The sequence below is a fragment of the Suncus etruscus genome, chromosome 14 (assembly GCF_024139225.1).
Source record: "Suncus etruscus isolate mSunEtr1 chromosome 14, mSunEtr1.pri.cur, whole genome shotgun sequence".
NCBI lineage: Eukaryota > Metazoa > Chordata > Mammalia > Eulipotyphla > Soricidae > Suncus > Suncus etruscus.
In genome coordinates, this window is record NC_064861.1 from 3278598 (window position 1) to 3422776 (window position 144179).

Below are 144179 nucleotides of genomic sequence, written 5' to 3' on the forward strand. Positions count from 1 at the left end.
TACACTGGCCCAGTGGGGCTCAGCTGTGAAAGACTGTGAGTGTGACCTGTCTATGTCTGTCTACTGTCCTCTTGCGTGAAACTCTTGCGAGTGGGGCAAAAAGAGGCTCCGCTTCGCTACGCGGCCGTGCACTCTTTCTAAGGAAAGAACTCCATTGCAACAAGAAGGAAAAAATCACACTAAGAACGGCGCTATATCACAGAAGCAAACATTTCTCTCTGGACTGTCTTCTCTGTTGCATGCTCGGGCCTAAGATTTGACCCAGTGTGAGGCTTCATCCACGGAGGACTCCCCTCCCTTAGAGGCAACTCAGCCCATCCAGAAAGGGAGGAGCCAGAGGAGTGTGCTGCCTACATCATATAGACAATGAATACCACTACAACACGTAGAAAAACCCACAATACAAGTGTGACAATGGGGAAACAACGCAGGCCAGCATCAGACATAGAGAATGAAGATGACAATTCTGAGGACCAGATAATGACTGAACAACTAATCAACCTCTCAGATAAGGACTTTAGACTAGCAATATGGAAGGTGCTCAACAGACTCCAAGAAACCATGGATCGAGTTGAACAGAACACTAATAAGACCCAAGAAAATATGAAGGCAGAAATGACAAAACTCCAAACTGAAATAACATGTCAACTAACAGGACTGAAAAAGTCAGTAAACGAAGTGAATGACAAAATGGATAAGCTCTGGGACAGGGTATCAGAAGCTGAGAATAGACTTGGTGCTGTGGAAGATGAGATACATAACAATTCCATACAGCAGAAGAGATTGGACAAAAAACTTAAAGCAAATGAGCAGACAATGGAAAAATTAGTCAAAGAATGGGAACAGACTAAAATAGAAGTCTATGATAAGATCAACAGAAACAACTTAAGAATCATTGGAGTCCCAGAGACCCAGGAAGAAAATTTCCAGGAAGAATCAATGGTCAAGAACATCATTAAAGAGAAACTTCCAGAGCTAAAGAATATATGTGATCAAATCCTGCATGCCCGAAGAGTACCAACCAAAAGAGACCCCAGAAAAACCACCCCAAGACACATCCTAGTCAAAATGACAAATCCCACAGATAGAGACAGAATTCTGAAAACAGCAAGATCAAAAGGGGAAATCATGTTCAAGCAAGCTTCCCTGAGATTTACAGCAGACCTGTCACCAGAAACGCTCAATGCCAGAAAGCAGTGGTGGGATATTGTGACAAGACTGAATGAAATGAATGCTTCACCCAGAATACTATACCCAGCAAAACTCACTTTCCGGTTTGATGGAAGAATACATGGTTTCACAGACAAAAAACAGCTCAGAAACTTCACAGACACAAAACCAGTCTTAAGAGAAAAACTGAAAGACCTAATCTAAGACAAGACTACCCAAAAGACACACCAAAATTTTGAAATAAAGATGGCGTTAAATCCCAGGACAATTCTTTCTCTCAATGTCAATGGACTAAATGCACCAGTTAAGAGACACAGAGTGGCTAAATGGATCAAAAAACTCAATCCAACCTTCTGCTGCCTACAAGAAACGCACCTGAATAGTCAGAACAAACATAGACTCAAAATAAAAGGCTGGAGAAAAGTTATCCAAGCAAACAACACCCATAAAAAAGCTGGAGTGGCCATACTAATATCAGATAATGCAAACTTTATACTCAGGAAGGTTGTAAGGGACAAAGACGGACATTTATATTAATCAAGGGGTACGTAGAGCAGGAAGAATTCACTCTCCTAAACATATATGCACCGAATGAGGGGCAAGCAAAATATTTAATACAACTGTTGACAAATCTGAAAAATAATATCAACAACAACACAATAATTGTGGGGGACCTTAACACGGCTTTGTCAACACTGGACAGGTCAACCAGACTGAAACCCAACAAGAATATACTAGACCTTATGAGAGAAATGGAAGAAAGAGGCCTAGTGGATATATATAGGACACTCCATCCCCAGAAACCTGGATACACATTCTTCTCCAATGTACATGGGACATTCTCCAGGATAGACTACATGCTGGCACATAAAACATACCTCCATAAGATCAAGAGGATAGAAATTTTGCAGACTACCTTCGCTGACCACAAGGCTCTGAAATTATTTGTGAACTCCAAAGGGACTCAGAAGAAACACTTAACACCTGGAAGTTAAACAGCCTCATGCTCAATAACCAGTGGGTCCGAGATGAAATCAAGGAGCAAATAAAAAGGTTCCTGGAAACAAATGACAATAAAGACACAAACTCTCAGAACTTATGGGACACAGCAAAAGCAGTACTGAGAGGAAAATTTATAGCTTTGCAAGCACACATCAGGAAGGAAGAAGGAGCTTACCTGAGTAGCTTAATGACACAGCTAATAGAACTAGAAAATGCTCAACAAAAGGACCCAAGAATAGGAAGACAGAAGGAAATAACAAAGCTGAGAGCAGAAATCAACGAAGTGGAAACTCAAAAAACAATCCGAAAGATCAACGAAAGCAGAAGTTGGTTCTTTGAAAAAATAAACAAGATTGATAGACCACTGGCAAACCTAACAAAGAAAGAGAGAGAGAGAAACTTGATAACTCGTATCAGGAATGAAAAAGGAGAGACCACTACTGATATGACAGAGATTCAAAGGGTAATCAGAAACTACTTTGAAAAACTCTACGCAACTAAAAATGAGAACCTGGAAGAAATGGATAAATTCTTGGACTCTTATAATCTTCCACGGTTGAAGGAAGAGGATGTAGCATATCTAAACACCCCCATCACCATTGATGAAATTAAAGCAGTAATCAAATGTCTGCCCAAAAACAAAAGCCCAGGTCCAGATGGATTCACTAATGAATTCTATCAAACTTTCCAAGAGGAACTACTGCCAATCTTGGCAAGACTCTTTCATGAAATTGAACAAACAGAAACACTTCCAAATAGCTTTTATGAAGCCAACATCACCTTGATACCTAAACCAGACAGAGACGCTACCAAAAAAGAAAATTACAGACCAATATCACTGATGATGCAGATGCAAAGATCCTCAACAAAATCCTGGCAAATAGGATTCAATGCCTCGTTAAGAAGATCATCCACTACGATCAAGTAGGTTTCATCCCAGGAATGCAAGGCTGGTTTAACATCCGTAAATCTATCAACATAAACACAACATCAATAACAAGAAAAATAAAAACCACATGATCATATCAATAGATGCAGAGAAAGCATTTGATAAGGTCCAACACCCATTCTTGATCAAAACTCTCAGCAAGATGGGAATGGAGGGGAACCTTTCTCAATATAGTGAAGGCCATCTACCACAAGCCAGTGGCAAATATTATCCTCAATGGAGAAAAACTGAAAGCCTTCCCTCTAAATTCTGGCACAAGACAAGGCTGTCCTCTCTCACCACTCCTATTCAACATAGCACTGGAAGTACTTGCTATAGCGATTAGGCAAGAAAAGGATATCAAGGGAATCCAGATAGGAAAGGAAGAAGTCAAGCTCTCACTGTTTGCAGATGACATGATACTCTACTTAGAAAACCCTAAAGACTCTATCAAAAAGCTTCTAGAAACAATAGACTCATATAGCAAGGTGGCAGGCTACAAAATTAACACACAAAAAATCAATGGCCTTTCTATATACCAATAGTAATAAGGATGAAATGGACATTAAGAAAACAACCCCATTCACAATAGTACCACACAAACTCAAATATCTTGGAATCAACTTGACTAAATATGTGAAGGACCTATACAAAGAAAACTATAAAACTCTGCTCCAAGAAATAAGAGAGGACACACGGAAATGGAAACACATACCCTGCTCATGGATTGGCAGGATTAACATCATCAAAATGTCAATACTCCCCAAGGCATTATACAGATTTAATGCCATCCCTCTAAAGATACCCATGACATTCTTCAAAGAAGTGGATCAGACAGTTTTGAAATTCATTTGGAACAATAAACACCCTCGAATAGCTAAAGCAATCATTGGGAAAAAGAATATGGGAGGAATTACTTTTCCCAACTTTAAACTGTACTACAAAGCAACAGTTATCAAAACAGCATGGTATTGGAATAAGGATAGGTCCTCAGATCAGTGGAATAGGCTTGAATACTCAGAAAATGTTCCCCAGAGATACAACCATCTAATTTTTGATAAAGGAGCAGGAAATCCTAAATGGAGCAGGGAAAGCCTCTTCAACAAGTGGTGTTGGCACAATTGGATAGCTACTTGCAAAAAATTAAACTTAGACCCCCAGCTAACATCATGTACAAAGGTAAAATCAAAATGGATTAAAGACCTCGATATCAGCCCCAAAACCATAAGATATATAGAACAGCACATAGGCAAAACACTCCAGGACATTACAGGAATCTTCAAGGAGGAAACTGCACTCTCCAAGCAAGTGAAAGCAGAGATTAACAGATGGGAATATATTAAGCTGAGAAGCTTCTGCACCTCAAAGGAAATAGTGCCCAGGATACAAGAGCCACCCACTGAGTGGGAGAAACTATTCACCCAATACCCATCAGATAAGGGGCTAATCTCCAAAATATACAAGGCACTGACAGAACTTTACAAGAAAAAAAACATCTAACCCCATCAAAAAAATGGGGAGAAGAAATGAACAGACACTTTGACAAAGAAGAAATACGCATGGCCAAAAGACACATGAAAAAATGTTCCACATCACTAATCATCAGGGAGATGCAAATCAAAACAACGATGAGATACCACCTCACACCCCAGAGAATGGCACACATCACAAAGAATGAGAATAAACAGTGTAGGCGGGGATGTGGAGAGAAAGGAACTCTTATCCACTGCTGGTGGGAATGCTGTCTAGTTCAACCTTTATGGAAAGCGATATGGAGATTCCTCCAAAAACTGGAAATCGAGCTCCCATACGATCCAGCTTATACCACTCCTAGGAATATACCCTAGGAACACAAAATACAATACAAAAACCCCTTCCTTACACCTATATTCATTGCAGCTCTATTTACCATAGCAAGACTCTGGAAACAACCAAGATGCCCTTCTACAGATGAATGGCTAAAGAAACTGTGGTACATATACACAATGGAATATTATGCAGCTGTCAGGAGAGATGAAGTCATGAAATTTTCCTATACATGGATGTACATGGAATCTATTATGCTGAGTGAAATAAGTCAGAGAGAGAGAAAAACGCAGAATGGTCTCACTCATCTGTGGGTTTTAAGAAAAATGAAAGACACCCTTGTAATAATAATTTTCAGACACAAAAGAGAAAAGAGCTGGAAGTTCCAGCTCACCTCAGGAAGCTCACCACAAAGAGTGATGAGTTTAGTTAGAGAAATAACTACATTTTGAACTGTCCTAATATTGAGAATGTATGAGGGAAATGTAGAGCCTGTTTAGGGTACAGGCGGGGGGTTGGGTGGGGAGGAGGGTGATTTGGGACTTGGGTGATGGGAATGTTGCACTGGTGATGGGTGGTGTTCCTTTTATGACTGAAACCCAAACACAATCATGTATGTAATCAAGGTGTTTAAATAAAAAAAAATTAAAAAAAAAAAAAAAAGAAATGCCACCCAGCTTCTTGTTTTTCAGTATCTGTTTGGCTATCCTGGGTCTTTTGTGGTTCCAGATGAATTTTATGAGTGATTGTTCTAAGTCTTGAAAGAATGATGCCTGGATTTGGATGGGGATTGCATTGAATCTATATAAAAGTTTGAGTAGGATAGTCATTTTGATTATGTCGATTCTACCTACCCATGAGCATGGGATGTTCTTCCATTTCCTTAGATCCTCTTCAATTTCTTTCTGAATTGTTTTGAAATTTCCCTGGTATAGGTCCTCCACTTCCCTTGTAAGGTTGATTCCTAGGTACTTAATATTTTTGATACTGTTTTAAATAAATTTTTTATTTATTTTTGTTTTTATTTTTATCTTTATTTAAACACCGTGATTACAAACATGACTGTAGTTGGGTTTTGGTCACAAAAAGAATACCCCCCCTTCACCAGTGTAACATTCCCACCACCAATTCATCCCATATCTTTCCATCCACACCCCCTGCCTGTATTCAACACAGGCATTCAACTTCACTCACTTAGTCACATTGTCATAGTAGTTGTTAGTTGAATGACTTTAAAATGACCATTTCTTCTCTATCATTATTTGTGTATAAAAAACCATTAATTTTTGAGTATTAATTTTGTAGCCTGCCACTTTTCTATATGAATCTATTATTTCTAGAAGCTTTTTAGAATCTTTAGGGTTTTCTAAATATAGTATCTTGTCATCTGCAAACAGTGAGAGCTTGACTTCTTTCTTTTCTATCTGGATTCCCTTGATGTCTTTTTTCCTAATTGTTATGGCAAGTACTTCCATTTCTATGTAGAATAGGAGTGCTGAGAGGGCGCAGCCTTTTCTTGTAGCAAATTTTAGCATCTATGTCAGGTTTTGGTATCAATATGACGTTAGTTTTGCAAATATTATTTGGTAATATTCCTGTTTCTTCAAATTTTTGGAAGAGTCTGAAAAGTATTGGGAGTAGGTCTTCAAAGGCTTGAAAGAATTTGTTAGTGAAACCATCTGGGCCTGAGCTTTTATTTTGGGGAATTACCATTTTAATTTCTTTAATATTGATGGGATATGATTAGATATTCAATATTGATTAGATATGCTAGATCATTCTGGTTCTACAGTGGAAGATTATGAGTTCAAGAATGTATCCATTTCATCCAGATTCTCTCGTTTTGTGGCATAGAGTTTCTAAAAGTAGCCTCTGATTACCCTTTGAATCTCTGTAGTATCCCCACTTTTATTTCTAATTAATTCAGTTTATTAAGTTTCTCTCTTTTTCTTTGTGAGTTTTGCTAGTGGTTTATCAATATTGTTTATTTTTTTCAAAGAACCAACTTTTACTTTCATTGATTTTTAAAATTGTTGTTTAAATTTTTACTCATTAATTTCTGCTCTAAGCTTTGATATTTTCTTCTGCCTACTTATTTTTGTTTTACTTTGTTGATCGCTTTCTCATTTTGGGTCATTAAGTTATTTATGTAGACCCCTTCCTTCGTTATGTGTTCTGTAAAGCACCACTTTTGCTGTGTCCCACAAATTCAATAATTTGTGTCTTCATTCTTATTTGTTTCCAGAATCTTTTGATTTCCTCATTAGTTTCATTTCTGACACACTGGTTGTCAGTAGTGAACTGCTGAATTTCTAGGTGTTAAAGTTTTTCCTTTCTGTCTATTTGTAGTTCATTTCTAATTTTAGTGCATGGTGATCTGAGAAGGTAGTTTATACAGTTTTTATCTTTTTTATTTTATGTAGGTATATTTTATGGGCCAGAATATGGTCTATCCTGGAGAATTACTGGAGAAGAATGTGTATCCAGTTTTCTGGTAGTGAAGAGCTATATAGATAAACACTAGACCTTTTTCTTCCATTTCTCTTTTTAGAGCTTGTATATTCTTGTTAGATTTTATCCTGGTTTATCTACCAAAGGGTACAGGATGGTGTTGAGATTTCCCACTATTATTGTGTTATTGTTATTGATGTCTTCTTTCAAATTTGTCACTAATTGTATTAAATATTTTGCTGGTCCCTCACTGGGTGCATATATGTTTAGGAGTGTGATTTCTTCCTGTTGTACATATCCCCTCATTGTCACGAAATGTCATCTTTGTCCCTTATAACTTTTATAAGCCTAAGATTTGTATCATCTGATATTAATATGACCACTCCACTATTTTAAAGGAGTTATTTGCTTGGATAATTTTACTCCAACCTTTGATTTTGAGATGTTTGTTCTATGTATTCAGATATGTTTCTTTTAGGCAGCTGAAGTTGGATTCACCTTTTTGATCCATTTTGCCACACTGTGTCTCTTAAGAGGTGCATTTAATTCATTAACTTTGAGAGAGATAATTGTCATAGTGTAGGATTTTGGTGTGCCTGCTGGTCTGATTTATCTTCAAGTAGACCTGTCAGTCTATCTACTAAAGCTAGTTTTGAGTCTGTAAAATGTCTGAGCTGTTGTTTGTCCATGAAGCTATGTGTGTTTCCTTCAAACTTGAATGTGAGTCTGGCAAGGTGCAGTATTCTAGGCTAAGCATTCATTTCATTGAGGCCTAGGGAGCGCACCCCCAAAAAACTGCATTTTGAAGCTGCTGAGTGAGTATAGTCTGGCTGCGTGGGTCGCTGTCCAATAAGCTGAGGTCTCTGGCCTGTGAAGGCTCTGCCCTCCTGTGCCTTTGTTCACTCTGAGGACTTCAGGGGAAACTTCTATGTCTGTCTGCCTGTGCCTGTGCTTGTAATCCCCAAAAGTTTCCTCAGAGGTCTAGGGAGCGCACGCCCAAAAAACTGCATTTTGAAGCTGCTGAGTGAGTACATTCTGGCTGCAAGGGTTGCTGTCCAATAAGCTGAGGTCTCTGGCCTGTGGAGGCTCTGCTCTGCTGTGCCTTTGTTCACTCTGAGGACTGTCAACTAGAGGCAGCAGAAGAGAGCAGCCGCTTCGCTTCAGCCGCGCACTCTTTCTAACCAATGAACCCCACCACAACATGCAGGAAAAACCACACTACAAGCGTGACAATGAGGAAACCTCGCAAGCAAACACCATCCACAGAGAATGAAGACGAAAGCTCAGATGACATAATAAATACCAAACACCTGATTAACCTTTCAGATAAGAAGTTTAGAATAGAAATATGGAATATGTTCGTAGAACTCAAAAAGAGCATAGATCGATCTGAAGAGAACACAAAGACAGAAATCAGAAAACTCCAAACTAAAATAACAGATCTGAAAAACACAAATGCTCAACTGAAAACCTCAATGGATAGCCTCGCCAACAGGGTATCAGCAGCTGAGGAGAGAGATCGGAGTACTGGAAGATGTGATGCAGAAAAACTCAACATAACAGAAGAAATTGGAAAAGAACCTTAAGACAAACAAATAGGCGATGGAAAAAGTACTCAAGGCATGCGAACAGATGAAAATAGAAGTCTTTGATAAACTCAACAGAAACAACATAAGAATCATTGGAGTCCCAGAAACCCAGGAAGGAGATCTCCAGGAACAATCAACTGTCAAAGACATCACTAAAGAGATACTCCCAGAGTTAAAGACTACATGCAATCAAATCCTGCATGCCTGAAGAGTACCAGCTAAAAGAGACCCAAAGAAAAACACCCCAAGACATATCCTCATTACAATGACAAATCCCATAGATAGAGATAGAATACTGAAAGCAGCAAGATTAAAAAAAGAAATTACATTCAAAGGAGGATCCCTAAGACTTACAGCAGACATGTCACAAGAAACTCTCAAGGCCAGAAGACAGTGGTGGGATATTGTGACAAGACTGAAGGAAATGAATGCCTCACTGAAAATACTGCACCCAGCCCGACTCATGTTCAGATTTGAAGGAAGAATACTCAGCTTCATGGATAAACAACAGCTCAGAAACTTCACAGATGATAAACCAGCCTTAAAGAAAAAACTGACAGGTCTACTCTAAGACAAGAGAGACCAACAAATACAGCAAACTTATCTACAAAGATGACATTAAATCCTATGACAATCATCTCCCTCAATGTCAATGGACTAAATTCACCAATTAAAAGACACAGAGTGGCAAAATGGGTCAAAAAGATGAATCCAACCTTCTGCTGCCTACAAGAAACACATCTGAATAGTCAGAACAAACATATACTCAAAATCAAAGGCTGGAGGAAAATCATCCAAGCAAACAACACCCTCAAAAAAGCTGGGGTGGCCATATTAATATCTGATGCCACCACTTTATACTCAGAAAAGTGGTAAGAGATAAATATGGACACTATGTACTAATCAAGAGATATGTGCAACAGGAAGAAATCAGACTATTAAACATATATGCACCCAATGAGAGACCAGCAAATTATCTAATACAATTACTGACAAATCTGAAAGAAGAAATCAATAATAACACAATCATTGTGGGAGACTTCAACACGGCCCTATAAACACTTGATAGGTCAACCAGACTAAAACCCAACAAAAACATACTAGCCCTGAAAAGAGTTATGGAAGAAAGAGGACTAGTAGATATACACAGGATACTCAATTCCAAAAAACCTGGATACACATTCTTTTCCAATGTACATGGGTCATTCTCCAGAATAGACTACATGCTGGCACATAAAACATACATCCATAAAATCAAGAGGATAGAAATCTTGCAGGCTACCTTTGCTGACCACAAGGCTCTGAAATTAAATGTGAACTACAAAGCCACACAGAAGAAAAACTTGATCACGACAGAAATTGCAGAGATCCAAAGAGTAATCAGAGACTACTTTGAGAAACTTTATGCTACTAAACATGAGAACCTAGAAGAAATGGAAAAATTCTTGGACACTTATAACCTTCCACATTTAAGTAAGGAGGATGTAGCATATCTAAACATCCCCATCACTACTGAGGAAATTGAAACTGTAATCAAACATCTGCCCAAAAAGAAAAGCCCAGGCCCAGATGGTTTTCCTAATGAATTTTTTCAAATCTTTCAAGAGGAGCTACTAACAATCCTAGCCAAGATCTTCCATAAAATTGAAAAAACGGGAACACTCCCAAACATCTTTTATGAAGCCAGCATCATCTTGATACCAAAACCAGACAGAGATGCTGCCAAAAAAGAAAATTAGAGACCAATATCCCTGATGAATGCTGATGCAAAGATTTTCAACAAAATCCTGGCAAATAGGATCCAATGCATCATCAAGAAGATCATACACTACAACCAAGTAGGTTTCATCCCAGAAATGCAAGGATGGTTTAACATCCGTAAATCTATTAACATCATACACAATATCAACAACAAGAAAATTAAAAACAAATGATCATATCAATAGATGCAGAGAAAGCATTTGATAAGGTCCAACACCCATTCTTTTTTTTTTTTTTTTTTTTTTTTTGGTTTTTGGGTCACACCCGGCGGTGCTCAGGGGTTACTCCTGGCTGTCTGCTCAGAAATAGCTCCTGGCAGGCACGGGGGACCATATGGGAAACCGGGATTCGAACCAACCACCTTTGGTCCTGGATCGGCTGTTTGCAAGGCAAACGCCACTGTGCTATCTCTCCGGGCCCCCAACACCCATTCTTGATCAAAACTTTCAGAAAGATGGGAATGGAAAGAACCTTTCTCAATCTAGTTCAAGCCATCTACCACAAGCCAATGGCAAATATTATCCTCAATAGAGAAAAACTAAAAGCCTTTCCTCTAAATTCTGGTACAAGACAAGGCTGTCCGCTCTCACCACTCCTCTTCAACATAGTACTGGAAGTTCTTGCTCTAGCGATCAGGCAAGAAAAAGATATCAAGAGAATCCAGATAGGAAAGGAAGAAGTCAAGCTCTCATTGTTTGCAGACGACATGATACTCTACTTAGAAAACCCTAAAGACTCTACCAAAAAGCTTCTAGAAACAATAGATTCATATAGCAAGGTGGCAGGCTACAAAATTAACCTACAAAAATCAATGGCATTTTTATATACCAATAATGATAGGGAAGAGATGGAAGTCAGGAAGGCAATCCCATTCACAATAGTGCCACACAAACTCAAATATCTTGGAGTCAACTTGACCAAAGACGTGAAGGACCTATACAAAGAAAACTATAAAGCCCTGCTCCAAGAAATAAGAGAGGACACACGGAAATGGAAACACATACCCTGCTCATGGATTGGCAGGATTAACATCATTAAAATGGCAATACTCCCCAAAGCATTATACAGATTTAATGTGATCCCCTTAAAAATACCCATGACATTCTTCAAAGAAGTGGATCAAACACTTATGAAACACTCATCTGGAACAATAAACACCTTCGAATAGCTAAAGCACTCCTAGGGAAAAGGAAAAGGAGAGGCATTACTTTCCCCAACCATAAACTGTACTACAAAGCAATAATTATCAAAACAGCATTGTTTTGGAATAAAGACAGACCTTCAGATCAGTGGAATAGGCTTGAGTTCTCAGAGAACGTTCCCCAGACATACAAATACCTAATTTTTGACAAAGGAGCAAGAAATCCTAAGTGGAGCAGGGAAAGCCTCTTCAACAAGTGGTGCTGGCAGAACTGGTTAGCCACTTGCAAAAAATTGAACTTAGACCCCCAGCTAACATCATGTACGAAAGTAAAATCCAAATGGATTAAAGACCTTGATATCAGACCAGATACCATAAGGTATATAGAGCAACACGTCGGTAAAACACTCCATGACGTTGAGACTAAAGGCATCTTCAAGGAGGAAACTGCACTTTCCAAAGTGGAAGCAGAGATCAACAGATTAGAATACATTAAACTGAGAAGCTTCTGCACCTCCAAAGAAATAGTGCCCAGGATACAAGAGTCACCCACCGAGTGGGAGAAACTATTCACCCAACACCCATCAGATAAGGGGCTAATATCCAAAATATAAAGGGCACTGACAGAACTTTACAAGAAAAAAACATCTAATCCCATCAAAAAATGGGGATAAGAAATGAACAGACACTTTGATAAAAAAGAAATACAAATGGCCAAAAGGTACATGAAAAAATGCTCCTCATCACTAATCATCAGGGAGATGCAAATCAAAACAACGATGAGATACCACCTCACACTGCAGAGATTGGCGCACATCACAAAGAATGAGAACAATCAGTGTTGGAGGGAATGTGGAGAGAAAGGAACTCTTATCCACTGCTGGTGGGAATGCCATCTAGTACAGCCTCTATGGAAAGCGATATGGAGATTCCTTCAAAATCTGGAAATTGAGCTCCCATTCAACTCAGCTATTTCACTCCTAGGGTTATACCCTAAGAACACAAGAATACAATACAAAAACCCCTTCCTCACACCTATATTCATTGCAGCACTATTCACAATAGCCAGGCTCTGGAAACAACCAAGATGCCCTTCAACAGACGAATGGCTAAAGAAACTATGGTACATATACACAATGGAATATTATGCAGCCGTCAGGAGAGATGAAGTCATGAAATTTTCCTATACATGGATGTACATGGAATCTATCATGTTGAGTGAAATAAGTCAGAGGGAGAGAGAAAGAGACGTAGAATAGTCTCACTCATCTATGGGTTTTAAGATAAATAAAAGTCATTTTTTAACAATCCTCAGAGACAATGAGAGGAGGGCTGGAACACCAGCTCACTCCATGAAGCTCACCACAAAAAGTGGTGAGTACAGCTATAGAAATAACTACACAGAGAACTACCATAATCAAGTGAATGAATGAGGGAACTGGAAAGCCTGTCTGCAGTCCAGGTGGACGTGGGGTGGGATGGAGGGAAATTTGGGACATTGGTGGTGGAAATGTTGTACTGGTGAAGGGGGTGTTCTTTACATGACTGAAACCTAATCACAATCATTTATGTAATCAAGATGTTCAAATAAAGAAGAAAAAAATTAAAGATAGCTTAGAGAATAAAAATAATAAATGAAAATCTTTATTTAAGCACCATGATTACACGCATGATTGTAATTGGGTTTTTGTCACAAAAAGAATACCCCCTTCACCAGTGCAACATTCCCACCACCAATGCCCCACCTCCCTCCTTCCCAACCCTTGCCTGTATTTGAGGTAGTCATTATACTTCTCTCACTCATTAAGATTATCATGATAGTTGTTAGTGTAGTTATTTCCCTAACTGCACTCACCATTCTTTGTGGTGAGCTTCATATTGTGAGCCGGTCCTTCAACCCTCATCTCTATTGTCTCTGGGCATTATAACAATAATGTCCTTAATTTTTCTTAGAACAAAGATGAGTGAGACTATTCTGTGTCTATCGCTCGCCCTCTGACTTATTTCACTCAGCATAATAGATTCAATGTATATCCACGTATAGGAAAATTTCACGACTTCATTTCTCCTAACGTCTAATTAATATTCCATTGTGTATTTGTACCACAGCTTCTTTAGTCATTCATCTGTTAAAAGATATCTGGAGGTGGTTCTAGAGTCTGGCTATTGTAGATAGTGCTGCAATGAATATAGGTGTGAGGAAGGGGTTTTTGAATTAAATTTTTTGTGTTCCTAAAGTATATCCCTAGGAGTGGTATAGCTGAATCATATGGGAACTCAATTTCCAGTTTTTTGAGGAATCTCCATATTGTTTTCCATGAAGGTTGGACTAGACAGCATTCCCACCAGCAGTGAATAAAAGTTTCTTTCTCTCCATATCCCAGCCAACACTGATGGTTCTTGTTCTTTGTGATGTGTACCAGTCTCTGTGGTATAAAATAGTACCTCATAGTTATTTTGATTTGCATCTCCCTGATGATTAGTGATGTGGAGCATTTTTCATATGTCTTTTGGCCATTTTTTGATGAAGTGTTTATTGATTTCTTCTCCCCATTTTTGATAGGGTTAGATGTTTTATTCTTGCAAAGTTCTATCACTACCTTGTATATTTTTGATAGTAGCTCCTTATCTGATGGATATTGAGTGAATAGTTTCTCCCATTCTGTGGGTGGCTTTTTTAACCTAGGCATTATTTTCTTTGATGTGCAGAAGCTTCTCAGTTTAATATAGTCCCATCTGTTTATCTCTGCTTTCACTTGTTTGGACAGTGGTGTTTCCTATTTGAAGATGCATTTAGTCTCAGTGTCATCTAGTGTTTTACCTATGTGTTGTTCTATATACCTTATGGTTTCAGGCCTGATATCATTTGGATTTAGTGTTAGATGGGGTATGAGTTTGTGCTTTTTCAAGTGGCTAACCAGTTGTTCCAACATTACTTGTTAAAGAACCTTTCCTTGCTTCATTTTGGATTTCTTGTCCCTTTATCAAAGATTAGTTTATTGTGTGTCTGGGGAACATTATCTGAATATTCAAGTCTATTCCATTGTTGACCCATGCTTTATTTGAATTCTATGTACATCCACCATATTAAAATTTTTTGTAAGTTCCTTATCTGACAGGCTAAGTAAGTGATTGGCACTTTTTGGGTCATCAGAACTACCATTTTTATTCTCTATGCCTAGTATTGGCCTGTGTTGTTTCCCCATTTTCACACTAGTAGTGTGGTGTTTTCTGCATATTTTGCTGTGAATCATTGACTAAGAGATGTGTGTGGCCACAGAACAAAGCTGAGCAGCTGAGCTCTTCTGGCTCTGCCCTTTGTGGGCATGGCCATCTCACCTATGTTAATGTGGCTTCACAGGCTCTTCTTGCCAGGGTTGGTTCTTTCTTGTGCATTGCTGATTGCAATTACCCACATGCATTTATCACTACACTGTTACAATTATTGTTTTAAATAGCTACCTATGATCAATTAATAAAGTAACTTAGTAGAACAGTGTGTTTTGCCTTCATTAATTATTTTCTGATAACTTTCTTTTATATGTGTATGTAGATACAGATTTATTTCTCACTGGAGAACTTAATTTTTTAATTAACTTATTTTTTATTTAAACACCATGACTGTAGTTGGCTTTCAGCCATACACAGAAAACTCCCCTTCACCAGTTCAACATTCCCACCACCAATGTCCCCCATCTCCCTCCTCCCTCACCCCTGCCTGTATTTAAGACAGGCATTTTACTTCTCTCATGCATTAACATGGTCATGGTAGTTGTTACTGTAGTTATTTCTCTAACTGTACTCACTACTCTTTAAGGTGAACTTCATATTGTGAGCCAGTCCTTCCAGCCCTCATCTCTAGACATTATTACAATAATGTCTTTTATTTTTCTTAAAACCCATAGATGAGACTATTCTGTGTGTCTTTCTCTTCCTCTGACTTATTATACTCAGGATAATAGTTTCCATGTCCATCCATGGATAGGAAAATTTTATGACTTCATCTCTCCTGATGGCTGCATTATATTTAATTATGTATATGTACCACACTTTCTTTGGCCATTTATCTGTTGAAGGGCAACCAGGCTGTTTCTCAGGTCTGGCTATTGTAAATAGTGCAGCAATGAATATAGGTGTGAGGAAGGGGTTTTTGTCTTGCATTTTTGTGTCCCTAGGAGTGGTATAGCTGGATCTATGGAAGCTCAATTTTCAGTTTTCTAAGGAATCTCCATATTGTTTTCCATAAGGATGGACTAGACAGCATTCCCACCAGCAGTGAGTGAGAGTTCCTTTCTCCCCAAATCCCCGCCTGATGAAATTTTTGTACATTTATTTCTGGGTATAAATTTCCTTCATTTTTATTCTTTTAAGTAAGTTTTACATCTCCATAATTCTGATAGATCATTTTGCCCTACAGATTATTTCAATCTGGCAAGATTTTCTCTTCCAACACTTTAAAACTATTCTTGTGCTATATAATTTCTGATGAGAAATTTACTGTCATTTCTGTATGTTAGTAAGGTTAGCTTTCCTTCTGGCTTTTTCTTATTTATATCCATATTATTATTATTACTATTATTTTAATCTTTATCTAAGCACCATGATTACAAGCATCTTTGTTGTTGGGTTTCAGTCATAAACACAATACCCTGCTTCACCAATGCAATAGGTCTTCTATAGTTTAAATATAACGTGAGGGGTTTTTTTTCTTGTTCCTGCTTTTATTTTGCTAACTATCTTTGCTTTATTGGAGCTTTTTAGATCTATGATTTGGTATCTGTTTTTCTTTTAGTTTAGTTATTATTTTTATTTTGTTTTGTCTTTGAGTAAAATAATTTTATTAAGGAAGGATACAATTCTAAGGAAAATGTAGCATGAAAGAGAGAGAGAGAGAGAGAAAGAGAGAGAGAGAACAAAAGAGACCAAAATCTTAAGGAGGTGTGTGACACCAGGCGGGGAAAATCCGCGAAAGTACACAGGCCCAGTGGGGCCCAACTGTGAAAAACTGTGAGTGTGACCTGTCTATATCTGTCTACTGTCCTCTTGCGTGAAACTCTTGCGAGTGGGGCAAAAAGAGGCTCCAGCGGAGCACGGCTGCTCCGATTCGCTACGCGGCCATGCACTCTTTCTAAGGAAAGAACACCATTGCAACAAGAAGGAAAAATCACACTAAGAATGGCGCTATATCACAGAAGCAAACATTTCTCTCCGGACTGTCTTCTCTGTTGCATGCTCGGGCCTAAGATTTGACCCAGTCTGAGGCTTCATCCATAGAGGACTCCCCTCCCTTAGAGGCAGTCGGCCCATCCAGAAAGGGAGGAGCCAGAGGAGTGTGCTGCCTGCATCATATAAACAATGAATACCACCACAACACGTAGAAAAACCCACAATACAAGTGTGACAATGGGGAAACAACGCAGGCCAGCATCAGACATAGAGAATGAAGATGACAATTCTGAGGACCAGATAATGACCAACCAGCTAATCAACCTCTCAGATAAGGACTTTAGACTAGCAATATGGAAGATGCTCAAAGAACTCAAAGAAACCATGGATCGAGTTGAACAGAACACTAATAAGAACCAAGAAAATATGAAGCCAGAAATCACAAAACTCCAAACTGAAATAACATGTCAACTAACAGGACTGAAAAAGTCAGTAAACGAAGTGAATGACAAAATGGATAAGCTCTGGGACAGGGTATCAGAAGCTGAGAATAGACTTGGTGCTGTGGAAGATGAGATACATAACAATTCCATACAGCAGGAGAGATTGGAGAAAAAAATTAAAGCAAATGAGCAGACAATGGAAAAATTAGTCAAAGAATGGGAACAGATGAAAATAGAAGTCTATGATAAGATCAACAGAAACAACTTAAGAATCATTGGAGTCCCAGAGACCCAGGAAGAAAATTTCCCGGAAAAATCAACAGTCAAGAACATCATTAAAGAGAAACTACCAGAGCTAAAGAATATATGTGATCAAATCCTGCATGCCCGAAGAGTACCAACCAAAAGAGACCCCAGAAAAACCACCCCAAGACACATCCTAGTCACAATGACAAATCCCACAGATAGAGACAGAATTCTGAAAACAGCAAGATCAAAAGGGGAAATCACGTTCAAGCAAGCTTCCCTGAGATTTACAGCAGACCTGTCACCAGAAACACTCAATGCCAGAAAGCAGTGGTGGGATATTGTGACAAGACTGAATGAAATGAATGTTTCACCCAGAATACTATACCCAGCAAAATTCACTTTCCGGTTTGACAGAAGAATACATGGTTTCACAGACAAAAAACAGCTCAGAAACTTCACAGACACAAAACCAGTCTTAAGAGAAAAACTGAAAGACCTAATCTAAGACAAGACTACCCAAAAGACACACCAAATTTTGAAATAAAGATGGCGTTAAATCCCAGGACAATTCTTTCTCTCAACGTCAATGGACTAAATGCACCAATTAAGAGACACAGAGTGGCTAAATGGATCAAAAAACTCAATCCAACCTTCTGCTGCCTACAAGAAACGCACCTGAATAGTCAGAACAAACATAGACTCAAAATAAAAGGCTGGAGAAAAATTATCCAAGCAAACAACACCCATAAAAAAGCTGGAGTGGCCATACAAATATCAGATAATGCAAACTTTATACTCAGGAAGGTTGTAAGGGACAAAGACAGACATTTTATATTAATCAAGGGGTATGTAGAGCAGGAAGAAGTCACTCTCCTAAACATATATGCACCGAATGAGGGGCCAGCAAAATATTTAATACAACTGTTGACAAATCTGAAAAATAATATCAACAACAACACAATAATTGTGGGGGACCTTAACACGGCTTTGTTTTTTTTGTTTTGTTTTGTTTTGTTTTTGTTTTTTTTTAATGCATAATTTTTTTTATTTAAACACCTTGATTACATACATGATTGTGTTTGGGTTTCAGTCATAAAAGGAACACCACCCATCACCAGTGCAACATTCCCATCACCCAAGTCCCAAATCTCCCTCCTCCCCACCCAACCCCCGCCTGTACCCTAAACAGGCTCTACATTTCCCTCATACATTCTCAATATTAGGACAGTTCAAAATGTAGTTATTTCTCTAACTAAACTCATCACTCCTTGTGGTGAGCTTTTTGAGGTGAGCTGGAACTTCCAGCTCTTTTCTCTTTTGTTAACACGGCTTTGTCAACACTGGATAGGTCAACCAGACTGAAACCCAACAAGAATATACTAGACCTGAGGAGAGAAATGGAAGAAAGAGGCCTAGTGGATATATATAGGACACTCCATCCCCAGAAACCTGGATACACATTCTTCTCCAATGTACATGGGACATTCTCCAGGATAGACTACATGCTGGCACATAAAACATACCTCCATAAGATCAAGAGGATAGAAATTTTGCAGACTACCTTCGCTGACCACAAGGCTCTGAAATTATTTGTGAACTCCAAAGGGACTCAGAAGAAACACTTTAACACCTGGAAGTTAAACAGCCTCATGCTCAATAACCAGTGGGTCCGAGATGAAATCAAGGAGGAAATAAAAAGGTTCCTGGAAACAAATGACAATAAAGACACAAACCATCAGAACTTATGGGACACAGCAAAAGCAGTACTGAGAGGAAAATTTATAGCTTTGCAAGCACACATCAGGAAGGAAGAAGGAGCTTACCTGAGTAGCTTAATGACACAGCTAATAGAACTAGAAAATACTCAACAAAAGGACCCAAGAATAGGAAGACAGAAGGAAATAACAAAGCTGAGAGCAGAAATCAACGAAGTGGAAACTCAAAAAACAATCCGAAAGATCAACGAAAGCAGAAGTTGGTTCTTTGAAAAAATAAACAAGATTGATAGACCACTGGCAAACCTAACAAAGAAAGGGAGAGAGAGAAACTTGATAACTCGTATCAGGAATGAAAAAGGAGAGATCACTACTGATATGACAGAGATTCAAAGGGTAATCAGAAACTACTTTGAAAAACTCTACGCCACTAAAAATGAGAACCTAGAAGAAATGGATAAATTCTTGGACTCTTATAATCTTCCACGGTTGAAGGAAGAGGATGTAGCATATCTAAACTCCCCCATCACCATTGATGAAATTAAAACAGTAATCAAATGTCTGCCGAAAAACAAAAGCCCAGGTCCAGATGGATTCACTAATGAATTCTATCAAACTTTCCAAGAGGAATTACTGCCAATCTTGGCAAGACTCATTCATGAAATTGAACAAACAGAAACACTTCCAAATAGCTTTTATGAAGCCAACATCACCTTGATACCTAAACCAGACAGAGATGCTACCAAAAAAGAAAATTACAGACCAATATCACTGATGAATGCAGATGCAAAGATCGTCAACAAAATCCTGGCAAATAGGATTCAATGCCTCGTTAAAAAGATCATCCACTACGATCAAGTAGGTTTCATTCCAGGAATGCAAGGCTGGTTTAACATCCGTAAATCTATCAACATAATACACAACATCAATAACAAGAAAAATAAAAACCACATGATCATATCAATAGATGCAGAGAAAGCATTTGATAAGGTCCAACACCCATTCTTGATCAAAACTCTCAGCAAGATGGGAATGGAGGGAACCTTTCTCAATATAGTGAAGGCCATCTACCACAAGCCAGTGGCAAATATTATCCTCAATGGAGAAAAACTAAAAGCCTTCCCTCTAAATTCTGGTACAAGACAAGGCTGTCCTCTCTCACCACTCCTATTCAACATAGCACTGGAAGCACTTGCTATAGCGATTAGGCATGAAAAGGATATCAAGGGAATCCAGATAGGAAAGGAAGAAGTCAAGCTCTCACTGTTTGCAGATGACATGATACTCTACTTAGAAAACCCTAAAGACTCTATCAAAAAGCTTCTAGAAAGAATAGACTCATATAGCAAGGTGGCAGGCTACAAAATTAACACACAAAAATCAATGGCCTTTCTATACACCAATAGTAATAAGAATGAAATGGACATTAAGAAAACAGCCCCATTCACAATAGTGCCACACAAACTCAAATATCTTGGAATCAACTTGACTAAATATGTGAAGGACCTATACAAGGAAAGCTATAAAACTCTGCTCCAAGAAATAAGAGAGGACACACGGAAATGGAAACGCATACCCTGCTCATGGATTGGCAGGATTAACATCATCAAAATGGCAATACTCCCCAAGGCATTATACAGATTTAATGCCATCCCTCTAAAGATACCCATGGCATTCTTCAAAGAAGTGGATCAGACAGTTTTGAAATTCATTTGGAACAATAAACACCCTCGAATAGCTAAAGCAATCATTGGGAAAAAGAATATGGGAGGAATTACTTTCCCCAACTTTAAACTGTACTACAAAGCAATAGTTATCAAAACAGCATGGTATTGGAATAAGGATAGGTCCTCAGATCAGTGGACTAGGCTTGAATACTCAGAAAATGTTCCCCAGACATACAACCACCTAATTTTTGATAAAGGAGCAGGAAATCCTAAATGGAGCAGGGAAAGCCTCTTCAACAAGTGGTGTTGGCACAATTGGATAGCCACTTGCAAAAAATTGAACTTAGACCCCCAGCTAACATCATGTACAAAGGTAAAATCCAAATGGATTAAAGACCTCGATATCAGCCCCAAAACCATAAGATATATAGAACAGCACATAGGCAAAACACTCCAGGACATTACAGGCATCTTCAAGGAGGAAACGGCACTCTCCAAGCAAGTGAAAGCAGAGATTAACAGATGGGAATATATTAAGCTGAGAAGCTTCTGCACCTCAAAGGAAATAGTGCCCAGGATACAAGAGCCACCCACTGAGTGGGAGAAACTATTCACCCAATACCCATCAGATAAGGGGCTAATCTCCAAAATATACAAGGCACTGACAGAACTTTACAAGAAAAAAACATCTAACCCCATCAAAAAATGGGGAGAAGAAATGAACAGACATTTTGACAAAGAAGAAATACACATGGCCAAAAGACACATGAAAAAATGTTCCACATCACTAATCATCAGGGAGATGCAAATCAAAACAACGATGAGATACCACCTCACACCCCAGAGAATGGCACACATCACAAAGAATGAGAATAAACAGTGTTGGCGGGGATGTGGAGAGAAAGGAACTCTTATCCACTGCTGGTGGGAATGCTGTCTAGTTCAACCTTTATGGAAAGCGATATGGAGATTCCTCCAAAAACTGGAAATCGAGCTCCCATACGATCCAGCTATACCACTCCTAGGAATATACCCTAGGAACACAAAAATACAATACAATAACCCCTTCCTTACACCTATATTCATTGCAGCACTATTTACCATAGCAAGACTCTGGAAACAACCAAGATGCCCTTCAAAAGACGAATGGCTAAAGAAACTGTGGTACATATACAGAATGGAATATTATGCAGCTGTCAGGAGAGATGAAGTCATGGAATTTTCCTATACATGGATGTACACGGAATCTATTATGCTGAGTAAAATAAGTCAGAGAGAGAGAGAGAAAAACGCAGAATGGTCTCACTCATCTATGGGTTTTAAGAAAAATGAAAGACACCCTTGTAATAATAATTTTCAGACACAAAAGAGAAAAGAGCTGGAAGTTCCAGCTCACCTCAGGAAGCTCACCACAAAGAGTGATGAGTTTAGTTAGGGAAATAACTACATTTTGAACTGTCCTAATAACGAGAATGTATGAGGAAAATGGAGAGCCTGTCTAGAGTACAGGCGGGGATCGGGTGGGGAGAAGGGAGACTTGGGACATTGTTGATGGGAATGTTGCACTGGTGATGGGTGGTGTTCTTTACATGACTGAAACCCAAACACAATCATGTATGTAATTAAGGTGTTTAAATAAATTAAAAAAAAAGAAATAAAAAAAATCTTAAGGAAATGTGTTCCTTTAAGAAGACCATGAGTAAGCCCAGAACCAGGTGCTGCAAAGAAAGGGAAGGAGCTATTGTGCACATGGGTTGCAGGACTGGGTGGGAGGTGATTCAATAAGAGATACCTTTTAGTCATTATTATTTATATTAGCTACTCTTTCTGCTTCACTCTTTCTTCCCTATCAGATAATTGTAAATGTTATTATTTTTATACTGTGCCTCTAGTTTGTGAATGTTGCATTTTCCATTTTCTCTTCTAACATTTCCATTTTTTAAGTTTTTATTGATCCATTTTCTTGTATCTATTCTTTCCTTAGTCAAGTTGACAGTTACATCAAAGTCATTCTTTTCACTCAGTTTTCTATTATGACACTTTAACTCCATAATGACTTCTGCTTATATCACCCATGTGTTTTTTGCATGTTGTCTTCTTTTGTCATTAAACCTTTAACATGTTGATCAAGGTTATTTTAAATTTCAAGAATGGCAATTCCAAACTCAAAATTGGTCAGAACTAAAATTGAATATTTTATTTTGTTTGGGGAAATTTAGGGGCCACACTTGACAATGTTAAGGAGTTCCCCCTGGCTCTGCATTTAGAAATTTCTTCTGATGATACTCAGAGAAACATATGGGATGCCAGGGACCAAACCCAGATGGCCCAGTGTTCTCCCCACTGTACCATCTCTCTAAGCCCTGATAGTGATTTTGAGGAATTCCTTGTTGTTTTTTCTTCAATATTTCTTTTCTTTTCTTTTTTTTCTTTTTTTTCTTTTTTTTTTTTTGCTTTCAGCGTGCTTTGTAATTTTACTTTAATTCACACCTGTTGTATTGGACAATAGTAATTGCGATTTATGATACTTTAGTTAAAGTCAGATGTTAATCTGCTGAGAAGCTGTGGTGTTGCTTAAAGATTGCTGTATCTATTGGCTCCAAACAATTGGGTGTGGAGAAGGAGGACAAATAATCAAAACTAGGCCCTCAAACACATGCAGGGCAAGCATTCTATCACAAAGCTATAACGCTTTCCCCCTCAACTTCTATAATGTCTTTGCTTTTTATTCTCCTTCTTCCTTTTTTCCTTTTTACAGAGGACTACCTGGAACTTCATTTAACTGTATTCCACTTTTATTGTGCTGAAACTATTGGTATGGTGGTGTGGTATGAAGGAACCATTTTAGAACTTGCAAGTTAAACTTTTTTAATTTTGTTTTTGGGCTACAACTGGAGATACTTAGGAGTTATTCCTGACTCTACACTCAAAAATCACTCTCGACAGACTTGGGGGACCATATGGGATGCCAGAAATTGAACCCTGGTCTGTCCTAAATTGGCTGTATGCAAGGCAAATGCCCTACCACTGTGCTATCTCTCAAGCCCCTTGCAAGATAAACTTCTGTCTTTTAGGGCACCTAAGTCTTGGGTTTTATTTTTGAACTACAGAGTACCTTTCTAAGTTCTTCTTTTTTTGTTACCTTTATGTGACCAAAAATAAATAAAAGCTAAATGGCATGAGAGTGGAGAGTAGCTGAAGAAAAGTCTTATAATTGCCTCTGGCTAAGACCTAGTCCTTGAGCATCATTTAGGAAGAGGCTCCTTTTCTGCTCCTGGGGGAATTGGCTCCTGGTGGGGATAGCAGGTTGGAGAAAACCAGTAAAGTGTGTAAGTGTGTGTCTCAGGAGCTTCTCACTGGCATGTACACGCTGTTAACAGATGCATGTTGAGACTGCCAGAGAATGTTTCTATGAGGGAGTTCAAGTCGCTGCTGAGCACTACAGTTGCTTCTGCTCCCAAGAATCACATTCCCATTGTTGTCTTTCCAGATATTCACACCAGTGTCCCTGGGTCTCTAGGCAGTAGCCAGCCCCATGGCCTCCAGCTTCTAGTAGGCTCAAGAAAACTCACTGAACTTTTCAGTTCTTCCAACATTTCTTGTTCTCAGAATGGAAGTAAGTGATGCCTCTCAAGAACTTGACAGGACAGAGTTGAAACTACTCTATGCATATTCAAATTTCAATCCCTCAATTTCTGACTCTATACAACTTACCTTATAGTTATCATGAACTCTCAAAGAAAGCATTTGAAAGTTTCTTCAAAGCATTGAAGACTGTTTCTTCAGTGAGGAATAGGATCTAGAAACCAAGATATCTGAGTGCTGGTTTGTTCACTGTTTTGCTTGTCTTTGCTTCCAGGACTCTGTAGTTTATGCACTTTACAGCTATATTTTTATCTCACATTCTATTTATATCCATGTAAATACACACATACACATCTATCTATATCTCATCAGTTTACATTGACACCTCCAACATTAATTTAACACCACTAAAGAGTTTTCTTATAGACATTTCCCCCTTGGATATTTTTAACTCCTCTTTTTTTTTTTTTTTTGAATCGTGAGAAACTAGTTCCCACTAGCCTTAGCATATTTATTCATTTACTCAAGCTTAAAATCTATCTACAACAGTCTCAGTACAGATTAACATAGCATTGTAAAAAGCAAAAATTTGTTTTCATTTTTTTTCTCACTCTGGGTATAATTTACATCCAGTGAGATGCCCAACCTTAAGGACATATTTTTAAAAAGCTTTGACAAAAATTTACACCAATAGACCAACCCAGTATCATCTTAATTAACCCATGAAATTTCTTCATCACCCATACCAGTATGTTAGCTTTGTCTCTTACAACACTTAACATATGGTTTCAAGTCATTTGCTCCTGGCTTATTTTATATCACATCCGTCACTCCATTTTTTGGTGTTTTTAATTACTCAAAAAATAGTTTATAATTTTCAGAGTACAAATCTTGCAGACAGTTCAGTATCCATCCCTAAGTTGTTCATAACTGTGACATTAAGTGTAAGTAGTATTTTTATTTTAATTTCTAATTCTTTGCTACAAGAATACAAGAAATTGTTTTGTGTGTACACTACAAAATGATTCAATTCATTTGAATTTGTGCTGTTGACCTGCAATCTCTATGTCAGGTAGGTATGAAAGTTTAATTTCAAATCCAACCTTTATAACTCTTCTTTCTTGTCCTTATAGCAGTATACAGAGCTAAAGAAAACTCCATACATAGTGTATAGGATAAATGAAAATCCCATACATGGTATATGAGGGAGGACCCCATGTACAGTGTACTAGATGGTTGAAACCTTTGAACATGGTGTATTGTATAAGTAATATTGTAATACCCAGTGTATATGATGGGTGAAACCTTCATACATGATGTGCAGGATGGGTGAAACCCCTATACACAGTATACAGGGTGGGGGGAAAGTAAGTTTGCTTCTATTTCTTTATCTTACACTAAAAGGGTTCAGTATTTCACTGCTAAGTATGACCTCGGTCAAAGGTTTTTACATACATGATGTTTATCATGCTGAAAAAGTTCTTCTCCACACCTAGTTTGCTAAGAGTGTTTTTTTCTAATCACAAAACTTATAATTTTCAGTTACTTTATCAGTATAATGAAAATAAACATAATATTGTTTTCTCCTTTATTCTGTTAATGTGGAAAATTGATGTAGAAATTGCCATCCTGGTATAAATGTCATTGGTCATTGAGGTATTTTTCATTTTTACATTGCTGTATGCTGTGTTTTCCAAGGATTTTTAAAAATTCTATCTTGTGATGAAATTGGTTTATAATTTTTTCTCTTGTAATACCTTTGGTTTGTTTTGGAACAAGAATTATCTTGACCTTAAAAAATGAATTGAAAAATCTTACTATTTTCTGAAAAAAACCTTATGTAATTTTTGTATTAAATCTTCCTAAAATATTTAAAACTACATGGAAGGAATTTTGTGAGAATTGTGAGAAGGAAATTTTGGTAATAAATTTATTTTATAAGCAGGTTATTCAGATTTTCTATTCATCAATTTCAAGTTGTTAATTTGATTTCAGTGATTAATTTGACCTGAGTTGTTAAGTTTATTAACACAATTTTTTCTTCATTTTCGCTATCTTTAATGTCTGCAGAATCAAGTCATATCCTTTTATTCCTAATATGGTATTTATGCTTCCCCTCTTACTGCTTACAAAGGGGACATTCTTAGAAAGATTAATTTTAGGTCCTGGAGAAAGGAGAGGAGGTGGCATTTGCATTTGTCCTGGCCAATCTGGGTTCAACCTCTGGTACCCAACATGGTCCCCTGAGCTCAGCCAGGAGTTGTTAATTACCATATATATATATATATATACACATACATTTTTTTTAATATTTGGCCCATACCCAACAGTTCTCAGAGTTTACTTTTGGCTCTTTGTTCAGGAATCATTCCTGGCAGATTCAGGGGACAATATGGGATGCTGAGATCGAACTCCCAGTCAGCTGCATGCAAGGTAAATATCCCAAATTGCTCCAACCCCTCTACATTATACATATGTATATATACATGTATATATATGTATATACATATATATTGGTTTTTGGGTCACACCTGACAGCGTTCAGGGGTTATTCCTGGCTTTACACTCAGAAATCACTCCTGACAGGCTTGGGGGACCATATGGGATACCAGGATTCGAACCACCGTCTTTCTGCATGCAAGGCAAAGGCCTTACCTTCATGCTATTTCTCCGGCCCCTACATTATATTTTTATTGCAAGATTTCCACTCTTAATTATATTCTTGTTATTATTTTCTAGTCATTCTGTAGTTGATGTGTTCATCTCTAGATCAGAAAGTCCCAACTTACCTGACCTATGGTCCATTGTTCAGAACAGAGCACACTTGAGCTCTGTTCTGAGCACCTTAGTGGGTAACGGAAAGTTGAGGCTGCCATCCCCTCATCCTGCTCTATTGCTCCTGGGCTCCCTGTGGGAAACAGGCACCTCGCTTTCAGAAATAGATGCTGATATTGCAACACTTCTTCCTAATATAAACATTTTTATTACCAGCTTTCCTGAAAACAGCTGTGTTGGCTGACTCCCATATATTTTGGCACATGGTAGTTTAATTTCTTTTTGTTTAAATATTGTCTAATTTACTTGGTGAATTTTTTTCTCTTTAATTCAGATAGCCTGTCGCTTATTTTCCAAAAATAATTGGAACTTTCTACATGTTACATGGCTTTCTAATGGAATGCTTTCAAAGTCAGAAAAAAATACTCTGCAAGATTTCCCTCTTCTGAAATTGATTTAGATCATAGTTTCTGGTCTAACACAAAGGTCCAAATTTGATTAGCCTATAAACTCCTCTCCAGAAATCTATCTCCTTTAAGCATATTCACCAGAGATGAGGACTGGATTCTTCTAGGGCCTGAGAGTGTGTGGGAGCAGAGGCAGGAGGGATGGTTACTCCCTTCGCGAAATTTGGTTATACACTAACTTTTGGTACATATTTCATGTATGCCTTAAAAGAAGTGAATTTTGGGTAGAGAGCTGTTGGGACTTGAGGTCTGAACAAAGAGGGATGCATTTTTATAAAAGCCACTAGGCAGCCTATCTTATCAGGTTCTCAGCAAGGAGAGATGCCATTTTGTGAGAACCACATAGTATGAACCACTTGCTAGGTCTTCACAAGCCTATTTCCATAGACCCTGTTCTAAGCAACCTGGCCATACAAGGTAACCTATAAGAGAAGCACAAAGGAGCAGTACGAAGGTATTCCTAGACAATAGACAATTAATTATTTATTTAAACACCTTGATTATATACATAATTGTGTTTGGGTTTCAGTCATATAAAGAAAACCACCCATCCCCAGTGCAAGATTCCCATTACCAATGTCCCAAATCTCCCTCCCCGCCCAACCCCCACCTGTACTCTAGACAAGCTTTCTATTTCCCTCGTACATTCTCATTATTAGGATAGTTTGAAACATAGTTATTTCTCTAACTATACTCATGAATCTTTGTGGTGAGCTTCATGAGGTGAGCTGTAACTTCCACCTGTTTTCTCTTTTGTGTCTGAAAATTATTGCAAAAATGTCTTTCATTTTTCTTAAAACCCATAGGTGAGTGAGACCATTCTGCATCTTTCTCTCTCTCTCTCTCTCTGACTTATTTCACTCAGCATAATAAATTCCATGTACAACCATATAGAGGAAAATTTCGTGACTTCATCTCTCCTGACAGCTGCATAATATTCCATTGTGTATATGTACCACAGTTTCTTTAGCCATTCGTCTGTTGAAGGGCATCTTGGTTGTTTCCAGAGTCTTGCTATGGTAAATAGTGCTGCAATGAATATAGGTGTAAGGAAGGGGTTTTTGTATTGTATTTTTGTGTTCCTAGGGTATATTCCTAGGAGTGGTATAGCTGGATCATATGGGAGCTCGATTTCTGGTTTTTGGAGGAATCTCCATATTGCTTTTCATAAAGGTTGAACTAGACGGCATTCCCACCAGCAGTGGATAAGAGTTCCTTTCTCTCCACATCCCCGCCAATATTGTTTGTTCTCATTCTTTGTGGTGTGTGCCAATCTCTGTGGTGTGAGGTGGTACCTCATCGTTGTTTTGATTTGCATCTCCCTGATGATTGGTGATGAAGAGCATTTTTTCATGTGTCTATTGGCCATTTGTATTTCTTCTTTGTCAAAGTGTCTGTCTATTACTTCTCCTCATTTTTTGATGGGATTAGATGTTTTCTTGTAAAGTTCTGTCAGTGCCTTGTATATTTTGGAGATTAGCTCCTTATCTGATGGGTATTGGGTGAATAGTTTCTCCCACTCAGTGGGTGGCTCTTGTATCTTGGACGCTATTTCCTTTGAAGTGCAGAAGCTTCTCAGCTTAATATATTTCCATCTGTTAATCTCTGCTTTCACTTGCTTTGGAGAGTGCCGTTTCCTCCTGAATATGCCTGTAGTCTCAATATCCTGGAGTGTTTTGTCTACGTGTTGTTCTATATATCTTATGGTTTCGGTTTGATATAGAGGTCTTTACTTAATTTGGATTTAACCTTCGTACAGGATGTTAGCTGGGGGTCTAAGTTCAATTTTTTGCAAGTGGCTAGCCAGTTGTGCCAACACCACTTGTTGAAGAGGCTTTCTTTGCTCCATTTAGGATTTCTTGCTCCTTTGTCAAAAATTAGGTGGTTGTATGTCTGGGGACATTTTCTGAGTATTCAAACCTATTCCACTGATCTGAGGACCTGTCCTTATTCCAATACCATGCTGTTTTGATAACTATTGCTTTGTAGTAAAGTAAAGTTAGGGAAAGTAATTCCTCCCATATTCTTTTCCCCAATGATTGATTTAGCTATTCTAGGGTGTTTATTGTTCCAAATGAATTTCAAAAGTACCTGATCCACTTCTTTAAAGAATGTCATGGGTATGTTTAGAGGGATCGCATTAAATCTGTATAATGCCTTGGAGAGTTTTGCCATTTTGATGATGTTAATCCTGCCAATCCATGAGCAGGGTATGTGTTGCCATTTTCGCATGTCCTCTCTTACTTCTTGGAGCAGAGTTTTATAGTTTTCTTTGTATAGGTCCTTCACATTTTTAGTCAAGTTGATTCCAAGATATTTGAGTTTGTGTGGCACTATTGTGAATGGGGTTGTTTTCTTAATGTCCATTTCTTCCTTATTACTCTTGGTGTATAGAAAGGCCATTGTTTTTGTGTGTTAATTTTGTAGCCTGCCACCTTGCTACGTGAGTCTATTGTTTCTAGAAGCTTTTTCGTAGAGACTTTAGGGTTCTCTAAGTAGAGTATCATGTCATCTGCAAACAGCGAGAGTTTGACTTCTTCCTTTCCTATCTGGATTTCCTTAATATCTTTTTCTTGCCTAATCACTATAGCAAGTACTTCCAGTGCTATGTTGAATAGGAGTGGTGAGAGAGGACAGCCTTGTCTTGTGCCAGAATTTAGAGGGAAGGCTTTCAGTTTTTCTCTATTGAGGACAATATTTGCCTCTGGCTTGTGGTAGATGGCCTTAAGTATATTGAGAAAGGTTCCTTCCATTCCCATCTTGTTGAGAGTTTTGATCAAGAATGGATGTTGGACCTTATCAAATGCTTTCTCTGCGTCTATTGATATGATCATATGATTTCTATTTTTCTTGTTGTTGATGTTGTGTATTATATGGATAGATTTATGGATGTTAAACCAGCCTTGCATTCCTGGGATGAAACCTACTTGATTGTAGTGGATGATCTTCTTAATGAGGCATTGAATCCTATTTGCCAGGATTTTCTTGAGGATCTTTGCATTTGTATTCCTCAGCGATATTGGTCTGTAATTTTCTTTTTTGATAGCATTTCTGTCTGGTTTAGGTATCAAGGTGATGTAGGCTTCATAAAAGCTATTTGGAAGTGTTCCTGTTTTTTAAATTTCATAAAAGAGTCTTGCCAGGATTGGTAGAAGTTCCTCTTGAAAGGTTTGAAAGAATTCATTAGTAAATCCATCTGGGCCTGGAGTTTTGTTTTTGGGCAGATTACTGTCTTAATTTCCTCAATAGTGATGGGTGTGTTTAGATATGCTACAGCCTCTTCATTCAACCGTGGAAGATTATAAGAGTCCAAAAATGTATCCATTTCTTCCAGGTTTTTATTTTTAGTGGCATAGAGTTTCTCAAAGTAGTTTCTGATTACCCTTTGAATCTCTGTCATATCAGTAGTAATCTCTCCTTATTCATTCCTAATATGAGTTATCAAGTTTGTCTCTCTCTTTCTTTATTAATTTTGCCAGTGGTCTATCAATCTTTTTTATTTTTTCAAAGAACCAACTTCTGCTTTTGTTGATCTTTTGGATTGTTTTTCGGGTTTCCACTTCATTGATTTCTGCTCTCAGCTTTGTTATTTTCTTCTGTCTCCCTATTTTTGGGTCGTTTTGTTGAGTACTTTCTAATTCTATGAGCTGTGTCATTAAGTTATTCAGGTATACTCCTTCTTCTTTCCTGATGTGTGCTCGCAAAGCTATAAATTTTCCTCTCAGTACCACTTTTGCTGTGTCCCATAGGTTCTGATAGTTTGTGTCTCCATTGTCATTTGTTTCTAGGAATGTTTTGATTTCCTCTTTGATTTCATCTCGGACCCACTAGTTATTCAGTATTAGGCTGTTTAACTTCCAGGTATTAAAGTTTTTCTTCTGTGTCCCTTTGTGGTTCACTTATAATTTTAGGGCCTTGTGGTCAGTGACAGTAGCCTGCAAAATTTCTATCCTCTTGATATTGTGGAGGTATGTTTAATGTGCTAGCATGTAGTCTATCCTGGAGAATGTCCCATGTACATTAGAGAAGAATGTGTATCTGGGCTTCTGGGGGTGGAGTGTCCTGTATATATCTACTAGGCCTCTTTCTTCCATTTATCTTTTCAGGTCTTGTATATTCTTGTTGGGTTTCAGTCTGGTTGACCTGTCAAGTGTTGACAAAGCCGTGTTGAGGTCTCCCTCAATTATTGTGTTGTTATTGATATTATTTTTAGATTTGGCAACAATTTTATTAAATATTTTGCTGGCCCCTTATTCAGTGCATATATGTTTAGGAGAGTGATTTCTTCCTGCTGTACATATCCCTTGATTAATACAAAATGTCCATCTTTGTCCCTTACAACTTTCCTAAGTATAAAGTTTGCATCATCTGATATTAGTATGGCCACTCCAGCTTTTTTATGGGTGTTGTTCGTTTGGATGATTTTCCTCCAGCCTTTTATTTTTGAGTCTATGTTTGTTCTGACTATTCAGGTGCGTTTCTTGTATTCAGCAGAAGGTTGGATTGAGTTTTTTGATCCATTTAGCCACTCTGTGTCTCTTAACTGGTGCATTTAGTCTATTGACATTGAGAGAAAGAATTGTCCTGGGAGTTAATGCCATCTGTATATCAAAATTTGGTGTGTCTGTTGGTCAGTCTTGTCTTCAAGTAGGTCGTTCAGTTTTTCTTTTAAGAATGGTTTTGAGTCTGTAAAGTTTCTGAGCTGTTTGTCTGTGAAACCATGTATTGTTCCTTCAAACCTGAAAGTGAGTTTTGCTGGGTGCAGTATTCTAGGCAAAGCATTTATTTCATTGAGTTTTGTCACTATGTCCCACCACTGCCTTCTGGCCTTGAGTGTTTTCAGTAACAGGTGTACAGTAAATCTGAAGGATGTTCCCTTGAATGTAGTTTCTCTTTTCAATCTTGCTGCTTTCAGAATGCTGTCTCTATCTGTGGGATTCATCATTGTGACTAGGATGTGTCTTGGGGTGGTTTTTTCTGGGGTCTCTTTTACTTGGTACTCTTTGGGCATGCAGGATTTGATCACATGTATTCATTAGCTCTGGTAGTTTCTCTTTAATGATGTTCTTGACCATTGATTCTTCCTGGAGATTTTCTTCCTGGTTCTCTGGGACTCCAATGATTCTTAAGTTGTTTATGTTGAGCTTATCATAGACTTCCTATTTTCATCTGTTCCCATTCTTTGAGTAATTTTTCCATTGTTTGATCATTTGCCTTAAGGCTTTTTTTCCAGTTTCTTCTGCTGTATGTAATTGTTATTCATCTCATCTTCCAGTGTGTTGTGTTAAATAATTAACGATGGGGCTGGATGGTTGTGGATGGCAATGGATTTCTTTCTGCCATCCCAGGCCATGTGGCTCCACAACCCCATCTAGCCGGCGGGTCCCAGGCCCAGGTGAAAGGCGGAAATCACTCACTCACATGCAGGCATTAGGATGCATCAGCTTTATTCATGCCCTATCCACCACATGTGTGTGGTTTACTCATAACCTTTTAAGCATTCAGCCATTCTAGGCTACCCTGCGTCTAAACTCTTTCAGCCATCTTCCCCTTGGCCTCCATCCTGGTCCAAGACCAGAAACAGAGACCCCCAAAGCCAGCGAGCTCAGCAGGGCCGAAAGGGCCCCGACTCCCCTGGCTCCAGGGTTTATCTACCTATTCCAAGACCCCTCCCAGTAATGGGCCGGGTCTTGCAGGTAAGGTCACACCTAATATCCGGTTCCCAAGACCCCTCCCAGAAATGGGTGGGTCTCAGGTCGCTACACGTAAAACCAGGGTGGAGTAACACCGGTGTACTAATTCTATCCTCAGTTGCTGTTAACCCATGGGAAAGCTCAACCATGTTTTTCTTCAATTTATCTTCTGAGTTTTTCAGACCTGTTATTTGACCTAAAATTTTAGTTTGGAGTTTTATGATTTCTATCGTCATATTCTCTTGATTCTTATTAGTGGTCTCTTCTATACTTTCTTTGAGTTCTTTGAACATCTTCCATATTGCGACTCTAAACTCCTTATCTGAGAGACTGACTAGTTGGCTGGTCATGTTCAAGTCATCAGAGTTGCCATTGTCATTCTCTATATCTGGCACTGGCCTGTGTTGTTTCCCCATTGTCACACTTGTATTGTGGGTTTTTCTATGTGTTGTGGTTGTATTCATTGGTTAAATGATGTGCACGGCCGGGAAGCAAAGCAGAGCGGCCATACTCCTCTAGCTCCACCCTTTCTGGTGTAAGCTCACCTCCAGGGAAGGCTCCAGGGAAGGCGAGCTGTCCACAGATAGGCCACACACAGGATGAAATCAGGCCGAAGATGGAGTACAGCACAGAGGACAGGCAGATCGGGGTGCTAGCATCTGAGTTCCAGCAGAGTTCAGCGGCTTCCCCTTTCTGGGCTTGTAAAGTCAGCCGTTTCTTACTCACTCACTTGCTCACTGGGTAGCTTCAGAAAGCAGTTTTGTTTTTTGTTTTTTTGTTTTGTTTTGTTTTGTTTTGGTTCGCTTCCCAGGGCTCTGAGGAGAGCTTCAATGATTCAGAAAAGTCAGAGAAACACAGGACAGGGCTCCCTTGAGGTCCTTGGTTTCCTCAGAAGAAGCACAGCAGGGTGGAGACTCTGCAGGTGAAGCAATCAGCACTTCACCTGGCAGTCCCCACAGTCAGCCATTTCTTACTAACTCACTCGATCACTGGGTAGCTTCAGAATGCGGTTTTTTGGGGGTTTTGCTTCCCAGGGCTCTGAGGAGAGCTTCAAGGATTTAGAAAAGACAGAGAAGCATAGGATAGGGTTCCATTGAGGTCCTCAGTTTTCTCAGAAAAAGCACAGCAGGATGGTTACTCTGCAGGTGAAGCATTTAGCACTTCACTTGGCAGTCCCCACAGTCAGCCATTTCTCACTCACTCACTCACTCACTCACTCACTCACTGGGTAGCTTCAGAATGCAGTTTTTTGGGGGTTTGCTTCCCAGGGCTCTGAGGAGAGCTTCAAGGATTCAGGAAAGACAGAGGAGCACAGGACAGGGTTCCCTTGAGGTCCTCAGTTTCCTCAGAAGAAGCACAGCAGGGCAGAGACTCCACAGGTGAAGCAATCAGCACTTCACCTGGCAGTCCCCACAGTCAGCCATTTCTTACTCTGCTTTCCTCCATCTTAATACAGCTTTTTCTGTGTCTCATAAATTATAATTGTCCGTGTCTTCATTTTCATTTACTTTTACATCATCTCTAACCTGCTCATTGTCAGTAGTGAACTGTTTAATTTCTAGGTGTTAACGTTTTTTATCTGTCTGTTTGTAATTCACTTCTAATTTCAGTGCATGATACCCTGAGAAGATAGTTAATACAATATCTATCCCCTCAATTTTATGGACATATGTTTTGTAACCCAGCAAGTGGTCTATCTTGGATAATGTCTCATATGCATTGGAGAAGAATTTATATTCAGCTTTTATGGAATGCAGAGCCCTTTATATCTACTAAGCCACCTTCTTCCTTCAGAACAAATATATACCTGTTGAGTTTTTAGCATGGTCGATCTATCAAAGGGAGGTAGGACAGTGTTGAAGTCTGCCACAACTATTGTGTTGTTATTGATGTCTTTTTTTTTAATCTGTTAGCAATTGTTTTAAATATTTTGCTGCATTAGGTGCATATATGTTTAGGATTGTGATTTCTTCCTGGTATGAATATTCCTTGATTATTAAGAAATGTCAATCTCGGGCCGGAGAGATAGCATGGAGGTAAGGCGTTTGCCTTTCATGCAAACGGTCATCTGTTCGAATCCCGGCGCCCCATATGGTCCCCTGTGCCTGCCAGGAGCAATTTCTGAGCCTGGAGCCAGGAATAACCCCTGAGCACTGCCAGGTGTGACCCAAAAACCAAAAAAAAAAAAAAAAAAGAAATGTCAATCTCTACATGCAGAAATAGAAACACATACCCTGCTCATGGATTGGCAGGATTAACATCATTAAAATGGCAATAATCCCCAAAGCACTGTACAGATTTGATGCAATCCCTCTAAAGATACACATGACATTCTTCAAAGAAGTGGATCAAACAATCTTGAAAATCATTTGGAACAATAAACACTCACGAATAGCTAAAGCAATCCTTGGGATAAGGAATATGGGAGGCATTACTTTTCCGAATTTAAAATTGTATTACAAAACAATAGTCATCAAAACAGCATGGTATTGGAATAAAGAAGATCCTCAGATCAGTGGAATAGGTTTGAGTACTCAGAGCATGTTCCCCAGACATACAATCATCTAATTTTTGATAAAGGGGCAAGAAATCCTAAATAGAGTAAGGAAAGCCTATTCAACAATTGGTATTGGCACAACTGGTTAGTCACTTGCAAAAAAGTGAACTCGGAACTCCAGCTAACACTATATACAAAGGTAAAATCCAAATGGATTAAAGACCTTGATATCAAACCTGAAACCATAAGGTATATAGAACAACACATAGGTAAAACACTCCACAACATTGATACTAAAGGCACTTTTAAGGAGAAAACAGCACTCTCCAAACAAGTGGAAGCAAAGATAAACAGATGGGACTATATTAAGCTGAGAAGCTTCTGAACCTTATGAGAAATAGTGGTGAGGATACAACAACCACCCACTAAATGGGAGAAAATATTCACCCACTACCCATCAGATAAGGGGCTAATATCCAAAATATTCAAGGCACTGACAGAACTTTACAAGAAAAAGACATCTAATCCCATCAAAAAATAGGAAGAAGAAATTAACAGACACTTTGTCAAAGAAGAAATACAAATGGCATAAAGACACATGAAAAAATGCTCCACATCACTAATCATCAGGAGATGAAAATCAAAACAACTATGAGGTACCATCTCATACCACTGAGATTAGCACACATCACAAAGAATGAGAACAAGCAGTGCTGATGGGGATGAAAGGAAGTCTTATTCACTGCTGGTGGGAATGCTGTCCAGTCCAGCCTTTTAAAGAAAGCTATATGGAGATTCCTCCAAAACCTAGAAATTGAGCTCCCATACAATCCAGCTATATCACTCATAGGAATATACTCTAGAACAGAAAAATACAATACAAAAATCTCTTCTTCACATCTCTATTAATTGAAGTGCTATTTACAATAACCAGACTCTGGAAACAACCACGATGTCCTTTAACAGAGGAATTGCTAAAGAAACTGGAACATTCCCTTTGGACCCCCTTAGCCGGCCCATACCAGGATCAGAATATGACTTGGAAGTCTGGTCTCCTGCTGCATGTGATTGCTAACAATATGCTTTAAGTCTTAATTTTTCCAAGTATAAAATAACCCTTAGCTTCTTTGTCCATAGGGGGCCTTGGAAACAAAGGGTGGACAACCTCATGTTAAACCTTGGTGGTCAATCATACTGGATACCATATGTAGTGCCCATTATGTCAGTGTCTTGATAAAAATACTCTAATTAACCCACTTCCTTCTGTTTATGTTTCTGTTAAGACCCAAAGCATATTATCATTCAGACCACTGGAACAGTCAATGGCACATCACAGACTTATGCTACAGGTCCTACTCATCACCTTTTGGCAAATCACTACTTCTTTTGTTTCTCTGTTTTTTCTCTTTCATTTTTCTCTCTTCTTTCCTCTACTTCTTTTTTCCCTTTGTCCTTTATTCTTAATGAATTCAATCCACTAAAAAAAAAAAAGCTCCTGGGGCCGGAGAGATAGCACAGCGGTAAGGCTTTTGCCTTAGACGCAAAAGGACAGTGTTTCAAATCCCGGCATCCCATATGGTCCCCTGTGCCTGCCAGGGGCGATTTCTGAGCATAGAGCCAGGAGTAACCCCTGAGCACTGCCGGTGTGACCCAAAAACCAAAAAAAAAAAAAAAAAAAGAAAGAAAGAAAGAAAAAAGAAAGAAAGAAAGAAAGAAAGAAAGAAGAAAGAAAAGAAAGAGAAAGAAAGAAGAAAGAAGAAAGAAAGAAAGAAAAAGAAAGAAAGAAAGAAAGAAAGAAAGAAAGAAGAAGAAAGAAAGAAAGTAAGAAGAAAGAAAGAAGAAAGAGAAAGAAAAAAGAAAGAGAAAGAAAGAAAGAAGAAAGAAAGAAAGAAGAAAGAGAGAGAAAATGAAAGAAAGAAGAAAGAAAGAAAGACAGAAAAAAGTAAGAAAGAAAGTAAGAAGAAAGAAAGAAGAAAGAGAAAGAAAAAAGAAAGAGAAAGAAAGAAAGAAGAAAGAAAGAAAGAAGAAAGAAAGAAAGAAAGAAAGAAAAAACCTCCCGCTGTCAGTTGCCCTTAGAAAAGATATCTCTATACTTAAGATGCAGCGGAGCGGACAATACTACATAGGATAACCACATCCTATAGTCCTCACCACCACATTGCTTAGTACTCTAAATGTAAAAGCTGTGCTTATCCTAAAAAACTCCATAATCCTGAAACCTTTATTTAGCAAAGACAACCCCCGTCAGTGATCAAGAGCCTCAAAAGTGGAAAACCCTCCAATACTGACACACTGGCTTAATCCTCTAACTTATTTGTAATCATACTTTATTTAATCTTCTTTACTCTTCTCTTATCTTTTATTTTTTCTCTCCTTTCTCTCCTCAGCATATCTTAACCAATTATTTATCTTTTTCTAACTCAATTATATCTTAAAAGCTCAGACCCAGCCTATAAGGGCCAGGCCTCCAACAACAACCTAAGAATAGTACACTAATGTCTGTCTTTGTGTGGACATGAGTTTGTAGACAGTAGACACCTCTCTGATTGCCAAACCTAAATGGTAAACGAACCATGCCTAAATTGTATATAGCCCCTCTTGCTCCTTTCAGAAATCCTTTTAGCCTCTATCCCCCAATCCCGATTCATTATTCTTCCTTATTTAACTCTTTTTACCTTCTGTTATTAATCTAGTAGGTACCAGGACCAACCTCCTGCTCCAATAAACCACCACCAAGCCCTCAAAGCTAGAGGACACCCTCCCAGCCCCACATCACATGCCTCAACAAAAAATTACAACCAACACACCTGCTGATTCATGCTTTTATGGCCCTTCTTCTTACCCTCCTAATCATGGACTGTTGCATGCCACTGACTCAGCCCCAGAAGGACCCCAGTCCAAGGGCACTTCCCCCATTGTTACAGATAATTTTGCAAACTCAACAAGACACAATGTGTGACAAAAAAATGCCCTGGACTCACCCACCACAAGAATATCTCAAAAGACTCAATGGAGAAACCTATATTTCCTTTATGTGTTTAACACATCTATAATAATACCTCCTAGTCTGTTTATTTCCAAAAGTAAAGTCAGCCTCGTAAACAGAATTTTTTTCTTTAATGCATTTTTAAATGTATTTTCATTTAGTTCTTCTATTTTATAGATAGATAAATAGATAGATAGATAGATAGATAGATAGATAGATAGATAGATAGATAGATAGATAGATGATAGATAGATAGATAGATATAGATATAATTTTTTCTCTCTTTCTCTCTCCAACCTCATCTGTTTTGGTTCTGCTTAGTATGAAAACCTATAAGAAATGTCTTGCCTGAGATAAAGCTCAGGAACAAAACAAGGCACAGAGATTGTGCAGACTATCATTCCTACCTCCAAATCCACCAGCAATATAATATATCACTATACCCTTTTGCATAAATAAAGGGAAACTTTATGCATAGAAACAAGCTCTTATCTATTAGGGATAAAAACTCATACTTTTTAGAATGCAGGGTTGCCTTCCACCATAAGCATGCATCATGTGGACTTAGACTCCATGTGATTGGACAGCGACCATCCAACCCAGAACCCTAGGTTCTGTCAGATATGGAACTGACACAGGTCCCAGCAACAGCACCAGGAACCAAACTCCTTCTGGGGAAACTCTGAATGCCGTTTGGGCACCAACTTGCACCAGTTTTAACATGACATCCTGACATGAGGAAATGGCAACAACTTGAACTAAGAGAGAGCTGTCCCATCTCATCACCTAACAGTATGATGCAACCAGGAGACAGACAGGTCATCCTTTACTCTAAGCACAAACCAAAATTGCTATTTATAAAAGACTGACTTCGACAAACATGGTCTGGACAGAACCCATCAAGGGACCAATGAGGAAGTTCCTAGCCTAGCCCTAGGCCTAGGCTTTAATTTCAGAGGTCTGACTTTGACAACTGTGACTGAGCAGAACTTCTGGAACTATGCTGAAGGACTATACCCTAGGCTCTGTCCTAGGATCTGAACAAAAATGAAGACCACTAATTACAGAAGACTGATTACAACAACAGTGATGGAACAAAACTACTAGAACCATAAAGAAAAACTCTCTCTTAGCCTTCACTCTATGACCTCTGCAAATAACAAGATCTCCAGCTACAGAGGTGGAATGTCATCACCCACATCTGAGTGGAAAGTTTTCTGGCTGGTCTGGTTTTGTCTTTGTGTGTGTGTGTGTGTGTGTGTGTGTGTGTGTGTGTGTGTGTGTGTGTGTTCCTTTACGTTTACGTAGCTGATGGTTTGTTTTTTGGTGTATTCTTTGTTTATTCTTTTAATTTTGTTGTTACTCCCTTATTGTTTTTGTTTTTGTTTTGTTTTACTACCTTTTTCATCTTTTTTTCCCTTCCTTCTTCTAAATGAATATTTATAACACCTAGACAGACTCCTCCTAATTATTCTTTTTGATATTATTCTCAGTGATATTTAAGGTATATAGTGAGGGGCAATAAATGAGGGGCAATCCCATCACCAGTGTTTCTTGCAGGCAGAAAAATGTTGGATTCAACAATTCTATCCATTTTGCCATTCTTAATCTCTTAATTTATTTAGCCCATTGACATTGAGAGAGATTATTGTCATGGATTTTGGGGGGAGGCACACCCAGCAGTGCTCAGGGTTACTCCTGGCACTGAGAAATCGCTCCTGGCAGGTGGGGAACTATATGGGATGCCGGGATTTGGACCACTGTCTATCCTGGATCAGCTGCTGCAAGGCAAATGTCCTAGCTGTGCTCTCTCAAGCCCTATTGTCATGGATTAAGTGTCTTTGTAGAAGTTTGGTGTGTTTGTTGGGTCTGCTTTGTCTCAAAGTAAACTCTTCAGCTCTTCTTTAAAGCTGGTTTTGAATCTGTAATGTTTCTGAGCTGTTGTTTATCTGTGGAGTTGTGTATCTTTCCTTCAAATCTGAATGAAAGTCTGGCTGGGTAAAGTATCCTTGGTGAAGCATTCATTTTGTGAGTTTTATATAGTTTTTTCACTATATCCCACCACTGCCTTCAGGCCTTGAGAATTGTTTGTGATAAATCTGCTGTAAAACTTAAGCATGTCTCTTTTTATATACTCCTCCTTTTGATCGTGCTGCTCTCAATATTCTATCCCTATCTGTGATTTTCATCATTATGACTATTATGTGCTTTTGTTTGGAACTCTTTTAGCTGCTACTCTTCAGGTAGCCAAAATATAGTTGCATTCCCTGTTTACTTCTGAAAATTTCTCAGCAATGATGTCCTTGACTGTTGATTCTTCATGGATATTTTCTTCTGGCTCTCTGGGATCCCAAAGATTCTAATGTTGTTTCTATTGGGTTTATTTCAGTTATATTGCCATCTGTTTGCTTTGTTTGAGGATTTTTCCAGCCTCTTCTTTTGTATGGAGGTGTTTTGCGGCTCATCTTCTACATCCCTGATTCTGTCCTCAGCTGCTGTTACTCTGCAAGTGAGACTTTCCAATAAAATTTTCATTTTACCTACCATATTTTTCATCCCTGATATTTCTATTTGAAGTTTTCTCATTTCTTTTTTTTTTTTTTGGTTTTTGGGCCACACCCGGTGATGCTCAGGGGTTACTCCTGGCTATGCGCTCAGAAGTCGCTCCTGGCTTGGGGGACCATATGGGACGCCGGGGGATCGAACCGCGGTCCGTCTCCTAGGCTAGCGCAGGTAAGGCAGGCACCTTACCTCCAGCGCCACCGCCCGGCCCCAGTTTTCTCATTTCTACTCTCATATCCTCTTGAGTCTTCTGGACTGTCTGTTCCATCACTTCTTTAAGTTCTTTGAACATCTGTAACATTCCTCTCTAAAGTCCTAATCAGAGATGTTATGTAGATGGCCAGTGTTGGTTGGGTCTAGCATCTTCATTCACATGGTATGGTGGAGATATGCATTCATTTTCCCATGTGAACTTGGATGCATGGTACTGTTATTAAGTGTTGTGATTCAGCTCCTTTATTGGAAGAAATGTGCGGCCATGGAGCAAAGCTGCTATTGCTTTTCTGACACTCAGCAGGGTTCAAACCGGTTTCCTCTGCCCACAACCAATGGGCAGCTGCTTCTAGGTCTGGGTTGATATACCAGAGGTTTGACTCCAGTTGGCACTTTTTAAATCCAATCTCTGACCACTGCTGTGCTGCTCCTGCTTGTCTGACACACTCAACTGGATTCAAACTGTTTTTTACCCCCAAATCTTCCCACAGCTGACAAGCAGCTATGTCTGAGTTTGTATTGTTATACCAGAGATTTGATTTCAACTGGCCAAAGTGATTCACTGGGCCAAAGTGATTGTACACCGGGAAGGGCATTTGCTTTGCATGTGGGTTCAATACCCCACAACTCAGATAGTCTCCCAAGCCTGTGAGGAGTGATTTGTGAGTGCAGAGTACTCCCCTGAGCACTGCCAACTGTGACTCAAAATTTAAAAAAAAAAAAAAAAGAGTAAACCTTAAGTATATTTCCTACCTTCAAAAAACGTATGCTTGAGTTACAGGTCAAGAATTAGTTTGTTGTACTTTGTGGAGGTGGCAGCCACTCCATCTTGGGACAGAGGCAGGGATGTCAAAAGCCAGTAGCCAGCAGGGAATGGGAAAGAACAGGTCTTCTCTGCCACTGAGTTTCTTCTCAAAAACAGTGGGTGCATCGCCATAGAAAAATGGCCTTTCCTTCACAGGAAGGTTGAAATAGACGCCAGAAAGCCCTCAGCCAGAATGAGAAGGGACCCACCAATTAGTCCTAGGCAGTAGGCTCTAGTTAAGTTTTTAATTCCTAGATGCAGGGAATAGTGGGAGCACAGGGCGCTATTTGAATAAGCAAATGCAGCAGGACCAATTGCTTTTGACCCCTGGCTGACCCCCCTTGCTAATGAACATTCCTATGATGGCACAATCCTTGAACTGTCATTTGAAATTGGCTTCTCTCTGCCCCCAGTCCCGAGGGCAGGGACACAAGGGCAACCTTGCTTTGAAAACAAAAATATGGCCTGTTAGGTTGTCAGGACCCCCAGCAGTGCAGAGGCGACATTGAACCCTGCTGTCAGCTGCTCCCCTGAGGCATTTTGCTGGCATTTTTGAACAAATGCACTAACTTAAAAGCATGCTAATTTGATAATTATTTGTAAACCATTTTTGCAGTCACTTTATTTCTAGTTTATATTTTGCAGCAGTGCAATTCCACAGTCACTAGGATCCTGTGTATTACTTTGCACTGACATTTTAAATACGAAGAAGTGTGTGTCAGTGAACAGAGGAAATAAAAATGCACCAAGGTTGTTTTTAAAAAACAAAACAAAACATAAACTTAAGTACTTTCAAGACATGCATATTTGAACCAGAAGGAAGTTATCTATGAAAACAACCTTATTTCAATAATAAAATAATCTTGCTTCAATAATACTTATTCTAGTACCTAGCACATAATATACATTCATTCCTTAAACACCTTAAAGATATATACATAGTACATGCATACAAACATAATATATATTTAAAGGGTGTGTTTACAAAAAAACAAAACAAAGCAAAACAAACAAAAAAAAAAAAAAACACCACCGGGAGAGTAATGATCCTGAGCAAAGACTAGAACTGATCCCATGACAGTATACTCCAAGGACGGAGAATCCCCATATCTCATAGGGCAAGTGAATTCCGTTTCGAATGACCCCAATATTTACTGTGCCAGGGCAGAGGGAAAAAACAAAAATACAAAAAGCACAAAACCTTGGATATTTTTTAACATATTTATATATTACCTTCATTTATTATTGTTATTATTATTTTTATTTACCTACCTATTTTGGTCGATTTCTCGGTTTGGATGTGATTATTGAAATTGTTGTCCCCAATTATTCTTTTTTTGTTTGTTTGTTTTTTTCTCTTCCTTTCTTTTCTTTCGTTATGTGCTACACCATGTTTCTTATTTCAAGACCACGGTGAGTTTTTTTGGTTTATATGTTTGTTTGTTTTTGTTTGTATTTTTTATCAGTTTTTTGTGGTGCTTATCGATGTAACTGGAGACCTCACTGGATATTTGACACTTCTTTTGGTACTGATGGGGTGTTTCACCTTCTTTTTCTCCTTCATTTCCCCAATCGATGAGGAGAACCTCTAGAAGGATTCTGCCCATTTTTGGGGTATTAGACTCTTACCCCAGTTTACTCATTTTCTCTTTTTCAGGCAAAACCACCCAACTTGAACTGCTAGCCCTGCCCCCACTTAGAGGGGGAAATAAGGGAGGCACCAAGACCAAACTGATGCAAGACTACTAAGTAGTAGGTCAAATACAGAGGGGATCACATATTCTAGCCACCCTGGGGGGGAGGGAAGAGGAAATGGGAGGTAGGACAAAAACGGAGGTGTAGGGAGGACAATTTAGGGATGGGAATCCCCCCTGATTTTATGTAAATATGTACCTAGAATATTATTGTCAACAATATGTAAGCCACTATGATCAAAATAAAAATTATATAAAAAAAAGAAACAAAAAAAAAATAAAGGTTGTGTTTAGAGGTATCATTTCCCCATTTTTGATAACTATGATCTTTGGAAATATTAAGAGATAAATATTTCTCTGTTGCTAGAGCTAAGGATGAATCCCACACCCTTGCCTGCTTCTCTGAATCCCTGTCAGAAACCTGAAACCTGACAGTGGCCGTCAGAGCCTGCTGCAATCACCCTGTCCTCTCTATCACATACAACACTTCTGCCTCATGCCTCACTCTGAATTTAAGGAAAAAAAGTAAGCCTTGGTTTTTGAGAATTCACGTTTTTAATAGGTCTAGAAAAGACCTCTAAAATATTTTATTATTTGCTTCATTAAAATATGCCAATATGGACTAAAAAATGATTTACCAAGAGTGAGAGATGACTAGATTTGTTTCCATAATTGCTGTTGAGGAGACCTTTCAGAATGAGAGAAGCTCCATGTTTCTAGAGGGTCCTTACAGCAAGCATCTTTGTGTGAAGACACTGCTCCTAGCCCTGCCTTGCTGATCCTGGTTGCAACCAAAAAATGTCATTCAGGAATCTCTCAAGTTCTGTCCTAGCAGGAAATTATCATGGCTATCCAGCTTCCTTTTTACCAGTCTCTCAGCCACTCTGACCTCCCTTTGGGGCTTGGGGGGGGGGGCACTGCAGAGGCGCCCCTCTCCTCTCAACCCATGTCCCTCTAGAGCCAGCAGCAGTGTACAGGCAGCTAGCTCACTGCCTTCCCACCAACCAGGAGAGAAGACACTGGGGCATAGGGCTCTACCCTCCAGTCAGGGATGTCTGCAAGGGTTAGATGGTCTCTCCCCTGCTCAGCAGGGCTGCAGTGGGCCCCAGAAGGCACAAAAGCCACTTACAGATGAAGGGCAGGAAAATCATTCTGGTGGGGGGTGGTGACTGGCAGACTCAGGCTGCTGAACGAGTGACAGTCTGGACTGGAAAGCACCATTCTTTCCAATGCGCAGGATGACAGTTTGCTCCCTGGAAACCAATAGCTGGTAGCTAGCTCCTGTTCGTCAGAAAATGTGGGGGCCCGAGGGAGGGTTTCATATCAATTATTACCCCGTCCTGTGCTATACACACACCGACGCCAGTCATATATCTTCATTATGGACCTCCAGTTGCATCCAAGTGCCGGCATGTCATGAGTTAAAGCCCAAAGACCCTGACAATTAAGGTGTGGGTACAAGGTACAAGGCAGCCGATCAGGAATAGATACTCTCTTTGTGCTGAGTAGGGGAAACACCAGGAGGCTGAGGAAGAAGAAGAGAGGGGTTTTCGAGAGCACATTAACCAAAACAACACACTTGTCCTGGCCATCCTCGGCGCAGTCTCAATAATGAGGGGGAGTCGTCCCCTGGTGCGGGTTGGCAACGCCAGCCGGGAGTCTAGCATTAAGCTAGCATACATCAAAAATAATTGACAATGGTTAGGCTTCGTTGTAGGGAGGCTACTCCGCCACACCAGCCCACCACCCGCCTAAGAATGATGATTTGGAAAGGATGTCAGAGGATTAGAGAGGATCCTTGTGTCTGCTCCAATTAGGATCAACGTTCACTGCACCCGACACAGAACGATGCAGACATATTGACCCCTACCGGGACGGTGTAGAACTGCAGTCCTCGCTGGGATCCCAAATGGATCTAAAAGGATCCACCGTCATTAATTACCATGTGCCCAGTCAGGGATCTTATACATTTATTCACTCTACAGAAAAGTTCTCTGAACTTTTAATGCCAGCATAAAAATATTTTGTTAATTGCAAAGATCACTTCGGGATAGCATATATATACATATACATGTATATGTACAATACACATATATGCATATTATGAGCTATATGTATATATACACATATATTATATACGATGTAATATTTTTGCTAAACTTTGCATTGAATGAATTCTTAAAGAAAAGACCAATTTAAAAGACCTTTCCCACTATATCTTGGGTCAGCACACTGTTTTCTAGGTAACTACAGATGAATGTCCAAGTAGTGAACTCCGAAAAGACATGAGGTGTGGGATCTATGGAAATAATGTGGGCTGGGTGTCTGAAGGTGCTTTCTCTGTGCTGCACCATAAGAAGGAAAAAGGATTCCAAGAGTCAGTTCACAGAAAAATCATATCCGTATCAGCACAATGGGGTGGAGGGTAGAACAGTCAGGCCAAGAATCCAGGTTCAACAATGAGTCCAGGATCAGGGGGCTCTGTTGTGTGGAGATCATTTAGCCTGACCCTTCAGAAAGTGCCACAGCAACCTGGAGCTAAGAACAAAACAAAACCAACCAACCAACAAAAAACATGCAAGGTTTGCTTCTGACCCACATCCACAAAGTCTGAAGGATGTATTGTGTTCCTTCTTATGCGGTGTCCTCGTTATATGACCATCTTTTTAGCCAACGAAAGAAGAGAGCTTCATAGTTAGAGTGAGTTAGGTAATAAACTGATTGTGTGAGTGTCATCCTGGTTTCATATTCATTAAGAGAATTCACAGAGTCAAACTCAGAATTGTGCAAGTTAAACTCTAGAGAAATAAAGATTGTTTGGCCTATTCCCAACACCTTACCCCAATACCCTACATGAAACAATTTTATTAAATATTTTTAAGTTGTGGACTATATACTTTAAAAGTATTATCAGCTTTTAGGAGCTATGATGTGATTGGCAGTGTGTGCCTCACATATGTATAAGGCACTATATTCTGTCTCCCGTGTCACAAAAATGAAATATTTTAACTAGACTAAATGATAATACCCAGCTGTGCCCTGAGTATAATTTTCCAAAATTATCAACAGAGGAAAATTACTTAATTTCTATAAAAGATGATCTCTTTAACTATAAAATAAAAACAATTACAGTTATTACTTTAATAAAATGGCATTAAGTGTATAAAATACCTTATAGATTTAAAAGATGTAACACAAATTGCATTACAAGAAATATTGATACATATTAAAAATCTTAGATAAGTGTTTTATTCTTGGAGTCAAGAAAAATTTCAAGGTAAAGAAAAGAATCAGGGAGAAAAATCTTTCTTAAAGGTATTGGGATCAGAATACAGCAATAATATATGGACCTGTGTGAGAAAAAAACAACACTATAGCATTTGTTGAAGAAAACTAATTTCAAAGGAGCCAACTGTTTATTATGATAAATCATCTGACTGGGAGACAAGGACGCGTATAACTGGGGGAGTTTGAAGAGGGGTTTGGAACAGGAAAAGAGAAACAGAAATTGACAGCATCCCCAGCACCGGCTCTATGGGTTCAAGTGGTAGGAGCAGCAGTCAAATGCCTTTCTCGGTCTGTGCCATCCACAGCTCCTATCTGGCCAAGAGACAAGGCTGTTCAACAGATGACACAAAACCACCTCACACAGCCAATGTATCATGCAGATGAGAAACTGGCAGCCAAAATGCTGACTTGAATTAGAAAGAGAATCAGACAGGCTTGAAGTCAAAGCTGAACATTTCTAGGAGCATTTCGAGGCTGTCACATGATTTACTGTAGCTCACTTTCAAAGAAAGGTATATGATTAAAAATAAAAATACAAAGGAAAGGCTGGAGTAGGAGAGCCCTACAAGGGTTGGCAAACTCCCTCCACTGTGATGCAGGGACACAGGGGTGAGTGAGCCCCCTGAGTGCCCAGAGAGCAGGGTTGCAGGCTGGCAACAAGGCCTTGTCATCTGTCAAAGACTTGCCTCTCCTGCCAGACTTCACTTACCTCAGGATATGTGGCAGCTCAACCCAGTCTCTAAAATGGTTCCTCATTGTCCTGGGATAATGCAGGGTAAAATTGCATCAATGAGGGCCATATAATAGGACTTGGGGTTCAGCCAGGAGGGAGCACAGGAAAGAAAGCAGGTCAGAAGCAGGCCAAGGTAAGAACAAGGTTGAGAAACATGGATCTAGATCACACAATAAGTCCCATTACACATTATTTTTGTCTAAATGTTATCTGCCAGGCCTAAGTACTCATATTCCTTATATACTGACTATATGGCTATATATAAAATCCATCACTTCAGATCAATAATCAATAAACCCCATATCCTACAAATAGTTCCTGCAGTGAGATCTTAGATAAAATGTTCATGGAGATGCAACATAGATGACCAGTTTCCAAAAGATATTTCTAGGATTATTACTTATTTAACTACTAGCTAGCTATAACTTAGGACACGGTGTGAAAAATTTGTGGGAATGTTGATTATAATTTATACTTTTTTAAAGTACTGTAGAAGTCATAATCATAACAGTTAAAACAATTCATACCAAAGAATGGTAAGATCGTGACAGAAAGAAATCGAGGACAGACAAAAACCCCAGTAGGTCTCCACAGGCTTATTGCTAAGCAAAATCATTTTTACAGCATTATTTTTCAGGATGTGCCTGAGTCATTTCTGCCTCATCCAGAGAATGACAATTAAGTATTAGCCAGCATTCTCTGCTTATAATGCTTTTCTATAATCACTTTAAACTATAATATATTATCCAAACCTAGTCATTATTTCAGTCACTGCTCTGATTAGTGGTTTGGGGAAGCTTGGCACATTTCCATTTTAGAAGTGAAATGTGTGTGCTATCATTAGCTTAAACTAATCATCAAAATCATTTCAATAAAGAAAAATTTCCCCTTTCCTTTTTGCTCAGCTAGTCCATAGTCATTGTTGACATGAAAATCTTAATCATCATGCAAAGCAGGAACACTTTTTCCAAATTAGAACTGGTAAAATATAGTATTGTATTTATTATATTATGTCATTTTATAGAGCCCCACTTTGAACCTCACTTATTCTATTTATCATCATCCCTCCAACACCTTTCGTTAAGGCACTGTCGCATGTTTTAAGACACTTTCTAAGTGCAAGTCAAATAAGTTGCCTTGTGTTTTGCAGCCAGATGACTTTTCATCACTCAGAGATGAAAGTTACTCTCACATCATCTACCTGATCTGTTTTCTACAGACCCCCAGTTGCCAGTTCAGCATGCTGACCTCATTGGGGCACCTTCTGCAAGGAAGGGTTACTGACACCCCAATAATTTCAGATACCTCACCTCCCAGCTCACCCAAAACTTGCTCTCAGGATTTCTCACAGCTGCTGTTTTCCACATCTATTAACAGACTCAAGGCAGAAAGAGAAACGAAGACTTGGGTGGGGGTGTGGTGTTGAAATGATGCATTCATGAAAGGCTCTTATTGACAGTTTTGTCAAATTGGAACTCACAATGCCTAAAATTCTGTGGGGTTTTTTTGGGGGGTAGTCACACCTAGCGGTGCTCAAAAATTACTCCTGGCAGACTAAGGGGACCATATGGGATGCCAAGGATCAAACTCAGGTCAGACAACTGCAAGGCAAACGTCCTAACTACCATGCTATCACTCCAGCCCCATGCCTAAACTTCTTTTAAATTGCTTTTTAAAGTTTTGTTCTAACATGCTATTCTATGTTATTAGAAACAAAGCATACATGCTTGATATACATGACTATAAGTTGATGCATCTCTATTTAAAAAAAACCTATGTAACCAATCTCTGTATTAGTTTGTTACTCAACTTTACTATTTAAACAGTTTATTACTAATACAATACAAGGGTACACCCTTGCCATGCATACTCAAAGTTAAAGAAATATATGAAAGGATGCACTTTCTCTGATATTTAAATGTATTACATATACCACAGAGCTGAATTATAAAATGATTATAGCATGCAAATAGGATTTCAAGTGGTTTTTTATGCTTTGATAAATCCCAATAAGTCCTTAGATCAAGGATAGAATGTCAGGGAAGACAGAGGCCTTGTAACCTTGAATTTATTTCTAGCCTATCCCAATGTGGGGTCAACACTAGTAACGGTGTAAAAACAATGCTTTTAGCACTCTGAAGAACACCAAAATACATTACAAAAAATATTAAGTTAGTCCAATTGACCAGAAAAGGTGATGAGCAAAAGAAGGCTACATTATCAAAGCAACCCCTCTTTGGGCTAAATGCAGTCTACCTCTAGGCTTCTACCTTCTACTCTACCTTCTACTCCATGCTCCCCTCCCCACTTGAGCTCCTTCTTTTCCTCATCATATCTCTCCAGTGACAGAGTCTCTGGGCCCAGCCACCAGTCTCCTTACTCATAATTCTTACAGAGAAAGTTGACAGACGATTGCTTTTAAAAATGCTTGATCCCCCAATGTCGAGACACCCTTTATATCACTGAGAGGCCACAGTGGTCCCCAAAGTTGAGATGCTCTTTATATCACTAGAAGGCCATGGTGCTGCTGTTAATTCCATTCCTGTCTGTCTCCCATCACCATTCATTTAAGAAAAAGTTTACCTTTGTTAAGATATTCTGGGGCCGGGCGGTGGCGCTGGAGGTAAGGTAAGCCTTACCTGCGCTAGCCTAGGAGACGGACCGCGGTTCGATCCCCCGGCGTCCCATATGGTCCCCCAAGCCAGGAGCGACTTCTGAGCGCATAGCCAGGAGTAACCCCTGAGCATCACCGGGTGTGGCCCAAAAACCAAAAAAAAAAAAAAAGATATTCTAAGCTGCTTTCCCTCATTTTCTCTTTAGTTAAATTAATGTTTTTCTAAATAAAGGAGAGTAGACAGAGAAATCTCAATAATTGGAGATAGACTTTCATTATAAACATCTAAGAGAAGTACTTCTTCAAAAATGTAAATAAATCTGAACTACTGATCAGAAACCATGCAATATTAATGTAGTGGAGCATTAGTAATGGCAACAAGGAGGCTAGAGAGAGAGAACGAAGTGGTAAGATGCTTGCTTTGCACATATAACCCAGGTTCTATCTCCAGCATCCTATATGACCCCCAAGACCACTAGTAGTGATCTCTGAGTGCAGAGCCAGGAATAACTCCTTAGCACCATTGGGTTGGTCCCAAAAAAACAAGAATGGCAATATTGGAGGAACCAGAGTGTTAATATAGTGGGTTTGGCATTTGCCTTGCTTTTAAAAAATGACCAACACAAGTTTCAGCTTCCTGAGCCATACCAGGAGTGATTCCTGTGAGTAGATCCAGGTCAGACCTGAGCAAAGCTGGGTGTGGTGGAACACCACCTGACAACAATAGAAGGTAGCTCTAGTTCCTCTGCCTGGAAACAAGCCCTTTAAGATGCAAGCAAAGATGTTGAATAAAGCTTGCTTGGGGTGGGATGGGGAAGTCTGTGACAGTAAGAACCACATCTCCAATCAGAAAGTCTTTCCTTTCAGCACAGGCTGCATTATATGCTATTATAGAAAGTGGGTGACGGAAGGATGTGTTGTCTCCCTCTCACAACTTCAAAAACAATATTCTTTAGTCCATGACAAGACTGCTGAGTATATAACTGTAGAATGTAATACTGAATATTGAAGCTACAAAAATCAAGTACCATGAAGATTCTCCTAGTTCCTTCTTATTGGTGGGAATGCCGTCTAGTTCAACCTTTATGGAAAGCGATATGGAGATTCCTCCAAAAACTGGAAATCGAGCTCCCATATGATCCAGCTATACCACTCCTAGGAATATACCCTAAGAACACAAAAATACAGTACAAAAACCCCTTCCTTACACCCATATTCATTGCAGCACTATTTACCATAGCAAGACTCTGGAAACAACCAAGATGCCCTTCAACAGATGAATGGCTAAAGAAACTGTGGTACATATACACAATGGAATATTATGCAGCTGTCAGGAGAGATGAAGTCATGAAATTTTCCTATACATGGATGTACACGGAATCTATTATGCTGAGTGAAATAAGCCAGAGAGAGAGAGAAAAACACAGAATGGTCTCACTCATCTATGGGTTTTAAGAAAATGAAAGACATTCTTGCAATAATAATTTTTAGACACAAAAGAGAAAAGAGCTGGAAGTTCCAGCTCACCACAGGAAGCTCACCACAAAGAGTGATGAGTTTAACTAGAGAAATAACTACATTCTGAACTTTCCTAATAATGAGAATGTATGAGGGAAATGGAGAGCCTGTTTAAAGTACAGGCAGGGGTTAGGTGGGGAGGAGGGAGACTTGGGACATTGGTGGTGGGAATGTTGCACTGGTGATGGGTGGCATTCTTTACATGACTGAAACCCAAACACAATCATGTATGTAATCAAGGTGTTTAAATAAAATTAAATAAAAAAATAATAATATTTATTATAATCAAGTATCTCACAGTAATATTTAAGGTACATAGTGACAAAGAATTAGGGCCATTCCTACCACCAGTGTTGTCCTGTTCACAATATGCATTCCATAACTCCCCCTTTGCCCCTTGGACTGCTAGATTAAGAGGTCTCCTTTTTGTATAGCTTTTGTAGATAACTCTATCTACAGTTCTGGTGTTATTGACTTTGGGTTTGGTGCTAAAGTCTGATCATTCTTTATTTCCACTCAGTGTTCATATGATGGGCTGTTCCTGGTACCAAACTTTTTCCCCCTCAAGTTATGAGAGAGAAAAAGATGTTTCAAGTTCTGTGGTTCTGTTGAAAAAATAAAAAAGAAGAAAGAAAGAGAAAGAAAGAAAGAAAGAAAGAAAGAAAGAAAGAAAGAAAGAAAGAAAGAAAGAAAGAAGAAAGAAAGAAAGAAAGAAAGAAAGAAAGAAAGAAAAAGAAAGAAAGAAAGAAAGAAAGAAAGAAAGAAAGAAAGAAAGAAAGAAAGAAAGAAAGAAAGAAAGAAAGAAAGAAAGAAGAAAGAAAGAAATAGAAAGAAAGAAGAAAGAAAGAAAGAGAAAGAAAGAAGAAAGAAAAACAAAGAAAGAGAAAGAAAGAAAGAAAGAAAGAAAGAAGAAAGAAAGAAAGAAGAAAGAAAGAAAGAAGAAAGAAAGAAAGAAAGAAGAAATAAAGAAAGAAGAAAGAAAGAAAGAAGAAAGAAAGAAAGAAAGAAAGAAAGAGTAAGAAAAAAGAAAGAAAGAAAGAAAGAGAAGAGGGCCGGGCGGTGGCGCTAAAGGTTAAGGTCCCTGCCTTGCCTGCACTAGATTTGGATGGACCGAGGTTCGATCCCCCGGTGTCCCATATGGTCCCAAGCCAGGAGCAACCTCTGAGCAATAGCCAGGAGTAACCCTGAGCATTACCAGAAAAGAAAGAAAAGAAGAAAGAAAAGAAAGAAAGAAAGAAAGAAAGAAAGAAAGAAGAAAGAAAGAAAGAAAGAAAGAAAAAAAGAAAGAAAAAAAAAAGAAAGAAAAAGAAAGAAAGAAAGAAGAAAGAAAGAAAAGAAAGAAAGAAGGAAGGAAAGAAAGAAAGAAAGAAAGAAAGAAAGAAAGAAAGAAAAGAAAGAAAAAAAAAGAAAGAAAGAAGAAAGAAAGAAAGAAAGAAAGAAAGAAAGAAAGAAAGAAAGAAAGAAAGAAAGAAAGAAAGGAAGGAAGGAAGAAAGAAAGAAAGAAAGGAAGGAAGGAAGGAAGAAAAAATACTGCTGGAGGAATCCATTTAGAAGCTATAAATATCAATTTGAAGAAAAAAGGAAAAAAGGAAAAACAAAAAATAACTGAAACAAATAAAAAAACAAACAAAACAAAAATAAAAATAAGAGCAAAAACATAAAACAGAGCAGCAGCAATAAAAAAATTATCACCAAAACCACAACCACAAGAAAGAAAAAAAGAAGGCCTGGTGTGGCAAGGCTTTGTAATTTTTTTTTTTCGCATAGGCATAATAAGTATTGGGGAAGTTAGAGGGAATTCCCTTGGCCCAGGAGGTACAGAGTCCACCTTTGAAGCATACTGTCATTGGAGCAACTATGGGCTTCATATATGCTCATTCTCGAACCCCAAGCTTTTTATACGGTGCCAGGAAATGTTCTGTTCAGTTGTGGATGACAAAATCAATCCTCTGTAGCTAGAGATTTTGGTATTTCAACAGGTCATAGGACAAAATCTAGGATAGAGTCTTTCATTATGGTTTTAGAAGAGCAACTACATCATGTTTGCTGTAGCCAGTCCTCTGTAATTGGTGCTCTTGGTTTTTGCAAAGATCCTAGGTTGAAACCTAGGATAGAGTCTTTCTTATTTTAAAGCCAAAGTTTTTTTGTTTTTTTTTTTTTGTTTTTGTTTTTGTTTTTGTTTTTTTTTTACTTAAACACCTTGATTACATACATAATTGTGTTTGGGTTTCAGTCATGTAAAGAGCACCACCTATCACCAGTGCAACATTCCCATCACCAATGTCCCAAGTCTCCCTCCTCCCCACCCGACCCCCGCCTGTACTCTAAACAGGCTCTCCATTTCCCTCATACATTCTCATTCTTAGGACAGTTCAAAATGTAGTTATTTCTCTAACTAAACTCATCACTCTGTGGTGAGCTTCCTGAGGTGAGCTGGAATTTCCAGCTCTTTTCTCTTTTGTGTCTGAAAATTATTATTGCAAGAATGTCTTTCATTTTTCTTAAAACCCATAGATGAGTGAGACAATTCTGCGTTTCTCTCTCTCTCTCTCTAACTTATTTCACTCAGCATAATAGATTTCGTGTACATCCATGAATAGGAAAATTTCATGACTTCATCTCTTCTGACAGCTGCATAATATTCCATTGTGTATATGTACCACGGTTTCTTTAGCCATTCGTCTGTTGAAGGGCATCTTGGTTGTTTCCAGAGTCTTGCTATGGTAAATAGTGCTGCAATGAATATAGGTGTAAGGAAGGGGTTTTTGTATTGTATTTTTGTGTTCCTAGGGTATATTCCTAGGAGTAGTATAGCTGGATCGTATGGGAGCTCGATTTCCAGTTTTTGGAGGAATCTCCATATCGCTTTCCATAAAGGTTGAACTAGACGGCAATCCCACCAGCAGTGGATAAGAGTTCCTTTCTCTCCACATCCCCGCCAACACTGTTTAATCTCATTCTTTGTGATGTGTGCCATTCTCTGGGGTGTGAGGTGGTATCTCGTCGTTGTTTTGATTTGCATCTCCCTGATGATTAGTGATGTGGAGCATTTTTTTCATGTGTCTTTTGGCCATTTGTATTTCTTCTTTGTCAAAGTGTCTGTCATTTCTTCTCCCCATTTTTTGATGGGATTAGATGATTTTTTCTTGTAAAGTTCTGTCAGTGCCTTGTATATTTTGGAGATTAACCCCTTATCTGATGGGTATTGGGTGAATAGTTTCTCCCACTCAGTGGGTGGCTCTTGTATCTTGGGCACTATTTCCTTTGAGGTGCAGAAGCTTCTCAGCTTAATATATTCCCATCTGTCAATTTCTGCTTTCACTTGCTTGGAGAGTGCTGTTTCTTCCTTGAAGATGCCTTTAGTCTCAATGTCCTGGAGTGTTTTACCTACATGTTGTTCTCTATATCTTATGGTTTTGGGTCTGATATTGAGGTCTTTAATCCATTTAGATTTTACCTTCGTACATGATGTTAGCTGGGGGTCTAAGTTCAATTTTTTTGCAAGTGGCTAGCCACTTGTGTCAACACCACTTGTTGAAGAGGCTTTCTTTGTTCCATTTAGGATTTTTTGCTTCTTTATCAAAAATTAGGTGATTGTATGTCTGGGGAACATTCTCTGAGTATTCAAGCTTATTCCACTGATCTGAGGGCCTGTTCTTATTCCAACACCATGCTGTTTTGATAACTATTGCTTTGTAGTAAAGTTTAAAGTTGGGGAAAGTAATTCCTACCATATTCTTTTTCCCAATGATTGCTTTAGCTATTCGAGGGTGTTTATTGTTCCAAATAAATTTCCAAAGTGCCTGATCCACTTCGTTGAAGAATGTCATGGGTATCTTTAGGGGGATCGCATTAAATCTGTACAGTGCTTTGGGGAGTATTTCCATTTTGATGATGTTAATCCTGCCAATCCATGAGCAGGGTATGTGCTTCCATTTCCACGTGTCCTCTCTTATTTCTTGGAGCAGAGTTTTATAGTTTTCTTTTATAGGTCCTTCACATTTTTAGTCAAGTTGATTCCAAGATATTTGAGTTTGTGTGGCACTATAGTGAATGAGGTTGTTTTCTTAATGTCCATTTCTTCCTTATTACTATTGGAGTATAGAAAGGCCATTGATTTTTGTGTGTTAATTTTGTAGCCTGCCACCTTGCTATATGAGTTTATTGTTTCTAGAAGCTTTTTGGTAGAGTCTTTGGGGTTTTCTAAGTAGAGTATCATGTCATCTGCAAACAGTGAGAGCTTGACTTCTTCCTTTCCTATCTGGATTCCCTTGATATCTTTTTCTTGCCTAATCGCTATAGCAAGTACTTACTTCCAGTGCTATGTTGAATAGGAGTGGTGAGAGAGGACAGCCTTGTCTTGTGCCAGAATTTAGAGGATAGGCTTTTAGTTTTTCTCCATTGAGGACAATATTTGCCTCTGGATTGTGGTAGATGGCCTTAACTATATTGAGAAAGGTTCCTTCCATTCCCATCTTGCTGAGAGTTTTGATCAAGAATGGGTGTTGGACCTTGTCAAATGCTTTCTCTGCGTCGATTGATATGATCATGTGATTTTTATTTTACTTGCTGTTGATGTTGTGTATAATGTTGATAGATTTACGGATGTTAAACCAGCCTTGCATTCCTGAGATGAAACCTACTTGATCGTAGTGGATGATCTTCTTAATGAGGCATTGAATCCTATTTGCCAGGATTTTGTTGAGGATCTTTGCATCTGCATTCATCAGAGATATTGGTCTATAATTTTCTTTTTTCGTAGCATCTCTCTCTGGTTTAGGTATCAAGATGATGTTGGCTTCATAAAAGCTATCTGGAAGTTTTCCTGTTTTTTTGATTTTATGAAAGAGTCTTGCCAGGATTGGTAGAAGTTCCTCTTGAAACGTTTGAAAGAATTCATTAGTAAATCCATCTGGGCCTGGGCTTTTGTTTTTGGGCAGACATTTGATTACTGTCTTAATTTCCTCAATAGTAATGGGTGTGTTTAGATATGCTACATCCTCTTCATATAATCGTGGAAGATTATAAGATTCCAAGAATTTATCCATTTCTTCCAGGTTTTCATTTTTAGTGGCATAGAGTTTCTCAAAGTAGTTTCTGATTACCCTTTGAATCTCTACCATATCAGTAATGATCTCTCCTTTTTCATTCCTAATACGAGTTATCAAGTTTCTCTCTCTTTCTTTCTTTGTTAGTTTTGCCAGTGGTCTATCAATCTTGTTTAGTTTTTCAAAGAACCAACTTCTGCTTTCGTTGATCTTTTGGATGGTTTTTCGGGTTTCCACTTCATTGATTTCTGCTCTCAGCTTTGTTATTTCCTTCTGCCTCCCTATTTTTGGATCCTTTTGTTGAGCTCTTTCTAATTCTGTGAGCTGTGTCATTTAGCTATTCAGGTATGCCCCTTCTTCTTTCCTGATGTGTGCTTGCAAAGCTATAAATTTTCCTCTCAGTACTGCTTTTGCTGTGACCCATAGGTTCTGATAGTTTGTGTCTCCATTGTCATTTGTTTTCAGGATGGTTTTGATTTCCTCTTTGATTTCATCTCGGACCCACTTATTATTCAGTATGAGGCTGTTTAACTTCCAGGTGTTAAAGTTTTTCTTCTGTGTCCCTTTGTAGTTTATATATAATTTCAGGGCTTTGTGGTCAGCAAAGGCAGCCTGCAAAATTTCTATCCTCTTGATATTTTGGAGGTATGTTTTATGTGCTAACATGTAGTCTATCCTGGAGAATGTCCCATGTACATTAGAGAAAAATGTGTATCCAGGCTTCTGGGGGTGGAGTGTCCTGTATATATCTACTAGGCCTCTTTCTTCCATTTCTCTCCTCAGGTCTAGTATATTCTTGTTGGGTTTCAGTCTGGTTGACCTGTCTAGTGTTGACAATGCTGTGTTGAGGTCTCCCACAATTATTGTGTTGTTATTTATATTGTTTGTCAGATTTGTCAACAGTTGTAGTAAATATTTTGCTGGCCCCTCATTCGGTGCATATATGTTTAGGAGAGTGATTTCTTCCTGCTGTACATATCCCTTGATTAATACAAAATGTCCATCGTTGTCCCTTACAACTTTTCTAAGTATAAAGTTTGCATCATCTGATATTAGTATGGCCACTCCTGCTTTTTTATGGGTGTTGTTTGCTTGGATGATTTTTCTCCAGCCTTTTATTTTGAGTCTGTTTGTTCTGACTATTCAGGTGCGTTTCTTGTAGGCAGCAGAAGGTTGGATTGAGTTTTTTGAATCATTTAGCCACTCTGTGTCTATTAACTGGTGCATTTAGTTCATTGACATTGAGAGAAAGAATTGTCCTGGGAGTTAGTGCCATCTTTATATCAAAGTTTGGTGTGTCTGTTGGTAAGCCTTGTCTTCAAGTAGGCCTTTCAGTTTTTCTTTTAAGAATGGTTTTGAGTCTGTGAAGTTTTTTAGCTGTTGTTTGTCTGTGAAACTATGTATTGTTCCTTCAAACCTGAAAGTGAGTTTTGCTGGGTGCAGTATTTTAGGCGAAGCATTTGTTTAATTGAGTTTTGTCACTATGTCCCACCACTGCCTTCTGGCCTTGAGTGTTTCTGGTGACAGGTCTGCAGTAAATCTCAAGGATGTTCCCTTGAATGTAATTTCTCTTTTCGATCTTGCTGCTTTCAGAATTCTGTCTCTATCTATGGGATTTGTCATTGTGACTAGGATGTGTCTTGGGGTGTTTTTTTCTGGGGTCTCTTTTAGTTGGCACTCTTTGGGCATGCAGGATTTGATCGCATGTATTCATTAGCTCTGATAGTTTCTCTTTAATGATGTTCTTGACTGTTGATTCTTCCTGGAGATTTTCTTCCTGGGTCTCTGGGACTCCAATGATTCTTAAGTTGTTTCTGTTGAGCTTATCATAGACTTCTATTTTCATCTGTTCCCATTCTTTGAGTAATTTTTCCATTGTTTGATCATTTGCTTTGAGGCTTTTTTCCAATTTCTTCTGCTGTATGGAATTGTTATGCATCTCATCTTCCAGTGTACTGATTCTATCCTCAGCTGCTGTTAACCCGTGGGAAAGCTCAACCATGTTTTTCTTCAATTCATCTACTGAGTTTTTCAGACCTGTTATTTGATCTGAAATTTCAGTTTGGAGTTTTCTCATTTCTATCTTCATATTCTCTTGATTCTTATTAGTGCTCTCTTCTATACTTTGTTTGAGTTCTTTGAACATCTTCTATATTGCAACTCTAAACTCCTTATCTGAGAGACTGACTAGGTGGTTGGTCAGGCTCAAGTCATCAGAGTTGCCATCTTCATTCTCTATGTCTGGCACTGGCCCGCGTTGTTTCCCCATTGTCACACTAGTATTGCGGGTTTTTCTATGTGTTGTGGTTGTATTCATCGGCTAAGTGATGTGCACCTTCGCGAAGGGGAGCAGAGCAACCGAGCTCCTCTGGCTCCTCCCTTTCTGGGTGTGTCGACTCACCTCCACAGAAGGCTCACGGGAAGGCAGGCTGGCCGATGAGCCGCACCCAGGATGAAATCAGGCCGAATATGCAGGACAGCAGAGAAGAGAGGCGGAAGGGTGCTGGCACCTCTAAAACCAAAGTTTTAAGGCTACAAATCAAATTGATACCTTCAACCTTTATATACTTATATAGGTAAAATATGGTGTTATCTTATTTTTTGTTGTTGTTATTATTATTTTCTAGCCGGAAGCCAATAGTTATACATTAAGTCAAAAATTTTTTCTTTGACGTAAATAGTTGCCATCTATCTTCTCTACTCACCAAAAATAGTTACTTTCACAGTTGACCACACAGATGTAAATTCACTTCCTATAGTAAAGGCTTCCAAGATATATTTTCTTTTTTTTTTTTTTGCCCCCGCTCTCCCCAAGGTATATTTTCTACTGAGCTGGACATTAGTCCCCTTGGCTTAGTAAGACTTTCTTATTGGTTATGTATATATTATTTGGCAAATCCACACATGAATATTTTGAAGCCTTAACTAGAAAGCAAAGTTGAAGAACAAAGAATAAAGTTAAATGTTCACAGAAAGAGTGTATGCTAAAATAAAATTAAAAAATAAAGTTCAAAAATCCTACTACCATAATTTTTAATAGCCTTACAAAAGACTAATATTTAGCCTTCCTATACTACTTAATCTTCCTATATTATTTATAACATTCCTATTTATAAATAATTGAAACTAGAGTTATCCATCTCAGACCAATTGTTATAAGTACATTATATAATTTACAGAAATAATGTTCTGATTAGAACATGTGAAAACACTAGTTATTATTATTAAATGACTCAAAATGATAAATCTTTTCTTTGAATTCCTCTGTCTATTATAGTGGATTCCTGACATTGGTCATGCTGAATAAACACCAGTGTCACTTATATTATTGTTCTTGTTACCAATACTGTTGCTGGCAGAATGGCAAAATAAATCTGATGAGCAATAAAATTAGTACTAAAATCATCATTTGACTGCAAGCAAGTCAAGTGACTTCCTTTCAGTTTTACTGTATCTGGAAAGAAATTTCAAAATTATTTTTTGCTTTTGGTTTTGGGACATACCCAGTAGTATTCAGGGCTACTCCTGGCTCCATGGTTAGAAATCACTCCTGGCAGGATCAAGTAACCATATGAGATGCCAGGGATCAAATCTAAGTTGACCATGTGCAAGACAAATGCCCTCTCTGCTGTGCTATCATTCCAGCCCCAGAAATTTTAATTTCTAATAAAAATATCTGCTCCCTGCCTATTGACAGTAATTAAGTAACTAGATATATAAATTACAAATTGAATAAACGGTGGACTCATGAGGAATTAATTTCTGGGTGAGGAGTTATGAGAGCCTGTTTTGAGGGTTTTGAGTTTTTCCAACTGGAAGGAACAACACCACCTCACTGTGTCAACATAGGTAACACTGTCAGCAGCAAGTGAGCTCTGCCATCAAACTGTGCTGAGAAGATCCTAATTGGTCTAGTTTCATTCTGATAACATTTGTATGACTTGGAAACATTCCTCAAGTTTTGAATATGCATGCAGAAAGGATCCTGCGAGAGAACACGGAAGACTGAGAAAGTAGCCAGTAACAAGTGCTTCCTGATCAGATTTGTTGTGGACAGACTTAACATTGGACAAGAATAGACTTTGTACTCCTCTCAGTTTATCCTTCTGGGCAAGAATCAGCTGGCGGAGCACCCTTAGAAAAGATTCCATTCCCTGAGGCCAGAGTGATAGCACAGAGGTAGGGTTTTTGCCTTGCATGCAGACAACCTAGGACAGACCTGGATTTGATTCCCGGCATCCCCTATGGTCCTCCAAACCTGCCAGGAATAACTTCTGAGCACAGAGCCAGGAGTAACCTCTGAGTACCATGGGGGTGGCCCCAAAACCCAAAATAAATAAAATACATCTTTTAAAAAAGAAAAAAAGAAAGAAAAGAATCCATCCTCCTCCAACTCAAAATCACATAGAGAATGTTCCTGGGTGCATTTACTCCCCTTCCAATCATCTAAGCTGTATTCTACAGGACAAGTTGGTTCATGGTTCAGACGTTTCTTTAATTTATAGTCTTTAAAATATGGATAAAAAGAATTAAATGTCAGATACCAACTCGTGTTTTAAATCAATAAGCTTACACAAAGGTTCTCTTGACTGCTGTTATCAAGATCCAACCAGTACTGATAATTGAGGAAACATTTATAGCATAACTAATTCATAGGAAACATCCCATTGTGGGAGAGGCAATGAAGTCAAGCCACCATTGTGCTGTTTTCTCTCAGTACTCCATGGATTTTTATTTGGAAAGAATGTCAAAGAAAATTCAACCATAGGGGTTGAGCCATACTACAGCATGAAGGGCACTTGCCTTGCATGCATTCAATGCAGGTTCAATTCCTGGCATCTCCTATAAGCCTGTCAAAAGTAATTTTTTTATCACAGACCCAGGAGTAACCCCTTAGTGCTGCTGGGTCTGAGTCAAAACAAACAAAAACAGAAAGACAATAAAAGAAAAAATGAGTGTAATCATTCAAAAGCAAAAAAATGTAGAAATGTCTTGTTTCAAGAACATTCCGAACATCAGGATGGAAAAATCTACGGTCCCACTGCGGCCCGACTGTGAAAAATTATGAGTGCTGCCTGTGTGTGTCTGTCTACTGTCCTGTTGCATGAACCTCTTGGGAGTGGGCCGAAAAGAAACTCCAGAAAACTCGCTCTCCCAGAGGCCCATTCTAGGGCAGAACGCCAAGGAACTGCTCCATAACATGAAAACTGGCTATAAGCAGTACTTTGCAGAAGCCAGGTACACCGGTTGTGACATCAGGCTGGGAAAATCTATGAAACTACACCTGCCCAGTGGGGCCCGACTGTGAAAAATTGTGAGTGCTGCCTGTGTGTGTCTGTCTACTGTCCTATCCCATGAACCTCTTGGGAGGGGGCCAAAAAGAGGCTCCAGCAAGCATGGCCACTCCGCTTTGCTATGCGGCAGTGCGCTCTTTCTAAGGAAAGAACACCATCGCAACAAGAAGAAAAAATCACACTAAGAACTGTGCTGGATCACTGAAGCCCAGTATTTCTCTCTGGACTGTCTTCCCTGCTGCGTGCTCGGGCCTAAGATTTGATCCTGTGTGAGGCTTCATCCATGGAGGACTCCCCTCCCTTGGAGGCATGTTGACCCATCCAGAAAGGGCAGAGTCAGAAGAGTGTGGCTGCCTACATCATTTAGCCAATGAATACCACCACAACACGTAGAAAAACCACAATACAAGTATGGCAATCGGAAAACAATGCAGGCCACCATCAGACATAGAGAATGAAGATGACAATTCTAATGACCAGATAATGACCAACCAACTAATCAACCTCTCAGATAAGGACTTTACACAGGCAATATGGAAAATGCTCAAAGAACTCAAAGAAACCATGGATCGAGTTGAACAGAACACTAATAAGAACCAAGAAAATATGAAGACAGAAATCACAAAACTCCAAACTGAAATAACATGTCAACTAACAGGCCTGAAAAAGTCAGTAAACAAAGTGAATGACAAAAGGAATAAGCTCTGGGACAGGGTATCAGAAGCTGAGAATAAACTTGGTGCTGCAGAAGATGAGATAAATAACAATCCCATACAGCAAGAGAGATTGGGGAAAAAAACTTAAAGCAAATGAACAGACAGTGGAAAAATTAGTCAAAGAATGGGAACAGATGAAAATAAAAGTCTATGATAAGCTCAAAAGAAGCAACTTAAGAATCATTGGAGTCCCGGAGACCCAGGAAGAAAATTTCCAGAAGAATCAACGGTCAAGAACATCATTAAAGAGAAACTTCCAGAGATAAAGAATATATGTGATCAAATCCTGCATGCTCGAAGAGTACCAACCAAAAGAGACCCCAGAAAAAATACCCCAAAGACACATTCTAGTCACAATGACAAATCCCACAGATAAAAACAGAATTCTGAAAACAGCAAGACCAAAAAGGGAAATTACATTCAAGGGAGCATCCTTGAGATTTACAGCAGACCTGTCACCAGAAACACTCAAGACCAGAAAGCAGTGGTGGGATATTGTGACAAGACTGAATGAAATGAATGCATCACCTAGAATACTGTACCCAGCAAAACTCACTTTCCGGATTGACAGAAGAATACATGGTTTCACAGACAAAAAACAGCTCAGAAACTTTAAAGACTCAAAACCAGTCTTAAGAGAAAAACTGAAAGACCTAATTTAAGACAAGACTAACCAAAAGACACACCAAATTTCGATATAAAGATGGCATTAAATCCCAGGACAATTCTTTCTCTGAACTTCAATGGACTAAATGCACCAGTTAAGAGACACAGAGTGGCTAAATGGATCAAAAAACTTAACCCAACCTTCTGCGACCTACAAGAAACACACCTGAATAGTCAGAACACAGAAGAAAAACTTTAACACCTTGAAGTTAAACAGCCTCATACTAAATAACCAGTGGGTCCTAGATGAAATCAAGGAGGAAATCAAAAGGTTTTTGGAAACAAATGACAATAAAGGCACAAACTAACAAAACTTATGGGACACATAAAAGCAGTACTGAGAGGAAAATTTATAGCTTTGCAAGCACACATCAGGAAAAAAGAAGAGGCTTACCTGAGTAGCTTAATGACACAGCTAATAGAACTAGCAAGTGCTCAACAAAAGGACTCAAAAATAGGGAGACAGAAGGAAATAACAAAGCTGAGAGCAGAAATCAACGAAGTGGAAACCCAAAAAACAATCCGAAAGATCAACAAAAGCAGAAGTTGGTACTTTGAAAAATAAACAAGATTGATAGACCACTGGCAAAACTAACAAAGAAAGAGAGAGAGAAACTTGATAACTCATATTAGGAATGAAAAAGGAGAGATCACTACTGATATGGCAGAGATTCAAAGGGTAATCAAAAACTACTTTGAGAAGTTAACTCTATGTCACTAAAAATGAGAACCTGGAAGAAATGGATAAATTCTTGGACTCTTACAATCTTCCACAGTTAAAGAAAGAGGATGTAGCATATCTAAACACCCCTATCACTATTGATGAAATTAAAACGGTAATCAAATGTCTGCCAAAAAACAAAAGCCCAGGCCCAGATGGATTCACTAATAAATTCTTTCAAATTTTCCAAGAGGAACTACTACCAATCCTGGCAAGACTCTTTCATAAAATTGAACAAACGAAAACACTTCCAAATGGCTTTTATGAAGCCAACATCACCTTGATACCTAAACCAGACAGAGATGCTACGAAAAAAAAATTACAGACCAATATCACTGATGAATGCAGATGCAAAGATCCTCAACAAAATCTTGGCAAATAGGATTCAATGCCTCATTAAGAAGTTTGTCCACTACGATCAAGTAGGTTTCATCCCAGGAATGCAAGGATAGTTTAACATCTGTAAATCTATCAACATAATACACATCAACAAGAAAAATAAAAATCACATGATCATATCAATAGATGCATAGAAAGCATTTGATAAGGTCCAACACCCATTCTTGATCAAAACTCAGCAAGATGGGAATGGAAGGAACCTTTCTCAATATAGTTAAGGCCATCTACCACAAGCCAGTGGCAAATCTTATCCTCAATGGAGAAAAACTAAAAGCCTTCCCTCTAAATTCTGGCACAAGACAAGGCTGTCCTCTCTCACCACTCCTATTCAACATAGCACTGGAAGTACTCGCTATAGCAATTAGGCAATAAAGAGATATCAGGGAATCCAGATAGGAAAGAAAGAAGTCAAGCTCTCACTGTTTGCAGATGACATGATACTCTACTTAGAAAATCCTAAAGATTCTACCAAAAAGCTTCTAGAAACAACAGACTCATATAGTAGGGTGGCAGGCTACAAAATTAACACACAAAAATTAATGGCCTTTCTATACACCAATAGTAATAAGGAAGAAATGGACATTAAGAAAACAACCCAATTCACAATAGTGCCACACAAACTCAAGTATCTTGGAATCAACTTGACTAAAAATGTGAAGGACCTATACAAAGAAAACTATAAAACTCTGCTCCAAGAAATAAGAGAGGACACGTGGAAATGGAAGCACATACCCTGCTCATGGATTGTCAGGATTAACATCATCAAAATGGCAAAACTCCTCAAAGTATTTTGATAGGACAATGGAAAAAAAGCGAACATAAACCCCCAGTTAACATCATGTACGAAGGTAAAATCCAAATGGATTAAAGACCTTGATATCAGACCTGATACCATAAGGTATATAGAACAATACATAGGTAAAACACTCCATGACATTGAGACTTAAGGCATCTTCAAGGAGGAAACTGCACTTTCCATATAAGTGGACGCAGAGATAAACAGCTGGGAATACATTAAGCTGAGAAGCTTCTGCACCTCAAAAGAAATAGTGCCCAGGATACCATGTGGGAGAAACTATTCACCCAATACCCATCAGATAAGGGGCTCATATCCAAAATATACAGGGTACTGACAAAACTTTACAAGAAAAATCCTATGACAATCATTTCTTTCAATGTCAATGGACTAAATGCACCAATTAAGAGACACAGAGTGGCAAAATGAATCAAAAAGCTAAATCCAACATTTTGCTGCCTACAAGAAACACATCTGAATAATCAAAAACAGTCATGGACTCAAAATCATAGGCTGGAGAAAAATTATCCAAGCAAACAACACCCTTAAGAAAGCTAGAGTGGCCATATTACTATCAGATTAAACAAATTTTAGGCTCAGAAATGTTATGAGACAAATATGGTTATTTGGTACTAATCAAAGAATATATACAACAAGAAGAAATCATACTCCTAAACATCTATGCACCCAATGATTGACTTGCATATTTTAATTAATATCTTTATTTAAACACCTTGATTACAAACATGATTGTGTTTAAGTTTTAGTCATGTAAAGAATACCCTCCTTCATCATGCAACATTCCCATCACCAATGTCCCAAATCTCCCACCTCTCCACTCCAAATCACCCCGCCTGTACTCTAGACAGGCTTTCTACTTCACTCATTAATACACATTGTTCGGATAGTTCTCAATGTAATTATTTCTCTAACTAAACTCATCACTCTCTGTGGTGAGATTCATGTAGTGAACTGGAACTTCCAGCCCTCATTTCTTTTATCTCTGAGAATTATTGCAAAAATGTCTTTCATTTTTCTTAAAACCCATATATGATGAGATTATTTTGCATCTTTCTCTCTCTCTCTGACTTATTTCACTCAGTGTGATAGATTCCATGTACATCCATGTATAGGAAATTTTCATGACTTCATCCCTCCTGACAGCTGCATAATATTCCATTGTGTATATGTACCACATTTTTTTTAGCCATTCATCTGTTGTAAGGCATCTTGGTTGTTTCTAGAGTCTGGATATTGTAAATAGTGCTGCAATGAATATAGGTGTGAAGAAGGGATTTTTGTATTGTATTTTTGTGTTCCTAGGGTATATCCCTACGAGTGATTTAGCTGGATCATATGGGAACTCAATTTCCAGTTTTTGGAGGAATCTCCATATCGCTTTCCATAAAGGTTGAACTAGACAGCATTACCACCAGCAGTGGAAGAGTTCTTTACTCTCCACATCCCTGCCTGCACTGCTTGTTCTCATTTTTTGTGATGTGCACCACTTTCTGTGGTGTGAGATGGTACCTCAGAGTTGCTTTGATTTGCATCTCCCTGATAATTACGGATGTGGAGCAATTTTGCATGTGCCTTTGGACATTTGTGTTTCTTTTTTGTCAAATTGTCCATTTCTTCTCCCCCCTTTTTTGATGGTATTAGAAGTTTTTTCTTGTAAATTTTTGTCAGTGCCATGTATATTTTGGATATTAGTCCCTTATCTGATGGGTAGCTGGTGAATAGTTTCTCCCAATCAGTGGGTGGCTCTTGTATCCTGGTTTCTATTTCCTTTGAGGCGCAGAAGCTTTTCAGCTTAATATATTCCCATATGTTTATCTCTGCTTCCACTTGTTTGGAGAGTGCAGTTTCCTCCTTAAAGATACCTGTAATCTCAATGTCATGGAGTTGTTTTTTTTTTTACCTACGTGTTGTTCTATATACCTTATGGTATCAGGTCTAATATCAAGGTCTTTAATCCATTTGGATTTTACGTTGTATATGATGTTAGCTGAGAATCTAAGTTCACTTTTGTGCAAGTGGCTAACTAGTTGCACCAATAACACTAGTTGAAGAGGATTTCCCAGCTCCATTTAGGATTTCTTGCTCCTTTATCAAAAATTAGGGGAATACAGAGTTTATAGTTAATCCATGACAATATATTCCAAGGGTGGAGAAACCCCATATCTCTTAGGCCAAGTGAATTCCTTTTCGAATGACCCAAATATTGACTGTGCCAGGACAGGAGGGAAAAAAAAGCAAAAAGCACAAAACATTGTTTATTTTTTATATATTATTTTTTATCTTCATTTATTATTATTATTTGTATTTACCTATATATTTTTGGTCAATTTCTTAGCTTTGGTGTGGTTATTGAAGTTGTTGTCCCCATTCATACTTATTTTTTTTTCTTTTTTTCTTTTCTTTCTTTATGTGCTCTGCCAGGTTTCTTATCTCAAGACCATGGCTTTTGTGTGTGTGTGTGTGTGTGTGTGTGTGTGTGTGTGTGTGTGTGTGTGTGTGTGTGTGTGTGTGTGGTGCTTTTTGTTATTGTTGGAGTCCTCACTGGATATTTGACACTTCTTTTTGTACTGGTGGAGTGTTTCACTTTCTTTTTCTCCTTCATCTCTCAAACCGATGATGAGAACCTCTAGAAGAATTCCGCCCATTTTCGGCATATTAGACTTTTACCCCAGTTTATTACTTTTCTCTTCTTCAAACAAAACCACGTAACTTGAGCTAGTTAGACCTGCCTCCCAGTTAGAGGGGGAAATAAGGGAGCACCAAGACCAAACAGGTGCAAGACTACTAAGTAGTAGGCTAGGTACAGAGGGGACCACATATTCTAGCAGCCCCAGGGGAGAGGGAAGAGGATTTGGGAGGTAGGACGAAAACGGAGGTGTAGGAAGGACAAATTGGTGATGGGAATCCCCCTGATTTTATGTAAATAAGTACCTAAAATATTATTGTTAACAATATGTAAGCCACTATAATCAAAATAAAAATTATATTAAAAAATTAGGGGATTGTTTGTCTGGGGAACATTCTCTGAGTACTCAAGTCGATTCCACTGATCTGAGGGTCTGTCTTTATTTCAATACCATCCTGTATTGATTACTATTGCTTTGTAATACAGTTTAAACTTGGGGAAAGTAATGCTTCCCATATTTCTTTTCCCGAGGATTACTTTAGCTATCACTTTTAGAGGGTGTTTATTGTTCCAAATGAATTTCAAAAGTGTTTTATCCACTTCTTTGAAGAATGTCATGGGTATCTTTAGAGGGATCTGATTAAATCTGTATAATGCTTTGGGGTGTATTGCAATTATATTAATCCTGCCAATCCATGAGCAGGGTATGTGTTTCCATTTCCGTGTGTCCTCCCTTATTTCTTGAAGCAGGGTTTTATAGTTTTCTTTGTATAGGTCCTTCACGTCTTTGATCAAGTTGACTCCAATATATTTGAGTTTGTGTAGCACTAATGTGAATGGGGTTGTTTTCTTAATGTCCATTTCTTCCCTATCATTATTGGTGTGTAAAAAGGCCATTGACTTCTGTGTGTTAATTTTGTAGCCTGCCACATTGCTATATGAATCTATTATTTCTAGAAGCTTTTTGGTAGAGTCTTTAGGGTTTTCTAAGTAGAGTATCATGTCATCTGCAAACATCAAGAGCTTGACTTCTTCCTTTCCTATCTGGATTCCCTTGATATCTTTTTATTGCCTGATCACTATAGCAAGGACTTCCAGTATTATGTTGAATAGGAGTGGTGAGAGAGGGCAGCCCTGTCTTGTAGTTCCTTTGAAAGGTTTAAAAGAATTCATTAGTGAATCCATCTGGGCCTGGGCTTTGTTTTTGGATAGACATTTGATTACCATTTTAATTTCCTCAATAGTGATGGGAGTGTTTAAATATACTACATCCTCCTTACTCAACCATGGAATGTTATGAGTCCAAGAATTTATCCATTTATCCCAGGCTCTCATGTATAATGGCATAGAGTTTCTCAAAATAGTCTCTGATTTCAATCTCTGCAATATCTTTAGTGATCTCTCCTTTACATTTCTAGTACGAGTCATCAAGTTTCTCTCTCACTCTCTCGCTCTCTCTCTCTGTGAGTTTTGCCAGTGGTCTATCAATCTTGTTTTTGTTGTTGTTGTTGTTGTTTTTCAAAAAACCAACTTCTACATTTTTTGATCTTTCAGATTGTTTTTTTGGGTATCCACTTCATTGATTTCTGTTTTAAGCTTTCTTATTTTCTCTGTCTCCCTATTTTTGGTTCTTCTGTTGATCATTTTCTCAATTTTATGAGCTGTGTCATTAAGCTGTTCAAGTATGCCCCTTCTTTTCTGATGTGTGCTTGCAAAGATATAAATTTTTCTCTCAGTACTGCTTTTGCTGTGTCCCATAGATTCTGATAATTTGTGTCTTCATTGTCATTTGTTTCCAGGAAAGTTTTATTTCCTCTATGATTTTATCTCAGACCCACTGGTTGTTTAGTAGCAGGCTGTTTAATTTCCAGTTGTCAAAGATTTTTTTCTGTGTCCTTTGTAGTTACCATTTAATTTCAGAGCCATTAGCGCCAAAAATTTAACCCAAAGATGGTTAATTATGACATCATAATATTGGCGCATCAAAATGTCCATTGTTATTCCACACTATGACCTTATAGTGGTGACACATGGTAAATACATTGTGACCTCATAATACTGAAATATGACCTCATTGTATTTTGTAACATAATGTCTATCGTGATGTCACAAACTTAAATTTTGTCATCATAGATGTACATGTCCATTGTGATACCACAATCATTAAATATGTCCTCATAATGGTGTGCATCACAATGTCCATTGTGACATCATGATACTTAATTATGATCTCATAGTGCCATGCATTATAATGACCATTTGCAGTCAAAATAATAAATTATAATGACATAGTAGTCAGCCCCATAAAGTCTATTCTGATGTCACAAACTTGAATTATGACCCCCATATTTGTGCACAACATATTGTCCATTGTGGCATTACAATAATAAATTATGACATCATAGTGGTGGCATATCATTATGTCCATGATAAGGTCACAGCAATAAAATATGACCTTGTGATCTTGGCACGTCATAAATAATTTTGTACCGTCAAAACCATGAGTTTATAACTTTATAGAAGCACACATCAAAATGTTCATTGTGATGCCACAAAAATTAGTTATGAACTCATAGCTATGTGCATTAATGTCCACTATTATGTCATAACCTTGACTTATGACCTCATAGTGACACAAATCATAATGTCCATTGTGAAGTCAGAATCATGAATTATGGTGTCACAGTGGTCTGCATCATAATGTCTATAGTGATGAAAAAACTTAAATTATGACCTCATAGAGTTTATCACAATGTTCATTGTGATGTCACAATGATCAATTATAACCTCGTACTAGTATCACAACAAAATGTTCATTTTGATGCCACAATCATGAATTATGTCCTCATAGTGGCATTATAAATTACACTGTGAAGTCACAATCCTAAAATATCACCCCATAGTGCTGTGCATTGTAATGTCCATGTGATGTCACTATGGTGAAATTGACCCCACCACCAAGCTCAAATGGGGCCTCCTTTCCAGCCTGCCCTCAGCCTCCTTCTGGGTTTCATTACCATCACTGTCCATCTGCCCTTTGGGACCAGCCAAGTTTGTGTCAGGGAGAAAATAGGGTTCCTCATGCTTTTATCCCTTCCACCAAACACATATGGGGCTATCTTTTTGGGTCTTTTTTCAGCCTTCTTCCAGGTGCCAGTCCATTGCTGAATCTTCATTCCCTAAGGACAGTCAGGCCTATGATTGGGTGGGAACAGGGAGGCTCCCATTCCTAATCCCCTCCACCAAGCTTGAATGAGACCTCCTTTCCAGCTTTCCCTCAACTTCCTTCTGGGTTCCAGTGCCATTACTGAAGCCCCCTTCCTTCCCATCAGTTTTTTTTCCAAATGGCACAAAGCACTATGCATCCGTGTGAAGTAATTTCAATTTATATCATAGATTTCCTGGTAGATTGAATCTAGCACTTCTTTCTCTTAGAAAATATACATGTCAAAGACCAGCTGAACAAATTAATAAATTAGTATGGAATATTTTATCATACTTAGACAACCTTACTAGTTTAGAAAATTAACCTCTAAGAAGATATACCTTGTGCCACTTTCATGCAAACAATTCAATAGATCACTATCTGAAACACCTTGATATTCCAGCCTCCAAATTACTAAATGCAAAGATCAATGGGTAACTTAAAGAAGACATCTACTGTAGGAGATATGGAGAGAAATTCTGGCAAATTTCCAAATCCACCCAAACACCTGAACCTTATAGATGAGGACTGAAAATCAACATTTAATGATTTAGCAATAGAAATCAAGGAGTCACTAGCCTGTGAAATTAAGAAATCTATAGATGCCCCAGCACCCACCTACCTCCTTCCGCCGGTACTCCAGGGCTTTGCCTGGCCATATGGCTGGGTAAGCCACCGAGGTGGGTCCCTTGGAGGAGTTTATTGGTTTTCCTAGGCTCTCCCCATTTTCCTCCCAGCTCCAAAGGGAGGGTCTGGGGGCGGGGACTGCGACCTTCTGGCCTTCTGGCTCGGGAAGGATCTCTTTTCTTCCTGGGAGCCAAGCCGGGAGGTCCTGCCAGCATGGCGTTTGGCAGCCCTCCGCCATGCCAAAGGCTGCTTTGACCAAGCCTAGGAAGGGGTGTGGGACATGGGTCACCCCAGCATCCCCCTACCTTCTTCCTCCGGTACTCCAGGGCTTTGCCAGGCCACATGGCTGGGCAAGCCATTGATGTGGGTCCCTTAGAGGAGTTTATTGGTTTTCCTAGGTTCTCCCCATTTCCCTCCCGGCTCCAAAGGGAGGGTCTGGTGGGGGAGTGGGCTGCGACCTTCTAGCCTTCTGACTTGGGAAGGATCTCTTTCCTTCCTGGGAGCCAAGCCAGGTGGTCCTGTCAGCATGGCGTTTGGCAGCCCTCTGCCATGCCAATAGCTGCTTTAACCAGGCCTAGGAAAGGGTGCAGGACATGGGTCACAATAGGTTCTGGCATTAGGACTTATCAAGAAAGTTTCCTTATTAAACTTGTCCATTGTGAAACATTATAAGAAACATTATAAGAACATTATAAGAAATATATGGATATCATTGTGTTTCATCTGCTTGTCATTATCTGAACGTCGTCCAGGCGCTCATTTTATTCCTTTACTCCCTCACTCCCATCTCTTGTTACCCCACATTTAACCATTTTCTGTACTAATAATTTTTGTTTTGGCCAAGGTAGATTATATATATTTCACAGTAATTTTTGTGTGGAGTCTGAAGCTTCAGCAGGCAATGCGTCATGGCAAGATTCCATGATGTAAGCATTTTGGCCAAGATAAGGTGAAGATGCAGCCTTAGCAGCCTCCCACAGCTTTCTCTCTCCTTCCTCCCCATCCCCAGGGTTATTCCTGGACACCTGCTTAGGGTCCCAGCAATTGGTTTCCAGTGAGGTGCAATTTAAAAGAGACCCCAAGCTTCCTTGTTCCTGCAAGGGGCTGGGAGGGGTCTGCTGAACTTTCAACTTCCAGCAATTAGGAAACAAAAGCCTCTTGGGGAGTCGGAAGCTTCAGCAGGCAACAAGGGGAGGACATGGCTCTGTGCTCTCTTCGCTTGTCCAATCACAGACCAAAGTGTTATCTCGGAAACACCCCCCCTCCCTCTTGACTATTTCTAAAACATAAAAGGGTCACATGTATCTCCTTTGTATATCTCAGATGTATTCCCTTAACATCTATAACTCTTGTCAAATATCCTCATATAGTGACAATTTTGCCCACTGGATTTGTTATTTAATTGTTTGATTTTCCCCCTTTGAGATCTGTTTTATAAACAATACTGGTAGAAGAGTATCGCTGTATAGATTTCATGTTTGTACCAAGTTATGGGGAATGTTGGACTTTATTCGTCGGACCCCAGATGCACCAACAATATCTGGTGGCATTGCTTCTCTTTTGCATAGGCACATTAAAATGGGAAAATAATACATATGCAAACAAGTTCTTATCTAATAGAGATGGGAACACAAATTTGGTAATGTAATTAGGCCTTTTACTCTGAACATTGGCATAATGATTTGTCTCAGGCCTCAGAAGAATGGGCATCGCCCACACACACCTAAACAATAGATACCATCTATGGAAACAACCACAATTGTCTTTAACATTACCAGGATCCAAGCCTCTACCAGGGAAGACCTACCACTGCTTTGGTATTGACTTACTCCAAAGAGTGCTCCCAACACCCAGACAACTCAGCAACAGTCTGCATGCAGGGCAGATCGCTCTGCATTTAATGGTATGCTAAAACTAGAGGATGCTCCACATCAGCCTGACATCGATGAAAGAAATGCACAGAATCCAGAGTCTTTAAATATAAGAATCTGATACCAACAATAGCTAAAGTGTGAAAAAGTTTCACCAGGACCTTGAGAATGACTGGAGTTGGACGAACTGGTATGCCTAGAACCCAGAGTCTGTCTTATGCCAATAAACTTCTAGGGTGAGGCCTTTTTGTAATCACATCAAGGAGTTTTTCTCCATTTTCCCATTTTTCTGGACCTATGCAAACAACGGCCATTGCCACTATTATACCTTTACTACATTTTTTTACTCTTATCCTTTAAGGAAAAAATATACAACTTACTGAACTTAAAAACAAATAACTGTAGTAGAATGCCAGTCTCAAATACAGGCAGGGGATCGGAAGGGAGAGGGGGTAATGTTACACTGGTGAAGGGGGGTGTTCTGATTATGACTGTAATCCAAATATGATCAAGTTACTTAAATAAAATATATATTAAAAAAAGAAATCTATAGATGAACAATTCAACCAATTGTTCAAAAAACTCAAAACCTCTTTCAGAAAATAAGAGAATACGTATAAATGGAACTAAAGTAACTAAAAAACATGTTAGCAAGCCATAATAGTAAAATTACAGAGGTAAAGAATTGCATAGATAAACTTGAAGACAAATTACAAACTGGCAGTGATAAAGAAGTCGAAAAAAGAAAGGAGAGTCAAAACCCTGGAAAAAATGTAAGATACTTAATGAACAAAGACAAGAGAAATAATCTCCAAATTATAGAAATTCCAGAAGAGAAAAAAAATGGGTAAGGGGAATAACAAGTAGTGAAGGAGATAATAGTAGAGAACTTCCCATGGTTGGGATAAGAGGTTTCTCTACAAAACAAGAGGCAAAAGGCGTGCAAAACTAAATAGACCATAACATAATAACACCAAGATGTTTAGTAATCCAAAATGGCAAAGAGAGAGAGACAGAGAGAGAGAGAGAGAGAGAGAGAGAGAGAGAGAGAGAGATCGAATCTTTAAAGCAAAATAAGGGGAGAAAATTCCTGAAGTATAAAGGAAATAACATAAGAATCCAACCAGATCTTTCATTTGAAACAATCCAGACCAGAAAAGAGTGGAATTATATATTCAAACTATTGAATGAAAGAAATTTTCAACCTAGAGTCAACTACTCAGCAAAACTCTCATTTACATGGGAGGCAGGGTTAAAAACATTCTCAGACAAAAAAGAACTTGTAATTTTTGAACTAACCAAACCGACCCGAAATGAGCTATTCAAAGAGCAATTACCAATTACCAAATACCCAATTGTAATCATAATAAACCTATACACAAAGAGTGCAACAGCCCTTTCTGTTAATAGTTTCCTTAAATATCAATGGAATAAACTCTCCCAGCAAGAACAGATAAAGGTGTTTACATTAGCAGGTGTCCAATCAACTGCTCTTTATAGATGTCTATCATAATGTTCTTTTGCTTTTATCCATAGGAATGTGTGCAGAAAAAACCGGCTAACCTTTGCAAAAGCTGGCTCCCTGTGTGTGACACCAGGCGGGGAAAATCCGCGAAAGTACACCGGCCCAGTGGGGCTCAGCTGTGAAAGACTGTGAGTGTGACCTGTCTATGTCTGTCTACTGTCCTCTTGCGTGAAACTCTTGCGAGTGGGGCAAAAAGAGCCTCCAGAAACCTCGCTCGCCCAGACGCCATTTTCAGGGAGGGACTTCAGAGCATAAAAACCGGCTAACCTTTGCAAAAGCTGGCTCCCTGTGTGTGACACCAGGCGGGGAAAATCCGCGAAAGTACACCGGCCCAGTGGGGCTCAGCTGTGAAAGACTGTGAGTGTGACCTGTCTATGTCTGTCTACTGTCCTCTTGCATGAAACTCTTGCGAGTGGGGCAAAAAGAGGCTCAGAGGAGCACGGCCGCTCCGCTTCGCTACACGGCCGTGCACTCTTTCTAAGGAAAGAACTCCATTGCAACAAGAAGGAAAAATCACACTAAGAACGGCGCTATATCACAGAAGCAAACATTTCTCTCTGGACTGTCTTCTCTGTTGCATGCTCGGGCCTAAGATTTGACCCAGTGTGAGGCTTCATCCACGGAGGACTCCCCTCCCTTAGAGGCAAGTCAGCCCATCCAGAAAGGGAGGAGCCAGAGGAGTGTGCTGCCTACATCATATAGACAATGAATACCACTACAACACGTAGAAAAACCCACAATACAAGTGTGACAATGGGGAAACAACGCAGGCCAGCATCAGAGATAGAGAATGAAGATGACAATTCTGAGGACCAGATAATGACTGAACAACTAATCAATCTCTCAGATAAGGACTTTAGACTAGCAATATGGAAGGTGCTCAACAGACTCCAAGAAACCATGGATCGAGTTGAACAGAACACTAATAAGAACCAAGAAAATATGAAGCCAGAAATCACAAAACTCCAAACTGAAATAACATGTCAACTAACAGAACTGAAAAAGTCCAGTAAACGAAGTGAATGACAAAATGGATAAGCTCTGGGACAGGGTATCAGAAGCTGAGAATAGACTTGGTGCTGTGGAAGATGAGATACATAACAATTCCATACAGCAGGAGAGATTGGACAAAAAACTTAAAGCAAATGAGCAGACAATGGAAAAATTAGTCAAAGAATGGGAACAGACGAAAATAGAAGTCTATGATAAGATCAACAGAAACAACTTAAGAATCATTGGAGTCCCAGAGACCCAGGAAGAAAATTTCCAGGAAGAATCAATGGTCAAGAACATCATTAAAGAGAAACTTCCAGAGCTAAAGAATATATGTGATCAAATCCTGCATGCCCGAAGAGTACCAACCAAAAGAGACCCCAGAAAAACCACCCCAAGACACATCCTAGTCACAATGACAAATCCCACAGATAGAGACAGAATTCTGAAAACAGCAAGATCAAAAGGGGAAATCATGTTCAAGCAAGCTTCCCTGAGATTTACAGCAGACCTGTCACCAGAAACGCTCAATGCCAGAAAGCAGTGGTGGGATATTGTGACAAGACTGAATGAAATGAATGCTTCACCCAGAATACTATACCCAGCAAAACTCACTTTCCGGTTTGATGGAAGAATACATGGTTTCACAGACAAAAAACAGCTCAGAAACTTCACAGACACAAAACCAGTCTTAAGAGAAAAACTGAAAGACCTAATCTAAGACAAGACTACCCAAAAGACACACCAAATTTTTAAATAAAGATGGCATTAAATCCCAGGACAATTCTTTCTCTCAACGTCAATGGACTAAATGCACCAATTAAGAGACACAGAGTGGCTAAATGGATCAAAAAACTCAATCCAACCTTCTGCTGCCTACAAGAAACGCACCTGAATAGTCAGAACAAACATAGACTCAAAATAAAAGGCTGGAGAAAAGTTATCCAAGCAAACAACACCCATAGAAAAGCTGGAGTGGCCATACTAATATCAGATAATGCAAACTTTATACTCAGGAAGGTTGTAAGGGACAAAGACGGACATTTTATATTAATCAAGGGGTACGTAGAGCAGGAAGAATTCACTCTCCTAAACATATATGCACCGAATGAGGGGCCAGCAAAATATTTAATACAACTCTTGACAAATCTGAAAAATAATATCAACAACAACACAATAATTGTGGGGGACCTTAACACGGCTTTGTCAACACTGGACAGGTCAACCAGACTGAAACCCAACAAGAATATACTAGACCTGAGGAGAGAAATGGAAGAAAGAGGCCTAGTGGATATATATAGGACACTCCATCCCCAGAAACCTGGATACACATTCTTCTCCAATGTACATGGGACATTCTCCAGGATAGACTACATGCTGGCACATAAAACATACCTCCATAAGATCAAGAGGATAGAAATTTTGCAGACTACCTTCGCTGACCACAAGGCTCTGAAATTATTTGTGAACTCCAAAGGGACTCAGAAGAAACACTTTAACACCTGGAAGTTAAACAGCCTCATGCTCAATAACCAGTGGGTCCGAGATGAAATCAAGGAGCAAATAAAAAGGTTCCTGGAAACAAATGACAATAAAGACACAAACTCTCAGAACTTATGGGACACAGCAAAAGCAGTACTGAGAGGAAAATTTATAGCTTTGCAAGCACACATCAGGAAGGAAGAAGGAGCTTACCTGAGTAGCTTAATGACACAGCTAATAGAACTAGAAAATGCTCAACAAAAGGACCCAAGAATAGGAAGACAGAAGGAAATAACAAAGCTGAGAGCAGAAATCAACGAAGTGGAAACTCAAAAAACAATCCGAAAGATCAACGAAAGCAGAGGTTGGTTCTTTGAAAAAATAAACAAGATTGATAGACCACTGGCAAACCTAATAAAGAAAGAGAGAGAGAGAAACTTGATAACTCGTATCAGGAATGAAAAAGGAGAGATCACTACTGATATGACAGAGATTCAAAGGGTAATCAGAAACTACTTTGAAAAACTCTACACCACTAAAAATGAGAACCTGGAAGAAATGGATAAATTCTTGGACTCTTATAATCTTCCACGGTTGAAGGAAGAGGATGTAGCATATCTAAACACCCCCATCACCATTGATGAAATTAAAACAGTAATCAAATGTCTGCCGAAAAACAAAAGCCCAGATCCAGATGGATTCACTAATGAATTCTATCAAACTTTCCAAGAGGAACTACTGCCAATCTTGGCAAGACTCTTTCATGAAATTGAACAAACAGAAACACTTCCAAATAGCTTTTATGAAGCCAACATCACCTTGATACCTAAACCAGACAGAGACGCTACCAAAAAAGAAAATTACAGACCAATATCACTGATGAATGCAGATGCAAAGATCCTCAACAAAATCCTGGCAAATAGGATTCAATGCCTCGTTAAGAAGATCATCCACTACGATCAAGTAGGTTTCATCCCAGGAATGCAAGGCTGGTTTAACATCCGTAAATCTATCAACATAATACACAACATCAATAACAAGAAAAATAAAAACCACATGATCATATCAATAGATGCAGAGAAAGCATTTGATAAGGTCCAACACCCATTCTTGATCAAAACTCTCAGCAAGATGGGAATGGAGGGAACCTTTCTCAATATAGTTAAGGCCATCTACCACAAGCCAGTGGCAAATATTATCCTCAATGGAGAAAAACTAAAAGCCTTCCCTCTAAATTCTGGCACAAGACAAGGCTGTCCTCTCTCACCACTCCTATTCAACATAGCACTGGAAGTACTTGCTATAGCGATTAGGCAAGAAAAGGATATCAAGGGAATCCAGATAGGAAAGGAAGAAGTCAAGCTCTCACTGTTTGCAGATGACATGATACTCTACTTAGAAAACCCTAAAAACTCTATCAAAAAGCTTCTAGAAACAATAGACTCATATAGCAAGGTGGCAGGCTACAAAATTAACACACAAAAATCAATGGCCTTTCTATATACCAATAGTAATAAGGATGAAATGGACATTAAGAAAACAACCCCATTCACAATAGTACCACACAAACTCAAATATCTTGGAACCAACTTGACTAAATATGTGAAGGACCTATACAAAGAAAACTATAAAACTCTGCTCCAAGAAATAAGAGAGGACACACGGAAATGGAAACACATACCCTGCTCATGGATTGGCAGGATTAACATCATCAAAATGTCAATACTCCCCAAGGCATTATACAGATTTAATGCCATCCCTCTAAAGATACCCATGACATTCTTCAAAGAAGTGGATCAGACACTTTTGAAATTCATTTGGAACAATAAACACCCTCGAATAGCTAAAGCAATCATTGGGAAAAAGAATATGGGAGGAATTACTTTTCCCAACTTTAAACTGTACTACAAAGCAACAGTTATCAAAACAGCATGGTATTGGAATAAGGATAGGTCCTCAGATCAGTGGAATAGGCTTGAATACTCAGAAAATGTTCCCCAGAGATACAACCATCTAATTTTTGATAAAGGAGCAGGAAATCCTAAATGGAGCAGGGAAAGCCTCTTCAACAAGTGGTGTTGGCACAATTGGATAGCCACTTGCAAAAAATTAAACTTAGACCCCCAGCTAACATCATGTACAAAGGTAAAATCCAAATGGATTAAAGACCTCGATATCAGCCCCAAAACCATAAGATATATAGAACAGCACATAGGCAAAACACTACAGGACATTACAGGCATCTTCAAGGAGGAAACTGCACTCTCCAAGCAAGTGAAAGCAGAGATTAACAGATGGGAATATATTAAGCTGAGAAGCTTCTGCACCTCAAAGGAAATAGTGCCCAGGATACAAGAGCCACCCACTGAGTGGGAGAAACTATTCACCCAATACCCATCAGATAAGGGGCTAATCTCCAAAATATACAAGGCACTGACAGAACTTTACAAGAAAAAAACATCTAACCCCATCAAAAAATGGGGAGAAGAAATGAACAGACACTTTGACAAAGAAGAAATACGCATGGCCAAAAGACACATGAAAAAATGTTCCACATCACTAATCATCAGGGAGATGCAAATCAAAACAACAATGAGATACCACCTCACACCCCAGAGAATGGCACACATCACAAAGAATGAGAATAAACAGTGTTGGCGGGGATGTGGAGAGAAAGGAACTCTTATCCACTGCTGGTGGGAATGCTGTCTAGTTCAACCTTTATGGAAAGCGATATGGAGATTCCTCCAAAAACTGGAAATCGAGCTCCCATACGATCCAGCTATACCACTCCTAGGAATATACCCTAGGAACACAAAAATACAATACAAAAACCCCTTCCTTACACCTATATTCATTGCAGCTCTATTTACCATAGCAAGACTCTGGAAACAACCAAGATGCCCTTCAACAGACGAATGGCTAAAGAAACTGTGGTACATATACACAATGGAATATTATGCAGCTGTCAGGAGAGATGAAGTCATGAAATTTTCCTATACATGGATGTACATGGAATCTATTATGCTGAGTGAAATAAGTCAGAGAGAGAGAGAAAAACGCAGAATGGTCTCACTCATCTATGGGTTTTAAGAAAAATGAAAGACACCCTTGTAATAATAATTTTCAGACACAAAAGAGAAAAGAGCTGGAAGTTCCAGCTCACCTCAGGAAGCTCACCACAAAGAGTGATGAGTTTAGTTAGAGAAATAACTACATTTTGAACTGTCCTAATATTGAGAATGTATGAGGGAAATGTAGAGCCTGTTTAGGGTACAGGCGGGGGTTGGGTGGGGAGGAGGGAGATTTGGGACTTGGGTGATGGGAATGTTGCACTGGTGATGGGTGGTGTTCCTTTTATGACTGAAACCCAAACACAATCATGTATGTAATCAAGGTGTTTAAATAAAAAAAAATTATGCAAAAAAAAAAAAAAAGGAATGTGTGCAGAATACGTTTGGAAGCCATGGATTCCCATGACAGGCTAACGTTAGTTTTAATGTCTTAATTTTATTATGTCTATAATGACTTTTTGATATTTTTGTCCAAAGTGGTACTTGGAGGTATAGGTTGGTCACCCCAGTTCCGTATTGCAATGCTATACTATATTAGACTCAGAAATTAGGGCTTATTATGATAATGTCACAACAAAAATTATAATCTATTCATTTTCTACTTAATTATGCCTGCTTATACAATCTAATGTTTATAACCACAGATAGCAATGGAATATGCAACTGCATGCCATGAACTCCTGTTAGAGTTCATTCATTGGGTATGTTATTGTAATCTGTTTTCAATTGTAGGTAGTTTACCATTGTACTATAAAGCTCATGATTTTAAATTAATTTTAGGAAAGGAACCTGAATGCTCAAAACCCACTAGAGGATATTTCATGTTGCAGACTCCACTACTTACAGTGATCATTAACATACCAATTACTTTTCTAGACTTCAAAATTATGATTGATTTTAAGAATGCTCTATACACAATCTAACTCAAGAAGCTATTCTTCAGTAAAGTTTACTCTCTCCAATCATAATTGGCCTATAAAATGGAAGATCTTTACATCTGACTTACTGGCTTTCTATTTTTTAATGTTTTTATTTAAACAACTTTATTACATACACGATTGTGTTTGGTTTTCAGTCATGTAAAGAACACCACCCATCACTAGTGCAACACTCCCATCACCAATGTCCCAAATCTCCCTCCTCCCCACCCAACTCCCGCCTGTACTCTAGACAGGCTTTCTATTTCCCTCATACATTCTCATTATTAGGATAGTTCGAACCTTAGTAATTTCTCTAAATAAACTCATCACTCTTTGTGGTGAGCTTCATGAGGTGAGCTGGAACTTCCAGCATTTTTCTCTTTTGTGTCTGAAAATTATTATTGCAAGAATGTCTTTCATTTTTCTTAAAACCCACAGATGAGTTAGACCATTCTGCATCTTTCTCTCTCTCTCTCCCTCTGACTTATTTCACTCAGTATAATAGATTCTATTTACATCCATGTATAGGAAAATTTCATGACTTCATCTCTTCTGACAGCTGCATAATATTCCATTGTGTATATGTACCACAGTTTCTTTAGCCATTCGTCTGTTGAACGGTATCTTGGCTGTTTCCAGAGTCTTGCTATGGTAAATAGTGCTGCAATGAATATAGGTGTAAGGAAGGGATTTTTATATTGTATTTTTGTGTTCCTAGGATATATTCCTAGGAGTGGTATAGCTTTGTCATACAGGAGCTCAATTTCCAGTTTTTGGAGGAATCTCCATATTGCTTTCCATAAAGGTTGAACTAGACGGTATTCCCACCAGCTGTGGATAAGAGTTCCTTTCTCTCCACATCCCCGCCAACACTGCTTGTTCTCATTCTTTGTGATGTGTGCCAATCTCTGGGGTGTGAGGTGGTACCTCAAAGTTGTTTTTATTTCATTTCCCTGATAATTAGTGATGTGGAGCATTTTTTCATGTGTCTTTTGGCCGTTTGAATTTCTTCTTTGTCAAAGTGTCTGTCCATTTCTTCTCCCCAATTTTTGATGGGATTAGATGTTTTTTCCTGTAGATTTCTGTCAGTGACTTGTATATTTTAGAGATTAGCCCCTTGTCTGATGGGTATTGGGTGAATAGTTTCTCCCACTCAGTGGGGGGCTCTTGTATCTTGGGCGCTATTTTTTTGAGGTGCAGAAGCTTCTCAGTTTAATATATTCCCATCTGTTAATCTTTGCTTTCACTTGCTTGAAGAGTGCACATTCCTCTTTGAAGATGCCTTTAGTCTCAATGTCCTGGAGTGTTTTACCTATGTGTTGTTCTATATATCTTATGGTTTCGGGTCTGATATCAAGGTCTTTCATCCATTTGGATTTAACCTTTGTACATGATGTTAGTTCGGAGTCTAAGTTCAATTTTTTGCAAGTGGCTAGCCAGTTGTGCCAACACCACTTGTTGAAGAGGCTTTCTTTGCTCCATTTAGAATTTCTTGCTCCTTTATCAAAAATTAGGTGATTGTATGTCTGAGGAACATTCTCTGAGTATTCAAGCCTATTCCACTGATCTGAGGTCCTGTATTTATTCCAATACCATGCTGTTTTGATAACTATTGCTTTGTAGTATAGTCTAAAGTTGGGGGAAGTAATTCCTCCCATATTCTTTTTCCCAATAATTGCTTTAGTTATTCTAGGGTGTTTATTGTTCCAAACGAATTTCAAAAGTGCCTGATCCACTTCTTTGAAGAATGTCATGGGTATCTTTAGAGGGATCACATTAAATCTGTACAATGCTCTGGGGAGTATTGCCATTTTAATTATGTTAATCCTGCCAATCCATGAGCAGGGTATATGCTTCCATTTCCGCATGTTATCGCTTATTTTTTGGAGCAGAGTTTTATAGTTTTCTTTGTATAGGTCCTTCACATTTTTAGTCAAGTTAATTCCAAGATATTTGAGTTTGTGTGGCACAATTGTGAAAGGGGTTGTTTTCTTAATGTCTATTTCTTCCTTATTACTATTGGTGTATAGAAAGGCCATTGATTTTTGTGTTTGTTAATTTTGTAGCCTGCCACCTTGCTATATGAGTCTATTCTTTCTAGAAGCTTTTTCGTAGAGACTTTAGGGTTTTCTAGATAGGGTATCATGTCATCTGCAAACAGCGAGAGCTTGACTTCTTCCTTTCCTATCTGGATTCCCTTGATATCTTTTTCTTGCCTAATCACTATAGCGAGTACTTCCAGTGCTATGTTGAATAGGAGTGGTGAGAGAGGACAGCCTTGTCTTGTGCCAGAATTTAGAGGAAAGGCTTTCACTTTTTCTCCATTGAGGACATTTCCCTCTGGCTTGTGGTAGATGGCCTTAACTATATTGAGAAAGGTTCCTTCCATTCCCATCTTGCTGAGAGTTTTGATCAAGAATAGTTGTTGGACCTTATCAAATGCTTTCTCTGAGTATATTGATATGATCATGTGATTTCTATTATTCTTGTTGTTGATGTTGTGTATTATGTTGATAGATTTATGGATGTTAATCCAGCCTTGCATTCCTGGGATGAAACCTACTTGATTGTAGTGGATGATCTTCTTAATGAGGCATTGAATCCTATTTGCCAGGATTTTGTTGAGGATCTTTGCATTTGTATTTGTCAGCGATATTGGTCTGTAATTTTCTTTTTTGGTAGCATTTCTGTCTGGTTTAGGTGTCAAGGTGATGTTGGCTTCATAAAAGCTATTTGGACCCTTGCCCCATAAGTGTGAGGTGAAATGAGAGGATGCTCCGCACCATCCTGACTGCAATATGGGATATGCAGACTCCAGGATCTTTAATACAGAAGCATGATACCAACAACAACAGAGACTAAGTGAGGAATGGAGGTGTATTGCCACTACAGTGGATGACTTGAACAAACTAGTGTGCCTGGAGCCTAGAGTCAGTCCTGTGCCAGGAAACTTCAGGGGTAGGGTCTCCTTGTATTTAGACCATAATTTGCCTTTCAATATCCCTTATGTTTTGGTGGGCCTATGCAAACAAATGCTACTTTAATACCGTTTTTTACTATGTTCCATTGGCTCCAATCCTTAAGAAAAACAACCCACTAAAACTTTTGAGGCTAACTTAAACTAGTAAGCATGTGCATGGAACTAGAGAAATGTACTTTGCCCTCAATGTTTAAGGAGTTACATAAGTCTAATGTCTTTAGATTATATTGTGTGCTGCTAAGAAATAGTATGTACTACAACTGGGGATTTGAGGGACAAAGTAATTGTATTGTACATGGGTTCAGTTTTGTTTTTCTTAATGTTCTTAGGCTGAAAGTTCAAGGCTGGGATATCATCGATGGGACTACCGAGAATTCTGTTTATGGGTGATTGGGCTTCCACTGTAACTTTACCCTGTCCTCTTTCTTTGCATCTTTGTTGTCATAATTAAAATAATAAAAAAATTTAAAAAAAAAACTATTTGGAAGTGTTCCTGTTTTTTCGATTTCATGAAAGAATCTTGCCAGGATTGGTAGAAGTTCCTCTTGAGAGGTTTGAAAGAATTCATTAGTAAATCTATCTGGGCCTGGACTTTTGTTTTTGGACCGACATTTTATTACTGACTTAATTTCCTCAATAGTGATGGGTGTGTTTAGATATGCTACAGCCTCTTCATTCAACCGTAGAAGATTGTAAGAGTCCAAAAATTTATCCATTTCTTCCAGGTTCTCATTTTTAGTGGCATAGAGTTTCTCAAAGTAGTTTCTGATTACCCTTTGGATATCTACCATATCAATAGTGATCTCTCCTTTTTCATTCCTAATACGAGTTATCAAGTTTCTCTCTCTTTCTTTGTTAGTTTTGCCAGTGGTCTATCAATCTTGTTTATTTTTTCAAAGAACCAACTTCTGCTTTCGTTGATCTTTTGGATTGTTTTTCGGGTTTCCACTTCTGTGATTTCTGCTCTCAGCTTTGGTACTTCCTTCTGTCTTTCTATTTTGGGTCCTTTTGTTGAGTACTTTCTAATTCTATGAGCTGCATCATTAAGCTTTTCAGGTATGCCCCTTCTTTCCTGATGTGTGCTTGCAAAGCTATAAATTTTCCTCTCAGTACCGCTTTTGCTTTGTCCCATAGGTTCTGATAGTTTGTGTCTCCATTGTCATTTGTTTTTAGGAAGGTTTTTATTTCCTCTTTGATTTTATCTTGGACCTACTGGTTATTCAGTATTAGGCTGTTTAACTTTCAGGTATTTAAGTTTTTCTTCTGTGTCCATTTGTAGTTCACATAAAATTTCAGGGCCTTGTGGTCAGCGAAGGTAGTCTGCAAAATTTCTATCCTCTTGATATTATGGAGGTATGTTTTATGTGCTAGCATGTAGTCTATCCTGGAGAATGTCCCATGTACATTAGAGAAGAATGTGGCTTCTGGGGTGGAGTGTCCTGTATATATCTATTAGGCCTCTTTCTTCCATTTCTCTTTTCAGGTCTTGTATATTCTTGTTGGGTTTCAGTCTGGTTGACCTGTCTAGTGTTGACAATGCTGTGTTGAGGTCTCCCACAATTATTGTGTTGTTATTTATATTATTTTTTAGATTTGTCAACAATTTTATTAAATATTTTGCTGAACCCTCATTCGGTGCATATATGTTTAGGAGAGTGATTTCTTCCTGCTGTATGTATCCATTGATTAATACAAAATGTCCATCTTTGTTCCTTACAACTTTCCTAAGTATTAAGTTTGCATCATCTAATATTAGTATAGCCACTCCAGCTTTTTTATGGGTGTTGTTTGCTTGGATAATTTTCCTCCAGCCTTTTATTTTGAGTCTATGTTTGTTCTGACTATTCAGGTGCGTTTCTTGTAGGCAGCAGAAGGTTGGATTGAGTTTTTTGATCCATTTAGCCACTCTGTGTCTCTTAACTGGTGCATTTAGTCCATTGACATTGAGAGAAAGAATTGTCCTGGGAGTTAGTGCCATCTTTATATCAAAATTTGGTGTGTCTGTTGGTCAGTCTTGTCTTCAAGTAGGCCTTTCAGTTTTTCTTTTAAGAATGGTTTTGAGTCTGTAAAGTTTCTGAGCTGTTGTTTGTGAAATCATTTATTGTTCCTTCAAACCTGAAAGTGAGTTTTTCTGGGTGCAGTATACTAGGTGAAGCATTTATTTCATTGAGTTTTGTCACTATGTCCCACCACTGCCTTCTGGCCTTCAGTGTTTACGGTGACAAGTCTGCAGTAAATCTGAAGAATGTTCCCTTGAATGTAATTTCTCTTTTCGATCTTGCTGCTTTCAGAATTATGTCTCTATCTGTGGGATTCGTCATTGTGACTAGGATGTGTCTTGGGGTGTTTTTTTTCTGGGGTCTCTTTTACTTGGTACTCTTCGGGCATGCAAGATTTGATCGCATGTATTCATTAGCTCTGGTAGTTTCTCTTTAATGATGTTCTTGACCATTGATTCTTCCTGGAGATTTTCTTCCTGGGTCTCTGGGACTCCAATGATTCTTAAGTTGTTTCTGTTGAGCTTATCATAGATTTGTATTTTTATCTGTTTCCATTTTTGAGTAATTTTTCCATTGTTTGATCATTTGCTTGAAGGCTTTTTTCCAATTTCTTCTGCTGTATAGATGTTATTCATCTCATCTTTCATCTATCCTCAGCTGCTGTTAACCCATGGGAAAGCTCAACCATGTTTTTCTTCAATTCATCTACTGAATTTTTCAGACCTGTTATTTGACCTGAAATTTCAGTTTGGAGTTTTCTGATTTCTATCTTTATATTCTCTTCATTCTTATTAATGTTCTCTTCTATACTTTCTTTGAGTTCTTCAAAGATCTTCCATATTGTGATTCTAAACTCCTTGTCTGAGAGACTGACTAGTTGGTTGGTCATGTTCAAGTCATCAGAGTTGCCATCATCATTCTCTATGTCTGGCGCTGGCCTGCGTTGTTTCCCATTGTCACACTTGTATTGTGGGTTTTTCTATGTGTTGTGGTTGTATTTATTGGCTACATGATGTGCCCGGCTGGAAAGTGAAGTGGAGCGGCTGTGCTCCTCTGGCTCCACCCTTTCTGGGCTTGTAAACTCACCTCCAGGCAAGGCCCCAGAGAAGGTAAGCCGTCCGCAGATGAACCACACACAGGATGAAATCAGGCCAAAAATGGAGCACAAAAGACAGGCAGATAGGGGTGCTTGCATCTGAGTTCCAGCAGAGTTCAGTGGCTTCCCCTTTCTGGGCGTGTAAGCTCACCACCAGTGAAGGCTCCAAGGAAGGCGAGCCTTCCACTGATGAGCAACACACAGGATGAAATCAGGCCAAAAATGGAGCACAGCACAGAATACAGGCAAATAGGGATGCTGGCATCTGAGTTCCAGCAGATTTCAGTGGTTTTCCCTTTCTGGGCTTGTAAACTCACCTCTAGGTAAGGCTCCAGGGAAGGCGAGCAGTCCACAGATGAGCCACACACAGGATGAAATCAGGCTGAAAATGGAGTACAGCACAGAATACAGGCAGATAGGGATTCTGGCATCTGAGTTCCAGTAGAGTTCAGTGTCTTCCCCTTTCTGGGCTTGTAAAGTCAGCTATTTTTTACTCACTCACTAGCTCGCTGGGTAGCTTCAGAATGCAGTTTTTTGGGGGTTTGCTTCCCAGGGCTCAGAGGAGAGCTTGAAGGATTCAGAAAAGACAGAGAAGCACAGGACAGGGCTCCCTTCAGGTCCTCTGTTTCCTCAGAAGAAGCACAGCATGGTGGAGACTCCGCCGGTATAGCAATCAGCACTCCACTTGGCAATCCCCACATTCAGCCATTTCTTACTCACTTACTGGCTCACTGGGTAACTTCAAAATGCACTTTTTTGGGGATTCGCTTTCCAGGGCTTGGAGGAGAGCTTCAATAATTCAAAAAAGACAGAGAAGCACAGGACAGGGATCCCTTCAGTTCCTCAGTTTCCTCAGAAGAAGCACAGCAGGGCGGAGACTTTGCAGGTAGAGCAATCAGCACTCCACCTGGCAATTCCCACAGTCAGCCATTTCTTACTCACTCACTTGCTCGCTGGGTAGCTTCAGAATGCAGTTTTTGGGATGTTCACTTCCCAGGGCTCTGAGGAGAGCTTCAAGGATTCAGAAAAGACAGAAAAGTACAGGACAGGACTCCCTTCAGGTCCTCAGTTTCCTCAGAAGCTGGCTTTATATCTTTAAGTGTTCTGTCCCATTTAACCTGGGTCAGCTTTCCAACTGTAACACTTGGATCGATTCTCAGCATCTGTGTGCTCATGTGTCTCTGTGTGCTCATGAATGTATGTGTTGGCCACCTCAATGCCTGTCTAATGTCCGTTTGTAATATACATACTCTGTCTATATTGTACACTGTCCTTCCCCGTTATGTCTAAGCCCTTCTTCCCCCTTTCCTTACCACCTTATAAATTATTTTCTAGTCCTTCACTCTCTCACCCCCATCTGTTACTTCCACTCATTTTACCCTTTTTACACTCAGTTCTTAACTTTTCAGGAAGCCCGAGAAGTAATTGCCACTGCTGTTGTTGCTGATTTGCTCTTGGCAGCCCCTTTTCCCTTACCCCCCTTTACTGTGGACAGTTGCTTGCTACCAGATTTGGTTTCTGAGAAGCCCAAGCTCAATGACATTTTCTGCTGTGTGACTGCTGGGAGCCATTTTTTTAGACTCCACAGGCCAAATCACAGGCTAAAAATGTGCCACATATTTTATCCCCAGACAGTTTCAAAAGACTTAAAGGAGGCATGTATATCTCCATTGAATATTTATTTATTCATTTAGTGTGTGTATGTATGAATGTTAGACATGGTTTGGCTTGGGAGTAACCCTAGGTGGTGCCTGGGTACCTTAAGCAGTTCCAGTGATTGTATCTGCAGGATACAAAGCAAGTATCTTATCCCTGTATTATCTCTCTGGCCCTGGTTTTTTTCTTTAGAAGGCTTTCATAGAAAAGGTGTTCCTCAGGAGGCTGAGAGAACTTCATTGGTATATATTCTTTTTCTTTTATGAAGACAAAGATGCAAAGAAAGGACAAGGTGAAGTTACAGTGGGAAGACAATAACCCATAGCAGAATTCTCAAAAAAATCCCCTTGCTGACACTTTAATTTAAAATTTTCAGCCAAAAAACATTAAGAAAAATAAAACAAAACACATGCACACTTTGTCCCTCAAGTCCCCAGATTATAGTACATTATAATATTTCTTAGCAGAACACAAAGCAATCTAAAGCCACAAAATTTATGCAACTTCTTTAATATTAAAGGCTATAGTATTGTTGACACAGTCGATCATACATTATTTCCTTAAGGATGAGTCAAAGGAGCACAGCAAAGATGGTGTTAGAGTGGCAATTGTTTGCATAGGCCCAACAAAAAAAAGGGGGGGGGACATGGAAAGGAAAAGCCTTGGCCTAAATATAAGGAGACCTTACCCCTGAAGTTTTCTGGCATAAGATCAATTCTAGGCTCCAGGCATACTAGGTTGTCCAATCTAAGTCATTGTCTGTAGTGCCAATACACTTTTATTTTTCACACAGTCACTGTTGTTGGTGTTATATTTCTGTAGCTAAGGATCCTGTAATATGTCCATATCCTATATCAAAGTCAGGATGATGTGGAGTGTCCTTTAGTTTCACCTCACAATTAGAGGCTGATGCAGAGAGCTCGGTCCTGAAAGCAAGTCGATGTTGTTGTTAAATCTTCTGGGTGTTAAGGGAAGTCTCTGTTGAGTAGTTCTATGCCGGAGCAGTGGTAGGGTCTTTCCTGGTAGAGGATTGCTTTCAGGTAATGTTATACACAACCGTGGTTGTTTTGTAGATGGCATCCCTGATTCAGGGGTAAATGGACAATGTCTGTTTTTCTGAGGCCTGAGCCAGGTCATTATGACAATGTTCAGAGTGTAAGTTCCCACTGCATTACAAGATTTGTATGTTCCTATCTCTATTAGATAAGAACATGTTTGTATATATAATAATTTTCTATTTTAATGTGCCTATGCAAAGGAAGAACAATGCCACATGGCATGATTGGTGCCTATGGAGATGCTAGAACAAGTCCAACAATCCCCTTGACAAGGTTCTAACATAAACTTTAAATGAAAGGACACTTCTACAGACTTCCTTATTAAACAGATAATTAAAGAGAAGGACAGGCAAAACAAATACATAGAGGGGAAATTTTGAAACAGTTGGGTGGGGTGTTAAATTTAGTAAACCACTTTGGTCTGTTATTTGACCTGTATGGTATTGAAGGTAAAAAGGGTAAATGGGGGGCCGGAGAGATAGCATGGAGGTAAGGCGTTTGCCTTTCATGCAGGAGGTCATCGGTTCGAATCCCGGCGTCCCATATGGTCCCCCGTGCCTGCCAGGAGCAATTTCTGAGCCTGGAGCCAGGAATAACCCCTGAGCACTGCCAGGTGTGACCCAAAATCCACAACAAAAAAGGGTAAATGGGGGGAAATAATGGTTGGGATTGAAGCCGTAAAGGACTAGAAATGAGCTTTGTAGGGCAGTGTCAAAGAAACAATACATTTTTAAAATGAAGCAGCAATTTTTCTCACTTTCTGAGATCTATTTAGTAGGGAATTATGGTCAATAAGTTTCTCTAAACACAATGAAGGACTCTATCCTAGAATCTGTGCAAAAACCAAGACCACCAATTATAGAAGACTGATTACAACAACAGTGATAGAACAGAACTGCTAGAACCATAAAGAAAGATGCTATCCTAGGCTTCGTCCTATGATATGTGCAAATACCAAAATCTCTAGATAGAGGCCTAATACCTAATACCCACAACTGAGTGGAAAGTTTCCTGGCACACAAAAAAAATCCCTTGGGGTGTTAAAAGAAGCATGTATGGAACCTGTTGTTATTCCCATGAGAGTACACTTCAAGGGTAGAGAAATCCTGGATCTTTTAGGCCAAGGGACTTCCCTTTCTAATTTCCCCAATATTTACTATGCTTATGCAAAAAAAGCAAAACGAAAATGAAAACAAAACAAACAAAAAAATAACAACCTTGCCACACCAGCCCTCCTCCCAAATTTTTTCTCTCTTTGGATCTAGTATCTAGTGGTTATTGTTTGATTGTTGTATTTGTTGCTGTGGTGCTTTATTTTTTAGTTGCTAGTTCTTTTGCTTGATTTTTCTTCTTTTTGTATTTTATCTATTTGGTCATTGTTGATTTTTATTTTGGTGTGTGTGTGTGTGTGTGTGTGTGTGTTTTCTCGGGGTTTCTTTTTCTTTCTTCTTTCTTTCTTCCTTCCTTCCTTTCTTTCTTCCTTCCTTCCTTCCTTCCTTCCTTCCTTCCTTCCTTCCTTTCTTTCTTTCTTTCTTTCTTTCTTTCTTTCTTTCTTTGTTTTTTGCATTTTTGTTATGATTTTCTTCTTTTTCCCCCTTTTTTTAAAAATAGATATTTATAACCTTTAGACAAACTTCTCCCAGTTTTTGTTTGTTGGTTTTGTTTTTTATATTTTTGGTTTTGTTTTTTTATCTTCTATTTTTTTATTTCAAACAGAACCACATAAATTGAATCATCTTGTTCTACCTCATAAATTGAGGAGAAAATGGATGGTTACAGAATCAAACAGTCTTGAGTAGAAATAAAAAATGATCAGACTTAAACACCATATCCAAAGTCAAAACAACAGAATCAATACACAATCATCAATAAGCTATACACAGAGGAGACCAGTTATACTAACAGTCAGGGGAGCTAAGAAGGGGAATGCTGGGAACAGGATTGGAGGAACAACACACTGGTTATGGGAATACTCCTAATTCAATGTCACTATATACATTAAATATTACTGTAAAAGACTTAAAATTTACATTGATCACAATAAAAATTATTTAAAAAATAAGTTTCTCTAGTGTTCTGAGTTTATGTTAGAATCAGGTTATCGGGGATTGTTTAGCTTGTTATTTTTACCCCATATGCACAGTAGTACCACGTAGCATTATTTTTTTTTACATAGGCAAATTAAAATGGGGAAATCTGGGGCTGGAAAGATAGTATGAAGATAAGATGTTTGCCTTGCATGCAGAAGTTCAGTGGTTTGAATCCCGGAATGCCATATGGCCCCTCGAGCCTGCCAGGAGCAATTTCTGAGCATAGAGCCAGTAGTAACCCCTGAGCGCTGCCGGGTGTAACCTAAAAAAATTTTTTTGAACTTAGACCCCCAGCTAACATCATTTATGAAGGTAAAATCCAATGGATTAAATGCCTTGATATCAGACCTGATACCATAAGGTATATAGAACAATACATAGGTAAAACACTCCATGACATTGAGACTAAAGGCATCTTCAAGGAGGAAACGGCACTCTCCAAACAAGTGAAATCAGAGGTTAACAGATGGAAATATATTAAGCTGAGAAACTTCTGCACCTCAAAGGACATAGTGCCCAGAATACAAGAGCCACCCACTGAGTGGGAGAAACTATTCACACAATACCCATCAAATAAGGAGCTAATATTCAAAATATAAAAGGCACTGACAGAACTTTACAAGGAAAAAAACATCTAACCCCATCAAGAAATGGGGAGAAAAAATGAACAGACAATTTGATAAAGAAGAAATACAAATAGCCAAAAGGCACATGAAAAAAATCACTAATTACCAGGGAGATGCAAATTAAAACAACTAGGAGGTACCATTTCACACCACAGAGATTGGCACACATCACAAAGAATGAGAACAAGCAGTGTTGGTGGGGATGTGGAGAGAAAGGAACTCATTCACTGCTGTAGGAATGCCATCTAGTCCAACCTTTATGGAAAGTAATATGGAGATTACTCCAAAAACTAGAAATTGAGCTCCCATATGATCCAACCATACCATTCCTAGGAATATACCCTAGGTACACAAAAATACAATACAAAAATCCCTTCTTTACACCTACATTTATTGCAGCACTATTTACTATAGCAAGACTCTGGAAACAAGCAAGATGCCCCTCAACAGATGAATGGCTAAAGAAACTATGGTACATATACACAATGGAATATTATGCAGCCGTCAGGAGAGATAAAGTCATGAACTTTTCCTCTACATGGATGTACATGGAATCTATTATGCTGAGTGAAATAAATCAGAGAGAGAGAAAGATGCAGAAAGGTCTCACTCATTTATGGGTTTTAAGAATAATGAAAGACATTTTTGCAATAATTTTTAGAGACAAAAGAGAGGAGGGCTGGAAGTCCCAGCTCACCTCATGAAGCACACCACAAAGAATGATGAGCTTAGTAAGAGAAGTAACTACATTGAGAACTATCCTAACAATGAGAATGTATAAGGAAAATAGAAAGCCTGTGTAGAGTACAGCAGGGGTGGGGTGGGGAGGAGGGAGAATTGGGACATTGGTGATGGGAATGCTGCACTGGTGATGGAGGGGTGTTTTTTACATGAGAAATGCACCCACAATAATGTTTGTAATCAAGGTGTTTAAATAAAATAGTATTTAAAAAATTCTGGTAACCAAGCCCACAAACGCAGTCACCATATTTGCATCAGGTCATCTCCATAGACTTACTCTGTTCTTAAAAGAGATAAAAGCCAAGTCATGAAAAGTCATGGCTACACTGGCCGAGCAGCAGTATGCTGGCAATCTCAGGAGAATAGGGTGGGCCAGGTGCCTGTCCTCCAAAGCATGCCACCTGAATCTCCCACAATCACCACTTTGCCAATGGTCCTGCTTCACCACTCCTCTGCGATTCCATTCAGGGGCACCAATCAAACCAAATTTCAGGTATGCGGTATTTGAACTGATATCACCAGGGTATTTTTGGAGTGAACGTGGGCACCACCACCCTGTATCCTCCTTCTAGGAGGCCTGACACCTAAGAACACATTTCACAGTATCAATAATAATGTTCCAAATTTCTGGATAACTTTATTTGTTTGATGCTGTCATCCCTATAGGAGTACACTGATTTAACAGAATGGTCAGAAAACAAAAAGAGCTTATTAAATCTTTTGCCATTGTCTTAACAACTTCATTAGAGATAGAATAATTTTCACAAATGTGCTTGATACTATATTCCATATTTTCTTTTTCTTTAATTTTTTGTTTTCCTTTTTCTTTCTATTCATTTTAATAGCTTTGCTCTCACTTATATGTAAACAAATGCATTGTGGTCAAAAACACCAACTATGTGGTGCTTTTATTTAAAATAAAATAAAATAAAATAAATCCTATTTATACCACTAGTCACAGGGGTCTGCAACCTTTAAGACATAAAGAGCCACTTGGACTCATTTATGAAGGGAAGAAAAAAAACCTGGGAGCTGCAAAACTATTGTGACATTTAAAACAAATATAGCACTGCGTACATTGCTTCTTATCTTAATGCTATATACAGGATCGTGCTGTTAGCTCTCAATCTGAAGAAAGAAAGAATTTTTTCACTTAACAGTGTAAAATATATTTGTGAAAGTTAATAGCCAATTAAAATAATTAATTTACCTGTTTAATGAGATTTTGCCACACAGCGCATTAGGAAGCAGTGGAGGTAAGTGATACTGTCCCCCCAGCTCCCTGCTATCAGCCCTTATGTCTGAGCAACAGCAAAGCTTCAAAAGAGCCACATGCAGCTCTGGAGCCTCAGATTGCCAACCCCTATGTGACTAGAACATATCCAGAAAACATATACTAGGAGTTTCATGGTACTGAGTCTCTACACTATCTTGAGATGAAATATTCTAAATGTGGGCCTGGAGAGATGGCACAGTGGTGTTTGCCTTGCAAGCAGCCGATCCAGGACTAAAGGTGGTTGGTTCGAATCCCGGTGTCCCATATGGTCCCCCGTGCCTGCCAGAAGCTATTTCTGAGCAGACAGCCAGGAGTAACCTCTGAGCACCACCGGGTGTGGCCCAAAAACAAACAAACAAACAAAAACAACAAAATATTCTAAATGTTCCTAAATTGTTTATGGCCAGAGTCTCTCAGGCCCTTCCTTGGCCTTCTTTCTTTTTTTAATTCATTTATTTAAAGAAAATGCTTTACATGGTTGACATAAGTGATAATAGTACATTTTTAGAGAGACCAAAAGCAACATTAAAAAAAAAAAGAAAATTGAAAGAAAAACTAAAGAGATGAAAGAGAAAGAAAAGAATTTTTTGAAAATTATTGACTCACAATGAATTCATTGAAGTACCAGCAGAAAGTTTATTAAGCTCTTCTTTAAAAAAAAAAAAAAAAAAAGGTAAGAGTTAAAAAATACAGTAATAATGGTGTGAGAGTGGCAATTGTTGTTGTTTGTATTGGCCCAGCAAAATATGGGTAAAATGGAAAAAAAAAAAGCCTTAGCCTAAATACAAAAAGACCTTATCCGTAAAGTTTTCTGGCATATGGCTGACTCTGGGTTTCAGGCATACTAGGTTGTCCAACCCTTGAGTCACTTTCTGTGGTCACAGCGAATTATTTTTACACATTAGTTATTGTTGGTGTTTCTGTAGTTAAATATTCTGGTTTCTGTGTGGTTTCTGTGTTTCTTCAAAGTCAGGATGTAGAGCTTCCTCTAGTTTCACCTCACCATTAGATACGGAGCATCCTGCCCTGCAAGCAAGTTGTTGCTGTTGCTGAGTCATCTGGGTGTTAAGGGAACACTCCTTGGAGTAAAGTCAATACCAGAGTAGTGGTAAGGTCTTCCCTGGTAGACGTTTGCTTCCTGGTGATGTTGTAGACAATTGTGGTTGTTTCCGTAGATGGTCAATGGTTCAGGGGTGTATGGGCAATGCCCATTCTTTGGCAGCCTGAGCCAAGTCATTATGACAGTGTTCAGGGTATAAGGCCTAACTGCATTACAAAATTTGTGTTCCTATCTCTATTAGATAAGAACTTGTTTGCATATGGTGCTTATGCAAAAGAGTAACAATGCCACAATGTATTATTGGTGTCTCTGTGGGGCCAAGGGAACAAGTCCAACAATCCCCTTAACTTGGTTCTAACGTGAATGCTAAAGTTAAAGTCTCATCTACCAGAATGTCTTATTGAACTGATCACAAAGAAAGAAAGAAAACAAACAAAAAACAGTGGGCACAATTGTCACTGTATTAGGGGATATTCAGTAAGAGCTTAAAGGAATACATCTAGGATATTCAAAGGAGATATACATGTCCCTTTTATGTCATTAGAAACAGTCAGAGCTGCCTCCGCCCCTCCCCCATCTGCGTCTGTGAGGTTTCCCGGGTTGGCACAAGGGGTTCCTGGATACAAAGGGTGAACATCCTACGGTGGTACCTCGGTGCTCAGTCACACGAGGCACCATACTCAGCTTGAATCATGAAAATGGCCAGACAAATCTCTTTAACATACCCTTTATCTCTAGATTATGCCTTCTTTTAGGACCTGAAGCACATGACCAGCCAGATCACCGAAGCAACAACCGTGACCTACAGATCTTTACTACAGGGCCTAAGCATCGAACATGTTCAAGCAAACTAACAGGCCCTTGCTCTTATACCCTCTCTTCTCATTACTTTGTATTTTTGTTATCATTGTTTAATTATTGTTTTGTTTTGTTTTCCCTTTTCTCTCTTCTTGTCTCCCTCTTCTTCCACCTTCTCCCCCTCACTATCATCAATTCAATCTATGTCAAATAAAAACCACACGGTAACCCCCTCTATAGGAAAGGAAAACTGACATATAGGATGCTGTGGACAATACTGTAAAGGGTAAACACCTATATAGATAGACCTCACTAACACAACAGTCAGTACTCGAGACACGAAACCTATACATATTCAAAAGTTGATTTATTAGCTTCCTTTCCTTATAAGAACTATACTTGCCTATCTTTCTGTGCTCAGCACACCTCTTGCCCTCCCCACCTCTCTACATTAATATACACCTAAGCTAACTTCTATATGTTTATATGTGGGCAGGAGCACACAAAGATAGGAATCCTCCTTAAGGGACAAACCTAAACCACAAACAACCCATACCTATACCCCCATATAAACCCTCCCATATACTATTCCCTCTCCCTTCTCCAGAAATCTGACTATCCCTTCACCCCTCAATCCCACGTCCAATATCCCCACCACATTGTAACTCTTCACCCTCAGTTCTTAGTCCATTAGGCATCAAGACCAACCTCCTACCCCAACGAAGCAGTACCCACTACCCAAGTGAAGAGACACCCACTCAATCTCTCACCTCGTTCCTGGCAAGAAAATACAACCAACACCCTGACTGACTCATGCAGTGTGGCCCTCCTAATTACCTCTCCCTAATGTGGACTGTGACTTGATACCGGAACTAGCTCCAAAAGACCCCCACTGCAAGAACTCTACCCAAGACCTCCCTGCCTGGACCCCACAGCTCACAAGGAAATCTCAAAAGACAATGGGGAAGCCTATACTTTCATCATAAGTAGAGATCTGTATAACACTACCTCTTATCCTGTTTCTCCCCAAATGTAATCTCCTGTATCATTTTCTCCCTTTTTCTTTGTTGTTCTTTCTTTTTTTTCTTTTTTATTCTTGTTCATTTTTTTTGCTTGTTTTGGTTTTTTTTTTGTTTTTGTTTTGTTTTGTTTGAGGTTTTTTTGTTTTGTTTTGTTTTGTTTTTTTGGTTTTTGAGTCACACCTGGTGACGCTCAGAGGTTACTCCTGGCTATGCGCTCAGAAGTCGCTCCTGGCTTGGGGAACCATATGGGACGCCGGGGGATTGAACCGTGGTCCGTCCTAGGCTAGCGCAGGCAAGGCAAGCACCTTACCTCTAGCGCCACTGCCCGGCCCCGAGTTTTTGTTTTTTGATTTGATTTGTTTTTGCTTCTTTTGGGTCACTCCTGGCAGCACTCAGAGGGTGCTCCTGGTTCTATGCTCGGAGATCGCCTCTGGTGGGCATGGGGGACTATGTGGGATGGCGGAATTTGAGCCACAGTCCTTCTGCAGGAAGGACAGATGCCTTGTCTCCATGCTATCTCTCCCAGACCCACTTTATTCCTTTAATTACGTCTTTTATTTAATCTTATTATTAAAAAGAAACTTTTTTCTTTAGATATGTGTGAACATATATATTTTTAGTTTTTGTCATGTGTCTCTTTTCTTCTCTCTCCACCACCAAATCCACCAGCAATACATTGTAGCACCACTTCTTCCTGCAAAGACATATTAAACAAAGGGGAAATTTTACGTGTCAAACAAGCTCTTATCTACTAGGGATAAGAACTCATACTTTTTTACAACACAGGTATATCTTCCACCCTGAATTTATGTCATGTGGAACCATCTTAGACTGCAGGGAACTGGACACCGACCGTCCAGCCTTGATTCCTGGATCCCAGACATAGAAATGACAGAGTTCTCCACAACAGCTTCAGGAACCAAATCCCCTTCAGGGCATTCATAATGCTGCTCTGACACCAACATGTGCCAGTTCTAAATTGATAACCTGACAATGAGGAAATGGGAACAACTTGATCTAAGAGCAAGTTGTCCTTCCTCATCAGCCAACGATAAGACAAAATCAAGAAACATGTCACCCTTTGATCTGTGCATACGCCAAGATCGCTATATACAGATGACTGGTTGTTATAACCAGGACTGGACAGTACGCATCCCGGGACCAACAACAACAACAGTAACAAAAAGCTCTAGCCTAGCTTTTGGTCTATGATCTGTTCAACAAACAAGATCTCCAATTCTAGAGGTCTGACTGAGACAGCTGCAACTGAACAGGTCTTCCAGAAACATAACAAAAGACTCTATCCCAGGCTCCATCCTAGGAGCAACATAATGACCAAGACCACGAACTACAGAAAATTGCTTAAAACAACACTGAAGAAACAGAACTTCTAGAGGCACAAAGAAAGACTTCATTATAAGCTCTATTCCTTGAGCTGCACAGTCACCAAGATCTCTAGATACAGAGTCTGATTTTACCATCCAAGACGAAGCAGAAGTCTTCCATACACCACAAAAGCACCGAGGGGAGAGTAAATGATCATGCAAAAAGTCTATAGTTAATCCCGTGACAGTGTACTTCAGGGGTGGAGAAATCCTGTATCTCCTAGGCCAAGGGAATTATCTCTATAATATACCCAATAGTTAATGTGCCTATGCAGGGGAAAAAGAAATAAAAGCACAAAATAATCATTTTCCACATATTTATTTATTGGTTGATCGATTTTTGACGTCTTTATTTTAGTGTAGATATTGAAGTTGTTGTCTCCAATTTTATTTTATTTTATTTTATCTTATCTTATGTTTCTCTTTCTTTTTGCAATTTGTCATGGTTTGATTTCAGAACCGAGACTATTGTGTGGTACTTGTCTTTATTGCTGTAGTGCTCACTGGATATTTAATTTGATATTTTTTTTGTATTGTTGTGGTGCTTCAATTACCTTTTTTATGTCCTCTCTCAAACTGAGGTTGAAAGCCTCTAGAAGGACTTCGCCCATTTTTAGCGTATTTGACTTCTTTTTGTTTATTTATTTATTTTTTATTTTGTTCCCCAATCTATTGCTTTTCTCTCCTTCAAACAAAACCACATAACTTGATTTATCTAGCTCCGCCTCTTAAATAGAGGAGGAAACAAGGGAGGGTACCAGGACCAAACAGATATATGATCACTAATAGTAAGCTAGACGAAGAGGGGAACCACCTACTCTAGCAGCCTGGGGGGGTGATGGTGGGGTATATGGGTTGCAGAAAGGGAACTGGGATTGGGGAGGACAAATTTGGTGATGGGTATTCCCCTGATTCAACATTATTATGTACCTAAAATACTACTGTGAAAGATATGTAAGCCATTATGATCAAAATAAAAATAAAAAAAGAAAGAAAGAAATTTTCCTCATCAACAACAACAAAAAGAAACAGTCGGGAGGAGAGTGCTAAATCCTGAACACCACTTTGGTCTGTGATTTGCCCATCTGGAGTCTGCAAAATGACTCCCAGCAGTTCCATATCGGGAAATGCCTTTGAGCATTTAATCAGAAACCTAGTATGGTAGCAACCACCATTACACAGTGGTTGGAAGTGGAAGTGGAAGGTGGAGGACAGGAGGCCGCTGAGAGTAGATAAGTAGGAACAGAGTACTGGTTTCTTCTCAGCCTGAGAGTCTATTTCCTTCAATTTGGTAGCGGGTTGGCAGCTAGCTGGGTGGGGTTAATAATGTGCTTTCTGTGGAACCAAGAACTGAGGGTAAAAATGGTTAAATGTGGGGTAATAGGCGGTGGGAGTGAGGGAGTAAGGGACTAAAAATAAGCTTCTGGGTGGCGAGTCAAGGGGGAAAGGAAGTATACAACATAGACATCCTGTATATGACAAACAGATTAAACCCAATGATATCCAAACTCCACCCGGTTTCAGAATGGACCTGGGTAGGAGGGAAAGTTGTTTAAGACTTTCTAAAGCCAGCATCTCTTATGCTCTTGTGCTGCCATTTCCCATGCTGGCAAAAGCTCCCAGCTCCCAGGAAGGAAAGAGTTCCTTCAAGAGCTGGAAGACCGGAAGTTCACCACCCTCACCCAAACCCTCCCTTCAGAGCTGGGTGGAAAATGGGAAAACCCTGGGGTCCCCTTTAAAGTCCTTGCTGGTACCCACCTCACTGGCTGCCTGGCTGTGCAGCCCAGGGGTAGCCCTGGAGTTCTGGAGGAAGGAGGTGGAAGGGTGCTGGGGTGACCCAAGCCCCAGGCCCCTCCTAGACCTGATTAAAAAGGCCTTTGGCATGGCAGAGGCCTGCCATTCCCCTTGCTGGCAAAAGCTCCTGGCTCCCAGGAAGGAAAGAGATTCTTCAAGAGCTGGAAGCCCGGAAGTTCACCACCCTCACTTAAAGTGGCCTTCTTTCTTTTGTGCTATGTCTATCATTGTTCTTTCAAAGGATTGTCTAATCCTCTTTGATGATGTCTTTCTAAATAAAATATTTATGTAGATATAAGTACTTAATGTAGAGCACTGAGGACCAGGGGGGGGTTCCTGGGAACCTCCAGTGTGGGAGATATTCTAGGCTGAGAGGTCACAAAGACAAGTACTGCAGAATATCTAGACAAAAATCTATACAGATGTATTGGAGCAATAGCACAGAAGGTAGCGAATTTGCCTTGCATGCAGCCAGCCTGGTTGATCCCCAGCATCCCACATGGTCCCCTGAGCCTGCCTAGAGTGATTTCTGAGCACAGAGCCAGGAGTAAGCCCTGAGTGCCACCAGGTATGTCCAACCCCTTTCCCCCCAAAAAAATAAAAATAAAATCTATGCATTAGAGAAAATATGCTGCAGAGGCACACTGGGATTGGCCATACACAACCTCGTCAATTTACTGAAATGGAAACTCTTCCTATGGAAAACACAAAAATGAGAGAGTAGTAAAGTAGCATAGATGTGCCTAAGAGTGAAACAGTGCCCATGAGTTGAGTCTGAGGTCAGGGAAGAAATATGCCATCAAGGCAAATGAGAACACATCAGACCTTTAGTTATTCACAAAATAATTATTCAACACTACTCTGTTTGTTTTTTTTCAGATCTCTAGATCCACAGTGAACAAGTCAAACTTATGTCCTATGACATTTTGAGTGATGGGAGGTAGTACCCAACCTCCAGATAGAGAAAATAAAAAGAAGGGGGAGATTTGTTTATTTGTGAGTTATTCATAGTATATTTTCCAGGAAAAACAATGTCTTTTTTTTTTCTTTTTGGGCCATACCCTATGACACTAAGGGTTACTTCTGGCTATGTGCTTAGAAATTTCTCGTAGCTTGTGGTACCATATGAGATGCTGGAGGATTGAACTAAGGTTCGTCCTAGATCAGCTGTGTGCAAGGCAAACGCCCTACTGCTGTGCTATCACTCTGGCCCCAATAATATACCTTTTTGAAAGTCTTAAGACATTAATAAGGGCATATGGATGTAAATGCATAGGGTATGTTTATGTAGAGAGAGAAGTGAAGGAGAAAAATATCACAGTAGATTAGTTCTGACTGAATCAGGCAAGGATGAGGGGGTCCAGAGTAGGAAACAGTGAGAGAAGAAAGTCCTCTAACTGCTGTTGTATGGAGTCTGTGGAAACTGGATGATCAAAGTAATAGCTCTTTTTACTGAAACCCCAAAGTCAGGAGCTAAAGCTCATGTTGCACAATGTTGATGCTTTCTACAAATGGGAGGTTGGGCATTTTGTCAACTCTGAGACCACAAGGTTTCCGTTTTTCTGTCTCCAATTTCAGTCTCATTCATTTCACTCTCCTCCGGTGTGGATATAAAGAGATGATGCAGGATTGGACACAGCAGACCCAACTAATACAAGATGCTTTAAGTAGGAGCAGAGGGGAGGAGGCCATAGGGGATAAAGTACTAAAGAAAGACAACATTCTTACCCGATTTTCACAAACATACAGTCATGTGGCACAAAATAGTTCACTTTTCTGTGTCTCTAGTACTTCTAATGTGCAGAGGAAATATTTGTGAGAGCTCAATAAGATAATTTCCTTAAAAGTAATTTAGGGTTCAGAGATAGTACAAAAGATAGAACATTTGTCTTGCATGTGGCTGACCCAGGCATCCCATATGGCATCCAACTCTGTGCCTGCCAGAATAATTTCTGAACTCAGAGCCAGTTCAGGTGTGGTCCCAAAAATAAATAAAAAAGAATAATGTGAAAAAGAAAATGCACAAGTACAATGCAGGACAGAATAGGTCTGTCCTTTAATAAATACACTGTGTTTTTGTAACTGTAAACTAATTGTAATCCTGCTTTAGATTTAAAAAATATCCCAGGGGAGCACCATGACTTCTCACTGGTGTAGGATCCAGTTACACCTATAAATGTGCTCTCCTTCCTCATTTCTTTGACTTACTTACTGGCAACTACTGAAAGGCATTTCAGTCTGTGAATGTTTGGATTGTTTTTCAAAAAAGTATGAAAATTAAAAATTTGAATAGACTTAAAATATATCTTTGATCAAATTTGATTTCTATTACTGCATGTCTATCAAACACATCCTTTCGTAGAGAATCAGGCACAGTATTATGTATGTATACATACACACACATACACACATATATAAAGGTTGACTTTACAGAAGCATTTAGATTCTATCTAAAAATTACTTTGAATGGATTCTGCAAGCAGGTTTTGAAGTTCAATAAATGTTACAGATCAGTTCAAAGTCCATAAATGGAATTTAGCTCATGTCAATGAAAATGGCTCTATGACCATGTAGCCTGCTAATGTCCTTTACCCACCTCCAGGAAAGAACATCTCCTTGCATGGTTTTACTTTAAAAACAATCCCTGTTTGAACTGATGACACTTGCTCCAGTAAAGGCCCAGAGCACGAAATACAATCCCATCTATAATTAGATATTGCCAGTATGAAAAAACATTTGTGAACATTTTAACCTGCCTCAGTGGTAGACACCCTCCTCATTTTCTGGTACCATTTTAATTCCAAACTTCAGAATGTAGAATATCCAGTTTATACAAAATGAGCAAAGGTCCACAAAGTAATGAATAATACCATCAGAATAATAACATCAGAACAGATATCTAGTCAGGGACTCATATAGCATTCATTAAGCAATTCATTAAGCAAATGTGTTGTATAAAAATTAATTTAATTAAATGCTTACATTGACAATCATTTAATTCTCACAAGTATGAGGATTCTCTTACTTCACAGTGAGAGAATTCAGAATGGATTTCAATTCAATTTTGGTAGCTTAAAAGAATAGGATTTGGAGAAATGTATTATACAAAATTTTGCCCTGAACTAACAATTTCATCAGTTAGTATCCCTACCAAAATTTTAAATCATAAAAAATAGTTTCCAATCTTGTGAATAGATGAAATTAAAATGATTGCTATTTCACTTGTAGGTCCCCTCTTCTGAGCATGGTCAGGAACAATTTCCTTCCAGGCCTCAAAAGATGCTAGGCTTGTCTCTCCTCCCTGTTGCTTCCTCTCTTAGCTGGAGCTCCCTGTTCTTTGCAGCCCTGTTGGCTCTGATCTTGAGTCAGCTTAAGCAGTGCTCTCCTACTAGTGCGATACTGCTATTATCTGGCACATGCTTCTTTTTCACCGCATGTTCCTGTTAACATGTGTGAACTTGGTGCTGTGCCTGCTGACAAGCTGTCCTCGCAGCAGAGGTACCAAGAATACCTAACTATTCCCTTGAAAAGAGGCCTCTTGGGGGGGTATAATTCTATTTTATTGTGCCTCATCAACCCTGAGGGCCAGGATGCTGAAACTCTGGGCATGGCCCACGTGCATTGCCAACATTCTCCTGTTGGGTTACTCTGTCGGATTTGGACATAGACCTCTATCTTGACTTCCCCAGTGAAGAGGTTCAGGCAGCTTTGCCCATCCAGTTCCTGGATTCTCCTCAGGAAGATGTTCATGACTTCATTCAAAGGGAGGCTCTTTATCACCTAAAACTACCTCTAATGCCTTCTGAAACTGCCTGGCAGGACCGATAGCCAAAAATAGCTTATCTCTGTCCTGGACTCTTGTGCCTAACACACACACACACACACACACACACACAATCACACACACAATCACACACAGCATAAATCAGCCAAAGCAGAATTTCCCAGGATACAAATCTGTGTGTGTGTGTGTGTGTTCATGTTATCCATAGAATTTGCTGACTGTGCAGCAGCATTCCTGACCCTTCATTCAGACACTGCAAACAAGCTCATGCCAATCACAGTCAGTGCAAAATGTGTCTGTTTATTAATCCACTGCACTGGGAAAGAAAAGCCAAGGTTAGGGTTGACTCAGACAGTCAAACATTCTGTAAACAAGTGATAGCTAGTGGACAGTAAAATGGCTTTTGAATGCCCTGATCCCTTGCAGTGTCACTGGAACAGAAACCAGGCATCCCTCAATGTTCCTTATATCCCTAAAATGTCTCTCCTGTGAAGCTGGGGGCATGGTGCTTGTTTAGAGTATGAAGGATGTATCACCTACTCATGCGTTAAGCAGCCTGAGGTGACACTGTGTGGACACATCAGTGACCCTCAGCAGCGCAGCTGAAACTTGAATGCCTCAACTCAAAGTGTGCTACTCAGCAGGCAGTGAGCCAAAAACACAGCAAAAGGAGTGCAAGCCTCAGTAAACGTTGCAGTCAAGTGTGCAGGCTTATAGCCTGATGTGTGACGATCCTGAGCACTGATGTGTGAGCACTTCAGCTAAGTATGTGTGCAAGCCCTAGTTTTCCCAGAAACAATATTAACAAGAACAATAAAGGCTGGGTTGAAAAAAGTTACTACTGAGAAAAAAAGCACTTCTTAGGTAAATTCAAAAATTTACTTTGCTTATACTAGTTTAATGATATGGTCTTTTCCAGCAAGTCCAACAAAAGAAACTCTGAATAGGAACAGGAGGAAAACACAGAAGTCAGCATAGATGGGGCAAAAGGCTTCATATACTCAAAATGTATTGAGCAATTTATTCTTTCTTGTGCAGCCTCTCACTTTTAGACTAAATATAAACTTGTTATGCTTAAAAATGATAAAAATTTATTTAAAATATATGTGCATTAAATTCAGTTATGACTTATGGAGATAATCAAATTAAGTCATCAATTTAATGGGGTATATGATGTTATTTTATTAAAACAAAAGTGTTGGTATTGTAAAGGGAAATAATAAACCTTCAGGTTTGGCTCCTCATGTTAATTATTTCTTTCTATTGAATTAAATAGTATTACTGCAGAAAAACAATGTCTTTTTGACTAAGCATGCAAAATAGAGTTGAATATCCTTAAGAAGTCTTTGCTACTGCAGGATAACCACACCTTACGTTGAATCAAAGCTACAGCTATTTTAACCTGCAAATGTAAAAAAAAAAAGTGCTATGGATGATTTTGATAATTCTGAAATATGACTGGCTTACTTGAAGGTAAGATTTCAATATACAAGTGCAGATGACTTTGATAAAAGAGAAATTGTAGCAGGGAATTTCTGGGAGGGATATTTCTGGAGGGATACGAGCCTCCCCCTCTTTCCCTCCTGGTGCACTCAGAAATCTCTTCCCAGTAGCACCTATGGGGTACTGGGGATGGAGCCATGGTTGGCTGTATGTAAGGCAAGCCTTCTGTCTGTACAAAGTCTAGAAACAGGCAATTGCAGAGTAACTACAGGAATCCTGAAAGTTATCAAAATCCCAGCTCCTGTGCTCTTGCTCCACCACCCTAAACTCTGTGCTCTTGTTCTCTGGAGCACATGCTGGCATCCACTACAGTCATTACTAGTCTCATGAAGGTAAGTGAGCAAAATAGTGACCACCAACTCAGCTCCTTTCAGACCTGCTAGTTATAATTTCAATACCATGTTTCCACCTACATTCAATTTACTGAAACTTAATTCCATGGCTTTGCTTCTTTGCAAAAACAAGAGAAGCACAGTTTTGTTTGTTTTCCATTTTCAGGAAGCCACGCCCCCAGCACTGTTACCAAGGTGAGAAAGGAACATGGAAGTTGCCATTAGCAACCCTTCTTCATTGCCCCACCCTGCATTCTCCAAATCAAATACAGTTCTTAATCTCACCAGAAATCTCCTATGTACTGTAAACAAACTATTTCTATTTGTTAATGAGTAGATAATGGATAAGGACTATTCATTGTATGCAAAATCTCACAGATACAGGATTGGTTTTTGTCCCTGGTTCCTGACACAGACCTCCTTACACTACTGTAACTGTCCAAGCTTCACAAAGAAATAGAAGCATCTTTGTTCTTTATTATTATTTTTATTTATACCATTGTGATTTATAAAATTCTTCATAATTTAAAAATTTATAAAATTCTTCATTCTTTTGGGGCTGGAGTGATAGCACAGTGGTAGGGTGGTTGCCTTGTATGCGGCAGACCTGGGACAGACCCGGGTTTGATCCCCAGCATTTCATATGGTCCCCCAAGCCTGCCAGGAGTAATTTCTGAGTGCAGAGTCAGGAGTAACCCCTGAATGCCTGGTGTGCCCCCCCAAAAAAAGTTCTTCATAGTCGAGTTTTAAACATACAGTGTTTCAGCACCAATCTCACTACCAGTGTCACCTCTCTCCACAATGTTCCCAGAGTCCACTCCATGCCATCACGAACCCCAGTTTACCATCATCACAGGCACCTTTTTAAGTTTTATGGTTAAAGTTTGGGTCTCATTATTTCATTGTTGTTGAATCCAGTTTGGATATTTAGTTTTGTTCTTTAGCACCACTAATGTACCTGAGACCTTTTGTACCCTGTCCTTTCATAATTGTCTTTCTCCTCCTCCACTCAATTGCTTTCCTTCTCACTATAATCATGGGATCTAAAGTATTTTCAATAACCCCAATTTAAACCCTTGCATTTTTTTTTGTGGTTTTTGGGTCACACCCGGCAGTGCTCAGAGGTCACTCCTGGATCCATGCTTAGAAATTGTTCCTGGCAGGCACGGGGGACCATATGGGACTCCAAGATTCGAACTGATGACCTTCTGCATGAAAGGCAAACGCCTTACCTCCATGCTATCTCTCCGGCCCACCTTGCATTTCTTCATGCAGTTATTCTAAATACATCAGTACGAGGTCCACTGTGTACATAGAGTATGAATATGTCCCAGAGTAACATTACAACCCAGAGCTACTTTATCAAAAACATAGATTTTCTAGTGGCTTGAAAAGTGACCGTGTTCTTTTTTATAGTCTCTGACCATCACATGTGTGCCAGGTAGGGTGAACACTACTACCACTTATAGCAACATATGTGAGCCTCTTTATTTACTCTTGACAGAAAACATGAAGTTTTTGCAATGACTATTTTAGAAAATGGGATATAGTTTTGGTTACAAATAATATAATTTGGTTAAGAACAATATAATAATTCTAGGGCTCTGGAATGTTGCTTGGGGTAAGGCACCTGTTTTGCAGGCCTAAGATCACAATCTGAGTCCCTGGCATACCCCACCTGCTTAGTGCAATTCTGGTACCACAACCAAGGGTGAAAGCCCAGGTCATGACAAGGACAACAAAGAGAAGGTTGGGGAGCAGAGAAAAAGAGCATTAATTCTAGGCAAGTACCACTTTCTTTGAAGCACAGTTCCAAACTGTCTACCCAAGTAATCCTCATCACATTGATCAACCTGTGACCGGTTTCATCATCTGCAGAGTATAGATAATCATAGAATCTCAGCTACAAAGCTGTGAAAGCATAAATAAACACTTTAAATATTAGAGGCTGCCACATTATTTGTGTTAATATTATAGGAAACTTAAAAACTTCGTTTTTTTTCAGAGGCTGGAGAAGATTAATTTTCTATACATTTGAGTATACTAATTTTAAGACTCTAAAGTAAAGGTAATTTGGAGACTCATGGAAAATGTCAATGCAATTGAGAATCACAACGATCATGAGTCCAATAAGATCTCATCTATGCAACCTCACATTCATTGCACCATTACTCATTTGCAAAATGACAAAAGAAGCAAAGTTGCCACGAATAATAGAGAAAAAACTTGGAAAAGTTCAAGTGTAATGGAACTTGCTAGATGGCCTGAGAAGAGTGTAAAGTAACAGTGAGTGACCATGATAAACACATTTTTAAAAGCCCACAAATTTGTAAGTATGGAGGAAATAGTAGACTGCTTAAAACAGAGATAATGGGAAAAATAATAGCTAAGCCCCCTGAACATCAGAAGTGAACAAGTATCACTCCTAAAGATTGTGAGCCCCCAAGAGCACTGCAGGAAGAGTACAGAAGAGACCAGACATCACAACCACAAAAGAAAGGAAAGGAGGGAAGTGATAATTTCTCAATATTAAAGGGTTAGAAAAATAATTCCCATTGTGGTAGAGCATTTGCGAGGCCCTGAGTTCAATCCCTCACACTACATGCATCACCACCCCCCAAACACCACTGGGTGTAGCCCTTAGAAAAATAATGGTTAAAATAACTTTTAAACACAATAACTGAGCTAGATAATGCAATAGGGATTAAAAAAAAAAAGAACAACTCCCAGCCCCATCCTCAGAGACTCCCCTAGGGGCTGGCAGGTGATGCTAGCTAGCTAGCTACAAAGATTCAGTCTCAGCATGGCAGGAAAACAACAAACCCATTAGGGAAGAGGCATAAAACTGCCCTCAAGTCCAATGGGTGAAAACAACACTACAGTGGGTAGAACACTTGACCTAAATGTCACCCACTTGGATTCGATCCCTGACATGCTATATAGTCCCCCAAGCAGCACCAGGAGTAATTCCTGAGTGTGGAGCCAGTAGTAACCCCTGAGTATCACTGGGTGTGGCACAAAAAAGTCTGAGAATCAAAATGAGAAGATTACAAGCAGAAATGGCATAAGTTAATAGTATGGTAAAGTGGAGCCGGAGCAGTGACACAGCGGTAAGGCATTTGCCTTGCACACGCTGACCTAGAATGAACCACAGTGCGATTCCCTGGTGTCCATTATGGTCCCCCAATCCAGGAGCAATTTCTGAGCACTGAGCATCACCGGGTGTGGCCCAAAAAACAAACAAAAAAAAAATACAGTAAATGGAATTAAGAGTTTTGTAAGATAACATGAGTATGATAAGGTCTTATAAAGTGCAGTTATTCTAAGTAAAAGATTGAGAAGCTGGAAGAAACCTAGAAAGCAACACAAGAAGAGGTGGGTGTAGGGTACCTATTTGAGACCCACCCATTTCTGGGAGGGGTCTTGGGAACCGGATACTAGGTGTGACCTTACCTTCAAGACCCGGCCCATTCCTGAGAGGGGTCTTGGAAAAGTTAGATAAGCCTTGAACCGAGGGGATTCGGGCCTTTCGGCCCTGCTGAGCTTGCTGGCTTTGGGGTCTCTGTTTCTGGTCTTGGACCAGGATGGAGGCCAAAGGGAAGATGGCTCAAAGGGTTTAGATGCAGGGTAGCCTAGAATGGCTGAATGCTTAAAAGGTTATGAGATAGGCCACACACCTGTGGTGGTCAGGGCATGAATAAAGATGATGCTTCCTAATGCCTGCATGTGAGTGAGTGATTTCGCCGATCACCTGGGCCTGGGACCCGCCGGCTGCATGGGGGATGAAGCCACCTGGCTGGGGCCTAAGCACAAAGGCCTCCATCCATCGCCATCCAGCTCCATCGTTAATTATTTAATGCAAGAGGTGGGTACATTAGAAAAAAATGAATGAATGGCACACCAGAGAAAAATAAGATGAATTTAAAAGGAACAATATAAAAATCATCAGAATCCCTGAATAACAGGTAAGATAATTCAATAAATAACCAATAAGTTAGAAAGTTATAGATAAGAATGTCCCAGATTTAAGAAATATAGGCATCCAAATCCAAAAGGCTCAAAAGAAGTCCAGCAAAAATAAACTCGAATAGAAAAACTTTAAGAAAAAGAGGACTCGATGAGCTGACTTTTATCGCCTGCACTTTCAGCTCATCCAGAGTCGGCAGCTCCACGATGCGATGCCCGGCATGGTGGCGCAGCCCCGACCCGCTGCGAGGTGCCCTCCCCGCGAGGCCGTGTCTGCTAGGTGCTCAAGGCCGCTGCTCACACTCTGGCGCCCAGTGCAACGAGCCCAACGAGGAGTTCCTGCTCTGCCGCTGGGAGGAGAAGGACCCCGTCAGTGCCTGGGGGAGGGCAAGCTTGTCAACAGGTGTGCGCTGGACTTCTTCGGGCAGATCAAGCTCCACTGTGCGGAGCCCATCACGGAGTACTGGACCTGCATCGACTACTCGCACCTGCAGCTGTTCCAGCACTGTCACAAGCAGCAGGCCAAGTTCGATGAGTGTGTGCTGGACAAGCTGGGCTGGATCCGACCCGACTTGGGCGAGCTGTCCAAGGTCACCGAAGTGAAGACAGACCGGCCTTTGCCCGAGAATCCCTATCCCTCGAGACCCAGGCCGGCACCCAACCCCGAGATCCAAGGCACCCTGAAGCCTGCCAAGCACAGCACAGCAGCCGTCTGTACTTCTGGAACATGTGAGATGGCCCGCAGCCCACACTTAGCCACACTCGGTCACCGCCCAGGTCACCCCGCGTCCTCTGATAGAGCGTCCTTTCCAGGATCACAAACGTTAACAGAAAAGTTCATTTATGTGACTTGGCAGTTGGTCTGTACTGTTTCCTGGCCATTAAAACTTTGAAAGGAAAAAAAGAAAAAGAAAAAGAGTACTCAAAAGACAGAGACAAAATAGTGAAAGCAACAAGATCTAAAAAAGGCGCTTCCATAGAAAGGCCATTAAGATCTACAGCAGATTGACCACATGAGATCTTGTGAGCCTGAAGAGAATGGAGGAACCTCAATAAATGAGCATTCAGCAAGAAGACTTTTCAGCTACATTCTCATTTAAGAGGAAGGGCACAGAATGGAAGAAAGAGGCAATATATCAAGGAATTCAGAGCCTTGAAAGCAGCTTTGCAAGAAACCTAAAGGAGCTTTATTAAAAGGCAACACATACTTCTCAGCAGTTGGCGCTGAGTATTGCATCACTTTTAGCACCTATATTCAAAGAGATCTGGTTTTACCTCTCATTTCTTAGAAATTTTATGCATATTCAGTAATGAATTAACTTCATTTATATAGAATATTCTATGCTTGATTTTTGTTTTTTAAACATCCAGAGATTTTTATTACAGTCTTTTACTTATTAACTCATACAGTTACGCAGAACTCGTAACATAATTATTTTCCTTTTCCTTTTGTCTTGGAGTCACACTGGCAAAGCCCTGTGTTTCTGGCTTTACACTCAGGAATCATTTTCAGCGGTGCAAGGGGAACCATCTGGGATGCTAGGAATTGAACCCAGATTGGCCATGTGCAAAACAAGCACCTTACTCTGTGTATTATCTCTCAGTTCTGTAATATAATATTTCTATCATAAATTTACTATTTCTTTTATTTGGATAAAATAACCCTTAAACTTTTATAGGCTATTCAGATTTTCACCTTAAATTTTTCTTAGTTCTCTTCTTGCTTACTAAATTTTAGTTTTAGTACTCATGTTCACTTTAAATAGGCACAAAATTAGTGATAATATTAACTTTTTAAGCTTATATACCTGTAAAACATATATATCATTTTTGAAAAATATTTATAAAATTTTCATGGATTCATAATTTTGTAGAATCTCAGGAGCTTAGCTCCATTCTTCTATATGTATTTAGGTATTCTCACATCCCAATAAAAAATAAACTCCCCAATATGTGGGATAAAAAGAAAACATAGTAAGGAAACAACAAATAGTCAAAGTCATTGGGACTACAAATTTTGTCTATAGAATTGAGGGGTTAGGAAGGATCTTCATTGGGATGCTGATGGAAGAAAATAGGCTCACTGGTGAATGTAGGAAAAGTATAATTAGCAGTATTACAAATCCTGGTACCTGATAGTGATAGAAATAGAATGTCTGTCCTGAAAACAGGCAGTGTTGGGGTGTAGGAAAATGGGAAATATTGGTGGTGGGACATTACACTAGTAAATAGTGGTATACATTTGATACTGAAACCCAAATATGAGCATTTTTGTAACCATGATGCTTAAATAAATTATTATTAATTTTTAAGAATAATTAGGAGAGAGAAATAAAATGGAGGCGACTGACCAGTGATGAGTTTCAACTGTCTGTCTTTTGAACGTACACACTTGTGTAGGTCAGTCACTCAGCATTTTGGAGCAGAAAACCATTGTCAAACCTGTTTTAGCACTTTTTTTCTGTCAAAGTAAATACTACATAGACACAGAATCAAGATAGATGATAAGATTCTAAGAGTGGAAGGACATAGGTTTATGTGGTCTGTGTAGGTGTCTGGAAGCAGAACATTCCAGGCAATGGAAGAGCCATCTCAAAATACTCATAATGTTCTCATGACAATTACCCAGACCAAAATGACAGAAGTGCCTCAGTAGAGAAACACAGATCAGGGATTGTAATAATCTAGGCAAGAGATTTACTTATTTATTAGCTTCTGAGCACCTACTATGTTGCAAGTCAGCCCCTGATTTGGAAGTGCCTGGGGGGGGGGCTGTGGGCGTTTCCCTGCATCTTGTGTGCTCTTGAGGAGCTGAATTTATAAAGAAATGGTCATTAATTTTGATATGGTAGCAGGCGATTTACTTCCTGGGGATTGTGTTGAAACCTCTACTTAGGTTATTATCATTGAGGTTTCCAGATCTGCAATCTTTCGCCCAGTGGTGACCCTTTTTGCATTTTGGGCAAAGACCTGGTTTACGGAAAGTGCCCTGTCCCCAAGGGGAGTAAGGCATCATTCTCTTGGTAACTGGGAAGGTTTGTACCAAGTCTAAGTAAGGTGGGGGTTGGGGTTCCCCATAGACATTCTGACAGGCATAAAGGAAATCATTCACATCTGCCTTTTCATTTAATGTATTCAATACTAATCTACAGACCGAATTTGCATTATGATAATCCAAAGATTTTACTAGGAAGTTTCTCATCTCCTCATCTTCGACTTGTAACTTCAGAGCATCTTTAATCTTACCTACAAACTCTGCATATGACTCATAGGGCCTTGGGTAATTTTTAAAACGTTTCCTCTACCAATGCTGTTAGAATCAATTTTTTCCCATGATGACAATGCAATATCCCTAATTAAATTTAAGATTTCTTTAGGTAAAGATGCTTGTGTCTGAATATTTGCAAATTGATTTTCTGCCATCAATAATTTATACGATAGAGTAACACCTGCCACTTGTTTTTTTGTACCATCTGGGCTATATAATTTGGCTTTTATGCCTTCTGAATAGTACATTTCCCATTCAGTTCACTGTTTAGACGACAGGCATATTTCAGCGATTCTTTTAAAATCATACAAAGTTCAAGATGAGTTATGACTCCAAAGTCTTAGAAACTCCACACTGTACGGTGATTTTGGACCATACTTTTTACATTCTTTTTTAAATCAATCTAATTCTTCCATCTGATAGGGTACATAGTTAGAAACATTTACCCCGTGTAAAGGGGATGAGGCCAGATTAGCAAAATTATTCTGAATAGAGCTCTGAGGCCGAGCGTGTGGTTTATCGTCTGAATCAACACTGTTGTGCAATTCAATTTTGTGAATAGAATCAGGCCTCACTTGTGGAGTGAGCACTGGAGGTTGATCATTGTCTGAGTCACTACTGTCATGCAATTCACTATAATCAAGTTTAACTTTCCAAGTTGTTTTTCTTCCAGCAAAAAGTCCTATATTGTTGATGGTGGGGCTGGATTCATCAGCCTGCACCTTGGTCTGAATTTTTGTCAGAAAAATTTCCTTATTAGCCAAACTGGTTTTAGCCTCACCATTGCTACACTTTCTATTTCCTAAATACCAGCCACAAATTATGCTCACAGTAACAACGTGAGCCAACACAGAAATTCCACAAACTATGATGGCTGGAGACAATGCAATTTTCATTTGAAATATAGACCACAACCATCCAACTGCAGTGATTTTCCTTAGATCAAAACCAATTAGTTTTAAACAAAATGGAATAATCCACTTGTATAATAGAGAACCAATGTGTAAGCAAAAAGGTGGCAGAATCCCCATGACTAACCACAGAAACCATTTAATGGTCAGCAGAGAAAATTTCCAATGAAGTATTTTACTTACAGTTATTGAGGGTCCAGGTTCAGCCTGTCTGGGCGCCATTATGGATGTTTTCTCTGGGGTTATATTGTGACACAAATTCCAGGTGGCTTCATTTCCAACAAGTTTTCAGCAAACATGGTACAAAACTTTAACAGTTATGGATTTCTTCCTCAGGCCAAGATCAGGAGGCTTGTAGTTGTGGGTGAAGGAGATGAGTTGCACATGTGAAGGGAATACTGAAAATTAAATTTTAAGAACTAGGAAGAGAGAAGGAAGGATGAGGAAGACTAAATTGGGGAAGATAAAGTTAGGAAAAAGGGTACTATATACAAAATATGCAAAACAGATAGGCACTGAACAAGACATACACATACAGATCACAAAAAATATGGCCATAACACTCACTCATACCAAAAAATATTTGTTGAAAAGGATCCAAAATAGAGCAAAAAAAAAAAAAAAAGAATTCAGCTGAATCAACTAAAAGTGCTTTAAAATATAATAGCTGGCAACTGTTTAGATGAATCATTTCAAATTAAAAAAATATTTTAATGGCAGAGCAGAGCAGATCTGAAAGAGAATTTCATGCATAATACAAACATGGAAAACTCTATTATAAGTGTATACCAATATATATACAAAGTTATTGTATACCAGTAACTCTATGATAGTCAATCATAGGCAAGAAGCACTGTGAAGAAAGTCCACCTAAAAATTATCATTATGTCAGTGTCTTAAAACTTAAATTGAGGGAAATAAAGCAATGATGTTAAAATAAAAAAGAGTAAAAGTCATTAAATGAGTATACCTAGAAAGGAAAACAACATTAATATGATGAGAAATTTTTCTTTCAGGTGAACCTTGACTAAATTAAATTGTAAGATTTCATGATTAACTGAGACCTAGAGCAATAATGAAATTAAGACATAAATCCACCATACAAGGAAACACATTGGAGGTCCATGATTTTTAAACCTATTCATTGATCATGCTTGTGGAAAGAATCATAGAGCATTTATAGCAACCGATAAGGAAGTGAAATGATTATCTGGTGTTCATTGTAGATCTTTAAGAAGTATAAAACAGGATGTAAGCTGCTGTGGATTTCACCAATGTATTAGGGACTTTTTTGATCTTCTTGTCATCAAAATTGATCCAGTGTTGTTTTGCAGCAATTTTACAATATAAAGTACAGTGTTCATAGTGAACTTTACCATAATGGTTTGACACTGATGATAAATTGTATTTCTTAATCTTGCTTTTATTCGCTGAAGTGAATTCTACTAAATTGAGGTCTTCTGAAGGAAAATCCACATAAGTGTGCAATTTTTTTTATTTGTTTGCCATCAAAAGCAAAACGTTTCAAGTGTACTGGTGGCAGTTTTCTTTGAAAAATCTCTTCTAGTTTTGCAGCTGTTGCACTGAACTTTGTTGTCATCCCTTAATTCTTCTTCAAAATATTCAGAGAGGCATTCCTGTAATGTACATTTATCTGTAGATGTAACAGCCAGAGACAAATGAACAAATGTCTCATAAACCTCAGACTTTTGGTGGCATATGAGACACTGTAGTATAGATTTGAATTGTTCTTGAAAGAGATCATAAATAATAGATTTGTGAGCCTTTTGGTGTTCTGGACTAAATTGTTCATAATTTTCATTTTCCATAAGATGTGTAGTTTTGTCTGGCATTAGATTTACAGTAAGCAAGTCCTGATGTAGTCCCTCTATTAGAAACATCAAAAAAATAAAATAAAATAAATAAAAAAATTAAAAAAAAAAACAAGAAAAAAAATAAAAAAATAAAAAAATAATTTAAAAAAAATAAAAAAAGAAGAAAAAATAAAAAGAAAGAAACATCAGTAGTTCATGTGGATCCTGCAGATTGTGTCCAGCAAACTGCTCATTAAGTAAACCAATTGTTACTTTGAAGCTTTCAGGGTTAATATATCTATGAAATCCATTTCCCATGGTTTTGATGAGCCAACCAAATTCTTCAGCTAATTTACCTTCATGCCCCATTGGATTTTTCCTGCTAATATCCTTTTTATAATGATCTTGATGAAAATACTGAGTCAAATCTGAAATATTATACAAGCATTGCAATATTGAGTTCATGTAGCAAGAGTTTCCTATATTTTGTGGCCCAGTTAAGACAGGTTTCTGTCTTTCCTTTTGCATCTCGGAGTGTAAGGGTTTATTATTACCATCAGTCTCACTCAGTGTATGGTGTGTGACAGCTAAATCCTTGTTCCCTGCCCCCAGAGACCTCAGCAATATTACTGTTGTTAATGTCTTGAGTATTCTGCTTTTGCTCTGAAGAGGAGTTTATAGTCTGAACCTGATCATTTGTGCTAGCCCGATTTCTAACAAGGTGTAATGGAACCCAATATTTCTTGGGAGTGTTGTCATTTGTAGAAACATAGGCATAACCCCTTCCTCTCAGGAGAAGATATCCAGCTATCCATTTTTCATCCTCCTTGATCCAAATAGGTTTATGGGTTGTTTCTTGTCTCTGAATATCTTCTTTAAAATGTCTTTCTGCTGCAGTGTAACTTTCCCCTTGGGGTAAGTTTAAGTAAGTTAGTGTAATAAGAGTCAAAGATAGCAAATCCTTTGGTGGTAAACCTCTTTTTTTTTTTGTAATTGAATTTTTAAGGTTCTGTGAATCCTTTCTACAATGGCCTGTTCCTTACAATTGTATGTATGCCCACATAATAGGAATTGCCCACATAAACTGAGAATAAGTGTCCACCACAACATAAAGATAAGGTTTTTTTGGAAATAAATCTGTTTGAGTTATATCCATTTGCCAAAGTTTGTTAGACTGTATGCCTCTTGGGTTTGCTCCTGCTATGTGAGTCTTTTTTGTTAACGGTGCACATGTGTTGCAGTTTTCTACAATTTCTCTAGCTTGCCTCCATGGAATTTGGTAATACACATGTAAACAGTGAGCATTTGTGTGTAGGGCTGAATGTTCCTCTATGGGTGATTTAAATATAGGCATTGCTAGCAAGTCAGCAGTTTTATTTCCTTGAGCCATCGGTCCTGGAAGACCTGAGTGGGCTCTAATATGTGTGATGAAGATGGGCTTAGTTCCTTTTTGAAGAAGCTGCTGTAATCATTTAAATAAGTTCTGTATGATCGGGTTATTAGTATTAAGGGAAGCAGTGGCTATCACATGACATAAATTTACCACATACAAAGAATCAGAAACTATATTCATGGCTTCAGATACATTTTCTAATAGATAAATTAAAGTTGCTAATTCAACTTTGTGTGCAGATTTATATTTGGAATTTATGGTCATATTAATGTTGTCTCCAGTTATTCCTCCTTTTCCATTTGGGATCCTTCAATGTAAAAATCCTTGGTGTTGTGAATAGGGGAATCCTGAACAATTGAAGAAATAACAAACTGAGTTTTCTTTAAAAAGTCCCAAGTTTTTCCTGCTGGATAATGGGAGGATATTTCTCCTGTGAAGTCTGAGAGGGCCCTTTGTAGAGATTCATTAAGAGGCAATATTGACTCAATTTCTTTTTTTGGTATTGGCAAAACTATTATATCTGGGTCAAAACCTAGTAAAGATATAGATCTGAGTCTTGCCTTGATAATAATCTCTGAAATCAGTTGCAAGTAGGGGACAACTGAGTGAGACTGTTTGTTATGTAAATACACCATTCCAAAGGTCCTGCCTGTTGAATCAAGGCCCCTGGGGGGGGGGGTTCTATAGTAGGGAAGATTAACAGAAATACCTTTTCTCCTGGGATGAATCTTAAGAGAAACGATTTTTGTAATCTTCTCAAGAAGATGTCCAATTCATTTTTGGTAGCTGTTGTTAAGTTTCCCAAGATATCTAAAGAAGGACACCCTCCAAAGTTTTAAACAGATTAGACAGCTCTGCATTCGGGATTCCTAAAGCAGGGTGGAGCCAATTCACGTCACCTAAAAGTCTCTGAAAATCATTAAGTGTTCTGAGGTTTTCTTTTTTGATAGAAATTTTTTGTGGACGTATAGACGTCCAGTCCAAAATAAAACCCAAATATTGATATGGTGGCATTGTCTGTATTTTTCTAAAGCTATTTTCAGTCCTGATGTTTGTAAACAGTCAATAACATAATAGTATAAGTCCTGTAAATCTGTTTCATTGTTCATTGTGAGCAAGATATCATCTGTATAATAAAATATCATGGCTTGAGAAAATTTTTCACAAGCAGGGCTCAAAACCTTATCTACAAAAAACTGGCACATTGTTGGGGAATTCAGCATGCCTTGGGGGAGAACAGTCCATTGGAAAAGTCTGCAGGAATGGGTGTTATTGAGAGAAGGAACTGAGAATGCAAAACGTTTTTTATCATCTGGGTGGATAGGAATATGGTAGAAGCAGTCTTTCAGATCAATTATAATTAGTGGCCATTCCTTTGGAATAACTACAGGTGATGGTAAACCAGTCTGCAATTTGCCAATAGGTATCATGGATAAATTTACAGCTCTAAGATCCATCAAAAAGTCTCCATTTACCGGATTTTTTTAATAGTGAATATAGGTGAATTCCATTGAGAAAAAGGTGGTTCAATATGTCCTAACCTTAGCTGTTCCTCCACTAATTCTGTCAGCACCTTTAATTTATCAGTTTTAAGGGGCTATGACCTGTCCAAATTGGTTTGTCAGATTTCCACTTTATTTTTATTGGTGCTGGTGTTTTTATGGTAGTGGCCCCTACTAAAAATTTTGGGTTTTTAAATCAAAAGAAGGTTCGGGCTCTTCTGGAGCTAATGGGATGTGGAATTCTGCTTTCCACTGTTTGTGTAGGTCACGGCCCCACAGGGATGGTGAAAATGGACCCACGTGAGGTCTGATTATTGCTTTTTGATTTTCTGGGCTGTAAAATATCATAGTCCTCGTACTCAACAGACAGGAGCTCAGGCCTCCTACTTTTTCTAGCGAATGCGGGATTTCCTGAAGAGGCCAATTTTCTGGCCATTCTTTATCAGAAATTATGGTAACCTGAGTACCCATATCTATCATGCCATCAAAGGGTTGCCCTTCCAAGTGAAGTTTGATCATTGGGTGTTCATCTTTAAATTTCGTAACCAGAGCCACGATTGGGTTTTGAGCAGCACCCGGATCTGTGTTTCCGAAACCTCCAATTCTAGTCTTATCTGAAGTCCCAAATTTGACATAAGGCACTATTACTATCTGGGCAATAGCTTTTCCTTTTTTAAAGGTCCATGTAACTGGTACAGTAATAACTACAATGATTTCTCCCATAGAATCTGAGTCAATGACACCAGTGGTTACTAATATACCCTTTATGTTGAGGGAACTTCCGCCAAGAATCAAACCTATAGTATCTGGGGGTGGCGGGCCCACAATGCCAGTTTTAACATGTAAGGGCATGCTCCTGGGTAAATTGTAATGTCCTCTGGGCATAATATGTCTAATCTGGCACTCCCTGATGTGGAGTGAATTAACTCCCTTATCGTGATGAATTTTCTTGGGCTGGGCTTGGAAGGATTATTGTCTGTGGCATTATGTTGCAAGTCAGCCCCTGAAGAGGTTGACTGATGGAGGTATGGAGGATGAGGTCTTTCCCCTCCAGCTCGAAGCACGCGTCTGTCACCCTGTTCAGCCGGCAGTTCTGAGGTGAAGCAGTGGGTAAACAGCTTGCACATAGTCAGGCTTGTGGAAATATTAGCTTTATTCAGTGGACAAAACTGAAGTCCAAAGCCTCCACATCAGTTCCAGCCAAAAAGCCCTCGACCTTCCACAGACCCTTGTTTTTATCCCCCAGAATCAGGTACCATCCAATGGTGGGATCAGATACCACCCAATGGTGGAAGCAGAATCAGGTACCACCCTAGGGTAGGGGCAGAATGCCAGGTCAAACCCTAGGGTAGGGCACAATCAATGATCAGGGTAGGATCAGTAACATAATAATCCCATAAAATGTTTACATACACACTACTACAGGCCAATAAATACAGTCAAAATAATTAAACAGACAAGATTCATTCCTGCACAAATTGTTTCTGGTTTTGTTGTTGTTACTACTATGGTGAGGGGGTCAGTAGAAATGGGCAGAACAAAAAAGGTTCAAAAATAAAATAAAATTTTAAATTATAACCCTAGTTCTTACTAGCAGCTTTTTAACTAGTAAACCCTCTCTTTTTCCTTTTCCCTAAATTTTCCACATGAGTGGGCTGTTCCAAACCTGTGTGCAAGTTCAGACCAATGTTGTGAGCAATCAATAAAATTCATTTGACAGCTATTCACTCAAGAAAAGGGGGACTGAGCACAAAGTGAAATTCAAAAATTATTTTGTACTTTTTCATAAGGAAGTCTTAAAACTAAAATGAATGAACAAGGTTTTGCCCAAGCTAAGCATAATATGTATTCCAGGATTCAGATGTGATGGGAATAAAAATAAAAAGCAGCTAAAATCACATACCTTTAGAACAAACTCTACAATGGTCTAAATTAGAAATATCTAATAAACTGAGAAAAAAGCTGTATCCTTCACTTAGGAGTTGAATTATTCTTTAAATCTTTACAATATGAGCTCTTGGAGGGAATAGATTCACTGTCCTTCCTTAAAATATGCAGCTGATGTTTTTATTCTAAGAATTTCTCATGAGCCACCAGCCACATTGTCATTTCACACCTTGTTGTGCAAAGAGTTAAGTTGCTATTGATTTTCAGTACCTGGGGGTGAGTTTTTTAGGTCACACATATTTTATATAAAGCCAAAGCAAAGTGGTACAACCATAGCCTGGCATTCCCAGCAGGACACCAGAACACCAAGCAGGAAGGAAATATACAATTAGCTTTCCTTGCTTTCCCACAGAACCTGTATTTGTATTTTAAACCGTATTTTGCTGTACTCATTTTCATCTCTCTTTTGGCTTTTCAGACTAGAACTGAGACTCCCTACATGCTTTTTTTTTCTAAAATAGTCCTCTGAGATTGGTTATTTCAGAAATTCATATTGACAAACAGCAGTGGGGGGAAGATGTAAGATGATTTCTGAGATTCTGGGAATCTTAAAGCCTAGATTTTTATTTCAACATTTTTATTTCTTACTAGTCAGTGAGTTCCTCTAGCTCTCTCTAGCTCACTTTATTTAAAAATGTACTACAATAATATATATTAAATTTTCTCTCCTAATACATGCTGAAAATTACATATTATATCCCTCCAATAAGTTTATTGAAATCAAATCAGACTTCTACGCTCATAAATCCTGTGGACGTATTCTTTCTGGAAACCTCTTAAGCTTTCTGAATTCTCTTGTTATTTGGTGATCCTACATGCTATCAGTTAGAGTCAACCTAAGATTCTGGGTGAGAATACAGAACTCAAGGCTGCATGAAATAGCCTAGAGTCTGTTCTCCCTTCTTGGAAATGAGCCCCTTATTTTTGCCTTTGAGGTCAAATAATACTATGAGAATTTCTTAAATTCTTCAGATATCATGCATTTGCTTAAGACACTATTAATAGTCTCACATCTTCCTTCACATTTGTTGCTTCAGAGTTACTAAGTCAGGTCCCCAGACCTACATCTGCCTGGGTCTTCCACCTTCCTGACCTACAATGGACTTTAATTCATGTAGGCCATTAATTCATCTCATTACAATAGAAAATTTGCTTGACATAATGCTGAATTTGTTTTCAGTGTTTCCCTAGTGATTTTCAAATAGTCCATGAGTTCATATTGGAGCAATCCCTTTTGTGTATAGAGTCTGGAGAATATATATATTTAAACCCCCTGATTATATAAACAATTTAATTTTAAAATTTATTTTATTTTGCTTTATGAGGGGTCACACCTGGCAGTACTCAGGGGTTACTCCTGCCTCTGCACTAAAAAGGCTTCTGGCAGGCTCAGGGGACCATATAGAATGCAGGGAATTGAACCACCATATATCCTTGGTTGGCTGCATGCAAGGCAAATGCCCTACCACTGTGCTATCTCTCCAGCCCCTAATTTTAAATATATTTAGAATCATAAGCCCATATGAGGTATAAAAACTTAGTGAAAGAGGCTAAAGAGATAGCAGGTCAGTTGGGGCATTTGCTGTGCACATGCCCAACCCGGATTTTATCCTGGTATTCCATTATGGTCCCTCAAGCTTGTCAGAAGTAATTTTTAATTGTAGAGCCAAGAGTAACCCCTGAGCACCACTGGGCCCAAAATCAATCAAACAAACAAAAACAAACACAAACAAAAAAGTCACTGATAAAGACAAAATCATAGGTAGAAAAGAAGAAATTCCATATTTGTTTATTATCTCACAGATCTGGTATATATTCCTCAGAGTGTGCAGAGTGCCCCAGGCTGCTTTTCCCTATTCAGTTCTGTGAGATGCCTAAACATTATCTTCTAATAGTGACAACTCCTCATTTTGTGCCAACAGGATTAACCGCTCATTTCTTACTTTATTTCTTGATGTCCCAGAAATTGTTGCTAGTTCCAAATCTAGTTCCAAATCTACTCTGAATTTTAAAATTATGTTTCTCTTCTTTTCCTGCTGAGAGGAAAAAAATTACAGTGCTGTTGTGACTCAGAATGCTGAGGCCTTCTGGAGTCTGTATTTATACAACAGAAATCTCCCTGCCTCTTCAGTGTTTGAATAGTATTATATAAGTCTATAAGGTCAAGCCCCACCCTCTAACAACTGCTTCCAATGTGACCTCAAAAATTACTGTGTAGTTCTTCTTCTTTTTTTGGGGGGAGGGGACTTTTTTGGGCCACACCCACTGATACTCAGGGATTACTCCTAGCTATGCACTCAGAAATCGCTCCTGGCTTGGGGGACCATATAGGATGCCAGGGGATCAAGCCATGGTTTGTCCTAGGTTAGCGCATGCAAGACAAATGCCCTACCACTTGTGCCACCGCTCTGGCCCTCCTGTGTAGTTCTTAAGGAGGCTACACGCCAAATCTTGCTCACAGTCTGAGGAAAAGTTAATAAAAGTCATTTTATTGTTAAGTTAAATTTAATTCTCAGAATTTTTTTCTTTTTAAAAAATAATCTTTTTTATTAATATCTTTATTTAAACACATTGATTACAAATATGATTGTAGTTGGGTTTCAGTCACCTAAAGTTCACCAGTGCAACATTCCCATCACCAGTGTTCCAAATCTCCCCACCCCACCCCCACCTGTACTCTAGACAGGCTTTCCATTTCCCTCATTCATTTACTTTGTTGATAGTACTCAATGTAGTTATCTCTTGAACTGCACTCATCACTCTGTGGTGAGTTTTATATCCTGACCTGGATCTTCCAGCCCTCCTCTCTTTTGTCTCTGAAAATTATTGCAAGAATGTCTTTCATTTTTCTTTTTCTTTTTCTTTTTTGCAATTAAAATTTTTAATTTTTTTTATTTAAACACCTTGATTACATACATGATTGTGTTGGGGTTTCAGTCATGTAAAGAACATCACCCATCACCAGTGCAACATTCCCATCACCAATGTCCCAAATCTCCCTCCTCCCCACCCGACCCCTGCCTGTACTCTAGACAGGCTCTCCATTTCCCTCATACATTCTCGTTATTAGGACAGTTCAAAATGTAGTTATTTCTCTAACTAAACTCATCACTCTTTGTGGTGAGCTTTCTGAGGTGAGCTGAAGCTTCCAGCTCTTTTCTTTTTGTGTCTGAAAATTATTATTGCAAGAATGTCTTTCATTTTTCTTTTTCTTTCTTTCTTTCTTTTTTTTTTTTTTTTGGAAGAGGAGCAACACAAAAGCCTTTATTTTATTTTATATTTCAAAGCGATCTACAGCAATGGATTTAGATTGAACAGGTAATAAATCAACTGAGCACTATTGAGGACTAATCATGTTCAAATGATTTTATCAATAGAAAAGGGTACAGAAGGCAGAGACTCCTACTACAGTGCTCTAGTGTCTTAACTTTACTATATTTATAATGACTCTTTGACTTCTTTGTCCACAATGGTTCTTGGAGATACAGGAGATAGTTTCACATTTCAGTGCTCTATCATATAAAAGGCCATATTCAGTGCTCAATATGGCAATATCTTGACAAAATACTCTAATTTACCCATTTTTCATTTGGTTATGCTTGCTATTGTGATCTAATGCTTATGTACATAGAGACCACTCAAATAAATAGGCAACTGCACATTATAGACTTCTGTTGCAGGCCCCATTCATTGTGTATGCTTTTGCAATTTATTCTCTTTTTTTTTTTCAATTCAAGTCATAATGCCTATGTTGTCAGTTTACTTTCAGGGAAGTAACCTGGGATGATCGAGATACAGTAGATTATACTTTATGGGGTAGATTCCTTTTACAGTGCTCATTACCATATTACTTATTACTCTAGATGTGAAAATTATGATTGTTCAAAAATTCTCCATGCACAATCTAACCCCAGAAGCTTTTATTCAGCAAAGTTGACCTTCACCACTGATGAATTGCCTAGAAATTGGAAAACCGTTCTTCCCAGTGCCAGCCTCATATTTTTAAGCACTCTAACCCATTCCATAAGAGTCAGTCCTTCAACTGCAACCTACAAATAGATCTCCAATGTCTGTTTAAAAGGCTGTGTGTGAGTGTATATGTGATGGACTCCCCTATGTCTGTATATTCTTTATTATACATAATCACTAACTATGTTGTATATAGTCCTGGCAGCTATAACAACTATCAGATTTTCTAATAAAAACTAAAGTCTTATACTAAATGTAAGAGTAGTACACAAAAATATATGTGAATAATCTTAGTAAGCATCTACATATCCTAAAATATACTTTTGGGATATTAAAATATTGGAACATATTATAAAAATAGGAAAGGAAAAATTCAGTCTTCATGTAACCAAGATATATGTCAAATCCACAGTGTGTATTCATAAATACTGATAGTCAAGACTAGAATGATCAGCCCTTGCAATCTATTGACTTTTGTATACATTTATAATCAATAGACATCATTCCATACTCAACATTTGTTCTCAGGACATTGTCAAAGACTATTTTTCAATTGCCCCAGCATCTTTAGCTACTAAAAGTTTGCTTTAAAATAAGTAACATTTAAGGGTAATGTGATAATATAGCAGTTAGTCATTTGCCTTGCACACAGCTGACCTAGATTCAGTTCCCAGAAACTTAGAAGATAGTAAATACACAAACCTTTTTATATTAACAAATAAGCATACTGGGTCCAGGAGATATCAACAGTGGTGAAGATTCTTGCATCATATGCATCCAAGCCCTGATTTATGGTCCACAGCACCTTAAGCATTTTTGAATTATCTTGATAATCCATTAATACTAGTGGAGTAGCTCTGTTTGTCCCCTGCACCATAGAACCCAATCAACACCAGTGAGCACCCCAGCCCCTCCTCTACTACTTCAGCTGACGCAGACCCCAAAGCCTTATAAACCACAATATTTTCACTCTAGTTATCTATCCATAAAAGGAAATAGCCTAGCCAACAGGCAATCAACTTAAAGGTTGACTGATGGTTTGAAGCCTCAGTAACTATTAAAGGAGTCTGAAAGTTCAGTAAGGGGTCATTACCTAGAGAGGCAACCCCAGCATGCTGGTAAATAAACTCTATGCCTTATTGCATTACATTGGTCAGTTCATTTTGTAAAATCATACCTGTAAGAACTTATCAAAGCAAATTACTCATTTTGTATTTTTTTCATATAATGATCTGTCATTTTATTCATAAAATGATCTGTCACACCCTTTTTATTTATAATGTTTTTTTATTTTTTTTTTATTTAAACACCTTGATTACATACATGATTGTGTTTGGGTTTCAGTCATGTAAAGAACACCCCCCATCACCAGTGCAACATTCCCATCACCAATGTCCCAAGTTTCCCTCCTCCCTACCCGACCCCCGCCTGTACTCTAAACAGGCTCTCCATTTCCCTCATACATTCTCATTATTCGGACAGTTCAAAATGTAGTTATTTCTCTAACTAAACTCATCACTCTTTGTGGTGAGCTTCCTGAGGTGAGCTGGAACTTCCAGCTCTTTTCTCTTTTGTGTCTGAAAATTATTATTCAAGAATGTCCTTCATTTTTCTTAAAACCCATAGATGAGTGTGACTATTCTGCATATATCTTGCTCCCTCTGACTTATTTCTTTTTTTTCTTCTTTATTTGAACATCTTGAGTACATAAATTATTGTGATTAGGTTTCAGTCATGTAAAGAACACCCCCTTCACCAGTGCAACATTCCCACCACCAATGTCCCAAATCTCCCTCCATCCCACCCCACACCCAACTGTACTCCAGACAGGCTTTCCAGTTCCCTCACTCATTCACATGATTATGGTAGTTCTCTGTGTAGTTATTTCTATAGCTGTACTCACCACTTTTTGTGGTGAGCTTCATGAAGTGAGCTGGTGTTCCAGTCCTCCTTTCATTGTCTCTGAGGGTTGTTACAAAAATGACTTATTTTTCTTAAAAACCATAGATGAGTGAGACTATTCTGCATCTCTCTCTCCCTCTGACTTATTTCACTCAACATGATAGATTCCATGTACATCCATGTATACGAAAATTTCATGACTTCATCTCTCCTGATGGCTGCATAATATTTCATTGTGTATATGTACCACAGTTTCTTTAGCCATTCGTCTGTTGAAGGGCATCTTGGTTGTTTCCAGAGCCTGGCTATTGTGAATAGTGCTGCAATAAATATAGGTGTGAGGAAAGGGTTTTTGTATTGTATTCTTGTGTTCTTAGGGTATATCCCTAAGAGTGGAATAGCTGGGTCGAATGGGAGCTCAATAGTTTCTCCCACTCGGTGGATGACTCTTGTATCCCACTCTTTGTGGTGTATTTCTCTTGAGGTGCAGAAGCTTCTCACTTTAATGTATTCCCATCTGTTGATCTCTGCTTCCACTTGTTTGGAAAGTGCAGTTTCCTCCTTGAAGATGCTTTTAGTCTCAATGTCATTGAGTGTTTTACCTACATGTTGTTCTATATACCTTATGGTGTCCGGTCTGATATCAAGGTCTTTAATCCATTTGGATTTTACCTTCATACATGATGTTAACTGGGGGGGGGATCTATGTTCGCTTTTTTGCAAGTGGCTAGCCAGTTCTGCCAGCACCACTTGTTGAAGAGGCTTTCCCTGCTCCACTTAGGATTTCTTGCTCCTTTGTCAAAAATTAGGTGCTTGTATGTCTGGGAAACATTCTCTGAGAACTCAAGCCTATTCCACTGATCTGAGGGTATGTCTTTATTCCAATACCATGCTGTTTTGATAACTATTGCTTTGTAGTACAGTTAAAAGTTGGGGAAAGTAATGCCTCCCATTTTTCTTTTCCCTAGGAGTGCTTTAGCTATTCGAGGGTGTTTATTGTTCCAGATGAACTTCATAAGTGTTTGATCCACTTCTTTGAAGAATGTCATGGGTATTTTTAAGGGGATCACATTAAATCTGTATAATGCTTTGGGGAGTATTGCCATTTTGATGATGTTAATCCTGCCAATCCATGAGCAGGGTATGTGTTTCCATTTCCTTGTGTCCTCTCTTATTTCTTGGAGCAGGGCTTTATAGTTTTTTTGTATAGGTCCTTCATGTCTTTGGTCAAGTTGACTCCAAGTTATTTGAGTTTGTGTGGCACTATTGTGAATGTAATTGCCTTCCTGACTTCCATCTTTTCCCTATCATTATTGGTGTATAAAAATGCCATTGATATCTGTAGGTTGATTTTGTAGCCTGTGACCTTGCTATATGAATCTATTGTTTCTAGAAGCTTTTTGGTAGAGTCTTTAGGGTTTTCTAAGTAGAGTATCATGTCGTCTGCAAACAATGAGAGCTTGACTTCTTCCTTTCCTATCTGGATTCCCTTGATATCTTTTTCTTGCCTGATCGTTAGAGCAAGAACTTCCAGTACTATGTTGAAGAGGTGTGGTGAAAGCTGACAGCCTTGTCTTGTACCAGAATTTAGAGGAAAGGCTTTTAGTTTTTCTCCATTGAGGATAATATTTGCCATTGGCTTGTAGTAGATGGCTTCAACTAGATTGAGAAAGGTTCCTTCCATTCCCATCTTGCTGAGAGTTTTGATAAAGAATGGGTGTTGGACCTTATCAAATGCTTTCTCTGCATCTATTGATATGATCATGTGATTTTTATTTTTCTTGTTGTTGATGTTGTGTATGATGTTGATAGATTTATGGATGTTAATCCATCCTTGCATTCCTGGGATAAAACCTACTTGGTCGTAGTGTATGATCTTCTTAATGAGGCATTGAATCCTATTTGCCAGGATTTTGTTGAAAATCTTTGCATCAGCATTCATCAGGATATTGGTCTCTAATTTTCTTTTTTGGCAGTGTCTCTGTCTGGTTTTGGTATCAAGGTGATGTTGGCTTCATAAAAGCTGTTTGGGAGTGTTCCCTTTTTTTCAATTTTATGGAAGAGCTTGGCTAGGATTGGTAGTAGCTCCTCTTAAAAGATTTAAAAAAATTCATTAGGAAAACCATCTGGGCCTGGGCTTTTCTTTTTCGCAGATGTTTGATTACAGTTTCAATTTCCTCAGTCGTGATGGGGGTGTTTCAATATGCTACATCCTCCTTACTTAAATATGGACGGTTATAAATGTCCAAGAATTTTTCCATTTCTTCTAGGTTCTCATGTTTAGTAGCATAAAGTTTCTCAAAGTAGTCTCTGATGACCCTTTGGATCTCTGCAATTTCTGTTGTGGTCTCCCCCTTTTCATTTCTAATACGGGTTATCAGATTTCTCTCTCGCTCTTTCTTTGTGAGTTTTGCCAATGGTCTATCAATCTTGTTTATTTTTTTCAAAGAACCAGCTTCTGCTTTCGTTGATCTTTTGGATTGTTTTTTGGTTTTCTACTTCATTGAGTTCTGCTTTCAACTTTGTTATTTCCTTCTGTCTTCCTATTTTTGGTTCCTTTTGTTGGTTATTGTCTAATTTTTTGAGCTGCGTCATTAAGTTATTCAGGTATGCTCCTTCTTCCTTCCTGATGTGTGCTTGTAGAGCTATAAATTTTCCTCTCAGGACCGCTTTTGCTGTGTCCCATAGATTCTGGCAGTTCGTGTCTTCATTATCATTTGTTTCCAGGAAAGTTTTGATTTCCTTTTTGATTTCATCTTGGACGCACTGGTTGTTCAGTAGCAGGGTGTTTAATTTCCAATTGTTAAAGATTTTCTTCGGTGTGGCTTTGTAGTTCACATTTAATTTCAGAGCCTTGTGGTCAGCAAAGGTAGCCTGCAAGATTTCTATCCTCTTGATTTTATGGAGGTATGTTTTATGTGTCAGCATGTAGTCTAATCTGGAGAATGACCCATGTACATTGGAAAAGAATGGAGCCGGCACGGGCTGGCTCCTGGCAGACCTCCGTATGTGCCAGGGGCCACTTGGCCCGGCCTAGGGTAGGGGGGCCCGGACCTGGGTCACCCGACCCCCTCTCCCCCTTTCCTCCGGATCTCCAGGTGGGTTTCTGGGAGGACCTGATGGGGCACCCTGGGTTTTCCCCACTCCCAGGCCAGCTGCAGAGATTGGCCTAGGGTGGGGCTTGAGCTCTGGTCCTTTGGGCCTGGGAGGGCCTTCCTCCCTTCCTGGGGCAGGATTTTCAGCCGGCACGGGCTGGCTCCTGGCAGACCTCCGTATGTGCCAGGGGCCACTTGGCCCGGCCTAGGGTAGGGGGGCCCGGACCTGGGTCACCCGACCCCCCTCTCCCCCTTTCCTCTGGATCTCCAGGTGGGTTTCTGGGAGGACCTGATGGGGCACCCTGGGTTTTCCCCACTCCCAGGCCAGCTGCAGAGATTGGCCTAGGGTGGGTCTTGAGCTCTGGTCCTTGGGGCCTAGGAGGGCCTTCCTCCCTTCCTGGGGCAGGATTTTCAGCCGGCACGGGCTGGCTCCTGGCAGACCTCCATATGTGCCAGGGGCCACTTGGCCCGGCCTAGGGTAGGGGGACCCGGACCTGGGTCACCCGACCCCCCTCTCCCCCTTTCCTCCGGATCTCCAGGTGGGTTTCTGGGAGGACCTGATGGGGCACCCTGGGTTTTCTCCACTCCCAGGCCAGCTGCAGAGATTGGCCTAGGGTGGGGCTTGTGCTCCTGAGATTGGCTTGGGAGGTGGTGTTTGAAATGTGGGGTGGCAGATAGCTGGTCAGTTATACTCAGGCTGTCACTGGCAATTTCATACTAGTCTACATGATGCAAACCGCATCATTTAGTCCTCCCAACTATCATACATTTAGTCCTCCCAACTATCAATACCCCATATTTACCCTTCTTAACTTCAATAATACACAGTTCTAATCTCAGACCAAAGACATACAGTGGATCTAAGAATCCCAGAATTATTTAGAAGGATATAAATTGAACACATATATCTTTTGAATATTTTATGTATATTTTCTTTAACGGCTGTAACTCTCTCTATATTCTTCTACCATGATGTTTCTATCCACTTTTCATCTTGTGTTTTCTTTGTTAGCTGTTTAATAAGGATTGTTGGTGGAACTGTCCCTCAGTTTAATGCCTATGATTGAACTATGTCATGGAAATTGCTGGTCTTGTTCCTATTGCCTCTAGATGGGCCGATAACGCTTCATGGCATTGATCCTTTTTTGCATAGACACATTAAAATGGGAAAACACTATACATACAGATAAGTTCTTATCTAATAAATATAATGACCTGGCACAGGCCTCAGAAGAATGGGCATCCTCCATTCACGCCAGAACCAGGCAAGCTATCTACAAAACATCCAAGGTCTTTTATAGCAACAGCTGGAAGCAGTCCTCTACCAGGAAAGACACTACCAAGGGTCTGACATCGACCTCCTAAAAAGAGACTTCCGTTTACACTGAGAAGACGTGACAATAACAATGACCTGCTCTACAGGACATGGTTCTCTCTAGTGCCCCTTAAGTGGGAGGTGAAACGAGAGGATGCTCTGCACCATCCTGACTGCAATATGGGATATGCAGACTCCAGGACCTTTAATACAGAAGCACGATACCAACAACAGAGACTATGTGAGGAACGAAGGTGTATTGCCACTACAGACGATGACTTGAATTGGACAAACTAGTTTGCCTGGAGCCTAGAGTCAGTCCTGTGCCAGGAAACTTCAGGGGTAGGGTCTCCTTGTATTTAGACCATAATTTTTCTTTCCATGTCCCATATGTTTTGGTGGGCCTATGCAAACAAATGCCACTTTAATACCATTTTTTACTATGTTCCCTTGACTCCAATCCTTAAGAAAAACAACCCACTAAAACTTTTGAGGTTAACTTAAACTAGTAAGCATGTGCATGGAACTAGATAAATGTACTTTGCCCTCAATGTTTAAGGAGTTACATAAGTCTAATCTCTTTGGATTATACCATGTGCTGCTAAGAAATAGTATGTAATACAACTGGGGATTTGAGGGACAAATTAATTGTATTGTACATGGGTTCAATTTTGTTTTTCTTAATTTTCTTTGGTTGAAAGATCAAGGCTGGGATATCATCGATGGGACTACCGAGAATTCTGCTTATGGGTGATTGGTCTTCCACTGTAACTTTACCCTGTCCTCTTTCTTAAAAATAAAGAGATGAAGAAATAAAAAAAAATAATAATAATAATTTTACTTATAATTATTACTGATTTTAGTTATAAATAATGGAAATAATTTATAGATCTTACATGACAAAACTTACAACGAAATTATTTTTAAAATCTATAAAATCAATACAAAGACTTCTTTTCTTTATATCTATGAAATTTCCTAAACTAGTTCAAGGGACTTAAAAATTAATAAAAAATTCACAAATATCTAAGAATTTAAGTCTTAAAATGAAGGTTATATAAAAGTATAGTTAGTAGAACTTCATGATAGGAATTGTAATTGTCTCTGTAAGTGACATAATTTTTTTCTCTTATGCTTTGGAGAATATTCAATCTCTGATGGGAAATTAACATGTACTGTATATTTTTGTGTTACACAAATACTAACTTCTTGCCTGTATTTCATAATAATGATAGAAATGCCCTCTGGGAGATTTATGTCTGGGCTTATAATTAGGTCTGATCATATTTGAAGCCTTCATCGGGGACCTTATGGGGTGCTGGGGATTGAACTCAGGCTAATAATATGCAAGGCAAGCTTCTTATCTGCTGTACTATCACTGCAGTCCAGAAAAGAAGATGATTCTGTGATTACATCCAGTCAGTGTTGGGGTCGCCACTGTACATTTTTCTTCCAGAGCAGTACAGGTAAAATAAGAATAAGAGTTAGCACTGAACTCTCTCATTGGAAGGAGAATCAGTCAGTCACATTTCTATGGTTCTTCCTATGCTGTTGAAAATGGAAGAAAAAGATTTCTTGATGAGTAGGAAGAAACTGGAAGGAATGGTGTGTGAACTCAGCTTAATTCCAGCATGCTCTGTCTCTATTAGCTTCAGGCTGAATCTGGTAGCTCCAGATGACACAGAAGTACAGAAGAAAAAGAGACACCTTTCCCCTTCCCTTAAAGATGTGGAAAATAACTAAAATAATAAATAACTGTGTATCTATACACTTGCCATCTTTTCACAAGTTTTACAGTGAGCTTACTCAATGAGCCCCAGGGTTAATCTTTCTTTTTTCTTCTTTCCTACTAACCCTGGAAAAGCACATCCATGGCCTGTATTAGTTCTAAAAAAAAAAAAAGAAAAAAAAAAAAAAGAATGTGTATCCAGGTTTTTTGGGATGAAGTGTCCTGTATATATATACTAGTCCTCTTTCTTCCATAAATCTTTTCAGGGCTGGTATGTTTTTGTTGGGTTTCAGTTTGGTTTACCTATCAAATGTTGATAGGACCGTGTTGAGGTCTCCCACAATAATTGTGTTATTATTGATTTCTTCTTTCAGATTTGTCAGTAATTGTATTAGATAATTTGCTGGTCTCTCATTGGGTGCATATATGTTTAATAGTCTGATTTCTTCCTGTTTCACTATCCCTTGATTAGTACATAGTGTCCATCTTTGTCCCTTACCACTTTTCTGAGTATAAAGTTGGTGTCATCAGATATTAATATGGCCAACCGCAGCTTTTTTGAGGGTGTTGTTTGCTTGGATGATTTTTTTCCAGCCTTTGATTTTGAGTATATGTTTGTTCTGACTATTCAGATGTGTTTCTTGTAGGCAGCAGAAGGTTGGATTCATCTTTTTGACCCATTTTGCCACTCTGTGTCTTTTAATAGGTGAATTTAGTCCATTGACATTGAGGGAGATGATTGTCATAGGATTTAATGTCATCTTTGTAGATAAGTTTGCTGTGTTTGTTGGTCTCTCTTGTCTTAGAGTAGACCTGTCAGTTTTTCCTTTAAGGCTGGTTTATCATGTGAAGTTTCTGAGCTGTTGTTTATCCATGAAGCTGTGTATTCTTCCTTCAAACCTGAACGTGAGTCGGGCTGGGTGAAGTATTCTCGGTGAGGCATTCATTTCCTTCAGTCTTGTCACAATATCCCACCACTGTCTTCTGGTCTTGAGAGTTTCTTGTGACATGTCTGCTGTAAGTCTTAGGGATCCTCCTTTGAATGTAATTTCCCTTTTTGATCTTGCTGCTTTCAGTATTCTATATCTATGGGATTTGTCATTGTAATGAGGATATGTCTTGAAGTGTTTTTCTTTGGGTCTCTTTTAGCTGGATTTGATTGCATGTAGTCTTTAACTCTGGGAGTATCTCTTTGATGATGTCTTTGAGAGTTGATTCTTCCTGGAGATCTCCTTCCTGGGTTTCTGGGACTCCAATGATTCTTATGTTGTTTCTGTTGAGTTTATCAAAGACTTCTATTTTCATCTGTTCACATGCCTTGAGTACTTTTTCCATTGCCTTTTCGTTTGTCTTAAGGTCCTTTTCCAATTTCTTCTGTTGTGTTGAGTTTTTCTGCATCACATCTTCCAGTACTCTGATTTCTCTCCTCAGCTGCTGATACCCTGTTGGCGAGGCTATCCATTGAGGTTTTCAGTTGAGCAACCGTGTTTTTCAGATCTGTTATTTCAGTTTGGAATTTTCTGATTTCTGTTTTGTGTTCTCTTCAGATCGATCTATGCTTTTTTTGAGTTCTATGAACATATTCCATATTTTTATTTTAAACTCCTTATCGTAAAGGTTAATCAAGTGGTTGGAATTTATTAGGTCATCCAAGCTTTCATCTTCATTCTCTGTGGATGGTGTTTGCCTGTGAGGTTTCCCCATTGTCACGCTTGTAGTGTGGTTTTTCCTGCGTGTTGTGGTGGGGTTCATTGGTTAGAAAGAGTGCAAGGCCGAAGTGATGCGGCCGTGCTCTTCTGCTGCCTCTAGTTGACAGTCCTCAGAGTGAACAAAGGCACAGCAGGGCGAAGCTCCACAGGCCAGAGACCTCAGCTTATTGGACAGCAACCCCCGCAGCCAGAATGTACTTACTCAGCAGCTTTAAAATGCAGTTTTTTTGGGGGGTGCTCCCTAAGCCTCTGAGGAATCCTCCGAGGATTCCGAAGCACAGGCAGACAGGCGTAGAAGCTATTTCTCAGAATTTTAATACATGCATGCTGAATAACACATCTCACCATTTCTTCTCTTTAATTCTTTAAGCTCTATCAATTCCTTCTAGATATGTTAATTTTCAGTGTTGGCCAGACTTTTGCCTTTCAGATACCCTGCCTATGAAGGGGAACAGGTTAGTGCAGACTGTGAAATTAATTGGATTTCATCCTACTTAGTCTATACCTTGTTACTCATTGGTTGGAAACATCTTTGAATTTAGTAACTTGGATTAATGTTTAGACTCCAGGTGTAGTCTGTTCCTTCCAAATAAATATGCTAGGTTGCAGGAAACCTCTTTCTTGCATTTCCAGACTTCCCACTGAGCTTCTTGCTTTATAGGAGCTGAAGGCTTATGTGTTGGAATTCCTGAACCTGTTTCTCCCTCTTTAGTGTGTGTGTGTGTGTGTGTGTGTGTGTGTGTGTGTGTGCGCGTGCGTGCGTGTGTGTGTGTTTGTGTGTGTGCATTATTTCCTACATTGTGATTTGCTTCTAGATCCGTGTCTCTCCAGAGGCCTGGCTTTGGAACCTGAGGACTACCACAGACTAGTAGTGGCAAAACTGTTCCATTCAAATAAGAAATGCCTATCTGAAAACAATGTGAGGTCAGCCTGCCTTAGATCATGATGTCTCTTCATCAGACAGAGGTGATAAGATCTGATGATAGCCTTTACTGACACCATACTAATGTAGTCCATAAATGCAACTTTGAAATCTCATTTCTGCAGTTAGCACAAGCTAATAACAAAAATAGAATACAGAGAATAATAACTGTAAAATAAAGTTGATTTAAATCAGTGAAACAGAAGATATAAATATAGAATTGAATTCTTCATTCATTCTTTTCCTTAACATTTTCATCTGGTGTCCTTTTCTCAAGGATACATCTACTAACATGGTAGTGATGAATTACAAAGAAGCCAGTTGGAGCCATCTCTCTAAAGTGCATACACAACCTGATTATAGACTCATTTTCCTCCTAGACTACACATCTTTCCACTTACATGAAAGTCATCAGAAATCTGGGTTTTTTTAATTCAAAACTGAGGGATGCATTAATGCCATGAGAGCAGCCACTAGTGTTCTGAGTCAAGCTGACATTGTTAACGGTATTTCAGCCTCGGATTGGAAGAGATACCTTCCAGAATTTCATGTGGCACAGATCTGGACAGTGTCTGAAAAGATGTCAGATGAAATGTGAGCTTCTGGGGAGCTGACTATTTTTCCTACACTCCTCAAACCTAGACCCCCAGCAAAGCACATTGAAGTGCATCTGTTGTACGACTGCTGACTTGAGCACTTCATCAAGAATTGGGGGCCCACACAGATGGTGCACTTTATGACCACAATCACTTGCTATTGGAAGGCACACTCGCAGTGAACAAGTAAATACTTGGCACCACTCTGAGTGTCAAGAGGTGTTACATTCACTTAGAGAGTAGCAGCTTTGGTGGTGACAGCTTCCTGTTGGGAACTCACAGGATGAATTCCTTCTTCCTAATTTCATATTACAGAAAGTTCTAGCATTCCCTGGCCTGGCTTAAATTTAAAGGGAGTTGTGTTTTCTTCTTTCCTTATTGAAAAGGGGTTACTGTCCAGCTAAGAATCTTTTGGAAAGACCTGGGTGAAGATAGTATTGACCTCCTGCCCCACTCTGGGATGTTCAGGCCAGTACCCTACATCCCACACTTTTCTCCAAAATGAAGCCCAAAGTCAGGCAATGGTATCATTTTCTCCTTATTTTCACCCAAAGTTACTATTAAAAAAAAAGGATCAGATCTTTAAATGTGCATTGTCTATGAAGTCATTTTCTCATGTAATTGTTCATTAAATGTATTATTGAGGGCTTAGTTATGACTCATAAAGAGCATAAATTATGTTTATGTAGAAATGGGACCAATCTTCAGGCCCTTCTCAAGGACCTAAGCCTGTCTAAGTCATAAAGTTGTGGAGGAGTAGAGTAAGAAAAGCGAAAGCATGTCTCTGAGCAGGCCATGTACATGGTTACTGCCTTTTTTTTTCTGGTTGTATTTTATTTTATTCACACAGAAATATCACCATTGAAAGAATGGAATCAAGGAGCCGGGGTGGTGGTGCAGTAATAGGGCATTTGCCTTGCACACCGCTGACCTAGGATGGATCGTGGTTTGATCCCCTGGCATCCCATATCCCCAAGCCAGGAGTGATTTCTGAGTGCATAGCCAGGAGTAACCCCGAGTGTCACCAATGTGGCCCAAAAACAAGCAAACAAATAAGAAAAATGAAGTCAATAAATCACTTACAATTTGATCTCATATATTTATTTCCAGTAACTTTTTTCCCTAAAAATATTTACCTTCGACTTTTTAAAATAAAATTTTATTTTTAATGAATTAATTCTTTATTTTTTTTTTTTTTTTTTTTTTTTTGGTTTTTGGGTCACACCCGGCAGTGCTCAGGGGTTACTCCTGGCTGTCTGCTCAGAAATAGCTCCTGGCAGGCACGGGGGACCATATGGGACACCGGGATTCGAACCAACCACCTTAGGTCCTGGATAGGCTGCTTGCAAGGCAAACGCCGCTGTGCTATCTCTCCGGGCCCGAATTAATTCTTTAAATTACTTTAAGATACATAGTTAAAAAGTTATTCATGATTGAGTTTCAGTCATACATTGTCCAAAATCCATCCCTTCACACATTATCCTTGCCAAAATTGACACTGGATTGGACACAAGATTGCCAAAATTCACACAGGATTGGCTAAAATGACCCATTAGGGAGCTGAAGGGAGCTCACCAGCTAAGAGCAATTCTTGCAGGCAAAACTTCCATCCCTGACAACACATGACCTCAGAGCACCACCCTGAATATGACTAGAAGTGGCCCCCACAAAAAAAATGACATAGTGGATTTATAAAAAATTTTACAATACATACCAATAAATATATCAATACAAAGTCATAGCATAGGTGCTAAGACTCTTGCCTAGCACACAGCTAACCCTAATTTGAAATCCCCAGTATCCTATGTTGTGAGAACCTCATAATCTTAAAATAAACTTTGCAAGAACATTAAAGAGACTTCCTTCAGATAAGACCAACTTCATAAACACGCTTAACTTCTATAAAAAAAAAAAAGAGGGCTCCCCAAAAAATGTCTCCATTTCAAATTCACTGATGTCAATAATTTTACCAATTAAGAGACACCTAATGGAAGGGTGGATCAGAAAACTTAATCAACTTTCTACAAGAGAAACGTTTGAACTATCAGGGCAAACACAGGCTCAAGGTGAAAGGCTGGAAGTATTATAAGCAAATGTGTTTCTTAAAAAGGGAGGGGACGGGGACGGAGAGATAGCATGGAGGTAATGTGTTTGCTTTTCATGCAGAAGGACGGTGGTTCGAATCTCGGCATCCCATATGGTCCCCCGTGCCTTCCAGGGGCGATTTTCTGAGCATAGAGCCAGGAGTAACCCCTGAGCGCTGCCGGGTGTGACCCAAAAACCAAAAAAAAGGGGGGTAGGGGAAGGAGCGAGAGAGATTGTACAGGGAATAAATCTTGTAGTCTGCTAACCTTGGCTTCATTCCCTGCATCCCATTTGTTCCACAAAACTTTGCCCAGAGTGATCCCTGAATGTAGATTCAGAAATAACTCCCGAGCATTGCTAGATGCGACCTCCAAACAAACAAATAAAAGGCTTGGAGTTCGTGTTTATATCAAACAATAGAGTCTTTCAAATTAAAAAGATTATAAGGGGAGCCAGATTGATAGAACAGTTGGTAGAACATTTGCCTTGAACCCAGCTGACACAGGTTTGATCCCCACATCCCATATGGTCTCCTGAGCCTGCCAGGAAAAATTTCTGAGCAAAGAGCCAGGAGTAAACCCTGAGCCCCACGAGGTGTGACCCCCAAATCAAAATAAGTAAATAAATAATTAAAAGGTTATAAGAAACAAGGATATGGATGTCATTCTTACTAAGGAAAATTTACATAATAAAGAGCTTACATTTATGGACCTATTATGGAGAATCAAAATACTTAAAACAACTCCTAAAGATTTTAAGAAAGATATTAACAGCAACATAATACTAGTGACTTTAATATTAAATATTATTTTATTTCCTTTTTTAAAAATAAATAATTTTTTAAGCACCATAGTTACAAACTTGTTCGTAATTGGATTTCAGCCATAAGATGTACACACCCCTACACCAGTGCAACTTTCCCGCCACCATTGTTCCTCCATTTTCCTTCCTCCCCCCAACTTCTGCCTGTCTTTGAGACAGTCATTGTCACTGTCATGGCAGTGATTAGTGTAGTTATTTCTCTAACTGCACTTAACATTCTTTGTGATAAGCTTCTTATCATGAGTTGGACCTTCCAGCCTCATCTCTATTGTCTCTGTATGCTAATACTATACTGTCTTTTATTTTTCTTAAATCCTATTGAGTTGTGAGACTATTTTGTGCTTATCTCTCTCCCTCTGACTTATTTCATTCAACATAATAGTCTCCAAATCCAACCATGTATAAGCAAATTTCATAACTTAATTTTTTCTAACAGCTGCATATTTCTTTTCTTTTGTAATTAATATCTTTATTTAAACATCTTGATTACAAATATGATTGTAATTAGGTTCAGTCATGTAAAGAACACCTCCCTTCACCAGTGCAACATTCCCACCACCAATGTCCCAAATCTCCCTCCATCCCACCCCACCCCCACCTGTACTCCAAACAGGCCTTCCAGTTCTCTCATTCATTCACATGGTTACAGTAGTTCTCAGTGTAGTTATTTTTATAACTGCACTCACCACTCTTTGTGGTGAGCTTTTTGAAGTGAGCTGGAAGTTCCAGCCCTCCTCTCATTGTCTCTGAGGATTGTTGCAAAAATGACTTTTATTTTTCTTAAAACCCATAGATGAGTGAGACTATATTCTCTCTCTCTCTCTCTCTCTCTCTCTCTCTCTCTCTCTCTCTCTCTCTCTCCCCCTGACTTATTTCATTCAGCATGATAGATTCCATGTACATCCATGTATAGGAAAATTTCATGACTTCATCTCTTCTGACGGCTGCATAATATCCCATTGTGTATATGTACCACAGTTTCTTTAGCCATTCATCTGTTGAAGGGCATCTTGGTTGTTTCCAGAGCCTGGCTATTGTGAATAGTGCTGCAATAAATATAGGTGTAAGGAGGGGATTTTTGTATTGTATTTTTTGTGTTTCTAGGGTATATTCCTAGGAGTGGTATAGCTGGGTCAAATGGAAGCTCAATTTTCAATTTTTGGAGGAATCTCCATATCACTTTCCATAGAGGTTGGACTAGATGGCATTCCCACCATCAGTGGATAATAATTCCTTCCTCTCCACATCCCTGCCAGCACTGATTGTTCTCATTCTTTGTGATGTGCACCAATCTCTGTGGTGTGAGATGGTATCTCATCATTGTTTTGATTTGCATCTCCCTGATGATTAGTGATGAGGAACATTTTTTCATGTGCCTTTTGGCTATTTGTATTTCTTTTTTTATCAAAGTGTTCATTTCTTCTCCCCATTTTTTGATGGGATTAGATTTTTTTTTCTTGTAAAGTTCTGTCAGTGCCCTGTATATTTTGGATATTAGCCCCTTATCTGATGGGTATTGGGTGAATAGTTTCTCCCACATGGTGGGTGGCTCTTGTATTCTGGGCACTATTTCTTTTGAGGTGCAGAAGCTTCTCAACTTAATGTATTCCGATCTGCTTATCTCTGCTTCCACTTGTTTGGAAAGTGCATTTTCCTCCCTGAAGATGCCTTTAATCTCAATGTCATGAGTGTTTTACCTATGTGTTGTTCTATATACCTTATGGTTATCAGGTCTGATATCAAGGTCTTTAGTTCATTTGGATTTTACCTTTGTACATGATGTTAACTGGGGGGGTCTATGTTTGCTTTTTTTGCAAGTGGCTAACCAATTCTGCCAGCACCAACTGTTGAAGAGGTTTTCCCTGCTCCACTTAGGATTTCTTGCTCCTTTGTCAAAAATTAGGTGCTTGTATGTCTGGGGAACATTCTCTGAGAAATCAAGCTATTCCACTGATCTGACGGTCTGTCTTTATTCCAATACCATGCTGTTTTGATAACTATTGCTTTGTAGTACAGTTTAAAGTTGGGGAAAGTAACGCCTTCCATATTGCTTTTCCCTAGGAGTGCGTTAGCTATTCAAGGGTGTTTATTGTTCCAGGTGAACTTCATAAGTGTTTGATCCACTTCTTTGAAGAATGTCATGGGTGTCTTTAGAGGGATCGCATTAAATCTGCATAGTGCTTTGGGGAATATTACCATTTTAATGATGTTAATCCTGCCAATCCATGAGCAGGGTATGTATTTCCATTTTCGTGTGTCTTCTCTTATTTCTTGGAGCAGGGCTTTGTAGTTTTCTTTGTATAGGTCTTTCATGTCTTTGGTCAGTTGACTCCAAGATATTTGAGTTTCTGTGGCACTAATGTGAATGGGATTGCCTTCTTAACGTTCATCTCTTCCCTATCATTATTCGATAAGGTCCAACACCCATTCTTGATCAAAACTCTCAGCAAGATGGGAATGAAAGGAACCTTTCTCAATCTAGTTAAAGCCATCTACCACAAGCCAATGGCAAATATTATCAGGGGCCGGAGAGATAGCATGGAGGTAAGGCGTTTGCCTTTCATGCAGGAGGTCATCATTTCGAATCCCGGCATCCCATATGGTCCCCCGTGCCTGCCAGGAACAATTTCTGAGCATGGAGCCAGGAATAACCCCTGAGCACTGCCGGGTGTGACCCAAAAACCACAAAATATATATATATATTATCATCAATGGAGAAAAACTAAAAGCCTTTCCTCTAAATTCTGGTACAAGACAAGGCTGTCTGCTCTCACCACTCCTCTTCAACATAGTACTGGAAGTACTTGCTATAGTGATCAGGAAAGAAAAAGATATCAAGGGAATCCAGATAGGAAAGGAAGAAGTCAAGTTCTCACTGTTTGCAGATGACATGATACTCTACTTAGAAAACCCTAAAGACTCTACCAAAAAGCTTCTAGAAGCAATAGATTCATATAGCAAGGTGGCAGGCTACAAAATTAACACACAGAAATCAATAGATCAATGGCCTTTTTATACACCAATAATGATAGGGAAGAGATAGACGTTTTGTTTTGTTTTGGTTTTGGTTTTTTGTTTTTGGGTCACACCACCAGCGCTCCGGGACTACTCCTGTCTCTACACTCAGAAATTACTCCTGGCGGGCTCGGGGAACCATATGGGATGTCGGAATTTGAATTACCATCTTTCTGCATGTGAGGCAAATGCCCTTTGTCCATGCTATCTCTCTGGCCCATTATTCAAGTTTATAGATGTACCACAGTTCCTTTAGCTACTCATTTGTTGTTGGGCATCTGGGTTGTTTCCAGATTCTGGATATTGTAAATAGTGCTGCTGTGAACATAGGTGTGCAGAGGGCATTATTGTATTGTGTTTTAGTGGTCCTAGAGTAAATACCTAGGAGTGATATTGCTGGATCATATGGGAGTTTAATGTCCATTTTTTAAAGAAGTATCCATTCTGTTTAATTGATAAGGAATATCAATATTGCTTTCCAAAAAAAGAACTTTAGATGGCATTCCTACCAGCAGT

General features: G+C 39.0%; 1 pseudogene; it reads left to right on the top strand.

The window, feature by feature from the left end:
• The first annotated feature begins 42131 nt into the window (after nt 1-42131).
• LOC126027554 (NADH dehydrogenase [ubiquinone] 1 alpha subcomplex subunit 8-like) lies at nt 42132-112433 on the top strand (annotated as a pseudogene).
• The last annotated feature ends 31746 nt before the right edge of the window (nt 112434-144179 follow it).